This window comes from Ctenopharyngodon idella, chromosome 15 (assembly GCF_019924925.1).
Source record: "Ctenopharyngodon idella isolate HZGC_01 chromosome 15, HZGC01, whole genome shotgun sequence".
NCBI lineage: Eukaryota > Metazoa > Chordata > Actinopteri > Cypriniformes > Xenocyprididae > Ctenopharyngodon > Ctenopharyngodon idella.
This window is the reverse complement of record NC_067234.1, coordinates 15,482,328-15,602,415: the sequence shown is the minus strand read 5'-3', so window position 1 is coordinate 15,602,415 and position 120,088 is coordinate 15,482,328. Positions and strand designations below refer to the sequence as shown.

General features: G+C 38.3%; 2 protein-coding genes across 3 annotated transcripts; one reads left to right on the top strand and one right to left on the bottom strand.

Moving 5' to 3' along the window:
- Window positions 1–6,962: 6,962 nt before the first annotated feature.
- Window positions 6,963–15,325, top strand: LOC127494964 (NXPE family member 3-like). Of its 2 annotated transcripts, XM_051861246.1 has the most exons (8): window positions 6,963–7,280; window positions 8,003–8,070; window positions 12,371–12,763; window positions 12,859–13,274; window positions 13,361–13,437; window positions 13,528–13,731; window positions 13,809–14,146; window positions 15,013–15,325. In XM_051861246.1, the coding sequence occupies exons 1-8, from the start codon at window positions 7,130–7,132 to the stop codon at window positions 15,205–15,207; spliced, it is 1,842 nt and encodes a 613-aa protein (XP_051717206.1). In that variant the 5' UTR covers window positions 6,963–7,129; the 3' UTR covers window positions 15,208–15,325. The 2 variants fall into 2 exon arrangements, with proteins under 2 accessions (XP_051717206.1, XP_051717205.1); XM_051861245.1 differs by having other exon boundaries at window positions 13,361–13,731.
- A 9,562-nt stretch (window positions 15,326–24,887) lies between these two features.
- Window positions 24,888–119,574, bottom strand: frem2b (FRAS1 related extracellular matrix 2b). The gene is made up of 24 exons (XM_051861236.1): window positions 114,429–119,574; window positions 110,444–110,533; window positions 71,273–71,419; window positions 65,294–65,524; window positions 62,404–62,529; window positions 61,947–62,198; window positions 51,246–51,395; window positions 47,805–48,014; window positions 46,586–46,783; window positions 46,258–46,422; window positions 45,620–45,802; window positions 44,273–44,403; window positions 44,000–44,155; window positions 43,582–43,885; window positions 42,304–42,435; window positions 40,315–40,646; window positions 36,466–36,658; window positions 35,893–35,997; window positions 35,335–35,462; window positions 35,045–35,179; window positions 28,326–28,452; window positions 28,032–28,219; window positions 26,862–27,008; window positions 24,888–26,782 (listed from the first exon to the last, which is right to left on the bottom strand). Exons 1-24 carry the CDS (start codon window positions 119,443–119,445, stop codon window positions 26,291–26,293), a joined length of 9,339 nt encoding a protein of 3,112 aa, XP_051717196.1. The 5' UTR covers window positions 119,446–119,574; the 3' UTR covers window positions 24,888–26,290.
- Between the last annotated feature and the right edge of the window lie 514 nt (window positions 119,575–120,088).

The window sequence follows — 120,088 nt, the reverse complement described above, 5'->3', positions numbered from 1 at the left end:
ACAGCTCCATCCAATAGGGCAGAATTATCAAAGAGACTTTATCTAAAATTTGGCAAAATGAAATACAAACATCTTGGGTTTGGGTGAGAAGACATTCAAGGACCATCACAGCCAGTGGGAGTGTCCTAAAGTAATCATTGAGTTATTTGCAATTTGACGTTTAAAACGTAGAACATCTAACACAATGCAATAGCAAATAATAAAAAAAAGATACATACAGCAGTTTTATAGGTTACATACCCAAATTACACCAGATGGCCTTGTTGAGCCTTCACAATGTCTTTCCATTGCCTCAGAGATATTAGCTTATTGTTTAGTTTTGATAACTCAAACAATCAACAATCAATAGACAATATAATGTGTGTGTGTGTGTGTGTGTGTGTGTCTGTATGCATGCTTTTTCATTTTGTCATGTGTATCATGTCCATATTCTCAGTGTGGACATCCTATATCCACATGTATGCATCCAATAGACAATAATGTATCTAATGCAAATGAGTATGCATATATTTGTCTCTTCATGTGCAGTGAGTCTGTGTGCATTTCTTAGTGTGGGTATGTTCTTTTGCCCACTTGTTTTCCATCTAGGTGGAAAGACGTCTGTCTGTAGACTCTGAAATGGTTCGATCCCCTCTTGTTATTGTCTATTCTTTTTCACCTGGACCATAAGTCCTTCTAGAAGAAGCAGTCACTGTTGTTGTTTGAGTCTTTGTCACTCCATCAGTCCCATCCATCCCATGGTGGGTCTCAGGGTTTCTAGATCTTTTAGGCCTAGGGTTGTGGATCTTGCAGGTCTGGAAATCTCTGGGTTTCTAGCTCATGGATCACTGTTCTTTTTCTTGAGAATGTCCCATGGATCCACTGGTTCAACTGGCCTTCTTGTTCCTCAAACGACCAGATCATCTTTCTCCAGGAGGTTACACATTTCAGACAAACATCTTGATGCTTATATCTGAAACAATAATCAGAAGAGGTTGCCCCCCTTTCCCCAATAAGAATCTTTTCATATTTACACATCAAAGTCACAGACATTTCTCAAAACATCAAAAATCAGTAATGTCTTAAATTCATTCAAATTTCTCCCTCGGGTCGGCGGTCACGCCGGCGATACCACCTCGGTTTTTTTCTTACCAGTGTGAAAGAGACTCAAAATACTCCATCAATGTTGCACATACAATTAAGAGTTATACACCATTTTAATCTGTGGAATATCTTCTTTTATTTGTGTACACTCAGAGTAAAAACAAAATGTTGTGCTTTTTGCAAAATAAAGAAAACTAACATGATGCGTGATCTCTCGTCTCCCTCTGAACTCCGGCTGCAAGTATGAATTGAAAACACAGTATCCAGCGTTCATAGTGATGACAATAAATATTGAAGAAATATTACTCCTCTGTATAGAAAATTGACATAAACATATGAGAATCCATCAATATTTCTCCAAATGTGCATGCTTTTAAGCTAAAAGACTATATGAAATGCCATAGAGGTAACATGAATGTTCAGACGCTTTGCATCACAGAAATACATTATATTTTAAAGTATATAATAGAATACCATTATTTTAAATTGTAATAATATTTCACAGTATTGCTGTTTTTTCTGTATGTTTGATATACACCATGATGAGCTTGAGACATGATCACAGAGGGTTTTTTCACAGCCTACCTGACTGAAAGGCCTCATTAATATGCAGGTCATTAGAGGTCTTTATGCAATTCTTTTGTCTTCTCAGGTGTGAATTACCTCATTATTCATGATGATTTACGCCTCCACACATACTGTGTTTCTTGACAAAAAGTGTCTTACAAAAACTAAATCAATATATTGTTTTATATGAACGAGTAGGCAGGATAATTTTTACATCATTTTGAAGCAAAAACTCTAGTCTACAACCTCCAATATCCAGAAGTCTTGTGAACACAGATTTAATATATTTTTTTGGCTTTATTTCAGTGACTTAAGTTTTTTGTTTTTTCAATAACCACGCATAAACTTTATTCCTTCAAAAACACAAACATGTACAAACATGTTTCTCACATATTATTGTAGCCTAGTTTGTGCTGAATACAGTGTAATGACACTTTTTCCATTAATATGTTTATGAACAAGTGAAAAAAGCACAAATGTCAGGGCATGTCAAAACTTCTCCAGGGCCCCGAAAATCCTCAGACCCAAGAGGGTTAAAACATTTCTTAAAAATACATTTACATATCAATGCCAATAAAACATTTTTCATAAATTATAAAGAATCACCCCCCTTTTGATAGTAAACATTCTTTTGAAAATGTGCTACTATCATAAAACAATTGAATTAACATCAGCATCTGCTTGTGACTGAGTTACAGTCATGTTGCTCATGCTGTGATGTGTCTGGCGAAGTGTGAATGTCTTCTTCTTTATTTCCTTTCAACAGTGCCAACTGGATTTCTAAATTGCCTATTTTCTTAAGCAAATCGTGATAGCCCACCTTTCTTTTATGTGAAAAGTCTTTCCACATGCAATACAAACAACTTCCTGATCTTTCCTTCTTTTCTGCAAACAATGCCTTGCAATATGACCATCCCTTCCACATGCATGACAGACAAAACTTTGAAGAGGTCTCTCATTGTCTTGACAATGTCTAGCGATGTGACCAGCTTTTCCACATGCAAAACAAACAACCTCCTGATCTTCCCTTCTTTTCTCCAAACAATGCCTTGCAATATGACCATCCCTTCCACACGCATGACAGCCAAAGCTTTGATGAGGTCTCTCATTGTCTTGACAATGTCTAGCAATGTGACCAGCTTTTCCACATGCGTAGCAAAGAATAACACCTTCTGAATTTACTCTTGCAAATCTCCTTCTTCTATGATGCAAACCATCAGATAATCTAGAACATTCTCTTCTGCCAAAGGCAGCAACTGGATGTCTAGTGTGTGTGTGTGTGTCTGTGTGCATGCTTTTTCATTTTGTCATTCAGTGCGTTTTAACTTGAACTTTTTTTTTAATTCATATTTCAAGTTGTTCTTAATTTTGTAGTACATTGTAAAAGTCACATTTCCAAATTTTTATGACCCACCTTCTGTCAGTCATGCACTACTACCGATCAAATGTTTAAGAACATTGTGCAGTTCTAACTTCCTGTTTGTTTTTGTTTTCTTTAGATGCCTTACAACAAGTGAAGGCTGAGAAAAAGGAGGCCTGAAAGTTTGTATTTGCTGTTACTGCAAAACTGGCTCCGTTATGCCCCTGAACTGCTTGGGGGCATTGCTCGTGGTGGACGAACTCCCTGAGTTTGTCAGAGTATCAATTTAATGAATAAGGAAATACTTTTTGCATCAGAAGAGTAGCTTCCTGAACAGTGAACTGTGGTAGTGTTTCAGTCTGTAGTACTGTGTTTCTGTCTTCGTTGGTGAGTTTCCATTTGCGTTTACTTCCATTTTACAGATGCAGGTTGCATTTGTTATGTCGTCACGGTTTTCCAGGCTCTTCTCCTGACGTTTCTTTTTAAATTCAGAATCAACAATTCCATGCAATTTAAGTCACTTCGTCATCAGTTTTATTATATTCTGTACTTCAGTTGTATTTTTAGCTCTTTCTCCTAGTTTTACAGACAAGGCTTAAGCTAGTCCTACACTAAAATGCATGTTTGAGCTGTTTTAACTGAAAGTAACTTGTACTGACATCTTAATTTGTCTGTGCCATTGTTTTGTCTCAAGATGAACACCAATGTTTTTTCTAGGAAGGTGGGGTTCAACAGACCGAAGGTGGACCTGTTCTTCCATATTTATGAGGATGAGCTCCATAGGCTTGGTGAAAACGTTGACCCCACCCGTCTGTGGAATATGGATGAGGTGGGTGTCCAGAATGTACAGAAGCCAAACAAAATTGTTGCTTCAAAGGGGAAGAGGCAGGTGGCAAGAGTCACAAGTGCGGAAAGAGGCCTTACTGTCACTGCTGCCTGTTCCATGAACGCCGCTGGGCAGTTTGTACCACCACTGTTCATTTTTCCAAGAAAAAGAATGAATGAGCACCACTCGCATAAGACCCTCGAGGCTGTGTTGCTTGCGAGAGAGCGTGGGGTGATAATGATTACCATCCCACCCCACTGCAGCCACAAGATGCAGCCATTAGACCGCAACTTTTTCAAGTCTTTTAAGGCAAAATACAACACAGCTGCAGATAACTGGATGACCTCTCACCCAGGACAACGAATAGATATTTATGCTGTGTGTGGGCTTTTCGATAAAGCCTACTCAGCTTCAGCGTGTGTGGGGAAGGGCCAAAAGGGTTTCAAGACCTGTGGGATGTGGCATGTTGGCAAGACCGTCTACAAAGATGAAGACTTTGAAGGAGCCGAAGTAACTGAAGAGCCAGATCCAACCCTCGAGGACAGCAGGGAGATTGAGGAGGAGATAAGTGCTGGTAAACAATTACAACTACTATTACTATAAGGCTAGTGTCATCATCATCTCTTGACAGGCCCCAGTGGATCATCCGTGGTCCCCAGCACTAGCGCCCACTCCCAACCACAGCCTGGGACAAGTCTCCAGATGCCAGCTGAACATGGTAAGAAAAACTAGGCTATGTATTATAAAGAGCTTAATTAAACTTCCAGTCACTTGAAAACACAATCCAGCTGGTAATTTAATTTGTATTACAGCCTCTATTACTGTTAGGCTACTGTCATTGTCATCATCATCATCATTGTCATCATCTTATTCATCACTAAATTTTGTATTTGTATGTGTGTGTGTGTGTGTGTGTGTGTGTGTTCTTTTGACAGGCCCCAGTGAGTTTCTGTATTCTAATGTATTTTTTATTCCTTTTTAAAGGACCGAGTCAGTCCCCCTCCTCGATTCTAGAAGAACTGTCCCCTAGGCCAAGAATAAAAAACAAGAGGCCACGAAAGAGGGCATGTGAATCTTCAAGGCACACAAAAAAAAGTTAAACGCAAAAGCGCAGCTGAAGTGAAGAATAAGAAGAAAGATGATACAGAATGCCTCTACTGTGAGGAGTTATTTTCAATTAGTGGGGGGGGGGACTGGATAAGGTGTGAGGGGTGCCAAAAGTGGGCACATGTAGATTGTTCCAATGAGTTTCGAGGGGAATTCATCTGTGAAATGTGCATGGATGAACAGTGAATGGCTAATGAATTAATGTTTATTTATTTATGTATTTATTTATTTATTTATTACAACATATTTGTTTGCATGACTTAGTTATATGTATAAATTTAAATGTTAAAAATTTGGATATGTTGGACATTCCTCAAATAAATATTAATATATATAGGCCCATACATGTTGATACATTACTTGCCTTTTACTTTTAGAGATTAAAAACTAGTCTGTTCATTTTGCTGTTGATCTATGAAGCAAACTGGTTGGTAAGAAAGGGGGCATTTTACCCCACCTTGGGGGGCGTTTTACCCCACCGCTGGGGCAAAACGCCCCCTTTGTACAAAAATATTTTCAGTCAAAATACTAATTAATTATGAAGGCAGAGCAATTTGAATATTTGGTGAATAACTCCTGCCATAGTCACTCAAAACCGGGATGGCAATTCTAGTCACATTTATGTTTTGTTTCACTGTAATGTCACATTTTCCTTAAGGGGGGCATTTTCCCCCACTCTACCCCCATCTTCGTGTCTGTGACCACTGACCAGTGTGTACAAGCTTGATGACTGCTAAAAAAATAAATGGACTAATAAAAAGAAGAGCTGAATATTAGTTAATAAATAATATATATTGTTTAAATTGTTACTGCCTTTAGTTATTAGTTTGGAATAAATGTAAAAATGCGTAAAAACAAACTTGATGAAATTTATACTTGGTTGAAATAAACAGTGTAAAAATAACAAAATAGAATTGTATTTGGTCTTTTTCCTTTATGTAATGTTAACTTAACTAGGAAAATTGGACATAAATGAGGACGTTGCCTCCTCATTTTACAACACCACCGCACACCACTGGTGGTTACCTATTAAGTTCCGTATCGATTACAAAGTACTGCTAATGACCTATAAGGCTGTAAATGATTTAGCTCCTGTGTATTTAACCGATTTTCTATCGCCCAACAATCCCTCACGCTCTTTAAGATCACAAAACTCTGGGCTTCTGGTTGTACCTAGGATATCTAAGTCCACTAAAGGAGGGAGAGCGTTTTCACATTTGGCTCCTAAACTCTGGAATAGCCTTCCTGATAATGTTCGGGGCTCAGACTCGCTCACCCAGTTTAAATCTAGATTAAAGACGCATCTCTTTAGCCAAGCATTCACATAATGCATCTCATATCAGATCACTATCTTTGCTTAATGTTATGAACAGCAACTACGCTAATTATTCTCCATTTGCTTTTCTGTTTTATCTCGGGACACCTGTCCTGAGGTGACTAGAGAGTACATCAGTTTCAGTTTGGATCCAGCCTCTTAAGAAGACTTCAGATGACCAACACCTTTGAAGAGACGGCACCTGCGAGGACTTCAGATGACGCAACATCTGGATCAACACGCACATTCCCACATATATTGGACAGTCACCTCCGATACCAGATTCTCTAAATTGTAATGTTGACATGCATTCTCTGTAAAGCTGCTTTGAAACGATATGTATCGTGAAAAGCGCTATACAAATAAATGTGAATTGAATAATAAACGCAAGCTCTTATCAGCCCCATCCAGCGCGTTTACATTAAATGTGATTAATAGAGGATAATTTCACGCGCTTCCGTGTCAAAGTATCTGTTATCGGATTTGTTGAAGGAAGCTGCTTCTCTTCATGTGTGCCAAGACATTTTAGAAATCTCGACCGGACGATGTTTTTCATGTCCGGAATACAGTTAGGGTGAAATTAAATGACATAAACGGCAATGTAAGATTTTGGATATAGGCTATTGTCCATCTCCAATTTCTCCCAATTGTGAGTTAAAAAGTTGCAATTATCTTTTTAATTGTTTTATTCCGTGGCAGAAAAGAGCTTCATACATCTGAGTAAGAGAAAGTTCCTCTGTTTAGGGACATTTACAGTTGATAAAATATACATATATTCGTTTAATATGGCAGATAAGTACCACCCATCAATACCAACATACAGGTCTATCTTTCAACAAATCAGGGAGGTCATGTGAACTAATTAATATTCATGAGCCAAGCAGTCACGGTATTAACACACACACACACACACACACACACACACACTAACCATTCAAGGAAAACGACTATTTTAAATTTAGGCTACATCTTCAAAATGCTTTCAAAAAATAAAATGAAGCTTGAAACTCGGGAACAACACTGTAAGTTATTTCTGAATACTTCTTGGCATTTGTTTTTTCATTAACATAGCCTAATATAAAATAGGCCCACAGGCTAAATAATGTATAAATATAATTTAATAATGAATTTGGCCACTCGTCAGCAAACAATTATTAAATTAAAACTCTCCATTTCAAATGACAGAACGGCACATCTTTAGCGTAAAAACGTCCGACTAAATGTTAATAAGATATAGGACACAGTCGCAGTAAAACTCTCATTGGATCAGCACATAAGCTAAAAAAAAAAAAGAAAAAGAAAAAAGAAGAAGAAACAAAACAAGAAAAAAACAGACAGTCATAGACACTAGATTGTTATAGGCTAGTATCAAGTGAACCTGTGGTAATTTGCTAGCCGGCAACCACTGTAAACAAAAATGTTTTATTAGCCTAGGCTATCCCTCCGTATGTAAAATATTAGACTATTTGTTTGGGGAAAAAATATTTGTGATTGTTGAATGTTAAAACTGTATCGTAGCGGGCACAGATAGGCATAGCCTAGGTATATCTTGCATTTTACGTTGTTGGTTTAATTAAAAATAACATTTAGTTCAGTCTTATTATTATTAATGCTATTTAATAATAATATTAATCATTAGGCTAACATTAAATGGGTCGTGTATATTTGATACAAATGTCTGTAGAGTATTGCATAGGCTAATAAAAAATGGAAAAAGCAATTTGTTCATAATATGCTTTTACAGTTCACAGGGAAAGATCATTACGGAAGTTTTTTACGGGACTGTGTCTGCTGGTAATCGTGTGTTTTCTGGTAAGTTCATTTATCACAACTGCATCTTTTGAAATTTCAGTAATTTTTATAGCCTCCTTTCTTTAAATTAAAAATCAATTATGCTTAATCAAACTAACTAGCATATTTTTAAGCTACCATGCGGATAATGTAAAATTGTGTAAATTATTTTGACAGCAATATTCTCCATGATGCTAAATAAATAGGATAGGCTATTGTCTAGTAGCCAGTATGTAGACTGACAGGTATAGCAGGTTATTGTTATGTAATATAAATCATACTGAACTTCTCGGTGTTGTCTATGGCTATAATATTTTCCTAGTGGCAGATGTCAGAAAGATGCATTCATTGTTTGTCTTGAGAACCAATAGCTTGCTTTTAATCCTGTTACTCACAGTATTCTGCAGATTTGTATGTTAGTTTTACATTTATGTCCCTTGCAGATATTGTTGAAAACTTTTTATTACAATATGAAAGTATGTCAAAATGATTTCAAATGAATAATAACTTAGCCTATATAGCCTATTACATTCTTACGCATGTAGCGCGAGTGCATTTCGCGAACGCACAGACACACGCACTAAATGTTGGGTTTCCATGTTTTATGGGGACTTTCCATAATGATTCTTATACTGTACAAACTGTAGCTATATTCTAAAACTTTTTATAAACTTACATTAAAAAAAATCTGTATTTTAAGCTGTTTTCCTCACGAGGAGCAAAAAAAAAAAAAAAAGCCCTACAAGATCAAAGATGTCTGGTATTGCCATCCTACAACGTAGAGTTCACCTGGACCAAACACACAAGGTTAATTTTTTATGCAAACAATATTTGAGAGCAAACCTAACTAATTTAAAAATAAAAGATTGCTAATAAAAGTCTTTTTAAGGCGTTTTAGTAATAAAAAATAAAGTATCTGACAAAACTCTTTGCATTGCGTGTAAATCTTTGATTTTCTCTATGGTTTGCTGACATTGTTTGCGGGTCTATTTCACACTGGACGCGCAAGCAGATCGGGGGCAGCATACGCCAATTTGTGCTTTCACACTGGCAGCGTTTGTCGCGAGCAGCCGAATCATGCTAAACGTATTCTTAAAGTTAAGATATATCATTAGTTTTAATCATTTAAACAGGACTTTGAATTTTGGGTAAAAACCTCCGCAATTATATGTTTTTTTTTTTTTTTTTTTTTTTTATAGCGCTAAATGTGACTGAAACATGAAACAGCTCACTTACATATAACTTATGGTGAAATTTGTTATCTTTCGTGTTAACTCAGGTGCGTTTTGACCAAAATATTGACCAAGATATTTCCTTTTCCCCTACCGCGAAGTGCTCACTTAGCCTGCATATGCAGTAACATGGACTTGCAGTAAAATGGACTGGCAGTCATATGGACTTAAATTGTGAATAATCTGGCAGACAAGTTTGCCAAGGTAGTTCCCTTTTTCAAGCTTTTCCAGATAGCTCCATTATTCCCAGGTCGCAGAAGCCCGCCCAGCGGCCACTTACAACTTGACTGAGAGCATAGCCTATTACAGTATGTGTAAGCATTTCTAGTTCTGAGGGATTATACAGAGTTGAGGTGGATGTTATAATAAACCGCCTCCTCCTCTGCCCTGTATATAAGTCTGTGAGTCGAATATTTACATTTATTTACATTTTCTCCTGGATATTTTTTATATTTTTATTTGAGGTTTCAAAATATTGGAGGTGCGTGTATCGGTTTTCACAGTGTCTCCCATACATTCAAACAATCTGAGTTGGGAGGGGCTGTGTAAACAGTGACACCTGAGAATGCTCCAGGTCGATAGTTGTTTACGAGCCATCAGTCCCCACGCTACATTTTCTTTCGTGGCGGGGCCAGTGTGGTTGCACCGGTTGCACCGCCCGGATGGCCCTGGGTGTAAAAAATGCAAAAAAGCAGGTTATGGCAAGGCATGTGTGGTAGCAGGTCAGGCCATGGGGCCCTGCAGACCATGGGATCTGTCTCAAGGAGGGGCACAGGCGCTGCAGGCATACCAGGCCATTATTATTTCCTGAGGCAGTCCTAAAAAAAAAGTGCATAGCTACAGGATATCCCTCCATGCCACAAAGCACACGATCAGTGCATCTGCCTTTAAAAGGCTGCTATGGATGCTTCAGACTGCATGTGAGGTGGTCATAGATAAGTTCACAGAAGCGTGGTCGCAGTCAGCAGCTTTTCGAGAAATATATAAAACTTAAGTCTGTGTCTTGGACTTGAGTGGCACTTAAAGGATTAGTTCACTTCTGAATGAAAATTTCCTGATAATTTACTCTCCCCCATGTCATCCAAGATGTTCATGTCTTTCTTGCTTCATTCGAAAAGAAATTAAGGTTTTTGAGAAAAACATTCAGTGGGGTTCACCGGTTGGAAGGTCCAAGTTTCATTGCAGCTTCAAAGCACTCTACATGATCCCAGAGGAGGAATAAGGGTCTTATCTAGCAAAACGATTGCTAGATAAGACCCTTAAAAAAAGGTATACTTTTTAACCACAAATGCTTGTCCTGCACTGCTCTGCGATCCACCACGCATGACGTAATCACGTTACAAAGGTCAAGCTTGACGTAGGTGAAAGTACAAATTCAGTGTCTACAAAGCCAACGTGCAAAGATTAAGCCAAACGCACTTTATAAAAAAAAAAGGGTAAAACAACAATATCGGACAATTTTGAAGTTGGAGGAGAAAATTGAAGTTTTTCGCCCTACCACGGTACTTCCACCTATGTCACGCATGTCCTTTCAACGTAACGTGTGGCGCATCGCAGAGCAGTGCAAGACAAGCATTTGTGGTTAAAAAGTATATACATTTTTATTTGTTTTTTTTTTTTGTTTGTTTTGTTTTTTTAAATGGCCAATCGTTTCACTAGATAAGACCCTAATTCCTCGTCTTCACCCAGTGAACCCCACTGAAGTCCACTATATGGAGAAGAATCCTGTAATGTATTCCTCAAAAACCTTAATTTCTTTTTGACTGAAGAAAGAAAGACATGAACATCTTGGATGACATAGGGGTGAGAAAGTTATCAAGAAATTTTCATTCAGAAGTGAACTAATAATTTAAGTCGCAAAAATAACGACTCGACTTGGACTCGTGAATAAATGACTCGAGACATCCAAATAAGTAAACTTGCATATGGACTGGACAGACACTTTCATATGCATTTTATGACCATGTCTGACTAACTTCCACAGATAAGTTTGTTGAGTCAGGGTGCATTATTATATTGCCTTATCACAAACGACACATAGGCGGGAATGTTGTTCTTTGTGTTGTTTACTGTAACGCTTGTTTACACTGTTTACACTGGTTTTGTTACCGCCGGCGCTCACTGGAAGGCTACATCACCCATCACTGCTTGAGTACTACAGCAAACTACGGCAACTCAAATAGTTTCTAAAATAAATAAAAAAATAAATAGCTTAAATGTAATAGGTTTTGATTGTGAATAAATATTAAATTAATAATTTAAATAATACTTTGTGTGCTTTATTAGACATTTTTGTTGTAGAAATCTGTTTTGATATTTCAAAACACTGATAATTAGCTGAAAGAACTATTGCTAAAAACAGAACAAAGACTTGAGACTTGACTTGGACCTCAAATACTGAAGACTTGACTTGGACTTGGTCTTTAGGGACTTGTGAACATGTCTCCTTCTCTTCTCCACTAAGTAAGTAACAGAGATATTGAATTTATGATCCATATTGTTTCCTTAACATCAACGTTATAGTGTAGAGTTCCCTCGAAAGGGAACGTCTAGGGTTATGTTTATAAACTCGGTTCCCTGAGAAGGGAAAAAGACACTGCGTCTCATTGCCATGCTTCAGACATGTATGCGCGTCTCCATCAGACAATGAAGCTGATGATGTCTAAGGCAGGCACCCTTTTATATTCATGGGCACTCCTTGTGATGTCATTGGGCTGCCGTCTGCCAAACAATTGGTGTGTTTTCACACATGCTTCAGACATCGGTCACGCAAGGGGTGTTAGTGTCAACGTTATGAAGCAGCGTTGAGTTCCCTCAAAAAGGAACCCTAATTTGGTCCTGTTTAGAGCCACTTTTCTTATAGGACTGCAATCTGCGAATCAATTGGCGTGTTCCACACATACTTCAGACACATGTCATGCCTGATGGCGTTCCCATAGCGTCAATGTCAGCGATATCAGCATCTCATTCTCTTCTCAGGGAGTCGGGGTTATATTCGTAACCTTAGACATTTTTAGTTTAGCAATCTTCATGCATGATTCGTATAAAGACAAACTTTTGATTAATAACAATATTTTCTGTGTTTGTAGGTTTTATGGTCTTTTACAAGTAATGAATGGAAGAAACACCCTCCACCCAGCTTTTTGTCTGTGCACTTTGCAGGACTCTATTCAAACTCCACTTCTCCTTCAGTACTCAGTTCAGAAGAGTCAAGCTCATTTTACTCTGATTTAGGAATCAATTTTGACGACTACTCCAGGTTACAGCAGGCTGTTTACTGGGCTGGGCCTGACAGAGAAATCACAAATATGTCCATGACTACTAGTCCAGGCCACACCAAATTTATCATTCAGGACCTGAAAGAGAGCTATCAAATTGGTGAGGAGCTTTATGTTATGGTGCACGCAAAGGATTTTGACAACAAATCCAAGTGTTATGGAGGGGACTTTTTTCAAGCCAAGCTATTCTGGTCTAAAACAAAGGTCAGTTATTGTACACATTAGATTAACTAAAACTGCCTGTTATATTATCTCCCTGGGTCAGAGAGAGTTGTACTGAGAATGTTCCTCTGTCACAGGCCAGTGTTTTTGGGGAGGTGGTGGACCTGCTCAATGGCTCCTACTCTGTACGTTTCCTCCTGCCATGGGTCGGCGAGGCACAGGTGGCTGTGCGTCTAATTCACTCCAGTGAAGCTGTGCAGGTCCTGAAGCATCACAGAGATACTGACTCTGACAGAGTCTTCTTTAATGGATATTATGAGGGACCAGGACCAAATAAGACCAGGTTGAGTGAAACTGTGAAATGTAATGTAAAGTGGGACAAGAATGGACTAGAGCACATGGGAACAGGAGACTGCTGCTGTGAATACAACGATCCCGGCACCGGAGAATCTTGGCGCTGTCAGAGACCCAAATCGCTGCCATGCAGTGCCCTTGTGTACCACTCTATGGGTGGTTATAGAAACCATCTGACTAAAACGGAGAAGATGTTTATGTGAGATTTAAGAACTCTTGACTGTTAATTTGAACTATATGATGCATTGATGGAAGGCAGTATGACAAACATGTTCTCTTTGGCAGGAAGCAAACTAACAAATATATCAATGGAGATAAAAGGATCATCAAAATTTTGAATTCCGATGGAAATGAAACTATTGGTATGTTGGTCAATAGTTTAACCCAGCAAACTAATGTGGTACAAGGATGCATAAGATGCTACACAGAACTTACATTTACTCGTCCTGCAGATGTTACAGAGAAATGTCATCCTGGTTTGCACACTCCAGTTCCAGCTGGCTTTTACCTGAATGATGTGTGGACGTCATTTGTCTGTAGCACCCGCCATTTTACAGCCCAAACGACAACAGAGTGCCTGAAAGACAAAGACATCTACATGATGGGAGACTCTACAATGAGACAGTGGTTTGAGTTCTTTGCGAAAGCAGTACCAAGTGAGATAATTGCTTTTTTGTTAATTATAAATATATATACAGTATATAAATTCAGTAATTGTGGGTCTGTTTTTCAGCTCTGAAGCAGATGAACCTGCATGTCCAATATCAGTCAGGGCCGCTTATAGCAGTGGATGTGGAGAACAACATCGACTTACACTGGAGGGCTCATGGAGTTCCTCTGCGCACTCGGAAAACAGCAGTTGCTAGTCTGCACTACGTCAGTAATGAGATCGATGACCTGGCTGGAGGACCCCACACAGTCATTATATTCAATCTAGGGCCCCATTTCACCACGTACCCTCTGGATTTCTTCACCCATAGAGTGCTGAGGATCCGCAAAGCTGTTCTAGCTTTGTTACAGCGGGCACCTGATACAACTGTTATAATCAAGACTGTCAACACTGGCTATAAGGTAATGTTATAGGCCTTTATCACACTTCAAAAGCGGAAGCTTCAAATAGTAGTGTAAAATAACAATCTGCTGTAGCCTGTATCAGTGGCAGTACCTGTAGCACAGGATTGTTGTGATTTATTAGTGTCATGTTATTCCGGCACATACAGTATGTCATGATTTAAAGGGGAGCGCACAAGCCTACTCTATGTGTATGTGCAAGACTTCAGATTCTTATTACCTTATTTTTAATAAATGCAAGAATAGAATACAAACAACATATATCACATTAAAGAGCATTAGAATTAGACAATGTTATATTGTACATCCCATAAAACATTGATTGCATAGATTTCATGCACTCTATTTTACAATATAGTCATTAAGTACTAGATCAAATTTAAGTCATTCAAATAAAGGAATATTTCCATCCCAGAGTGAATTATTCAAAAGTAACTGATTTGATTGTCTTAAACGAGTCATATCCTCCAGGTTTGAATGCAGTGATGGGAGAGCATTATATTGTAGTGTTTTTTGATTATTCCTCTAGCAGTAACTTGAGCAGTGTGCAAATCATCATTTTTCTCTTGACTGTTTCAACATAGTCAGTGCTGACAATTGCCTCACATAATGTTGAACATTAAAATGGAAGATTGCACACATGTTAGGGTATCGTGTCAAGGCTAAATAAACCATTTAAAATATTGATGTTTATTGTCAAATTCAGCTAAGTTAGTCTAATTTTCTTGACAAAATTGGCAACCGTCCACTGACAATAATGCAGGTGGAAAATCAATTACCGACTAATCGGAACAGGATGTGACAACATGCGGACTGTGATAAAGGTCAAGTTTATGGATAATATTGTTTTTCTGTCTTTATAATAGGATATTTTTGGCAGTGACTGGTATTCTCTACAGTTGGACAGAGTTCTGCGCTGGGCTTTTCAGGACGTTGGAGTTTATATTCTAGATGTGTGGCAAATGACTGCATGTCACTACAACAAAGAGAACATTCATCCTGGCCCTGTCATCATTAAAAATGAGATTGACATTTTACTCTCTTTTATTTGTTCTAAATGAACTTAAATTAAATTATCTTGACAATTTCGTGTTCTGTTATTACAAGAGAAAAATTCAGGTTATGTCTAAAACTGAGAAATACTGTTTGACTTCACTGTGCTGTAATTAAATTGTCCAATTATAAACCATTTCTTGAATCTCCACTACAATCATTTTTTTTAAAAGAATGGTTTAGTATATGTCAGAGACCTCATTTTTTGTTATATCATCCTCACATTCGAAACATAACGTCTTTAGTTCCCTTTCAGTCGGTCACGTTCAACGTACGTCAGAAGTGAACCGACGAATTGGGATATCGCCAGAGAGCCCTATCACCTTCAAGTGTAACTAAATAAGCCAATGGAATTGGCATGCGAAATTTGCATAGCGCACACCAGGTATAAATACAGAAGCGGATGCAGTCGCACTCTGTCTTTCGCTTCGGAGCCAACTTGTGTGTGTTCCTGCTATTGACTGAGAGTAAACTTCTCAAGCCTTTGAAGAGCCTCGTTTACTGTGCTGGTGTTAAGGCACCCTACAGCGAAGCCTCGAGCTGTTTACAGAGCTCTCAACTGCTGTTATCACAGCACCATTTCTGCCGGTTGGTTTGCGATTTGGGCCGGTTCCTCTGTGCGTGTGACTGTCGCGGCTGATCCCTGTGTGCTTCAGGGACTTCAGCTGATTTTTCCCCCTTCTAAAAGAGCTTCACAGATGAAAACTGTGTCTTTTTCAAGATGTCATTTCGTCTGTGCGTTACTGGGTGCGGTTGTTCCCTGGTCCCCGCTGACAGTCACAGTTGCTGTGTCACATGTCTGGGCGTTCAGCATGCTGAGGCAGCTTTTGTGGATAGTTCATGTTCTCATTGCGGGAACATGACTATCTCAGTGTTGAGGTCTAGACTCTCCTTCCTTGGTTCTCAGGGAGCGGGGGTGCAGTGCGTCGGCATGTAGGAAGGGTGACTTGAGGATCACGGTTAGGGCTTCCTCGCCGAGCTCCGCTCCATGGGCCCCTAACCCCTCAACAACACTGCAGCCAGTGGTGTTGCCGGAGGATCGTGGTGGTCCTTCTGTTGAGCGACCATCCGTTTCCTTCTGAACAGATGTCATCGCGGCATCGGAAGGTGAGCTGGAGTCCTCGGGAGATGAAGACTCGGCTGTGCTGCCTCCTTCCGGAACCATAGCATTGCCCAAGCAATCCTCCACCGCATTCCCGAACCTTCTCGGCTGGATGATTGGTTTCTCTGTGGACAGGCCGCCTCTGCCCTGCATGCCATGGCCCTGCTCCAGGTCTATCAGGCCAAGGCGCTCATGGACATGCCCCAGGGTGGTCTTAACCAACAGCTGCTGGGGGAGCTGCGTGCCGCCACCGACCTTGCCCTCCGGGCGACTAAGGTGACGGCATGCTCCATTGGTCAAGCGATGGCTACTCTTTTGGTCCAGCAATGCTACCTGTGGCTGACCTTGACCGATATGAGGGAGATGTGGTTGAGAGCTCAGGGGGATTTTCTGTTTCGTTTTGTTTTGCCGCTGGCTCTCCGGAGTCCAGCGGTACACACCTTTTCACAGAAAGAATTGTTTCCCAATCCTCCAGGTCCCAAGAGGGCGTGGCTGGCAGTGTGCGGTGCTATGCCTCGCCACTCTCAGCCCCCTCTCACCTCGCCAGCTGGTGCCAGTGTGTGTGTCGAGGCCGCCTCTCTTGTGCCCATACACACTGTCGCAGAGTCTGACCCCATTTCGGGCCGCTATGCCATCCAGGTCGGGTCCCAGCACTCTGCCTCGCTGCCCCACGCCGGGTACGTTTGTGGTGCCTTTGGTCCCGCTGGCTCGGAGTCTGGAAGCCTGGTTAGCGCTTCCCAGCCCCTCCCGCTGGCTCATTCGCACTATCAGACTCGGCTATGTGATTCAGTTCACCCAGCAGAGGATCTCTTATCTCGGTATGGAACTGGACTCGGTTGCCCAGACAGCGCGCCTCATCGAGGAGTGCGTCCAGGCAGTTTTGAACTGCCTGAGTTCGCTCAAGCGCAGGACAGCGGCCCCACTGAAACTATTTCAGAAGCTCCTGGGGCATATGGCATCCGCAGCTGCAGTCACGCCGCTCGGATTGTTTCATATGAGGCCGCTTCAGCTCTGGCTTCACGGCCAGGTCCTGAGATAGGCGTGGCAACGTGGTTTGTTCCGTGTTCCCGTAACACCGAACTGCCACCGCACTCTTACTCAGTGGTCGGACCCATCGTTCCTACGGGCTGGAGTTCCCGTGGAACTAGTGTCCAGACATGCTGTGTTCTCCACGGATGCCTCTGCCACCGGGTGGGGAGCCACGTACAACGGGCATGCAGTGTTGGGTCTGTGGACGGGGCCTCAACTGCATTGGTATATCAATTGCCTCGAGTTGCTAGCAGTACGTCTTGCACTGGGCCGCTTCAAGGAGCTGCTGTCAGACAAGCACTTGCTGGTCCGCTCGGACAGCACTGCGACCGTTGCGTATATCAACCATCAGGGTGGTCTACGTTCCTGTCGCATGTCGCAACTCACCCACCATCTCTTGCTATGGAGTCAGAAGCATCTGAGGTCACTTCGTGCCATTCACGTCCCAGGTGTGCTCAACCATGCAGCCGACGAGCTCTCACGGCAGCCTCCGCTTCCGGGCGAATGGAGACTCCATCCCCAAGTGGTCCAGCTGATTTGACAGCATTTCGGAGCCACACAGGTAGATCTGTTTGCCTCTCCGGACACAGCCCATTGCCAGTTGTTCTATTCCCTGACCGAGGGCACTCCCAGCATGGATGCTCTGGCACACAGCTGGCCCCGGGGCCTACGCCTGCATTTCCCCTAGTGAGCCTTCTCGCACAGCTCTTGTGCAAAGTCAGGGAGGACGAGGAGCAGGTCTTGCTAGTGGCTCCGTATTGGCCCACTCGGACCTGGATTCTGGAACTGACGCTCCTTGTGACAGCTCCTCCTTGGCCCATTCCTCTGAGGAAGGACCTTCTGACTCAGAGACGGGGCACCCTCTGGCACCCGCGTCCGGACCTCTGGAAACTCCATGTCTGGTCCCTGGACATGACGTGGAGGTTCTAAGTGATCAACCCCAGTCGGTTGTAGACACTATCACTTCTGCTACAGCTCCTTCTACGAGGAACCTCTATGCCCTGAAAAGGAAACTGTTCGTCGAATAGTGTTCCTCTCACCTAGAGGACCCCGATCGTGTTCGGTCAGGTCAGTACTTTCCTTCCTGCAAGAGGGCTTGGAGCAAAGGCTGTCTCCCTCCACCCTCAAGGTGTATGTTGCCGCTATTGCCGCACATCACGATGCAGTCGATGGTAAGTCTTTGGGGAAGCATGACCTGATCGTCAAGTTCCTGAGGGGGGTGAGGAGACTGAATCTGCCTCGCCCTCCCTCTATACCCTCTTGGGATCTGTCCCTGGTACTTACATCTCTCCAGGGTCATCCCTTCGAGCTTTTGCAGTGGAGTTAAAAGTACTGTCCCTTAAGACCGTCCTCCTGGTTGCATTGGCCTCGGTTAAGAGGATAGGGGACCTGCACGCATTTTTGGTCAATGAATTGTGCCTGGAATTCGGACCCGGTGACTCTCACATTATCTTGAGACCCCGGCCTGGATATGTGCCCAAGGTTCCTACCACTCCCTTCAGAAATCAGGTAGTGAACCTGCAAGCGCTGCCTTCGGAGGAGGCAGACCCAGCCCTAGCTTTGCTCTGTCCCGTCCACGCTCTGCGCCTGTACGTGGATAGAATGCAAAGCTTTAGGACCTCAGATCAGCTCTTCATCTGTTACAGAGGCCAGCAGAAGGGGAAGGCTGTCTCCAAGCAGAGGATGGCCCACTGGATAGTGGATGCCATCGCCTTGGCTTATCAGTCCCAAGGCGTGCCTTGCCCGCTCGGGTTAAGAGCTCACTCCACTAGAGGAGTTGCCTCTTCCTGGGCGCTGGCGCACAGCGCCTCGGTAAGCCCGTGTCTTTCTCTTAGCAGAGTCAGCTCTGCTGTCACCTGTCAGATGAGTCTCCCCCTAGTCAGGCTGGAGCCATCCCAGGGACTCCATATGCGTACTGCCCACGACCAGTCCATACGTGTATTTCCACGTAATACCTCCCCCTCTGGGTAGGTTGTGGCCTCCACAGCGTCCCCTATGGGTTCGCTTCCCCAGTGTTGTCTAAGTCTTACTTAAATGGGTCTTGCAGAATAGCAGTAGACTCTTTCGGTGTAAGCTCACCCCCTTCTCTGCTGCAAGGTGCGCTGGGTGGCTGGAGCTTATGCTGGGCGTTGGAAGGGCTCAGTAACTGTGGCGTTTTATTTGGGATCCCAATTCGCCAGTTCACTTCTGACATACGTCGAACGTGACCGATTGAAAGGGAACTAGGTTACGTATGTAACCCTCGTTCCCTGAAGGAGGGAACGGAGACGTACGTCCCGTCGCCACAGTTCCTGTGCCTTCGCTGTAGTTCAGACTCAAGTTGTCTCCTCAGCGAAAAACAGAGTGTGACTGCATCCGCTTCTATATTTATACCCGTCTTGCGGGGGTGGTGCGCGCTATGCGAATATTGCACGTCAATTCCATTGGCTTGTTTAGTTACACTCAGAGGTGATAGGGCTCTCTGGCGATATCCCAATTCATCGGTTCACTTCTGATGTACGTCACTTCTGAGGTTCTGCCTACTGGCCCGAAGAGGCAAGTATACAGGAGGACACAGGCTCTACACGGAGATTATAGAATCTCGCAAATGTGTTAGGTGTCACCCAGTCCACATCTCTACAAATGTCTGTTAGTAAGGCGCCATGCGCCAGCGCCCAGGAGGAAGCAACACTCCTGGCTGAGTGAGCTCTCACACCTAGGGGGAATGACAGGTCTACAAATGTCTGTTAGCGAGGCGCCATGCGCCAGCGCCCAGGAGGAAGCAACACTCCTGGTTGAGTGAGCTCTCACCCCTAGGGGGAATGACAGGTCTTGAGCCTGGTAAGCCAAGACGATAGCATCCACTGTCCAGTGGGATAACCTCTGCTTGGAGACAGCCTTTCCCTTCTGCTGGCCTCCGTAAAAGAAGTCAGCCTGTTAGCGAGGCGCCATGCGCCAGCGCCCAGGAGAAAGCAACACTCCTGGTTGAGGAGCTCCGCTCTGCTGGCGGGAGCGGGACAATATAACATTTTTTTTGCGGGAGCAGGACAGAATCCTGCAGGAGCAGGCGGGCCGGGACTGAAAAATCTGTCCCACACAGGTCTCTAGTCTGAGGTCCTGAAGCACTGAATTCTGTTTACGTAAGTGCGGAGAACACGTACTGGACAGAGCAGAGCCAGGGCTGGGTCTGCCTCCTCCAAGGGCAGCGCTTGCAAGTTCATCACCTGATCTCTAAAGGGAGTGGTGGGAACTTTGGACACGTATCCAGGGTGGGGTCTCAAGATAACGAGAGAGTTGGCAGGCCCGAATTCCAGGCATGCTTCTTCAACTGAAAATGCCTGCAGATCTCTGACCCTCTTAACTGAGGCCAAAGCCATCAGGAGCAGTTTTTAAAGATGAAGATTTTAGCTCAACTGAGAGCAAAGGCTCGAAGGGAACTCTCTGCAGAGGATAACACAGCTGTGAGGTCCCAAGAGGGAACTTGTTGAGGGCGAAGCGGGAGCCTCCTGGCCCCTCCCAGGAACCTGATGATCGGGTTGTGCTTCCCAAGAGACTTACTGTCGACAGGATTGTGGTGAGCCGCAATGGCAGCCACATAAACCTTCAGGGTTGAAGCAGACAGCCTTCGTTCCAACCCTTCTTGAAGGAAGTAGAGCACTGACCCGATCAGGCATTTCCAGGGGTCTTCCTGACGAGAAGAACACCAAGTGATGAAGAGGTTCCACTTCAAAGTGTAGGGCCTGCCTGGTAGACGAGGCTCTAGCCGAAGTGATGGTAGCTACCACCTGAGGTGGCAAGGTACCTAAACCTTCCGCATCCCATCCAGGACCCACACATGCAACCTGCCCCCCGCCCCCAAAAGATTGGGACGCAGGTGCCAAAGGGTGCCCCCTCTCTGAGAAAGGAGGTCTTTCCTCAGAGGAATTGGCCATCCTCCCTGATCTTGCACAATGTCTATGTGAGAAGACTCACTGGGGGAAATGCTTACTTGCGTAGGCCCCTCGGCCAGCTGTGTGTCAAAGCATCCGTGCCAAGGGTGCCCTCGGTCAGGGAGTAAAACAACTGGCAATGGGAAGTGTCTGGAGAGGCAAACAGTTCGACCTGAGTGTCTCCGAAGCATTCCCAAATTAGCTGAAGCAGTGCAGAGCAAGCCGTACTGCTAGCAACTCGAGGCAATTGACATGCCACTGAAGTCGGGGTCCTGTCCAGAAGCCTGACGCAGCATGTCCATTGCACATGGCACCCCAGCCTGTGGCAGAGGCATCTGTTGAGACAACAACATTCCTGGAAACTGGTTCTAGAGGAACACCAGCCTGTAGAAATGAGAGGTCCAATCACGTGGTGAAGATTTGGCGGCAGGCCGGAGTGATGGTCATTCGGTGCATGCCGTGTTGCCATGCCCATCTTAGGATGAGGCCATGAAGCCAGTGCTGAAGCGGTCTCATATGAAGCAACCCGAGCGGTATGACAGCCGCTGCGGAAGCCATATGCCCTGGGAGCCTCTGAAATAGTTTCAGTGGAACCGCAATGGCAGCCACATAGACCTTCAGGGTGGAAGGAGACAGGAGTCCTGTGTGGCACAACACTTCATTTCTTTGTGTCTCAACATATAATGGAATGAATTTGAACTTTGCCTTACTCCTCAATAATTCTTTAAATAACATTAGGTTATGAAAATATAGTGCTCAAGGTACACATGAGCGGCACTGAATACAAACTTCCAACCAGACGTGCCTGACTAGTTTTCTTCTGTTTGTTTGTCAGTCACTTCTGTCAGCCCTTTACACATATTTAACCAAAAATAGCATTGTTGCAAAACAATATTCTATGTCAAAAGCCATGAGAAAATTTCAGGCTGCTGGCCCAGCTAAAAATCTTTTATGTTCTGAGAATGTTTTCAGCAGCATTCTGTTCCCAACTCCAAAAATTGCACTTGGATGGATGCACTTTTTTGGGCTTCAAAATCTCATCCTCTATTCACTGCCATTATAAAGCTAAGCTAGGAAGCTGGACATTATTTAATATAATTCTGATTGTATTCATCTGAAAGAAGAAAGTCAAACAAGATGGCAGCAGAGAGGAGGAGACCACACATTCCAATGAAGATATAATGTATATTGTGTATATTATACAGTATGATGACAGGGAGTTGATAAAACAAAAGAGGCTTGATCCTCAAGGTATTGTTTTTGTAACTGACCTTGTAAGAAATTTCAAACTGCACAAATTAAAGTATTAATGCCATTTTTTTGGCAACTGGAAAAATGCAGCAGCGATCCAGTGATGACTCATCAGTGCACAGTAAGCAGGGATATTTGTTTTTAATGACACTACAAGTTTGCTTAAACCATCAAAAAAATGAGTAAAATATTTGATATTAAATATATATATATATATATATATATATATATATGGCAAAAAAAGGCACTACAGCTACAGGTTTTATTTTACTATGCAAAAAAAGAAAAAAAATGCTCACAGGAAAAACATACATTAACTACATCATAATCAGTTATTAACATTTCATTTTTTTCTCTCTTGTTTTTGCATGTGTTCATAATTTCTTTGTATGACAGCCTGGCCAAAAATGATGCCTGCACAATTTGGCACATTTCATTGCCTTATCACAAATAAAAAAAAATGATTGAAAGCATAACTTCACAATATGCTCACAAAATCTTTAACAAATGTTTATTAATATTTGTATAAAGGGTGAACATTAATTTCCTGTCCTTCCACAGACTGCCTTTCCAACTTACGCTTCAACATGATTGCTTTATATGCTGAAGAGATTTAATTTAGGCTTTTATTCAAATATAAATATTCATTAAAGGGATAGTTCACCCAAAAATGAAAATTTGATGTTTATCTGCTTACCCCCAGGGCATCCAAGATGTAGGTGACTTTGTTTCTTCAGTAGAACACAAATGATGATTTTTAACTCCAACCGTTGCGGTCTGTCAGTCGTATAATGCTTGTCAATGGTAACTCCATCTATAAGAGTCAAAAAAACATGACACAGACAAATACAAATTAAACCCTGCGGCTCGTGACGACACACTGATGTCCTAAGACACGAAACGATCGGTTTGTGCCGAGAAACCGAACAGTATTTATATCATTTTTTACCTCTAAAACACCACTATGTCCAACTGCCTTGCGCATCCGGTTGGTGAGGTCTAAAAACGCGTTCTGATGCCGGAAGTGATGTCTCGCGCTTATACTCCAATGAGTGTGAGACGTCACTTCCGTTGTCAGAGTGCGTTCAGACCTCACCAACCGGATGCGCAAGGCAGTTGGACATAGTGGTGTTTTAGAGGTAAAAAATGATATAAATACTGTTCCGTTTCTCGCACAAACCGATCGTTTCGTCTCTTAGGACATCAGTGTGTCGTCACGAGCCGCAGGGTTTAATTTGGATTTGTTTGTGCATGTTTTTTTGACTCATATAGATGGAGTTCCCATTGACAAGCATTATACGACTGACGGACTGCAACGGTTGGAGTTAAAAATCATCATTTGTGTTCTACTGAAGAAACAAAGTCACCTACATCTTGGATGCCCTGGGGGTAAGCAGATAAACATCAAATTTTCATTTTTGGGTGACATATCCCTTTAATGCACACATCAGTTATGGTAAAAGGAAGCTCAAGCATGCTTGCTTGATGTGCGAAAACCAATGAGGTTTATTCTTATGTGTTATACAGCACACTTGAGATTCCGCAAGAACCAGTGGGGTTTATTCTCGTGTGTTGCGCAGCACGTTTGAGTTTCTGGAAGAGGTTTGTTCTCGCGCGTCAAGCAAGTTCAGTTTAGCTTATGTTTATGTTCGCTGATCAGTGTTTATATGTGAATAAAATCAGTTCATCATATAAAGTGACCGTGTCTCTTCTTCTTGTTTTAAATTACTTTGTTTCGTTATTATTGCTTGTTGTTGTTATCTGTTGACGCTGTACAAGCAGAATATGGCAGTTGGTTGGTGTTGTATTTGTCCCGCCCCTCCTCCACTCTGATTGGACAGCTGGCTAAAAAGTGACAGTGATGAGCGCAGCGTTTTACTCAAAGTTGAACACTCTTCAACTCGAGGCGACCAGAAAAAAAATCGCAGACTGCTCAGCACTTGAGCGTGAAAAAGACGCTCAGTGGCTCGTTACATTCCTGGCATTTAAAAAACGGCGCTCCCATTGAAAACAATTTGAAAAGTACACTAGCCGCTGGAAAAAAAAAAATGCTTTGGTGGACACACGGCCTAATGGGAGATGGAAACGCATTTGCTGAATAAATTCTGACGTAGCGAACATTAAACCCACGTGACTAATCGGCTGTTTCCACTGATTGTGTTTTATTTAATGTTGGTTACTAAGTTACCAATACCACAGTCATCTGATTGAACAACTTGAAGGGCATTTGTGTGTGTGGTTTTTTTTTTTTTTTTTTTTGCAAACTTTGAAAAGATTCACTTCACGTTTGGATGGAAACCCAGTGAGAACATGATGTGTGGCTTGAAAGCGCCATGGCTTGTCATACAAAGTAACTAAAAGGGGGCCAGGTCTTTGCGAAGGGTCAGTTGAGTGCCAGTCACAGAGCCAGTCAAGTTTATTTGGCGATTTAAAACATTAATATCCAACATGATGGCAAATAGGCTTTCTAATGTAAAAAAGTCAATATATTTATATATAAAATAATAGCAGTAAATTTATCTCTCACCCACAAAATCACATACTGTCCTGCAACAGAGCAATAACCAGGTGGTCACACTAGTAACGGCTGATAGACCTTATTCAGAGCAGCGCCATGACAGGTATGAAAGTGAGGCTGTGAGTGATAATCTGTATAAAGCTCCTATATCACTTATAATTTTCTTGGAAAGATATTTTGCAGTGTTTTGTCCGCAGAACAATCCAAAAAACACATTAAACAACAGTATAACCCACTAAAGAGATGAATGTCTATCCCTCACAGCCTGATTTCATTGTTGTTAAAAATCAAAGATGGCACTGCTGTGAATAATGCTGCCTTCACATGCTCTCGGAATGATCGTACATACAAGTTTCCAAGGTAAAAATTGCACATGAACGCCCTCCCATTTCAACTTGAATGCGATGAGCTCGTAATCACAACTTCAGAAGTGGGAATTATCAAATTTCCGATAGAACATGAAGGCAGCATAAGGTCTATTGTGTAACGTAAAAAAAACGCTACATGGCAAAATCATTTGATCATTTCCCCCAACATTTTATCTGACTTATAATACACTATGATACATTTTTACACAGTAAGTGTAGATGAAAAATAAAAATAAAACCATGCAAACTTGATAGTGACCATAAATACGTAAAATACAGAAAAGGAATAGGCTACTAATGTGCTTTTGTTTCGCCAAAAATAAAACAATTTCGTTCTTGATAATAGCAAAACCACTAGTTTGATGTTACTTAAGTTATTGTACTACAGTAGGCTATATTTCTTTAGCAAAGTAGAAACAATAGCAGTAAAAAAAACATAAATGAAAAAAAAAATTATGTCATGGATGGATCACCCATCCAGTATAATACAATTCATTCATCCTTATAATACTAACAAGCCATTAAAAATGATCAGTGACTGAAAACAACCTGTATTTATACAATATCATCCTTTCCCATAATACCGTTCTTTCATCTAGCACCTTTGGGTATAAAGTAAAACTTTCATTTGGATGAATATCAATGTCATCAAGCAGTACTAGTAACAGTAGTAGTAGTAGTAGTAGTATACAAGACTCCCTCTGCAAAAGATTCAGACTTCAAACAATTATTAAAGCAGTGACAACAGAAGTGCTTCTGAATTTCAAGTACACTTTCGGACCGTCAAAATCCCGAGGAGAGGTAGAGAGCAACCACTCCGAGTCACTATGTGTCTTTGCGTGCCCAAGCAAATGAACAAGAGGCACACTTGCAAACAAAAAGTGATTTGAATAGGAGGGTCCACTGTTGAGAAAATCAAACCTCTGAACTGTCGTTGCTATCGAGGACTTGCGTCATCATGGGCTCTGTGCTGTTGGAGCCTTTGGGGGGATCAGTGACATTCTTCTCCCGTCTAGATCGCACCACCAGAATGACGAGAACGACAAGGAGGATGGTGAAAAGAAGACCTACCAAGATTCCTATGATCAAGAAAAGCTGGTCGTCACTAGATTCCCTGTGATTCAGTTCTCTGGGAATGACACCCTCCGCTTGGGATTCCTCGTGAAGGTTGGGTTGTTTTTGAGTGCTGCGGTCCAGTGCTATATGCAAGATGTTTGTGCCACGGTTATTTTCTGCGCCAATATCCTGAGCCAAATCTGGAACGCCGCTGGCTGACCTTTTGGAAATCGAGTGGCTATGTGTCACAGAATGATAGTCAAGGCTCCTTTTTCCAATGCCCCGGTTTGCGTTGTCTCTGGACCGGACGGTGTAGATGGTGTGAATGTACCACTCTCTTCCTGCCGACACCTGGGAGGAGTGTTACAGGGTTAGCATCCAAGCATGATCACAGCGTTTCTTAATGTGCCGGATGTTGTGTGCCTCTTACCTGAAACAAAGCTGTGGAATCCATACTAAAGCCATCAGAGCCCGGCTGCCTCACCAGCGCCAGCGCTTGGGGATCGTCTACAGCGAGGAAAGCATTGAAACTAATGCTACCAAATGTTCTCGCCTGAGTCTCTGGCTGAGCTTTGTCCTGTAAAGCAGAATGAGTTCAAACTTGCAAGTTATACTGTCAAATCATCCTAAAACAGCACAAAGGCAAGGTTGTTCTCCATGCTCTCAAGAATAATTATCATTCCTGAACAGTTGTATAGTTAATTAAAACTAGAACTATGAACTCTTTCCCCGCAATTGATAGAATTTCAACTCAATCCAACTCAATGGCAATCCATGTTTTCAGTGTTCTATGGTAGGGGGCGCTATTATGCATCTTCTGAAAGAGTACAGAAGCTCCAGATCCAAACACAGGTGAAGAAGACAAGCAGCAGTATGAGCTGAAGAAAGTGCATCCATCATAAACACGGCTCCGGGGGGGGTCAATAAAGTTCTTCTGAAGCGAAGCGATGCATTTGTGTAAAAAAATATCCATATTTAACAAGTTATAAAGTAAAATATCTAGCTTCTGCAAGACCGCCTTCCATATTAAACTTCCTAAGAAAGTGTAAAACTCTCGCAGTTCACAACGCTTACACTACGTCCTATGCCTTCCCTATTCAACTTACGGAAAAAGCTTAACTGACGCGATGCAAGTTTACACTTTCTTTGTATGTTGAATATGGAAGGCGGTCTCATGGAAGCTAGATATTTTACTTCATAACTTGTTAAATATGGATTTTTCTTTTTTTTTTTTTTTTTTTACACAAACGCATCGTTTCGCTTCTGAAGGACTTTATTAACCCCCACTGGGGTAATTTTCATTTGACAGTGAACTAATCCTTTAAACAGCATAAAAATTAAACCTGCCTAACATTACAGAATGTAATGTCAACCAAGGAAAAGGTATAGGACTGTGAAGCTTTGGTGGTATTGATGGACTCGATGTGTGGGGAAGAGTTAAACAACATTTATGGTAATTGAAATATAATAACTGAAATAAAATGGTTTTTTTTTGCCTTTGCTTTTTAAAAAGAATTGTATCCATATTATTGGATTTCTAATCTAAAATGCCAACTGTTTATGCAAAGTTTGGGCTTTATTAAACAGTGTCTATACTTACAATAATCTTGAATCGGTACAAAAGAGACGGTGAATCAGCTAGGCAGCCGTACTCAAAGTTGTCAGGGTTGTACTTTGGGATGTATCCATCCGCTCCTGTGCACAGGAACACCTTCTCGATGTTACAGATGAACGAGTCTCCAAGATTCTGGACAGGATCTACCATTACACGGCCATAGATGACATCTCCTAGAGAAAAGCAACAGTCCTGAATTAGTGAAAGGTGTCATACATCTTTATTTGTGGTCACAGGATCAAATCACATATGAATAAAGTGTTGTTTTTAGCATTTTACCCTCTGAGAAAGATATATCACTCTCCTGTCCAAAGCCCATGGAGCCGTCTGACAACCAGAGAGTCCTCTTTGAAAGCAGGAGCATCTGTGTGTTAAGACTGAACTCTGCTGAAACTGGATCACTCACCTAAAGGGAACAACATGCAGATTATATTATTATTATTATATAATTAAAAGTTCCCTCGATTTTGAAATGAAGTTTGATGTACCATGAAAAATTACTGTAAATACCAGAACTCAAAACATCCCCCCCAAGTCAAAAAAGACCATTTATTGAACACAAATTGCAAATATGACTTGAATTTCACTTATGACTTGATCCTGTTGGACCAGTTTGAAGTAAGAGACAGGAGACAGAGGTGGAGAATATGTTTTTTTACTGTCAATCAGCAGCGTGGAAGAAGAAGAGCAGAAGACGATGAGAATGGCATTTCTTCATATACGTTCTTAAAGGGATAGTTCACTCACCCTCAAGTCTGTATGAATTTCTTTCCTCTGCTGAACACAAAGTAAGATATTTTGAAGAATGTTGGTTACCAAATAGCTGATGGGCCCCATTGACTTCCACAGTATTTTTTTTCCATACTACTGAAGTCAGTGGGGGCCCATCAACTGTTTGGTTACCAATATTCTTCAAAATATCTTACTTTGTGTTCAGCAGAGGAAAGAAATTCATACAGGTTTGGAACCTGTATAAATGTTCATTTTTGGGTGAACTATCCCTTTAAGCGATCTTGCATCCTTGTGTTCTTGTACTACCTAATCATCAACCATCAAATTTTCAATACTCAAGAATGCAAGTACAGAGGGCACATGAAAGTACCCGGATGTGACCTTGATTTATTGGCATATTAAAAAGAATCTTAACATTGACAAAGCATAGGTAACATTAAACATACATACTCATTTTCACAAATACAAGCGGTAAAATAAAATGCTATAAAATTATATGAAAATAAATGTCTATATAATATAAATGTTTTAATAGGTTATGACATTTGTTTGTGATGCTATGTTGTATTTATTCTGCACTGGACGCTACTTATAATATGCTGGGACGGTCAGTTGAGCAACAAGGTCACAGCACATCTTAATTCTCACAAGAACATGTTCTGTATCTTGGTGTCCTTCCGAGTTCGCTCTTTCAAGGTAGCCCGGGAAAACCGGTCTTTGCCTTCTTGGAATCTTTCTGTAGTAGGTGGGTGTTATGCAAGCAGACAGTTCTTTTTTTCCAGTCACTAGTTTTCACCTCTGACAGCAAAACAGGAAACAGGTCTTGCAAACTGCGTTGTCTGAATAGGGACCCTAGCCCTTTAGTAAGATACAGAAATATAAAATAGAGATATACAAAAATAGTACATTCCCACAACAAGTGCCATTTATGAGAGCACACATGCCTCCTTTCTATTTTGAATGACCATTAAACTTGTGGCATGTAGCTCTTGCCCTAAAAACTGAAGTGCTTGATTGGTTTAATTAAAGGTACATTGTTGACTATAGTACAAGTAGTTTTCTTTGTGAGCTTTGGTTAGAGGTGGCTGAAATGCAACTTTATGCATAGCTGCCAGCCTGCATGGAGAAGACTCCAATGATTTCAGCAGCTTCAAATATCTGCTGCTCAACAGTGGCTTTTTTATAGCTGCCCTTTAATACAATTAATTTGTTTGAGAGAAATTTTTCTTAAGCTTTTATCTGACCGAGTTCTTCTGTGCTCTAAATCACTCACGTATCTTTTGACAGTCTGATAATTTCTATTCAGTTTTCGCAAAATATTAGTTGTTTTCTAATATTTGCCTTTTAAAAGACATTTTGCTTTTCGACATTTCTTCCTCCCCAAATTGCATGAGAACTGTGACTTGCTTAATAATGTGTAACCTTTTTCGGCAGGTTTTCCATTTACCTAAAAAGACCTGACAAACTACTTTGTAATCATACAAGTCAACTACAAAGATACCCAGATAGCACACATACTTCTGCAAGATGACTATTAAAGATAACTTCATCTGGAAAGTATCTGCTGTTACAAACATGATAGATGTCTTTAAGATGTCAGTTTTACATACATTCTATGTCATAAACATCGTAAAGACATTTTCTAAACATCTATTTGATATCTGACAGGAAACATCCTAAAAGCTTAAATTCAATCTGTTCATCATATAAAGCAATCGAGTCTCTTCAGAAAATTTGGACTAAACCGCCCTATTCATATGGATTACGATCTCTTTATGAACTTTTTGAAGCGTCAAAGTGGTAGTTATGTAGCTGTCAAAGGAGGGACTGAAAGCTCTCAGATTTCATCAAAAAGATCTTCATTTGCGCTGCGAAGATGAATGAAAGTCATGAGGGTCAGTAACTGACAGTAACTGATAATGACAGAATTAACAATCGAAGCAAAAACGAAAAATTCACAGGAACTGTGGAATGTATTCTGTTCATCCTGGTCTGAAATACCTGTTTCTAGGTGCCAGATTCGATGCAACACAGATGTGCAGCAGTTATCAAAAACAATGGTTATGCAACTAAATATTTAAAGTGAAGTTTAATCTTAAAAAAATTAGAGTTTGGAGTGAAAAATGTCGATTGATTGATATTCCTTTTCTTTGCTTCCTGTAAAAGAGTAACGCAGACTTGATCAAATTTGTTAATGTGTAATGTTTTTCTAGTACATTTGAAATATGGAAATAAAAGCTATTAAAAATATTTGCACTTTATTCACTTTTATTTATGCACTGCTATTTATTTGAACACAACTGTATACAGGTGCTGGTCATATAATTAGAATATCATAAAAAGTTGATTTATTTCACTAATTCCATTCAAAAAGTGAAACTTGTATATTATATTCATTCATTACACACAGACTTATATAATTCAAATGTTTATTTCTTTTAATTTTGATGATTATAACTTACAACTAAGGAAAATCCCAAATTCAGTATCTCAGAAAATTACAATATTGTGAAAAGGTTCAATATTGAAGACACCTGGTGCCACACTCTAATCAACTAATTAACTCAAAACACCTGCAAAGGCCTTTAAATGGTCTCTCAGTCTAGTTCTGTAGGCTACACAATCATGGGGAAGACTGCTGACTTGACAGTTGTCCAAAAGACGACCATTGACACCTTGCACAAGGAGGGCAAGACACAAAAGGTCATTGCAAAAGAGGCTGGCTGTTCACAGAGCTCTACGTCCAAGCACATTAATAGAGAGGCGAAGGGAAGGAAAAGATGTGGTAGAAAAAAGTGTACAAGCAATAGGGATAACCGGACCCTGGAGAGGATTGTGAAACAAAACCCATTCAAAAATGTGGGGGAGATTCACAAAGAGTGGACTGCAGCTGGAGTCAGTGCTTCAAGAACCACTACGCACAGACGTATGCAAGACATGGGTTTCAGCTGTCGCATTCCTTGTGTCAAGCCACTCTTGAACAACAGACAGCGTCAGAAGCGTCTCGCCTGGGCTAAAGACAAAAAGGACTGGACTGCTGCTGAGTGGTCCAAAGTTATGTTCTCTGATGAAAGTAAATTTTGCATTTCCTTTGGAAATCAGGGTCCCAGAGTCTGGAGGAAGAGAGGAGAGGCACACAATCCACGTTGCTTGAGGTCCAGTGTAAAGTTTCCACAGTCAGTGATGGTTTGGGGTGCCATGTCATCTGCTGGTGTTGGTCCACTGTGTTTTCTGAGGTCCAAGGTCAACGCAGTCGTATACCAGGAAGTTTTAGAGCACTTCATGCTTCCTGCTGCTGACCAACTTTATGGAGATGCAGATTTCATTTTCCAACAGGACTTGGCACAGTGCCAAAGCTACCAGTACCTGGTTTAAGGACCATGGTATCCCTGTTCTTAATTGGCCAGCAAACTCGCCTGACCTTAACCCCATAGAAAATCTATGGGGTATTGTGAAGAGGAAGATGCGATATGCCAGACCCAACAATGCAGAAGAGCTGAAGGCCACTATCAGAGCAACCTGGGCTCTTATAACACCTGAGTAGTGCCACAGACTGATCGACTCCATGCCACGCCGCATTGCTTCAGTAATTCAGGCAAAAGGAGCCCCAACTAAGTATTGAGTGCTGTACATGCTCATACTTTTCATGTTCATACTTTTCAGTTGGCCAAGATTTCTAAAAATCCTTTCTTTGTATTGGTCTTAAGTAATATTCTAATTTTCTGAGATACTGAATTTGGGATTTTCCTTAGTTGTCAGTTATAATCAACAAAATTAAAAGAAATAAACATTTGAAATATATCAGTCTGTGTGTAATGAATGAATATAATATACAAGTTTCACTTTTTGAACGGAATTACTGAAATAAATCAACTTTTTGATGATATTCTAATTATATGACCAGCACCTGTATATATGAAAGTGAAAGTGACATGTGAAGGCCAGGTGTGGTAACCCATACTCTGCATTTAACCCATCCAAGTTAGTGCACACACATTAGGAGTAGTGAGTAGTGAACACACACACACACACACACACAATGCAAACCATAGACACACACACCTGGAGCAGTGGGCAGCCATTTTGGGGGGTTAGGTGCTACGAAGGTGCCTCGACTGCCCCAACCATTAATTGAATGAATCCTTGCTATATATATATATATATATATATATATATATAGAGAGAGAGAGAGAGAGAGAGAGAGAACGCAAGGATTCATTCAATTGATCAAATTGACAGTAAAGACATGCTTCTTTTGAACTTTATATTCACCAAAGAATATTAAGCAGCACTTGTTTTCAACATTGATTGAAAAAAAAAAAAAAAAAAAAGTTTCTTGAGCCAAAAATCAGCATATTAAATTTGCAGAATGATTTCTGAAGGATCATGTGACACTGAAGACTGGCGTAATGATGCTGAAAATACAGCTTTGCCATCACAGGAATATTAAAATAGAAAACAATTATTTTAAATTGTAAAAATATTTCACAATATTACTGTTTTTACTGTATTTTAATCAAATAAATACAGCCCAGGTGAGCAGAAGAGACTTCTTCTAAAAACTAAAAACTTACAGACCACAAACTTCTGTTTGGTGGTGTACATGTGCAAGAACTTTATATTTAATATACTCCACTAATTTCAGTATTTAATGTTCAGCAATTTGAAATAACATGAAGGAAGATATGGGAAGTCTGCCAAACATTGTGCTGTTCCTGGCTGTGGACTATCATGCAGCTCTGCTTAATGTTAAAATAAAATAGATCAGTCCGGTACATTTCAGAATGGATTGTTTTGTAAACCTGTCACACTGTAACGCAGGCTTTGCAAAGAGGTATGTATGACAGTGCTTCCCAACCACTGTGTCGCAGCACACTATTGTGCCGTGACAGGTTGTCAAGTGTACCGTGGAAAATGACCAAATGCCAAAAAATAAATAAATTAAATTAAATAAATGCTATACAGTTAAGAATATATTGTCATTGTCAGGTGGAAACCATCTCTATATTTCGTCATTTTTGTTTTATTTTATTTTTTAAAAATTAATGCTATTAGTCACCCTTTACACCTGTATGTGGGGTTTAAAAATTTTTACCAATGAAAAGGATTTAAAAGAGCATGTGACAAAACCCCGTAACTCCAAAGGCTCCTCAAACTGTCAGTCAAACCTCATAAATCCGCCCGCCTCTATCGTGAATGAAGTGCCGCACACAGTTTGGAGATCTCTGCTTGTTTGCAATGCAAAAGTAAATAAAGAACTGATGTTTGAAAAATAAGGACAGCATTTTCTTTGCTCAAGAAACAATATGTCTATACAGGCTAATGTTTTATGTATTTGAAAAGCGGAGAAGAGTCTTATTTCCCGTCTAGCTGTAGCCAGTATGCTAATGTTTTAAATATCCTGCTTCATCTACTATATCATGAGATTTTGTCCAAATGTATTCAGCAACAAGAAAAACGGAGCGCTCATATAGCTACAATAAACCTTATAACCTGTAAGTTGATGAAAAAAGTATAATGCGATGCACTTACTGTCTCAGATGCGGCTATTCAGACAAAATATGTAATTTGCGGGTCAAAAACCTCGCATCTACATCTGAGCTTGATTTTCATAAAATGTTAATATTATAATGACACATGCTCGTGTATGACATATATAAAGCCACAATACCAACTTTGATGACATGATGTTTAATTATATAAAAAATACGTGGTTTCCGCCCAACAGCGACGATATGTAAATTTGTTTTTTTATCATCATCACCAACAACATAATTTAGCTACCTATATATGACCTTATTGTGTTTCTTCCGGGCTTAAAGGGATAGTTCATCCAAAAATGAAAATTATCCCATGATTTACTCACCCTCAAGCCATCCTAGGTGTATATGACTGTCTTCTTTCAGACGAACACAATCGGAGATATATTTAAAAAATATCCTTAGTCCTTCATTTTTCGGTGAACTATCCTTTTAAGCTACAGTTTTACATTAAATGTGACTACTACTTTTAATATAATATCCAGTTTTAATATGCCACTTGAAGCAATGTATGTTTGTGCAATTTTGATGTTTTAGTGCATAGTGGTGTGCTGTGGGATTTTTTACTTATCAAAACTGTGCCGTGGCAAGAAAAAGGCTGGGAAACACTGATGTATGATGTGATCCCTGCTTCGAGCGCCCCAGACACACACAGGAAAACTCTGAGCTTGGCTATACAGCCACTGGCGTGAACCCTTTAATGCGTGCTTGTGATTCAGTAATGACCTGTTGGAAGCGTATGTCCAGATCAAAGGTGATTGGCTCTCTGGGGTGGCACACAGGACGGAAGCTGTACTCGACACTGGGAGGAGCCGTGCAGGGAACCAGTTTCACCGTGTAAGTTCCTGAGTAATCCCTCACCTGGAGGAAAATATTTCAACATATTTCAGGAGAGACAGTAAAGAACCCAATAATGTCAAATGCAAACATGAACATATAGTATCATGAGCAGATTTTGCTTTGAATGCAGAAAAATGTCATTTTTACAGCTGCATCCAGACACCCTAAAGACTTACTGCAAAGTCAGAGATGAAGGTCCATTGCTGCATTGGCTGGTTGTATGTTGGCTCACTTCTCACCAAGCTAAGGTTAAAGGTCAGCCCAGGGTGGTCCACACACATGACCATGGAAGTCATAAGAGAGGCTGTGTTGACAGAAATGTTATTATTCTGACTGGATGCAAGTAAGATCACATGACACTGCCTCATCATTACAAGTTTCAGTAAATTGACCCATTAAATAGACAAATTTCACAAGAAAGGTCTCATAATTCACCCCCTTTTACAAAGGTACTTTACAATATTGTTTTAATTTAATTACAGTTATAAGAATACAGTTATAATAATAGCTGGTTCCCAAAATAAGCATAATTTTCTATATTCAAAATATAATTTCTTGTTTCTTTTTCTTTTTGATTGAAATATGACTAGTGACAGTTTTGTGAGTTTCATCCAATTCTAGAATTGCTCTCATGAAGCTGTGAGCCAAAAAAGCAAATGAAAAACAATTATTAGAACCAGATGAAATAATAAAGGTACCAACCTGTAGTATATTTAATATGTGTAATAACACACCTGAATGTGCAGTGACAAAGAGCCCCCGAAAACGTGCTTCTGTACGGAAGTTGACAACCAAACGGCCTTGTTCGTTTATACGCATGCTTGTAGGATAGAGGGCCCCTAAAAATAAATTCCACAAAATGAAGAAATCCATATACGCTACTGTTCAAAAGTTTGGGATCAGTAAGATTTTTTGAAGGAAATTCAATATTTGAATTTTCTATTTATCAAAGTTTTCAACATAACTGTTACTTGTGCACTAAGTCAGCATATTAGAATGATTTCTGAAGGATCATGTGACTCTGAGGACTGGAAAATGATGCTGAAAATTCAGCTTTGCATCACAGTAATAAATTACATTTTATTTTTATGTTTTTAAATAGTGAACAGTTATTTTAAATTGCAATAATATATCACAATATTATTGTTTCACTGTAAATTTGATCAAATAAATGCATGAGACTTTTCAAAAAAATCCTACCTGCACCAAACTTTTGAACAATACTGTAAATACGATGCAAAAACAATATGAAATGGTCTAAAAAAATTCATTACACTGTCAGATAAAGGAAAAACGTTCTGTCTTGCCTTGTAATTCAGCTTCTGGAGGACTACCAATGCCATCTCTCCACAAGATGGCAGTATCATAAACAAAAGTGAGACGCAGCTCAGACTGCAGGTCAAAGTGCTGCCAGCCACCAGCACCGACGGGTGAATGGAACACATATGACACGTGCAGGGGCACACGCAGGGTCACATAAGACTGCACCAGGTTCAGCACCTACACAGGACAGAAAGATAAATTCTGTAGTAACTACCCAGCTAACAATTTTTGGAACCTACCTGGAACCAACCCAGAATGAACATCCTAACATACTCTGTTAATTAGTAAGGAAAGTTTTCTTTTTACGTAAATAGAACATTGCCTTTATGATTGGAGAAGGTTTAGGTTTGGTTATAGGTGCAATGTGTAAATTTTAGGAGGATCTATTGACAGAAATGCAATATAATGTGTGTGTGTATATATATATATATATATATATATATATATATACACACAGGCTTGGGAGGGTTACTTTAAAAATGTATTCCATTACAGTTACAAATTACTTCATTAAAAAAGTATTCAGTAATGTAATCCAAGTACCACAATATGAAAGTAATGTAATCTGATTACTTCTGGATTACTTCAATGTCATATATATAGAGAAAAAAAGAAAGAAAGAAAGAGAAATTTTACTATTTACTTTACTATAAATAAATTTCATTTTTAAATTTAATTTTAATAATTTCTTCTCAATTTCTGCAAGTTTTTAAATGTTATACGTTCCATACTTTTGAATGGGTCTCAACAATAAAAATATTTTATAAATCTGATAAATTATCTATTGCAATATTATTATCGCTGTTGTTGTTTAGAGCTTAAAAATATAAAAGTCACATCAGATCATAACCAAACTGAACAAGCTCGGATCAAACATTTCTGTTTATGTTTGTTCTGCTTTAATTTTAATGTTTAGTATTTTGGTTACTTTTAAAACCTATTAAAACTAATGTCTCATTTCCACAACTTCGGATTACACAGCCCTGAATATATACGTAAAGGGCTATTCGGACATCTAGTGGCTACAGTATGGTATTACAGATAATTTTTTAGTCGTTTGATAAAGAAAGTGTTTTCGTACTGGTTTCGTACTTTGTTTCTTTGAAAACAAAATAGCAGTGATTTAATCTGTGTCTGAGGAGACGGGTGTTATTTGCGCATGCACCAGCGGGAGGCTCATGTAAGTCATCAATGGCAACAGAACAAGGAAATAGGCTACTTTATAATCAAGCAGCGCTTAATATGTGATATTATGGCAAAATAATGATTTATTTAGTTTTAAATGAAACGATTGTAATCCTGATAGTATCCCCCCTTTTTTCAAAATGTAACTGTAATCTGATTACTACATTTTTTGACGTAACTGTAACGAATTACAGTTACTGGATTTTTGTATCCTGATTATGTAACGCTGTTACATGTATTCCGTTACTCCCCAACCCTGTATATATATATATATATATATATATATATGTATGTTTTCAGTGGTGTATAAGGACCTTACATAATGAACCGTTATGTTTTTATTACCTTAGAATGAGACATTTCTATCACATACACCGCGGGTCCCCCCTCCATGTCAAGTCGCCATTATGTGGCGACATGTTTCTACAGTAGCCCTAAATGGACAAACTGCTCTACAGAGCGCGTTTGCTTGACTGACTACTGTCTGCTGTAGACGACATCTTTGTCCTGTGTTGGCCACCGTAGCTTCTCTAAATTGCCATTCGCAACCTCACCGCTAGATGCCACTAAAATTTACACACTGCACCATTAACTTTTGATTATAAAAATAACTTTTAAAGATCCATGAAGGTTCTCTTTAGATTGTCACAAAAAACCTGCCTGCAGCGTTATGGGAAGGTTTGTTTATGGTTATAAAAACAAAACCCAAAAATAACCATTAGAGAATGTTCTGTATAGGTTCTCTTTATGTTGTCACAAAAAAAAAAAAAAAAAAACCGATGGTTAATTTATGGTTATAAAAATAAAACCTACTGTAAAAATAACCATTAGAGAAAGTTCTCTAAAGGTTGTCACAAAAAAAATTCTTAAAAGATTAGTTTTTAGATACAAAAAAGAACCTACAGAGAACATTCTTAGAACGTTATGACAACATTATAGGATCGTTCTGTGTTCTGGGTAAACTGTCTCAAAGGACAGGAGAATTATACTTCTAATTATTATACATATACCTTGGGTGTCAAATAAAAATCTTAATTATGTTAATGGAAGCAAAAGGCTTTTGGCATGGCTTTATGTATATACATGTCATGTGTATGTGCCACCAGTAGACGGTGCTGTTGTTTTTGCTTTAAGTTAACTCTGCAAGCCTCACTCAGTTTACCCTAGAAAGAAATTACTAATGAATTGAAATAATAACTTTAAACTCACAAAATTACATTAACAGTCAGAATCACAAACTTTTAATAGAAAAATTTAACCAAAAAAGTTAATCTTAAAATTCTTTTAATTCTTCTTAAACTCTTAAATTAAAAGTACTTTAGCTATGAAAGTACTGCATCCTAGTCTGCTAACTGCTAACTCTCCAAGAAAGTGTTTTGGATATCTTCACAGATCGACTTCACTGAACTTGAATGTGGCCTGTACACCCATCCATCCCTGTTTAATGACACTAGCCCACTTTAATTTACTGCAGAGTAAACCAACAGAGCCTGTGTCCATGGTGAAGATGAACGACTGGCTTAAACAGGCATGTAAACAGTTGTCTAAAGCTTGTTTTAAGGGCTACCCTTGTCTAGCTAGCTGTTTAAAGGGAAGAACAGAAAAAAAGAGAAGCTTTTTATGATCTAAAGGTCAGTTTTGACTCATTGTGGGTGAAAGACAAATAATGGACTGCTTAAACTAGAGGTACATAAAGCAAGTGCCTTTTCCAGTAAGCTAAAATGGTTAGCCACAGCATAATGGATTGATGTGATCTCACAACTGTGAAATAATTCTTTCCTTTAATATGTTTGGCAAAGACTGGATATCCATATATCAAGAGCAGGAGTCTAAACCTTGAAATGCATTAAATACATTCCTGAATTGACACTGAAACAAAACAGAGACAGAGACATGTTAGCCGCTTTTAAGGGCACAAAACACGTTCTTACACTACCGTTCAAAAGATTTTTTCAAGTTTTTGAAAGAGGTCTCTTTTGCATCAGTCTTCGGTGTCACGTGATCCTTTAGAAATCATTCTAATATGCTGATTTGCTGCACAAGTAACATTTCTTACTGTTATCAATGTTTAAAACAGTTAAAGGGTTAGTTCAATGAAAATTTTGTCATCATTTACTCACCCTCTTGTTGTTCCAAACCTGTAAGAGTTTCTTTCTTCTGTTATAAGATATTTTAAAGAATGTTTGTAACCAAACAGTTGACGGTAGCCATTGACTTCCATAGTATTTTTTTTTTTTCCTACTATGGAAGTCAATGGCTATCGTCATCTGTTTGGTTACAAACATTCTTTAAAATATCTTCTTTTGTGTTCAACAGAAGAAAGAAACTCTTACAGGTTTGGAACAACTTGAGGGTGATTAAGTAATGACAAAATTTAAATTTTTGGGTGAACTATCCCTTTAATATTTTTGTGGAAACTGCTATTTTCTTCAGAATTCTTTGATGAATAGAAGAAGAACAGCATTTATTTGAAATAGAAATCTTTATGTCTTTACTGTCAATTTGATCAATTTAATGCATCCTTGTTGAATAAAAGTAAATTTCTTTAAAACACACACACACTTTTGAACGGTAGTGTATATAACTTTTTATTTGCCTGATGCTAAAGGCATGATGAAATTAAATTAGAAAACAAACTTTTTCCTCACCTGTCCATCAGTCCCGATGGTCCCTCCACAATCGTTGAGCAGTTCAGACATGTCATAGTAGCTGACAAACTCCCACAAGCACGCCTCCAGATGCAGGTTTCGGTAGAATCGTAGGGTGTTTTGGCCCCTGAGGGTCGTGCTATACTGGTAGGGCGCAGACCCGCCGATGGCATCTGGATTGCGGGTGGCGTCGGTGATGAAACCGTAGCGTGTCCGCACCTCTGTGTAGTCCAGCAGGTTCGAGCAGCGATGGTTTCCTACACGTGTGCCGTCTGGACTCAGGGTCAGTTCAAAGTTGGAGAGCGGCCGAGTGGAGACTACAGGTAACATACCTAACAGAGGAATGAGGCACATGATGTAACATGGATGTATCTGATCCAGTGTTGTTACTGTTAAGTAAAACCAAAAATATTAAAAATCATTTTTGGTCACTGAAATAAAGCAGCAATTAAAAATAAAATAAAATAATAATTAGATAAACTTAAAAAAATTAAAATTAGAAATGTTGATGGATTTGATTCATAAAGAGTATAAAATAACTCAAACAAAAACTAAATTAAAGCTAAATAAAAAAATATAAAAAACAAAAACTAATAAAAATTATAAAACAACATAAAATTACTAAAACAAACAAAAATTACAATGAATACTGAAAATGTAAAAATAAAAGTTAATTCAAAATATTAATAACTATAAAAGTACACAAATAATACTAAAATAACACTGATCTGATCTGACACAGAAAGTGATAAAACTCTTTTAAACAGCATTTGTATATGTATATATATTGTGTTCTGAAATGAGGAGGCACATTTTTTAATTTTTTATGAATCAAATGTAAATTCATGTGCATTACTCTTAACATTGACACATCTTCCTTGTTAAATGAACATTAAATTACATCAAAAAAGAAAAAAAGAAACCAAAGACAATTCTATTTTGTAATTTTACATTAACAATGTATTGTAATAAATGTTCTATCTATCAAAACCAAGTAAATCTTATCAAGTTAATGTTTTAAGCATTTCTACATTAATTCCAAAATAATAACTAAAGGCTGTAACAATTTAAACAATATATTTTATTTGTGTATTGATGTTTTTCTTTTTAATAGTCAACTTAGGCTATTTTGGATCATCAGTCATGCTCCGTAAACACCGTCTGTCACAGACACGAAGATGTATTTTTAATTTCACCAAGCTGATTGCACTAAAAACCCCTGCAGTCAACATGTTTTCAGTCCATTTTTTAGGTTTGGTTTTGATGTGACATAAAGCGGCTAACTGGGTGATCTGTACTTACTTTTCAATTAGTCTTCCCATTGATGCCATCATTTGTTCATTCAAACTGAGCGCGGAACGCGCACGTCAACAAGAGGCGGGATTTATCACACAAACCAATCATATCCAATCATAACCAATTACATCCAATCATAGCGCGATGGAGACATTGCCTCCTCTCACGTGACTTTCCCCCATTCCTTCTCAGTTACCCCCCACAAAACCCACCGCACGCTATAGGGGGTCTGATGGTTTTCTATGAGTGGAAAGGGAGGCATGACTCCTGCAGTAACTTTACCTGCGGGTGTCGCTGTTGGGCAGTGTTCCTTTAGAAATACGAGTGACTTGCGCTCTTTTTAATGTCATAATTTGTAATATTTGTGTTGTTTTATATGTAATATGGATTAATTTCTCATCCTATTTTCTTCTGAGGAGGCACTGCCTCCCTTGCCTCCTCGGAGGAAATGCCCCTGATATATATATATATATATATATATATATATAGTGAGACTACACAGAATATTTGTGCTTTTAAAAAAATCTGTCACACCACAGGACTTTTTAAGTGAAATGCAAAAAATGATTGTGTAAAAATATGAAAATGAATATAAAACAGGGAAAAAAAGTCAATGTAATTTATATGATTCCCTATATGCTGGACAGTCTGATGAGCAAAATCTGCTTACACTATGGTAGGTGTAGTACTGACCGTCAATATGAGGCATGGTAACAGTCAGTTTAATGAGGTTTGGATGGTCTGGATCTTCTGCTCCAGTGTAGCGCAGTCTGGCAGAGAAAGGCTCAGCTCCAACTGTGCCAACAACCCGAGGCTGGCACATACCTGATGCCAAAAGGAAGAAACATTAAACAGCAGCAGCTTAAAGGGGCTGTATCATATAAAAAATACACTGTTAATTCAACATGAAACAATGTTTGCAACCCATTTTATTTTAATAAAGGACATATTTCTGAGCGAAATAGGATATTCAATGAGAAGACAAGATTTATTTTTTTCAACTGAAAACTGGATCACAATAGTGGGTGTGAATTATGCACAGTAAGACCAGGGCTGCGTTTAAATTTTTTATGCCCTACCCACGCTAACTTCCCTCTGTCTCATTCACTCAGGTGTATGTCATTGCTTACGTTGCACGAGAGCCCCCTACTGGTGGAACCCTTGCGATGGGTTTAAATGGAACACACTAATCCCTTGATCACTTGTTATCCGCTATGGAACCGATTTATTACTTACAGTTGTTTTGTTTGTTTTACGCACCATTCTATAGGCCTGTATGTATGCTTGGGCTGTTAGAGTAAAAACTGCACAAACGAAAATGCTAACAAATTATAACCGTGTAAAAAAACAGTCAGTTAAAGGTAGCTATAAGTGTTACGCGGTTAAATGTCAAAGTAACTCCAATATCTGCCTGAAGTGTACGTATTGAGAAGACTCACTCCCTCTGTGAAAATCAAGGGGTCGAGGGTCTGTCCAAATAAACTTCCCTCGCACACTTGACGAAGTTGAACACACTGCAAAATGGTGGCGGGATTCCCTCGAGGGGAAGCTAGTGAATATCTAAAAGTGGTGTTAAACGCAGCCCAGCAATGTGCATTAAGCGGTCAGAGGGTATCATAACAGAGGGGGTTAAAGGTGGCTTCAGAGAGGATCAGACAGAGTGTTTAAAATGGTCATGTGAAACTAAATTACTATGATTTTGGTACAAGAAATCTTGACTAACATAATAAGGGGAAAAATAAAATAAAAATAAACTTTTAAATATTATCATAGAGATTACTGTCAAAAAATTGACTGTGAAAATTAAAATACTGTAGCAAAGCAAAGCTAAAATTTGAATTTTTATCAGGATCAAATGATGCAGAGCTCTAGAAAAAAAAGAATCAGAAAATTAAATCAGACAGCCACTTGTCTTTTCATCTCTTTTTTTGTCTAAAACTGGTGCTTAATTCCGTAATGCACTAAACTCACCGTCTTCTTGGCTGATGGAAACTATGGGGCTGGTGAGCTCCAGGCCTTCATCCCCATTAGAGTTGACAGCCCGGGCTGCACACTGCACACGTGAGCCTGCCTGGAAATACACTGAGTCTAATGTGATTGTTTTGGAGGAGGTGAAGAAGGTGTCAAAATCCACCTCCTTCATGGGGCTGGTCACACCGTCAGGTCCTGTGGGGGCACTGACCAGCCAGCGGTACCGGGTCAGGGTGTTATTGATGTGTTCAGCAACACAGATGGAGCCCGTCCGGTCAAAGTCAGGATACTTGGGGTTGCACGACTATAATAAATATACAAAGAAATTAGATAATGGATGGATGGATGGATGGATGGATGGATAGATGGATAGATAGATGGATTTTTTGCTCATTGTTTCTCTATATAGTGAACCTACTGTGACACAGACTACAGGATATCCTGCGGCTGGCTGAGTATCTCTTGTCCTGCTTGTATCATCGTACTGCAACAGAGACAACACCACTGGCACAGAGGGAAAGGTCACGTCTGCCATACTGTTCGTCTCTTCAATGTAGATGATGGCTTTGGTGACCTGAAGGTTTGGAAGAGAAGCTATAATGCACACAGTGTGGGTCTAATACTACTGATACAGCACAGCCAGATTATGTACTTTGTTTCCATATTCCAGTGCAAGCATTTCTTGGAGTACCTGAATTTCCGCTACCATGTTCTCATCAGGTTTGAGGTGGACAGTGAAGGCCTCTCTCATCTCTCGCACACCATCATACAGGATTTCCACCTCTACAATGTGCTCTGTCTCTCCCTCTTTAAACTCCACATCTGCAGTTGGGAAATTGTCATTTTCATGTTTGATTTTGATCACCTTCTTCTATATGTACGGAGCCCCGCACATGACATGCAAGAAAAAAAATTAAATTGTGCGCACGATTTACTAATTCGTTCCCTCGATTTACTAAATCGTTCCCTCGATATACTAAAACGTGCGCACGATTTACTATTTTGTTCCCTCGATTTATAAATCATGCATTTTAGATTTACATTTACATTTTAGTAAATCAAGAGAACGAATTAATAAATCATGCGCACGATTTAGCCTACTATTTTTTTCCTGCATGTCATGTCCGGGGCTCCGTATATATGTACATGATAATGTTTTTTTAAAAGTGTGACAATAACCAGTGAGGCGCAACACAAAAACATGTCCAGCTCATGATTCACTCCAAAAATAAAAAGAAAAAAGAAAATATTTTCCTTTTAGAAAATTAAGTCTATCAGGACTTTTTGCATTGTGACATTGTTTTCGATTAAAGACATTTCCTGTCTAAATTATCATTACAATAATGTGTTCAGATATTTCACTCTTAAGTTTTGTAATTTACACTTATTTTCAGTGATGATTCTCTGTGATTAGATTCTCTTTTCTGTAATGCAGCCATTTTGAAGAGCAAAGAGTAAAAAAAAAAAGTAATAAAATACATGTTTTATATTTAAGCATAAATGTTGTAAATGGAAAATATTTGTATTCATAGTAGTATTTGTTAGATTTGCTTTAGTTATACTTCTTTAAACAGAAAAACAATTTTATTCATAGTAGTATTTATTATATTTAAATCAGCATAAATTATGTAAATATAAAAAAAATACTATTCTGAATACAATTGTTTTTTCTATTTAAATCAGCATAAAATAGGTAAACTGAAAAATAACTGTATTCATTTAGTAGTATTTGTTGTATTTACATCATTTATGCTGATTTAAAAACAGTTGTTTTCATAGTAGTATTTGTTTTAAATCAGCATAAATGATGTATATATATATATATATATATATATATATATATATATATATATATATATATATAACAAATATTACTATGATGAAATGTTTTTATTGTTATGAAAATAATACAAAAAATCATAATGGTCATAAAATAAGCTTAATTTTTTTTGAGCAGCATCATTTGAAAGTTAAAAATGATGGTTTTGGGGTAAAATTTTCTTACAAAACTCTGCTATGATGTTGTGTTTAAACCCACCTTCAGAGATGGGATGGTAATCTTCTCCAGAGGAAGCTGAGCCATCCTTTGTGTGGACCCGAACCACAGATACTTTGGATGTGTCTCCTGTCCTCTGGACTGGGATCCTCACCACTGAGATTTGCCCTGACTCACTGGGTTCACTGACACTGAATTTGGTTGCTCCAAATCTGATGATGGCCTCTGGGGAAGGAGGATCGTGGGAAAGTACAGACGTATGTCAGCACCGCATTATCGCTTCAGTCAGGACTAATATCGACCAATCAGCTTAACCAGACTGATGATTAAAGATCACAAAAATGATGAAATCAAAATGAGTCCAGGTCTATTACATTTTAAGCAATCTATTTGCTAGTGAACTTGCAAATGTTTACAAAATTATACTTTTATCTTTAAATTTATCTAGCAGATAAGTGCATTTAAATTCTACATTCTTTCTCTTTCATCTTTTTTTCCTCTTTCCACATCTTTACATCTTTAATATCTACATTTCTGAATTTCTGAATAAAAAAACACCTCACAGCCTTACAGTACATTTTCTGCTCTTAGGCCAATTAAGTACTTTCTAGAACTCTGAAAGATGACAGCAATTGCGAGTGAACATAAGTGGGTACAGAAATTGGGAGATAAAGTCTTACTGTCAGCATCATCCTTTATCTTGATGAGTGTCTCATTCTGAGCCCCTATGGAGGCCCCAAACGGAGACACACTCTTGGGGCTTCCCAGCACCAATCTCAGCTCCTCATCTTCCTCATGTTCAGTGTCATCCACGAGGATGAGGACACAAGGCTTCTCCACCTCTCCTACACAAGTAATCATTTCAAGAGAGAGTTGTTGTTAAGTATGTACAAAATATGTCAGCACATCAAACAGTGAAAGATTATTTAGAAAAAATAAATGGATTTCCTTCAGATTAAGAAATTTTTATAGCTTAAAGACTCTTAATAATACCTCCAAAAACAATACCTGGTAAAAAGACAATGGTGGAGATGTCTGTGTTTGGCCTCTCGTTGAAGTCCATCATGACTTGGGCTGAGCCTTGACGGCTGTAGCATCGCACACTTGACTTGTAGCTCAGATCTCCGCTCCGGTACACAATAGCAGATATCTGTCCATCATTCTCGTTACCCGTGTATTTGGGATCTCGGAATTGCACCTTGGGCACTAAAAAACAAAAGTCTTATATTTAAACTAGGGCTGTCAAGTGATTACAATTTTTATCACCGATTAATCAATTTTGGCTGAAAAATGTAAGTCATTATTGTGTTAAATGAGAAAAGCATCAAATAGATATTACAAAGAATAGCTTTAGAAAGAAATATTACATTTGATTCAACATAAATTTTATTACACATAAACTTTTAGGCTACAAAGGCCACGAGGCCATGAGGGTGAGTAAATGATAACAGAATTTTTTATTAATATGGAATATTACATTTTATTTAATCAAATAATAATTTAAATAAGAAACTAAAACTGCCAGCAAGTGCCGGTAAATGTCTAAATGAGTAAGTTCTTGAGTCTTTGATTCATTCAAATGGCTGACATTACATTCACTCAATGTAAATGGCTCTCTTTATGAATGTGCCATTGAATCATTGGTTCACCCAATTTATTCATTCAGAAACGCAGGATATGCACAATCGTTCTGCTGTGGCTTTATATGTAATATTTTGGTTGACAAAAACAGAAAATAATGTGTCTAAAATATAACAAAATATGAAACTTATTTATTGAACTGTTGTATAAAATCAGTATCACATTTGCACATTTGCTGTTTGGAACAAAAACAGCACTTGTGTGATATTGTACTCGTTGCTTGTGTGATATATTGCTTAACGATATCAAATCATATAAATATGTGACAAAAACGCATATCTTGAATCTTAGAAGCATATAAATGCATTCTATTGGCTCCATCACACAGCGAGTTGTTGCCCTGAATCATGTTCATCACCATCAACTGTATGAAATGTAAGATGACTTACGTAGGTCTGGGGCGGGTGCGTAAATAATTTTAACACGTTATTTTTTTTCCATAACTAATTAATTAAATTAATATGTTAAATTGACAGCCCTAATTTAAATCCAAATCCTGTTTATCATAATTTACCTTATTATTGTTTTGGTCTTGTCTAAGATAATGTGAATGATTTTGCATACTTTATTTTTTAAGGCCACTCACAATCTGAGATGGAGTCGTTGATGTAGATCGTAGCTTTTCCTGGTTCTCCCAATATGCCGTTCATGGGCATACGGAGAACCAGCTCAAACTTCTCTGGCCCCTCCAGCACCGGCTGTCCCAGGTCATCCAGGATTGTAACCTTAAATGTCTGCATGTTTACGCCCGGGGAAAAGTCCAGGTTCTTACTAATCCCAACATAGTCCACACCAGCTGTGTTAAAGGTTTGCAGAAAGTTAGTAGGTCAACGGAGAAACAAATTAAGAAAGTTCAATGACAAAAGAACAATTTCTTCTAACAGGTAAATTAACAGTGGGAAAATAAATGCCTCTTTCAGTATCACAGGACTGCAGGAATGACCAACCTTTTTATCCCGAATAAAGCAAAACAAATAAAGTATACTGATATTATACTGGTAAAACCATACATTTGTGGTTAACAGTGTTGGGTGTGATTAATTACTAAGTAATTTAATTACTTTTCCATTGTGAAAGTAAAGTAAGGGATTACTCTTAATTTTTCTGTAATTTAATTACAGTTACTTCTGATATAATTTCATTAAATACTGTATAGACTATACAACAATTCTATATAAAACAATATTGGATTTAACATCAAATTTTAATGTTAAAATGTATGTTTTTAATGTAACCTTCTCCCTTTACACACTTTGGTCAGTTCAAGAATAATTTATGCAATTCTATATTGTTTATTTGAAAGAGTCAAAAGTGTCTGTCCTTGTATTGTTTAACTGGTCGAGGTTGATATGGGATTTAGTAAGTAATTAGTAATAAGTAATGGAATACTAAAAAGTATATAGAGAGAGAGAGTAATTAGTACAGTAATATAATTACACTGTTGAAGATGTAATTAGTAGCTAGTAATACATTACTTTTTTAGGGTAACTTATCCAACTTTGGTGGTTAAACTTTCAATTTTTGACTTGCTATAAAATACTTTATTTTGGCTGAAATAATGTGATTTTATTTACAAATATCATATACAGTAGGTAAATTAATTGCTATGTACTTTTAGTCCTTTAATTAATCATTCTTTTAGCAGAAATGCCAAAATGTATGTCTGCATTTTCAAAGAAATTCTCTTAATAAAAATTCTTAAATAATAGTAATTATCAACAGTAAAATAATAATAAAAAATGAATAGTTAAAGTGAATTTTGTTGTAATCCATTTTTGTCGATGTTTTAATCATAACTCTCACAAAAAATTTTACTTAAAAATGTGTTTATTTACACACACACACACACACACACATATATATATATATATATATACAGGTGCTGGTCATATAATTAGAATATCATCAAAAAGTTGATTTATTTCACTAATTCCATTCAAAAAGTGAAACTTGTATATTATATTCATTCATTACACACAGACCGATATATTTCAATTTTTTTTTCTTTTAATTTTGATGATTATAACTGACAACTAAGGAAAATCCCAAATTCAGTATCTCAGAAAATTAGAATATTGTGAAAAGGTTCAATATTGAAGACACCTGGTGCCACACTCTAATCAGCTAATTAACTCAAAACACCTGCAAAGGCCTTTAAATGGTCTCTCAGTCTAGTTCTGTAGGCTACACAATCATGGGGAAGACTGCTGACTTGACAGTTGTCCAAAAGACGACCATTGACACCTTGCACAAGGAGGGCAAGACACAAAAGGTCATTGCAAAAGAGGCTGGCTGTTCACAGAGCTCTGTGTCCAAGCACATTAACAGAGAGGCAAAGGGAAGGAAAAGATGTGGTAGAAAAAAAAGTGTACAAGCAATAGGGATAACCACACCCTGGAGAGGATTGTGAAACAAAACCCATTCAAAACTGTGGGGGAGATTCACAAAGAGTGGACTGCAGCTGGAGTCAGTGCTTCAAGAACCACTACGCACAGACGTATGCAAGACATGGGTTTCAGCTGTCGCATTCCTTGTGTCAAGCCACTCTTGAACAACAGACAGCGTCAGAAGTGTCTCGCCTGGGCTAAAGACAAAAAGGACTGGACTGCTGCTGAGTGGTCCAAAGTTATGTTCTCTGATGAAAGTAAATTTTGCATTTCCTTTGGAAATCAGGGTCCCAGAGTCTGGAGGAAGAGAGGAGAGGCACACAATCCACATTGCTTGAGGTCCAGTGTAAAGTTTCCACAGTCAGTGATGGTTTGGGGTGCCATGTCATCTGCTGGTGTTGGTCCACTGTGTTTTCTGAGGTCCAAGGTCAACGCAGCCGTATACCAGGAAGTTTTAGAGCACTCCATGCTTCCTGCTGCTGACCAACTTTGTGGAGATGCAGATTTCATGTTCCAACAGGACTTGGCACCTGCACACAGTGCCAAAGCTACCAGTACCTGGTTTAAGGACCATGGTATCCCTGTTCTTAATTGGCCAGCAAACTCGCCTGACCTTAACCCCTTAGAAAATCTATAGGGTATTGTGAAGAGGAAGATGTGATATGCCAGACCCAACAATGCAGAAGAGCTGAAGGCCACTATCAGAGCAACCTGGGCTCTCATAACACCTGAGCAGTGCCACAGACTGATCGACTCCATGCCATGCTGCATTGCTGCAGTAATTCAGGCAAAAGGAGCCCCAACTAAGTATTGAGTGCTGTACATGCTCATACTTTTCAGTTGGTCAAGATTTCTAAAAATCCTTTCTTTGTATTGGTCTTAAGTAATATTCTAATTTTCTGAGATACTGAATTTGGGATTTTCCTTAGTTGTCAGTTATAATCATCAAAATTAAAAGAAATAAACATTTGAAATATATCAGTCTGTGTGTAATGAATGAATATAAAATACACGTTTCACTTTTTGAATGGAATTAGTGAAATAAATCAACTTTTTGATGATATTCTAATTATATGACCAGCACCTGTATATATAAAAATGTAATTGATTTTCTTCTATGCATTTTTTCATTGTGTGCCATTGTTTGAATGAGCTGCCAGTGCTGTGCTTACATGCTGGTCTAATATTGTTGTGATTGTGACTGATTTCAAATTCACTGACAAGCAGTAAATAAACTGAACTTTGTTTGAACAAAACTGGACAGAATGAGCTACAATGTGAGCCAGATCAGACAATCGATAGTCTGAGTAAGGTGGTGTAAAATGGTGTAAGGACAACCTATAAACAGACGCTTACAACAATGTGTAAAGTGTTCAAAAGACTGTACATGTCCTGAATGTTTATACAACATTAGTATTTCTAGATCATGTTAGATAGATGCACTGAAGACCTTGTCAGTTAGAGTGAGTAGGGCTCTCATCTTCTGGCGCTGTCTATTTTTGTGTGTGTTATAAAGCCTGTAGGGCTTGTAACGGCATATTATTGTCTCATGGTGTGGATTTTTCATAATACAAGATTGTCAATGTATTATATTAACAGAGCATGTTGAGAAATGCCATATGTGTCTGTCTGATACATACCTTCTGCTGAAACAGGGTCAGTCTTTCGAGACCGTACTGTGACCGTTCCAGTTTTGGAAAGATCACTTCCTGTTCTCCAAACCTGGACTTCGACATAACCGTCACTCTCATCTACATGGTACTCCATTTCTCCAAAATAAAAGACTGGTGCTGTTAGACAATAAAGAGAGATGTTTTATGAAAGGAACAATCTAGATATAAGCATGGTCACCACATGAGTAATGTCATAATATAAAAGAAAATATCTAGAAGAACTGTTATTGTTCATTTTATGAATGTCAATGGAGTCCACAACAACATTGGACACTTATGACTTTAACTATACGGACAAAGAAACCCAAATATATTTTGTGTTCCACAGAAGAAAGAAAGTCATTCAGGTTTGTATTGAGGGTGAGTAAATGATGACAGAATTTTTTGGGTGAAGAACTATCCCTTTAAGAATGAGGAGCTGGGGCAGCTTTGACAAAAGGTAAGGGGATGTGGAGACAGACAGGCTAGCATGGACCTGTCTTTCTGCAATTAACACTTTACCCATCTTAGAATCCAGTGTCAAATCCTTGTTCATAGCTCGCTAACACCCTATCTGCTGGTGAAAGGTCTATGTCACACTCAGCTTCCAAATGTGTTTTCTTGGAACACACAGTGTCGTGTACTGAATCTGATTGAGGGTAAGACAGTGAGGGTGTTGAAGGAGTTTAAGCTTCTACGGTAGGAACCGCATCTAAGCCCAAGGAAAATAAACAAAATGTGAGATGAGACTCTTTTCCTCTCGTTTTATTCTTGTGTGGCATAGATGTCTCACAGGCGAAGTGATTAAAAAAAGCAAAAACAAAAAAAAAACAGCCGGCTCATTTTTACCCCTAAACCAACACTGAACTGTTGACGCATTAGGTTGGAATGCACTGAGGAGGTCATGCAAAGTGTTTGGTGTTTGTTTTTTTTTTGTTTTTTTTCATTAAAAACCTTAAAGGGTTAGTTCACCCAAAAATGAAAATTCTGTCATTAATTACTCACCCTCATGTCGTTCCACACCCGTAAGACCTTCGTTCATCTTCAGAACACAAATTAAGATATTTTTGATAAAATCCGATGGCTCAGTGAGGCCTGCATTACCAGCAAGTTAATTTACACTTTCAAACACCCAAAAAGTTACTAAAAACATTTAAAACAGTTGATGTGACTACAGTGGTTCAACCTTAATGTTATGAAGCAACGAGAATACTTTTTGTGCACCCAAAAAAGCGATGGGCGATTTCAAAACACTGCTTCATGAAGCTTCAAAGCTTTACAAATCTTTTGTTTCAAATCAGTGGTTCGGAGCGTGTATCAAACTGCCAAAGTCACGTGAGCCACTGAAATTTCAAAACACTTATGACGTAACAAAGCCTTGTTTACTGAAATCACATGACCTTCATGCTCCGATCCACTCTAAATGATTTCTGAATGATCATGTGACACTGAAGACTAGTAATGGCTGCTGAAAATATAGCTTTGCCATCACAGAAATAATTTATATTTAAATATATATTCAAATAGAAAACAGCTATTTTGAATTGTAATAATATTTCACATTATTAAAGTTTTTCCTGTATATTTGATCCAATAAATGCAGCCATGGTGAGCATAAGAGAAAAAAAAAAAAAAAAAAAAATCACAATGACCCTGAAAACTTTTGCACGGTAGTTTAAGTGGTGCTTTTCTATTCCAAACTTGCCGTCACTGATTGCTGAAGTATGAGCAATAGTAATAATTTTGTGTTTCATATTTCCTTTTTAATGTGCCGAAACTACTAAATTAACTACTTGCATTAATGATCAAAGGCTAAACTTAAACGCACAAAAAGTTGACATGCCTCACCTGCAATAAAATGCATATAACAACTGTGTGAAGTTGTGTAGAATCTCTCAGGGGCCTATCTGTCTTTAGGCACTGCCTAGAGTTTTTGTCCAAGGGCGAAAATTGCGCATGATGTGAAAATCCCATTATAAAATGTACACTTCAGAAAAACAGAGAGGCAGTTATCTCCAGCTTTATCTAGGTCTTGGAGACACATTAAATATAATTGCATGATGTGTCTTCGCACTGCCAGAGCCTGTCCCTGCAGAGTACTGTGGGTGATCGGAAGGTGATATAAAATGAGTGCTTTGGTTTTGCTTGTTGTGTGGGTATGCTTTAGTGTGTCTCACTGCTCCCACAATCAGATAAGGTTCATTTGTAAAAAGGACAAACAGTGAGTTTCAAAGCACCACAGTCCATTAACTGAAAGGCAAACCATTGGCTCCTACACGACCCAAACCCAGACTCAGGTGCTTCACTGAGTGGATTAGGTTACCCATGTGGCAGTCTGCCATTGTGCTAGTGGGCTAAATTTGAACTACTAAGGGTTTTCTTTTCTTTAAAGGTTCTGCAGTTAGGTACACTAATGCACTATCTTTCCAAAACTTGAATGATCTGGCCTGTCCACTATAGTACGCTCTGACACTCACTCTTAACTGGCATTTTACTTCACTGCACATTTGACCACTTTGGTCAAAAGCTGCTCTTTAATGTAACACCAGCCAACAACCCTTTCACAAGGACAGAAGCAGAAGACATTAATGCACAGTTCCCTCTCACCTCATTTCAACTCTCTGTAATTAAACCTCCTGGTGGAAAAAGCCAAAAAAAAAAAAAAAAAAGCAGGGAAATGTAATCATTTCAAAGACTATGATTTCTGAATCATAAAATATGTCTTCCGCCAATGGCATCTTATTTTGTGTTTTACTAAATTTTAAAACTTTAATATATTTTACACACACACACACACACACACACACACACACACACAGATCTGATCTTCAAAATCTTTACAGTGTTTTTTGTGATTGTAAGAAATGGCAAAGCAACTAAACAAACAGGTGTCACACTTTACCATCTAAAAGGGGACCAAAGGCATTTTGTTTTATAAAATCACTATTCACTGTGTAAAATGATGACCTGCAATTGTTACCTTAAAGAGTTATTTCTGCTTGATTTAACCCAAAAAAAGTGCGACACCTGTTTGGTTGCCTTTATACTTAGCAATATTTTACATCCTGATTATCTCTGAATGTAGCGGCAATGTTCATAATATCACTAAAACACCAGTTCATAAAAAATATTGTGATAAGAAATGGCAAAGCAACCAAACAGGTGTTGAACTTTACCATCTAACAGGGGACCAAAGTAATTTTGTTTATTCACCATTATATGCCCATTTCCACACTAGTTAAACTGTACATGCTAAATGAGCAGTTTAAGCACACACGCATATTTTTTCTTGCACTTCAAAGTTCACTGTTGTTCCCCATATAACTATATAACCATATAAGGGGATGGTATCCCCCCGTTGAAAAAAATGACAAAAAGCATTCCCTCTGTAAAGCATCCCCTAACAGTTATGTATTATGTAAAACTTATCAAGTAAACGAAATTTTTAAATTCTCTGTAAGATAATGAACAAACTATAAATAACAGTGATTGAAATTTTCTGTGTGATAATTAACAAACTATAAATAACAGTGACTGAGCATTCAGAACTATTGTAATGCGTTGTGCACAGTCAAGAAAACTTTCGTCATTTTTCGCGCTTGTTCAAAAGGATCAGGAGAACGGTTCAAGCACATCTTTTGACGTTCTTTAAAAAGAAGAGAGCAGAAGGTATGATATTTGATTAGTGTTTTAAGAACATCCCCCTGACACATTAGAATGAAAAACAAACATAGCTAAAGTGCATTGATGCCGTAAAGCAGGGGTCAGCAATTAAGTTTGGCATCGGGCCAAAAAAACATTTCGCCACTAGATGGTGGGCCAGAACATATTGGAACAATTGCCTGTGACAGACTGTTCCAGTGTCTTTTGTAACTGGTAGTGAGCTGTTACTCTGTGTTAAATCCTGTAGTAGGACAGTCATTAACAAAAAGCCACATTTGTGTGGCAGTGTCCAGGTTTTACACTGGATAAATTAATAAAGTGGAGTAGTGACCTGCCAATTGTCTTCATTCACCAACTTGCAACACAGACCGCCTTGATAAAACACACATATGTGGGAGATGCGGAATGGATAAAAATAACTCAAAAAATAAAAGAGGACTTGAATAAGCCCATTAATGGCATGTTTGAGTCATGCTCTTAACGAACTATGTTTTATTTCCTCTTTCCATATTGCGAATAATAAATGTGTCTCATTTTAATTTGCTTGTTAAACAATGAAGCCCAACTTATTGTAATAATTATTTGACGTAGCCCACTTTTACACTCAGAATTATTCCTTGGCATCCTCACGTACTAAACTGTTTTTTTTTTTTTTTTTTTTGCTTGAATGCTGGAGGTACGTTATTATGTCGTGTGCAGAGTGATGTTAACTTTGCGACGCGTCAAAAGATTATAGAACCCATTATAATCAGTGATATTGTCTACACTGAATGCGCCAAAAAAAGTTGCGTCTGGTGTAGACACGGTAATAATATTAGACGGCACCATGAGACGAAGATCTATTTCAGAACCAGCCACTATCAAAATAACATGACTGCGGGCGCGGGCCAGATATTATTGCTGGTGGGCCAATTTTGGTCCGCGGGCCGCCTATTGCCGACCACTGCCGTAAAGGTCTTGTCAAGGTGAATTATTGACAGTGAATATCAGCACCAAGGTGATAATGCACACATGCATATAAGCTATGTTAGCTTCATTTACGTGTGCTTATTTACTTTATTTAATAAAAGACTATGGGCACTGTTCATACTCCACTGTTTAAAACTGCATGAACCATCCATTCAAGGCACAGCTAACAAAGACTGTACCACTAATTGTTCGATATAAGAACTCAAGAACTCAAGTGTTGCATTTAATTCAGAAATAACTCTATTGTTTTTGTCCAAACTATCCTTTGTTAGAGCTCTGGAGCGCTGAAAAGTGTGGGGCTCAAAAATAAGTGTCATTTGGGACTTATTTATATATTTTGTATTAAAAATATATGTTGATAATGATTAAACACTTCAGTGCCCTCCAAAGGCACCATTTTAAGTATATAAAGGGATGGATTGTTTGTGTGTGTGTGTGAGAGAGAGAGAGTGTCTGGTGGTCACTCCAATACTACAATGATATAAATTATTTAATGAATAATGCCTATTTTTCTACTCTTTAAACCAATAAATAAAATTGTTTAAGGTACCACAATTTGATTAAGCTAGCTGAACATTTTAAATGCAGCAAGTCAACATAAAATTGTGAGTCTTGACCTGGTATAGTGCGACAGCTGTTTGGTTGCTTTGTTGTTGCTGTTGTTTTTCCCCCTATTGATGGCTACTAGTGAAAACTAGTAAGCATAAGTTTAAGCTCGCAGTTTGCATATGTATTAGCTGCTAAATTGGCCAGATATTATCCAGATGTAGAATTATCACAATAAATAATTCCTGGTAGCTTACATTGTATATTAAAAAAACACTTGAATATTTTGTTAATTTATATAGTAATTATCTTAGAATGTTTTAGCATTAGAGTGAAAAAATAATGAATATATGTATGTGTATCGCACAGCCTACATCTTATTTAAACACTCGCCGTTAGCCTGGGGAGAGAGACGGAATGTACCCTGGGAGTCTGGTGTGCGGTTCACACATCTACGCACAGACACGTTTGTGCGCTTGAACTTTCTTTAGCATTCCCACAGAGCGACAGCATTTATAAAAAGCAAAGACCTCTGGGTGGAAGAAAATGGCAGAACACATTAACACAGTGCTAAGTGTTTTTCAGTGAGAACACATTGTACACCTTTTCACAGGAGCTCTCAAGTGAGTCGGAATTGATTTACAGTAATTTTCTTGAGAAAAGCACCAGGACAGGTAATTTTCTTGAAAATAAAAAGCACCAGGACAGGTAATTTTCTTGCATGTTATGTGTACCAAATGAAAGATTTCAGTCACAATCACAAGTTTTTTAAATTGTCAAAAGTAAAAAAAAAAAAGGATGATTAATGCACATGAAACCTGCAAGGCTGACAATATCCTTCAGATTTAGATTTAAATTTATATATTTAGTATTTAAATTTAAATACCCAATGAATGTCACATGACTAAATTTTTTATAACTTCATATTTCAATTTAAAATTATTTAAATTTTGCCATGAAGCATCTTTCTTTATTCATCTTTCTTCTTTCATGAAGCAAATCTTTCTTCAAATAATGTACAAACAGGAATCAACAAATGGTTGAGGAAAGAAACGTGACCTAACACGATTCCCTCAATCACTAACTTCACAACAGGACATCTGCCTCATCTCCTCCAGGCTGACAGAGAATCGGAAGACTGAATCTTAATAATAGGCTCCAGACAGACACTCATTTTGCTCTCTCCAGATACTCCCTTCCAACTTCTCTCCAAGTGGTCCATAATCATAGCTTTATTAGCCCAACACACATTCACTGCCTGACATCAAGCAGTATATTACTGAGCCTGATCCTTAAGTACAAGTATCCTCTTGTTTTACATTTACAATTACTCATGCGCAGGTCTTTCTCTACACTTACGAGAGTGATTTTTGTTGTATCTAGCGGCAATTACTGCAGCGTGCGAGAACACGTCCCCACCACACTTATTATCAACACGCAGATTTTCTAAATGTGATGTTGCCAGCTGATTTTTGTTACCAATACAATTACAGAAGGATTGTGAGGACCAAATACAAGAATAGTAAAATCTGAAAAGGTCTGTATAAAGGCCCATTCACACCAAGAACGATAACTATAAAGATATTAGCATCCACATCAGTGGGTGATATTGTTCTGTTTCTTCTAAGCGCATGCTTGTCTGTCACTTTAAATGCTCAAGCTTGTTAGAGCAGGGTGGATTCTGATTGGCCGTCATTGTTATTATCGTTCATCAGCTGGATAAAATCGTTCTGAAAGTGATTCCAACGATATTGTTCCTCTGTGTCAACTGGCAACAGGAAGTGTGTCACTTTCAATATGTTTTGAAATCGCCTTCTTATTTTTACCCAATTCGCTTCAAACGTTGTCAGAATAAATGTCAAAACATGGCAGATGTAGACCTCTGAAAGGATTCTTGATATCTTAAATGTTGCCATGGCAAAACGTCAAACTTTTATAATATTCTTGGGTGTTTTTGAGGCTCTTAGCATCCATAAAATTGCATGAAACTCGACACACATCAAAGTTGTCGGCCAGTAGACATGGGCAAAGCCTTAGAAATGGGTGGGGAGGAGGGGCACTGTAGCGGCACTTTTTGACAAAAGTTGGGGGGTTTGTCTTACCTACAGTCACCAAACTCAGTACATATATTGTTCTCATCAGGCTGGACAACTTTCTAATTTACAGTCATTAGCTCCAACCAACAGGAAGTCAGATATTTTGGTTTGAATGTGGATTTCTTGAATAATTAGGCTCTGAGTTATCAAGTACTCCTCGTAGGAGAATCATGCAATCGCCACCAAACTCGGTCAATATGAAACAAAGACACCGAAGATAAATTGCGCTAAATTGCGAACGATTATAGAATATCTTCTACAGTGTTGCCATTAGGGATTAAAGGGAAACAGGAAGTGCCTCATACTGTGTAAAATCATTGTTTGATTTAAATTAAATTAAGATTGTATGTTGCCCGCCATGCACAGATTTCCTTAAGCCACCAGGGTGGAGGTGGCGCCAGGGCTTGGGCCCGTCATCGCTGCTTGCAGCTATATTTATCATTGTCTTTATAGTTATTGTCCTTGGTGTGAACGGGCCTTAAAAGTTAGGTTCAAAGGTAAAGGTAAAAAAACAGAAAATACCCTTTTCTCAGTATAAGCTCAGTATAAAAACAACAGAAATCAATAGAAAGTCCCAACCTGGAGAGTAAAAAAAAAATGTGTGTGTTAGTAGTAGTACTGAAACTAAAGCCTGTAAGAGAGGTCTGTCTGTCTGTCTGTCTGTCTATCTATCTATCTATCTATCTATCTATCTATCTATCTATCTATCTATCTATCTATCACTTTTGTTTTAATGAAAAACTACAAAAAAAAAACAAAAAAAAAAAAATCACCATAGTAAAGTCCAGTCTAAGCAGACTATTTTTACCCGGTGTTGCTGCTGTCTGTGCGTGCTCTGAGTACTCTAAGTAGGTGGCACTCAATAAGCTGACACGGTGCTGTCTTTTCTAAAAACAGTCGATCAGGTTTCAGGTGTATGCGTCATTTGCAAAGGCGAACGAGCACTGCTGTCAGACAGTAGCTCCAGGCTATGTTTTCGCTCTTTCTTTTTTTTTTCTCCTTCTTGCTGAAATTCTTGACATAAGCCAAGAATCTGGACTGGAAAACAAGATAACAATGAAGATGCAAACAAAGCCAGTTTCTACAAGGCAGTGCTGTCCTCCACCCTGTGTGTTTATACTTGACAAATCACCCGTAAGAAATAGGATCAACCTGCAAACTGATATGCGTACGAGGCCTCCAATTGTCATTTATGTCACCTTGAAAATCAAGAGCTGAGGTAAAACTGAAAAAAAAGTGCTAAACAAAATATCTTTTGTCCTATTTCTGTTAGCTCAGAAATCTATCTATCTATCTATCTATCTATCTATCTATCTGCAAACATAGTCAACTATTAAAGAAACGGTCACCATTTCAGTCACTTGATCTCTCACACTACCCCAAATGCTTCCTGTCAATGTTTCACTTTCCTTACATTTGGAATGGCTTGATGACATTCTGGACAGAGTTACAGATTGAAAAAGATTCTCTGAAGTCGACCCTCATAAATATCCTGACAGAGATATCAACGTGACACCACAGTGGTGCTGACGCCTCCTGAACTGACCCTGGAGTCTCAAACACGGAGTTTCGACATGCAGCAGTTTAAATTACATCGCAACGACCAACTGTTGGGAATTTCAGGCATGTAACCTCTGTCCTCTAAAAAAAGGACACTTTAAACACCATAAAATGTTGCCATAAATAGTAATAAAATCACGTCTTATCCATAAAGTCTTATCCACGATTCAATTGCCAAGAGATATGGAAGCTTCAATCCATAAGCTGTCCATCATCTGATTTCCCTGCTGTTTTGTTTTCCATGAGATTTTTTAATGAAAGATTTGCTTGTATAAACCAAATTACTTCAAACACTGTTATACATCAAACACACAAACTGAATAAATTTAATTTGCCGAAGTTTTTTCTTCTGGCTTGTGTGTGTGCGTAAATGCAAATAGACTTCAGACCTCCCACAAACTTGAGGGCTCGTTTTTCACAGCAGAATGTAAGTTTCATGTAGGTAGAAATTAAAAATCAGCGGTTTTTGTTGGATCTTTTACTTCCAGTCTACCCTGTCTGTGCAGGATAAGCATCGGTCTCAGGAGATAGCCGGGCAGCTGTGAGAGGAGGGGAGGCCCGGAGGTGTTGCTGAACAAAGAGGCACCGTAGGGAGATATGATACAGAACAGCACCTGTAACTACGCCTGGAGATGAGCGATAAGGTGCTTTCTGGGGCACAGATGCACATGTGCACACGACTGAACACTGCTTTCTACCTCATACTGGATAGTCCTGTTTTTGATAGTCCACATTTAATGTCATATTAAATCAAATTGACCTTTAAGGATAAAATATACATGACAGGATCTGATATTTATGTTTTGTTTATCATTAAAAACTACTCATTTCTAAAAGTTCTATAGTTCTAAAAAAGGAAATAATGCCATTTTCTATTCTCTCTCATGTTGCTCACCCAATGTCAGTTCGAAAGTCTGACAATTTAATGATAATTCCCATTGTATGAAAAAGAAAATATACACGTTTAGATGATAGTGAGTAGATGATATTATTTTTATTTTTATTTATTTATTTTATTATTATTAATTTAATTTAATTATTTAAGTTCAAATATTTAAATTCAAATATTTATAATTAAATTAAAATTTCCCCACAATTTTTTTTTTTTTCCAAGCACAGCTTCACTCTGAAAGGTTCAGACAGGTTGCTCTTTCAAGCACCATAAAGAAAGAAAGAAATCCAAAACACCATATTGGAATAATAACTATCTTTCTACAGACAAAATAATCCATTCTCCCCACTTTAAAGAATGGCTGCACCATTCTTTGCTTTCATACTTCAGGAATTATGGCTGGAAAATCGTTTCAAGGTTTGCTGTGGTGTTCAATAAATCCTATGAATTTAGATTAAACATTCAGTGTGATCTTGCCTTCAAATTTCTTTGCTAGATCGCTACGGGACTGTGTTAAAACAAAGCCTCCGACAGTTTCCCAGACTGCAGCCTCAAATGGAAGCACCTGTCAAGAAAATGTTTTCAACCTGCAAGTACCCCAAAGATTTAAAAAATAGTTTGTTTTATAAGATGCCCTGCCAAAAAAGCTTCAGAGAGCTCATAAATATTTTAAAATTATTTAAAAATGCTCCAGTCTTTGTGTGCATTGCTTAAACAGTGCAAAACACTACTGATTAAGAGAAATCCCACTCAAAAGGTCCTGCAACTGTTACAAACTCTTGCGAATATATTTTCCATGTACTGCAGAACTTAATCCCACTGGATAATTTGTTTATTTTTTTAATGCCTCTGATCATGAACCTCAAACTATGCTCTCTTGGTGAAACAATATTCTGAAACTGAAATATAAACAGCAAGCATGCCAAACAAATCGAACACATTCAACACAGTGAAGCATCTCACCATCATCTGCATCAGGCAGGATGGTCACGCTGGTGGTGGGGAACTCCTGACCCAGACGGCCACCCATGGGCATGCTAAGGGTGACATTAAAGCTTTCCTCTGCTTCGTAGAGCGAGTCATCGATGACGACCACACGGCAGTGCTTCTCAGTCTCGCCCTTATCGAAACGCAGCACGCTGTGGTGTTCCTCGGGTCGGGAAATGTAGTCAGAATAGGAAAGCACAGTAGTGGGAACAGTGCCCTTGGCTGTACCTGCACGGAAGAGGATAAAGGGAAGATTAGAGGAAGTTTTGAGCATTCAAACTCACAGGTTTAGTCAGGAATAAACGCCACTTTAAAGTCTAAACATGTAGTTGAAGAAATCTGATGAGCTTGAAAGTTCACAAAGTTTGATTTGGTTAGTAAGGAATGGAAATACCTTTAAGTTAAATTTCATTGAGTTCCAATCATAATTCACCTTGTTGTGTGAAGCAGACCACCATTAGCTCTTGACTGACATCTCCAGATCTTCGCACAGGAATCAGAAGTTCTCCAATATCTTCCTCAATCGAGTATGTAGCCAAGGGGATGAACACTGTGGATTCTAGGGCAAAAAGCAACATCATAATTATTATAAATGCACATAAAGTAACAACTTTATAGACAAAGAAAGAAAAGAGTTACTGAAATCATCATTCTGTGAGGAGCTTCATGGGTCCAGGCGGATTGAGTTGTATTTCAGACTTCTGAGTTCTGTCAAAGCTTGACATTTATGTCCTCAAACAAACACCAAAGTTTCTAACCTTTTAAAAATGTATGTGTAACTTACGTTTCTGTTTCTGTATTTTTAATGTGGGATTGATCTCTCACAGCTGCTGTCAAAAGGTTCAGAATTTTATAATAATTTGACAGACCCAAGATAAGTAATTGTAGTGGGAGAGATACACATAAAAACTCTTTATCAGAAGAGTTGGGAATGGATAAAACAATAACAGGTATATGAGTAGCACTGAAAACAAAAACACAGAAGCCAGCATGAAAGTTAATACTACTGTATGGTGTGTTAAGCTCTATGTATTTGTGGGTTAAAAATTTTTGGCAACTTCAACGTCACCATTTCAAATAAATTAATCCCCTTTATCCGTATAAGACTTGACTTTCAGGGAGTATTGGGACAATGGCTGAGCAGCTCTCTAAGGACACAAAATGGGTTTTCTTTCAGAAAAAGACATTAAAAACTTGATTATGCTTTGTTCAAATCTGCATGAAGCTTTCTTTGCACTTAGAGGCAGAAGATAATTAAATGAGATTTAACCTTTCAGACTGTGGCTTTAAGTTGCTTTTATGTCCTTGTGCAAGGGAATAACACAGGCTTATCACTGTAATTTATAAATGTCAAACGAGCGTTATATACCCTGCTCTATCACTCCATATCCAACTGGACTATTGAATGTTATCCTCTTAATTAAACACTGAAATAAGGATTGAGAAGATTGAATCTTGATCTCTGATGAATGTGACTTAAAAATTAGCATTTTCTGGAGCAATATATATATATATATATATATATATATATATATATTATACTGCTCCAGAAACATATAAAAAACTGTTTCTCATATACATAAAAGAAACATACATATAAACATACATAGACACACACACACACACATATACTGTATATATATATATATATATATATATATATATATATATACACATACATATACATACAGTATATATATATATTTTTGACTATATTTGACTATTTAATTTTACTTAAAACTGCAGTCCGTAAGTTTTGCCTCTTTGTCGCCATCTCTGTTTGAAACCTGCAAATGCAGTTATTTGCGTAATTATCATCTTTACGTGGGTTGTGCATCGGCCCGGCTCCTCAGCGCGGATGAGTCTAATGTTTGCTGTCATCTGAACAAGTATTTTACTTTTGTCTACGAGAAATTCTCCAGATGTCACTGATGATTGTCATTTGGACCTTTCTGGATTACAATCCACCATCAAAATGATACGTTTAATTATTGCAGCTGCTGTGAGAAAAGGCTATAAATGATCCGTCACATGTAGCATCCTCACATGATACAGTCCACTAGCTGGGACACCTTCTTCATGTAAACAGACGTGACATAATGACGCAAAGACGAACGGCTGCATGCTCAAATTTGCGGAAACCCACCAGTACCACCCAAATTAGAAAACATTATTACAAGCTTACCATTGTAAATGGGGCTAAGGTAAGGAGACAGTTTTGGACACTGGCTGGTTTTTAACCAAAAAAAGTTACGGACTGCAGCTTTACTTAACATTATTTTATTTATTCGTTACATTGAAAAGACCTTTTTGAAGGATATTGGTTTACTTATGCCTTTTTTGAGCACCTGAGCTTAACTAAGACTTGAGCGTCTGTAGACGTTTAAGCGGCTGTTGTGTCAAACTTGATTTATGTCTCTTAGCTGTTGAGGACTAGTGCATCTTTGAGCCTATGTTCAGTATGAGTAAAATACTTAAATACTGTTAAAAAGACTTTTACTCCTACCATCAAACAATGCCATATGATACAATATCCACAACAACCATGGTGACACTATATCAAAAAAAGAAAAAAAAGAAAAAAAAAAAAAGAAAAGAAAATACATAGATAATACTATGGTTCTTTTGTTAATTTTTGTAAGTACACAAGATATTTTAGGGAAATCAGGTGTGAGATTTACCATCTTAAGAAAAGTAGTGTAAGTGTAAGATCTATGGAGAAAGCTCATTCAGTCAGATAAGAGAACAAAGGGACTGCTCCTGCTAAATCAGCCATATATCCTGCCATCAGAGGCTTGGCTGCTCTGTTTTGATGAGCAGGAACCAGGATGTTATTTAGATGTTCTGGAGATATTATGCTATGATTATACAGAAGGGTGACAGCTGTGATGTCTGCCCCCACTGACACTCCTTCTCCACATTTTTTCTCTTACCTTTTGCTTGGTCGGATTGTTTGTTTCATACACAAATTATTGCATTGCCTTCAAGTTACGCTCAGTCAGCATATTAAATATAAAATGTAATATCTCTCATTTCATTAATTCATTGTACTATTAAATCTAAACTGACCACGTTTACTGTCTTAATACATAAGCCTTTCATTGTTGCAGGTGATAGACTAAACACATAACAACCTATGTTAGACCAAACATAGTTCACGTTAAATCAACATTTCTAATGACTGGCTGAAGTTTGAGATTGTTTGTTTAAAGTTGAAATTTGTTTGAAAAAGTCTGGCTTTTGAACCCCCATACTGATCTTTGTTGCTACCGTAAACCAGTCTCAGCACCTGGAACCCATGTTTTGTTTTTTTGTGAGCTCACCGTCTCCGGGGTCAACAATTTCCACTGTTGCTGCCTCTGGGAACTCCAGTGCTCCCATGACAGGCTCTGACAGGACAATCTGGAAGGTCTCGGACTGCTCGTACAGGCTGTCCGACAAGATTCGCACCTTCCAGGTAGCAGTGGTCTGACCTGGGTTAAACTGGACTTGTTTCTGGGCCTTTCCACGGAAATCTTTATCCTTTTCAGCTGTACCATCTTTGGTGCCGATACCTTAACGATATAAGAGTAAATAACCTTTAAATAAAGCACATAAATGTAAGCATTTAATATTTTATAACAACAGTAGATTTAATGGTAGATTAAGCGCTAGATTAAAGGAAAACAAAGTTCAAAAATATAAAATAGTATGTGCAGGATTTCTATTCATTTTATTTTTTAAATGAATATAATGAATATAATATTTATTATTTGTTTTTTGTTTTTTTTAATATATATCAATTTTTTAGAAGTTTTTTGAGGGACCTGAGATTTTTTTTATTTTTTTTTTTATGTTTTTTTTGGCTGAGATTTCTTTGGAACTATACAAACAAATAAACAAAAAAATAGATAAAATCTTTTTCAGTGCTCTGAAGTACTAAGAAAATAATGTTTTACAGATGCACTTTTGACAAAAACGTGACAAAATGTTTATATCACCTCTTCCGTGTTTCTATAAATCACAGCAAAGCTTTGTTAACAGTCAATGTAGAGAAGTTGCAGCATGTGTGACGCAACCATTCTGTAATAAAAAGCTTCAAAGAGAGCGGTGTTTAGGTCTTTGGAAAGAGAATAAGATCAAGAGTCAGAAGGCTAGTCCATCAACATCCCTCAGAAGATCAGATGCTCATCCTAGCCTGACAGTCCCGCTGGTGGATCTCTGTCCATTTGGGTTTTTACAGTTCCAGGAGCTTCATGGTAGAGGTCTGCGTGGGACTGTTTTTGTCGTCCCGCTCCCGCAAGGTTCTATTCCGCACGCACCCGCTCCCGCCTAAAATTCACTCTGTGTTCACCTGCTATCCGCATATAGTGATTTTCTTCCTGACCCGACGGGTCCCGCTAAATTTAGATCGTTTCCAGAATCTCGCATTTAAAGTTCCCCTAAAGAAAGAGAGTGATTGGGGATAACAAATATAAAATGTTGCATAGCATATACATGATTTTTATTTGTTATTTGTCTTATGATGCTGTCAACACCCCAAAAAAATGTCACAAAGAATAATAGGCTAAATATCACAGAGAAAAAATAGGCTAAATTAAATAGCCTACAACATGTCCCTCAAAACTATAGGCTAAGCCAAAAATACATACGAAAACTGTTGGCTTACTAGCTATACTGCAAAATGAAATCTTTTTTAACATCCATGCAAGAACAAAATGACGATGACTGACGACTGTTTCAGAACGTTTCTCCTCCAAAATCTGATCACAGAGGTTGAATGTTCTCTGAAGGTGCACTCACGCAGACCTCTAACGCAAATAACATATCTTGCCAGGTTTCTCAGGACAGGGAACTGGGGATTGTGTGAACGCACCACTGCAGAAAACTTTGTTCACTTCAAGTTCAAGCACAGATGCGCTGATGTCAAAGCATCTCAGGAGCGACAGGGTTATTGTCAGACCGCCCGCTCCCGCCTAAAGTACACTATAGTTACAGACCGCAATCCGCCTTTCAATCAAAATTTAATCCCGCGCAGCAAGAAATCTTATCGGGTCCCGCGGTTTCCGCGGGAGAGCCGCGGGAATGCAGACCTCTACTTCATGGCAGGTGTGCCAGGTGGGCGTTGTCAGCTAGTGAGCAACTGTGCGGCAAGGAGTCCCCGATAACAACACTAACTTTCCAACACAGAAATCTCAAAGGTCACCAACAAAATAAGAGATATTAATATAACCCACAAATAAATAAATAACACAGAAAGAAGAAGAAATTCTGGGGAAAACTGCCAGGGGAAAGGCCAGACTGGAAAGGTTACGATGGAAACATAATGATGAGCTTTGGCAAAGGAGGAGAAATTGAGCTGCCAAAAGAAGAAAGACTACTTTGAAGCAAATTTAGAAAGAAGCGCTTTGATATTAAGGTACATCACAAAAAAGGAGGGGTCCTGTCATGTCCTGCCTGCGCATGTGCCAGCATAAAATGCAATTATTCATAGAACATCAGTCCTTGAAGAGAAACTGAGGGAGATAGTGAAAAATCTAAATAATAATTGAACAAAAATCATCATTTCAAAGACTTCCTCGTCTCCTCACTTCAATACAGCAAGGTCTCTGATCCAGGCCCAGCGAGTGGCAGATGAACAGCAGGACTGCAGCCTGTCTTACCAACAGGCTTTGGACCGGAACCGAGGTGAGCTGTGGAATGGTGGTCAAGCTCAGCATGTGGATGGAATATTCATCTTTGTGATGAGAACTTGTGGAGGTCTGTCAGTGTGATCCTGCAAGTCTCATGCAGAGGTCTTGTTTTCACAGTCTTTTCCATGCCAGTTTTGTTTTGGCTGGAGGAGAACCTGATGGAGTTTGGGTCTCTTGCCAGTGTCACATCTGACATTTTTTAGTTGGGGACACTTCATATTCAGCAGTATTACTGATTTGACTGCACTGACACTGAGTGTTGGGATGAGAACTGAACTGATCTGGACGATGATATCACTGTTTTCTGCAGAGCTGCTTTATAGCTGAATTTAACTCATTCCATAATTGATGAACTTTACACATTGAACAGAACTGAATCAACACTGAACCCACGTAGAAGTCGACGTTCTCAGGACCTTGCGCAATGTTCCCTAAAAGTTCTCTAAAGGTGACGAAAATTCCGAACCTTTACAGAACATTCAGGACAGTCCTAAAACGTTCTCTTTTGGTAATGAAAGTGCTGTCGTTCAAGGTTCCTTATATGACTTTAGGGGGACGTTCCATTTTGGTTATTTTATGGTCAAAAAAGAACGTTACAAAGAGGACATTTGGGACATTAACAGCACGTTCCCACACGGTCCTATGTTGGTCAATTAATAACGTTCCCGATATGAGTTTAGGGGGACGTTCTATTTTGGTTATTTTATGGACGCGCGAGAATGTTACAAAGAGGACATTTGGGAAGTTAACAGAACGTCCTATGGTAATAGTCCCCTAAACATTCCCAGAACGTCCTGAATGTTCCCTGAAGGTCCACCAAATAACGTCCCCCAACCCTTAAAAGAACTCCACATCATGACTGTCTCTGAACATTCTGGGAACGTTACTAGGTGACAGGTTACCCCGCTAGAAATTTTACGTTCCCAGAACATTCTCAGAACGTCCCCATTGGTGTTAAGGATGTTGTCTAGTAACGTTCCCAGTACGTTCAGAGACAATCACGATGTGGAGTTCTTTTAAGGGTTGGGGGACGTTATTTGGTGGACCTTCAGGGAACATTCAGGACATTCTGGGAATGTTTAGGGGATTATTACTATAGGACATTCTGATAACTTCCCAAATGTCCTCTTTGTAACATTCTCGAGCATCCATAAAATAACCAAAATAGAACGTCCCCCTAAACTCATATCAGGAACGTTATTAAATGACCAACAGAGGACCGTGTGGGAACGTTCTGTTAATGTCCCAAATGTCCTCTTTGTAACGTTCTTATGTGACCATAAAATTAAGCAAATTCGAATGTCCCCCTAAAGTCATATAAGGAACCTTGAACTGCAGCACTTTCATTACCAAAAGAGGACGTTTTAGGACTGTCCCGAATGTTCTGTAAAGGTTCAGAATTTTCATCACCTTTAGAGAACTTTTAGGCAACGTTGCGCAAGGTCACGAGAATGTCGCCTTCTACGTGGGTGTTTTATAGAAAATAATATAGTCTGAAGTCACCGTTATTGAGGTGAGCGTTTGCTTTAGATGGGCTCTTGATTCTTGACATTTTAACATTAGATTTTCTTTGACTGCTTTAACCGTGTTTCTTGCAAAAAAATGCAAGAGAATTTCTGATTAGATGAATTTAGTGATGATGATTCAGTCATCATGGAGTATCCTGATTCACTGATCCTCTCCAGAGACTAAACTCTTAGTGTATTAACTGTTAGTTTTGCATTAATCAACGGTTAGTTTTTTAAAAAGTTTTTACATGCCTTCTATTTTTTTTGAAATTCATTATACTGACAGAGTTTTGAGCAGTCTTTTAGATTCACACAGACATCATGAATCAGCGTATGAACCTCAACAATGGTGACAATAAACAAAAATCTTTTATGTGACTTTAGTAGCTTGTTTTGTGATGCTCAGAACTGATCTGTTTGTCTGAAAATTTTGTCACCATTGTTGAGGTTCATACGCAGAATCTTGCTGTCTGTGTTGAGTCCATGTGATCCTGTCCGAATAATTTCTGCACAATGATAAAACCTTTCAAAATATCAAAGCAGGACAGGATTTTATGCATTAACATAGGACTACAACAACACGAAAGAAATACAATATTCAGAGATCTGTAAATAAGGTCACTCTGTATGATGATGAAATCATCAACAATGAGCATCCAAATTCATTTGATCAGATTTTTTTTTTCCACAATTTTTTTTGTAACAAATGTGCTTTAGAAACACACAGTTACAACAATTTAGTTAAAACATCAAGAGTCAGGAGCCCAACTAAAGCAAGCGCTTACCTCCGTAACGGTGACATCTATAAATTTTAATAAAACATCAACACCTCATTAAGAAGATTTGTATGAAAGAAATAAAGTCAGAGTGGTTTGTAATAAGTGAAGATGCTGAGATCTAGAGAGATGTTCTGTTTCTGTTATCTGAGTTTTGTGAGGTCACCATTGTGCTGGAGAGTAGAGCCTGTGCTTCAGTCAGTGATGAGCTGAGAAACACTGATGTTCTGCTGCATGTTGCTTTATTTAAAGGCAGCAGTAACTGTGTAGTTGCTGATGCAGTGATACAGTAGTTACATTAGCTCATGCATGCGTTGTTGTCAGCTAATGACTTACTAGAAGAGATTTGCATTTTAAAGAAAGGTTTCATAATAATAATCCAGGAAATACCTGTAACGAGCTTTTTTTTTTTGTTTTTTTGTAAGACATTTAAGAAAAATTAGTTTTTGTTTGAACAGCCACTTGAGTTAGTCAATTTAGCTCTAATTTTCAATTACATTTTTTGACAAGGGCAGCAGGGACGTTCTGAGAACATTTCCAAATAAAATATGGTCCCCTAAACGTTCAGAGAACGTCCTGAATGTTCTGTGAAGGTCTGCCAAATAACGTCCCCCAAACCTTAACAGAACTCCACATTGTGACCGTCTCTGAACGTACTGGGAATGTTACTAGGCAACGTCCTTAACACCAGTGGGGATGTTCTGAGAATGTTCTGGGAACGTAAAATTTCTAGCGGGGAACTGACTTCAGCTGAACAACGGATTAAGAATGGGATGTCATTAAAGTTCATGTGATGTAAAGGCAGGCGTCCCAAAACTTTTGGCAATATAGTGTATCAATTGAGAATATCCTCACCAATACAACAGAAATCAATTTTTATGCGTCCTCCTCCCATTAATTAACTGCTTTTTGCAGCGATCCGGTAAATATGCTAAACTTTGATCTTTGACCTTTCCCATATGAGGTTCCTGTCTCCAGGGATTGAAAGTTTTTTTTTTTTGTTGTTGTTGTTGATTGTGGAAACTCATCTTTGCCCTTTGGTAACCAACAATGAAGAGATATGTGGGTGGCTGATCTTAAAACCAAGTCAGAAAAATAAGTTTTATCATTGTGTATGTGGGCGGTAGCGTAGCCATGCCTAAATGCAAATCAAGTAACCAAATCTGATGACATGAGGAGCAACATCTACAGAGGTTCAAAGAGCCCAAAATAATGATGTTATAAAGAGACTACTATCAGCAAATTAGAGGTCACAGTTATTTAACACAACAGAGAGGCTTTTTTCTTTATAAAATCTTATCAGTAGTGCATGATGGGAAATTAAGTATTCTCTTAACATCACTTACTAACAAATGAGGTCTCGCCAAGGTAACCTCTGCGTCTCAAGACCACCTCCAGAAACTTAGCCTCTTCATCCACCTGGTAGTACTCTTTCTCCAGGGAGATCCAAGCCCAGTTTAGCCGGAAATGTTGGCTCTTCAGCTTGTTGCCCCCTACAGAACGAACAGAAGAAACATATTGAACATACAATTAGGTAAGAATTAATATCAAAGGTGCAGTAATGATTTGGAAAGGATTAATTTTACATAAGGGTATGAATTGTTTTCTGTGCACTGCTTGTACAAACAAGTACAAACGTACAAAAGTTAGACTTAACTCTATCCTTTTTTGTTAGAAGTACGCAAAGGCTTTCTCTTTGAAGTAATAGCTTTAATATGGCCCACTGAGGTTTAATGGAGCTGAATCCTCCAATTCATACAGGGTACCTTATTCATCTCAACAAGAACAGTGTGATATCAGTCAAAATCTCTGATGCAGCAGTGAGGGAAAGCGCAGGTTTAATTGCACCGTTTCTAATTAAAATAAAAAAGGTTTGTCTGCTTTCTATCTGTGTTAGTCTGTTTTATCGTCAGCGTTTGAAGTGCGATTCAAAGTGAGGGCTCGCTCCTGGAGGGCATCCCTACCAGTTACAATCTGCACACAAAGACAGCCACACACACACACAGACATCAAACACACACAAAAACATGTCTTTCTTTCTCATGTAGGAATGCAAATAAATGGAAAAATGTAATACGTCTAGCCCATCTATGTTAAATTTAAATATGCATAATTCAGACACAATTATGTAAATTCAGGATGTGGTTTAATAAAATAAAAATTGGAATTCTGTGGCTTTTGACCGTCTGTAAGCTTTGTGCACAAAATATACACAACTAAATAACTACATATAATATATACACATATACAAATGCAATATGTCTAGTGTAGTCAATCTACGTTAAATTAAATATTTATAATTCAGATAGAATTATGTAAATACAAGATATTGTTTAATAAAATAAAAAATGTAATTTATCTGTAAGCTTTCGTAACCATTTTGTGCAAAAAAAAAGCTGGGACACAGTTATTATACAAAATAAGCATAATACATTATATAAATATTGTTTTTTAATAAAAATTATTATAATAATAGTGATTAAATATTATTTATATAGTTGAAATAAAAAAATTAAACATGATAAATAATAATTATTCATGAAAAATAATTCAATCATAACAACTAGGCATGGAATAACACAGTGTAGTGCCCTAGGGTGACCACATTTGAAGTGGACTGAACTTTACAAGCATCTAAGCAACCATATAAAAGAGAAAACCATTCCACAAATTTCAAATCGACAACAGCGTCACATATTTGCCTAGAAATAATTGTGAATAAGCCTTACCTTTAGCAGAAAATCTTTTTTCTAGATTTTGTGCACGCAAAATCGTTAATTAATGCTGCCTTCACGTGCTATTGGAATTATCGTAAATACTGAGCTTCCTAGGTATAAATTGCACATGAACATTTACATATGTGTAATCATTTGAAGCGTATTGTATGTTTTATACACAGCGAAAATTGCCTGCATTTGACTGAAATTACAGAATCGTCAGATAGCACTGTGAATGTTTATATGGTTGTCAGTGCATGGGACACTATAGGCCTATAATTTTGGTTTTAATAAGATTTTCCCAATAAATAAGGCAAGAATAAACCTGGTGTCCTCCATAAGTCCTGTTCATTCCGACAACAAAGCGCTTGAATGCAACAATCGTGTAATCACGACTTCTTAAGTGGGAATTATGAAATTTCCGATAGCACGTAAAGGCAGTATCAATCCTCAAAGTCCCCTGACTAGTTCAGATTCAATAGCCAGCAGGGAGAGTGCAGACAGCCGCTTCTGTCTCATGGTTGTCCTGAGTTCATTCTTCACTCTTTTAAGTTGAGAGAAGGATCTCTCGCCCTCGCAGTTGGCAGTGGGCAGGGCAAAGAACAGACTGAGTGCAACGAATACTCTTGAGAAAGTAGTCTGTAGCCCATTTTTTCGTAGGATTTGTAGCATATCCTCTGGTGAACGATTTTTCGAAAAAACTTGATATTGCAAGTACTTTTTAAAGGTGGCTATGTGTCGTGATATTTTCTGTTTTTTTAATTTACATTTCGCACAACCGCTAAGCTGATGCTGCCTATCCATTGTGATTGACTCTGACTGGGAAGGGGTAAATACACCGTGACCTGACCCAATCGCAGTTCTTTATATGCATATATTTTATATTATCTCTGTATATATTGTATCATTAACTGTTCATTTTGTATATGTATCTTTCCAGCAAAATAATATATAGGCTATACAAAACATGACATTTTTTTTAAAGGTCTAGTCATTATCTTAATCACTTGGTGCCCCCCTATTGGCTGGTGCCTCAGGGCACTCGCCCAATCCCGTCTATGGATAATCCGGCCCTGATGACAACCTCTGAAGATTTTTAGCATGGTAAAGGATATGACAATGTTAATGTATTTGGTCTTGGCGGAATAGATTTGCTACACTGCTGCTGAATTGCTGCTGCTGTAGAGCAAGTACAGGAACTTGCTACTGTCAATACATACGCCGATACACTGCTGCGAGTAAGACATAGTGCTGCTGCACAAATAGCATATATCAATAACCCATAGCAGATCTATACAGGTGGAGCTGGGGAAGGTGGAGGGTTTTAGAGGAACTCTGAAGTGCTCATTGGCTGCATAAGTGACATGCACCAATCAGCTTGTGCAAAGTAGTTAATGCTGTAATTATCATCAGCTTGCGTTAAGGACCTGCCTGCGCCATCTAGAGTTTCATGACTAAACTATGTATTTAATAGATTTAACATCAAATTAATGCCAAAATTACTATTTTAAAGGGGGGGATTTTTCATACTAAGTTAATTTTATGTTACATAATAGTCTATCTCACATAGACCTCATAGAAAAACATGGGAATTGTGCCTGTAGTAGAAGGACAACAAAGTTACCGTAATTGTGGAATGTGCCAGAAAAAGCTCTGAAAAGTTCTGCCTGATTTCCTGTTTCAATCGGAAATGGAAAATTGTGAGTTTTACACACACACTGCACACAAAAAACATTCTTAGTATAACAAAGAGAAAGATTGATCTGTCTGATGGACCCGTTCAATCAGCATTTGGCATCTTTTGTAGAGTCCAGTCCAGCTGGCATTTTAAGAGAGGATAAGAGATAGAGAGGAAGTAAGCAAGAGAGAGAGAGAGACTTCAATCTATAGGTCTGTTCTGTTCTGGCTTCTTTGTACTGAGCTATCAGTAGACTGCGGTTTGTTTGCTTTTGGCAACACTACACAGGCCGTACCCATCCTGCACACTCCTCCTCTCCTTCCTTCTCTGTCCAGTTGTCACGCTCTGCAAACCCATCACGTCCAACTATCCCCGTTCCCCTTTCATGCAAAGGGCGAGAAGCACAAGTCTGGATGTTTTATAAATGTGAGTGCGTGTAAAGCTTGCTAGTAGCACCTGTTAAGAGCTTTTCATGTATTTTTACACCAATAATTCTAAAATAAAAAAGAAATCCCATCAATCCAAGTATCTAGCATGGCCAATGAGGAAGTTGCACAAAAGAAAATGTTAAAGCACTACAGCACAGACAAACACCCTCTTAAAGTGTGTCGCCTCTGATGTTTCACGTTCTAACTTCTCGACAAATATGGATCAACAGCTAGAAGAGACACTTTGCCAATTCATTTGAAGGATTTGTGAGAACTGCTTTTATGAAACGTAACAAGCGAAGAAAGCGTCTTCAAACTGCAAGAGAACAAGCTTGATGAAGTCCTGTCAGAGTGAAGAAATTAACCGAAAATGACAGAAGATTCAGATCTGAGCTGAAGTACCTGGCTCATCTTCAAAGTCTGACATTTTGCAGAATAATTGGCTGTGTCAACATGCTTTTGATGAAAGAGAATTCCAGATTCGCAGAATACAAAGGTTTTCTGGACTTCACCGAAGACTGCTCTCTGTGACAGCGAATAAACAGGATCCACTTTAGCTTTGAGGAAAGATGTGAGGTGAAACTTCATTCTGTTTCTAGAGGTTTGGCCCCTAAAAGACAACATACAGTATGTCAAAGTATCGACTCTAAATGATTCTCATCCTCCTCTGTGTAAAAACTGAGAAATCAAAAGGACCTTTGGTTGCACAAAATGACCTCTGTATAGGAGCAGATTTTGTGTGTGGGTGGGTTCATGTGCCAAAAGACGTTTTTGAGATAAACATTCAATAGTGTCTGTCAACTTGATAAAACAAAGGAAATTCAACAATTCATTCACTTGACCTTATCTGCAAGAACCCTTCAAAGAGCATTTTCCAGAGGCAATTCATACAACAGCCTATGGGTTTCCCACAGAAAGACCACCTCAAGCTTTGATTTCAATGCGCATACACGCACATATTTTAAATGCAATATGATAAGTCATGTTCAACCAACATATGGTAGGCCTACCATTGTTCTAGATCCGGCCCATAGTTCAGGTATTAGAGGTGAGGTTGTGTTTCAGCTGGATAAACCGACTTCAAAGAGTTCAAGGAAAACCTTCCAGTTAATCTATAACTGTAGGTTAAGATTGCTGAGCAGGGGTTTCATTAACACCAATGTTTTCTCAAGGTCCTGCTTTCTAGGTCACGGTCTAGCGCATTTTCCTAACCCTCTTTGTAAAGACACTGCTTTGAAAAACAACTTAAAATGTATTTTTCTAATTTCTTTGATGATATGCTGGTTGCTGCAAGCAGTATGTTACGGAAACTAAACTATTCATTATTTATATTGTAAAACAATTTTTTAAGCAAGAACATTCTTTATCTCCTCTTAAAAACACATGGACAATAAGTGCCGACATTGAATCTTTTTACCTCTTACATATTTTGCGGAATATAATAAAATATCTAATGGCTTTACTCAAGTCAAAAATCAACCTGGATATAGTGGATTCTTTCGTATTGTTATGTACATGCAAGTGAAATGGATTATTGCAGGAAGAAAATATAAAAAAATGCAGGAGACTTGGTTCATCCATTGGTTGTTAATTGGATGCAAGCAGATCTGAATGAGAGCCAGCAGTCAAAAAAGGGGTGGAGTTTAAAGTGGACAAAGTTATTGCATTAAGTCTGGCATTAATTAAGAATTACTAGCTCAAAATGTATAAAAAGAAACCTACGTATGGAAGATCAATAAGATGCAAAGGGTGAACTACCAGTTCATGGACAAGCCCATTACTTTATACATTACAGAAATTATGATGTCACTGACGATTAATGCTCTGGGCAGAGCAAATATAGATTTAGTAGTCACTACAGTCCTAACATAGCATGTCCTGTCTCTCACCACAAGATAATAAGCATGACATCGGCTTTTGATGGACAGATTTGTTATGAATGAGACCGGAGGCTCCGCTCAGCCTGAGCTGTGCCAACTCTGTGCCCCCTGTCTCCTCCATAAGCACTGACTGAATCTGCAGACTACCCTTATTTGGTCACTGAGGACAGCGAGGGGCCCACAGTGCCCACCATCATTCTCCCTCCATCAGACAAACCTGCCTGTTAGGCATCACTGCTGAACACTGACTTGTCTGTGCCTAAATTAAAGACCAGCTTGGAGCAAAATGGAAAGGCTGTATCTATTGTTACTGGATACAAGAAAGGTCCCAATTTTCCAGGGTTTTGTTTGACAAACATGAGGTTAATGTTTTTCACTACTTTTATTGATTTTGCTTTCTTTACTAATTTAATGTGATTACAAATAGTCTTTCATAGGGTTCAGGGTCAATATGATTTCCTTAAAATGTTTTTAAAAAAGCCTAATCAAGATTTAATTAGAAATACGGTGAAAACAGAAATAGTATTCTAGTAATATTGTGATGTATTATTTCAATTTAAAATGTTCTATTTTAATATATTTGAAAACGTAATTTATTCCTGTGATCAAAGCTGTATTTTCAGCATCATTACTCCAGTCTTCAGTGTCACATGATCCTTCAGAAATCATTCTGATATGCTCAAGAAACATTTCTTATTATTATCAATGTTGAAAACAGTTGTGCTGCTTATTATTTTTGTGTGAACCTTGACAGCTCAAAAGAACAGCATTTATTTGAAATACATTTTATGTTACAATGTATAAGTCTTTACTGTCAATTTTAATCAATGTAATCCATCCAAGATTAATAAGTATAAAACACATACTAACCCTAAACAGTAGTGTATATATATTTTTTAATAATTTAAATTTAAAACATTAATTGTATTAAGTTACTAAAAGACATATTTAAAACAGTTCATGTGGCTACAGTGGTTCAACATTAATATTGTGAAGTGACGAGAATACTTTTTGTGCACCAAAAAAAAAACAAAATAATGACTTTATTCAACAATATCTAGTGATGGGCGATTTTAAAACACTGCTTTATGAAGCTTCAAAGCTTTACAAATCTTTTGTTTCAAATCAGTGGTTCGAGCGTGTCTCAAACTGCCAAATTCAAGTGAACCATTGAAATTTCGAAGCGTTTCGAAACACTTATGATGTAACGAAGCCTCGTTCACTGAAATCATGTGACTTTGGCAGTTTGATACGCGCTCTGAACCACTGATTCGAAACAAAAAAATTCGTAAAGCTTCAAAGCTTCATGAAGCAGTGTTTTGAAATCGCCCATCACTAGATATTACTGAATAAAGTTATTTTGTTTTTTTTGGCGCACAAAAAGTATTCTCGTCTCTTCATAACATTAAGGTAGAACCACTGTAGTCACATGAACTGTTTTAAATATGTTTTTAGTAGCTTTCTGGGCATTGAAAGTGTTAATTATCTTGCTGTCAATGCAGGCCTCACTGAGCCATCGGATTTTATCAAAAATATCTTAATTTGTGTTCTGAACATGAACAAAGGTCTTACGGGTGTGGAACCACATGAGGGAGAGTCATTAATGACAGAATTTTAATTTTTGGGTGAACTAACCCTTTAAATGAAATAAATGTTAAATTGAATTGTTGTTAAATTTAATAATTATTTTAAAAAATGAAAAATAAAGCAGGTCTTTTCCTCTGGAGAAAAACAAATAAGACAAATTCCAGTGTAGGAGAAACAAATGAGATATTAAATAGATCTAATTTGTAATTTTTACAAACACAAAGAAAACGTCACACTTTCTCTCTCATTCATTTTTTTTTTTTTTTTTTTCCTTTTTGATTCCACATTGCAAGGCAGAGTTGTTGTGGAAACCATTCTGATGCTCACTTCCTGGGTCACAAAAGCAGGATTCTCATGCACTCTTGTGAGGAGGAGCTGCCTGGAATTCATTGAAGTCAGCACTGCTCATTTACGTGTGTCTCAAGGAGACAGGGAGTGAGAAATAAAGTGTGTTAGCGACTAAAGGTCAAACTGAACCTTGGGAGTTGCACCATGCTCTAGTGACTGCACTTGCAATCACTGCTGAGGTCAGTTCTCTCACACACCAGCTTAAGTCCCCTGCCAACCCAACCCACCATACACACACACTGACAGAGGACTTTGAGAAGTGCCAGAAAATACCTTGCTTGTATTTTCATTGCAACATGCCTTTCACTATGCACTTGTCCAAATGAAAAAAGGACAAGCTAAGAGAATGTAGAAGCTTCTAAGAGCACTAAATCCTGTGACAGTGCAGGATGACGGAGACTTCACGTTGTCAATAAAACGAGATGGCCTTCCACCAAACCTGTCAGTAAAAGCTTCTCACCCATAAAGCCTGTCTGCAGATGCCTCTCACCTCTCAGCTCTCCGGAGATGTTGGTTGTGCAAGGAGTTTTAACACTCTTTGAACATTTTAAAGTGCACTTCCTTGGTTTAGCACATCACATTTGTATTGTGGTCTTCGCTGTGCACGCACTCTATCACACCGGGCAGGGGGATTTTATGAAGGTCAGTGTTCCCTATATGCCTGGAAAACACTGGCACACAAAAACTCCTGTAATTTAGAGTCTAATCCTATTAGCACTAGTTCATGCTAGACTCTGAACCAAAAGCATAAACCTGTCCCTCTCCCAGGTATTTATGGGCCAAACTAGATTTTAATATTTTCTGAAGAAAGCGTAAGTGGTACCTTACCTATAAAATAACTAATTTAATTCTTTAATTCTATATATTATATATTATATATTATATATATATATATATATATATATATATATACACACACACACTACCGGTCAAAAGTTTGGAAACATTACTATTTTTAATGTTTTTGAACAAAGTCTCTTATGCTCATTAAGGCTGCATTTATTTCATAATAAATACAGAAAAAACAATAATATTGTAAAATATTATTACAATTTAAAATTATTGTTTTCTGCTTTAATATACTTTAAAATATAATTTATTTCTGTGATCAAAGCTGAATTTTCAGCATCATTACTCCAGTCTTCAGTGTCACATGATCCTTCAGAAATCATTCTAATATGATGATTTATTATCAATGTTGGAAACAGTTGTGCTGCTTAATATTATTTTATAACCTGTGATACTTTTTCAGGATTCTTTGATGAATAAAAAGTTAAAAAATATCAGCATTTATTTAAAATCTTTTGTAACAATATACACTACCGTTCAAAAGTTTGGGGTCAGTAATTTTTTTTCTTTCTTTTTTTTGAAAGAAATTAATACTTTTATTCAGCACGGATGTGTTCAATTGATAAAAAGTTACAGTAAAGAATTATATTGTTAGAAAAGATTTATATTTTGAATAAATGCTTTTTAACCTTTTATTCATCAATGAATCCTGAAAAAAAGTATCACAGGTTCCAAAAAAATATTAAGCAACACAACTGTTTTCAACATTGATAATAACTGAGTATCAAATCATCATATTACAATGATTTCTGAAGGATCATGTGACACTGAAGACTGGAGTAATGATGCTGAAAATTCAGCTTTGATCGCAGAAATAAATTAGATTTTAAAGTATATTAAAACAGAAAACCATAATTTTAAATTGTAATAATATTTTACAATATTATTGTTTTTTTCTGTATTTATTATGAAATAAATGCAGCCTTAATGAGCATAAGAGACAAAAAAAAAAAAAAAAATAGTAATGTTTCCAAACTTTTGACTGGTAGTGTATATATATATATATATATATATATATATATACACACAGTACATTTTTGTTAACCTTTTACCATATGTCTTTGAGTGTCGCAATAATATCTTATCATGAGTTCAGTATCATGATATGTATCGAATCGTGACGATACGTGAGGGTATCAATACACCCCAAATGAAGTCTGGAGTAATGATTTGCCATCACAAGAATAAATTTGAAAAGATATAAGAGAAAACTGTTATTTTTAATCTGTTTTACTTTTTAATTAAATAAATCCAGCTTTGTCAGCATAAGAGACTTCTTTTAATACTCAGCATCTTACCGACCCCAAAACTTTTTGAAACATTTGAATGGTAGCATTAAACATTAAAAGATGTTGGAGCTGATTATTATACCATTTCGAATGTCACAAAATGAAAAGCTATTTAAAGGTTCTCCTCATCCAAAACTATAAACTAAGTGGAAGAAACATTCTCTCTCTCTTCCCTGTGATCTCCTTTAAAGGCAGAGAGAGGCGGAATGTCATTCCAAAGTACCAAGGTCGGGTCTTATCCTTGACCGCTGCTCATTAAAAAAAAGAGGATTAGAGCGCAGACTTGGATGGACACAAGATTATTTAACAGTGCTTTCTTTCACTGCTTTTTGATTGAATAGCCTGCTCTGAAACAGTTTCTTGAGGATCAAGCGAGTGTTTGAATACAAGTAAGCGATAGTAGGTGTAATCCACATTATTGAGCCTGTTCTAATGTAAACTCTCCTCCCCCCCAAAAAAGAGCAAGTCAAAGTGAGAGTCTCTACTTTCTTCAGTTTCAGGAAAGATAACATAACCTCTCCAGGCTAATTCAACCCTTTTCTTTTTCTATGGCAAGGAAAGAAATAGCAATTAATGGCACAAATACATTCCCAATCTCTGTGTTTTTTTGGAAAGTGGACATCATTGTATTCACAACTCGCTGTAATGCCACTGTCGATCCACTGACTGGCTAATGGAAAACTGAAGCAGAAATAGAATAAGGGAATTATCAGGCAGTCAGTACAGGCGGTTCATGATGAGAGACTTCAAAAAATGTCCTTGTCAGCTATTATATCCATAGGAAAGTCCTCTCCACCCACTGAGTGGTTTAATTACCACCTTTGTTGTGATGTTGAGATCAAGAATTTATGGTGGCACTGGAAGCAACAACAAAGTGTAGTCTTTTAGCACGGCAAAACCTCTAGCGTGCACACATAAAGGTCACTGACGATTAAATATTGAAAGTAGCAATTATGCGCAGCCTCCGAGCACTCAAAAAGAACATCTCTACTGAGCTGACATTAATCAAACGTTTCAGAAATACTGAGCTGATACTGGCATGCCAAATGCACTTAAAAAAATGTTTAACATGGACATTTTAGCAGGTCACCATTACCTTCTAGTCCATTAAGGAAGAGAGTGTCAAATTGTGACAAATTGTGGTGTAGCATTCTCTTTAAACCAAAGAATTGACTTGAAGAGAAATTGTAATCCTCTTGTAATTCATATATGAATTCATTTTAACTTTTAATTCCTATAAATCTCAATTGCAATTTAGCATATGGTTTGCTATCCCAATTTAAATTGTTGCAATGCCACTGACAACGTTCCCCTGAAGTAAAACATTTGAAATTACTTAAAGGGATAGTTCACCCAAAAATGAAAATTTGATGTTTATCTGTTTACCCCCAGGGCATCCAAGATGTAGGTGACTTTGTTTCTTCAGTAGAACACAAATGATGATTTTTAACTTCAACCGTTGCGGTCTGTCAGTCGTATAATGCATGTCAATAGGAACAAAATCTATAAGAGTCAAAAAAAACATGCACAGACAAATCCAAATTAAACCCTGCGGCTCGTGACGACACATTGATGTCCTAAGACACGAAACAATCGGCTTGTGCGAGAAACCGAACAGTATTTATATCATTTTTTACCTCTAATACACCACTATGTCAAGACGAGATGGACTTCAATGGTCTCTCCAAAGGGTTGAAGGTCAAAATTATAGTTTCAGTGCAGCTTCAAAGGGCTTTAAACGATACCAGACGAGGAATAAGGGTCTTATCTAGCGAAACGATCGGTCAAACGATCACTGCACTGAAACTGTAATTTTGACCTTCAACCGTTTGGAGAGACCATTGAAGTCCACTATAAGGAGAATAATCCTGGAATGTTTTCATCAAAAACCTTAATTTCTTTTCGACCAAAGAAAGAAAGACATGAACATCTTGGATGACATGGGGGTGAGTAAATTATCAGGAAAATTTTATTTGAAAATGGACTAATCCTACGCCAGAGGCGTAAACTACGTAAACTACGCCAGAGCGCGTACACACCTCACGCACCGGATGCCGTGCGCACGCTCAAGTCAGTTGGACATAGTGGTGTATTAGAGGTAAAAAATTATATAAATACTGTTCGGTTTCTCACACAAACCGATCGTTTCGTGTCTTAGGACATCAATGTGTCGTCACGAGCCACAGGGTTTAATTTGGATTTGTCTGTGCATGTTTTTTTTACTCTTATAGATGGAGTTCCCATTGACATGCATTATACGACTGACAGACCGCAACGGTTGGAGTTAAAAATCATCATTTGTGTTCTACTGAAGAAACAAAGTCACCTACATCTTGGATGCCCTGGGGGTAAGCAGATAAACATCACATTTTCATTTTTGGGTGAACTATCCCTTTAAATCGTGCATGGTAGCGTGTCATTTCAAGTTTGGCAAAGTCTAGACTAACATGTCAACTGGCTGAAAGGAGCATTATATACTAAACTTAGAAAAGCAGTAGTGCGTTTCTCCTTACTGCTGAACCAATGAAAATCTCAATGACTTGAAGAGGAGGCGGTGAAGGGGCCAGAGTGAGAACACTGGAAGCAGAAAGGAAAAAACAACACAGGCATATAACGATTTAGGATGAGAGGGACGTGACAATGAGAGAGGGACTGTGGATTTTCTTGACCCCTCAATGCCCAGTGTTTGCTGGCTCATCAGGCAGAATAATGGCTGCTTGTTTGCTGAATGGCTTTAGCGCAAGGACACGGCGAGTAAAAGCTGGGCCCCCTGACTGTCGAGCTTCATGCTAATAGCTCTCAGGTTGTTTGTGGCGAGCCTATTCTCCCCTCTGGGAGAGTTCCAACTGAGCTGCCTCTTTTGGAAGGACATGTTTGAACAGCATTAGTCACTTGTTACTTTTTTTGAGTGGCTTGCCACAAATCTTTTCTCAAAAAGAGGGATTTCTCCTGCAAATTCAAGCTGAGAGAGAATGCCAATTTGCGCTGCCCGAAACAATTGCTTTCGACCTGTCAAAAAGATAACATGGGGAGTTACTGGAAGAACACTGTCTATGGTGACATTTCTCAACTTTAACTGGCTACTGAAAAGCAGCATATGATGTAAGAATAAATTTCGGGAAGATAAAAACAGAACACTTCAAAAACAAAGATTTTGAAGTTCTCTTTAAAAGAAAGTCTGTGTTGTGGAAGTGATTAAAAGGAGAAACATTTGATTCAAGACTATTGCATAACATGTAGGAGATGAAAAAGATGAAAAATAACAGTGCATAGCATATTGGGCTAGAAGCTGGGCTGCCTGAAATCAATTGGGTAGTGGGAGATAGTGCTTTTCATAAGATATTGCGTACTACTGTTCAAAAGTTTTGGGTAAAGAATCTTTAATTCAGCAAAGATTAGGAGTGAGATTAAAGTGTGACGAGATTTCTCATTGAGAAGAAAAGCAGTCTCGTGATATTGCCATGATGGAGCGTGAGGGTGAAATTAGGACAGAAGGATAGAATATGTCACTGCTACATTTACATTAAGCCTCCATTGTCGTTTTGATTTTTATAAAAATAAAAACCATTTAATTCAGTTGGATAACGGTCGCTTTAATTCCATCCACACTCAAAAAAATTAACTTTCACTGTTGTCAGTTTCACTCAAATCACCCTTGTTCACATTACTTAAAAAACTCATGTAACTATATGAACTTGATTTAACTGCGTTGTTTCTTCTAAAAATGAGTATTGTCAGCTTTACTTAATAAGTGTTTGTTCAGTCAACTTAACATTGCTGAGTGAAATGCACAAATTAATGTTGACATAACTAACTGGGCAGTGGATCCGTAGTTCCCAGCATGCTTTGCAAGGGACTGCATTAGGAGAGTAAATTTAGGGATTAAAGTGTTATTTTATGTGTTTTTCAGTAAAGGGAAAGATGTTAATAGTTTATGTTTAATGTTCAGTTATGTTGGAAATTTAGAGGAGTTTCTGTAATGTTTCAGAAGAGTGTCGTCTGTGTTCAGGCTGTGAGCAATCATTTATGCATGTTTAGGACAGAATTCCTGCTTTCAATTCAATTGAGTTAGTTCAATGAGTTATTTGAGTGCATTTTGTAGAGCAAACATTAGAGCAAATAGTTCATTTAATAAGGTAAATTAAGTCAATAAATGTGTTCACCTTACGTAATAAACATAACATTATTAAGTAAACTGCACATATTAATATTATGTAACAGTGACAAATTTAAATGATTTGTATTTACTCAAAGAAATTTTGTCAGTTTTACTTTTGTCAGCTTTACTTTCTTTTGTTCATACAACTAAGTCGTTATTTGTACAAATGACTCAATCTAGTTGCGTGGAACCACTTGACACTTCTTTTTTAAGTAAATCCAACAATTCATTTTTTTGAGTGCAGCTCATCCAACACGAGCAGCAGAGCCGTACATAGTGCAGCAGGAATCAGAGTTCACTGATCACGTGACGAGATGACTGACAAGACCATGGCGGAGGATTTGTTGCACAACAGAGACTAAGCGTCTGATAAATGTCTTGTAGACTTCGTGTTTAGCACCGCCGCTCCCTATTCGCAGAGTACTTGCAATCGCGAAATCGAAAGCAAAACGAAAACGAAAATTCAAACGCAATTTCAATACTCTGCATTTTGAAAGCGGCTCCCTGATGCATGCAAATATCTCCCAATATGAAAGCTACCTTAGGCTGGGTTGTGTAGTTGTAACCAGTGGTGTAGTCTACGTGATGCGCAGGTATACGTCATATCCCCACTAGGAAAGGTCAAGGATTTCCGTACACCCACTTAAAAAAGCTGAGAGGATATGTAACCATCCAATAAATCACAATTGGAAAACCACAAAAGATTTGTGGTTTGTTGCTTTTGACATGAAACAAAGTCTCATATTTCAAATTTTCAAACAAAAGAGCCCATCCCCATGTCTATAGAGGGTATGCACGTGACGTCACCGTCGGCCGTTATGACTGCGGTTACGCCCACTGAGTGGCAAAAGACTGAGTGGCAGCATTGGTTTTCAGCGTGAATGCCACGAAAAAAAACACAAAACACATCCAACACGGGAAAGAGCTTTGTGATTGACTGTACAAATAGCTTTGACACAAAATCTGAGGTATATTTTTACAGACTGCTGAAAGCTACAGAAAAAAGAAGCAAATAGGTCGCTGCAATTCACAGAAACAGCTGGACTCCAGGTGAAGAAACATGTTTTGCAGTTATCATTTTGTGTCAAAATGTTGGATTTTGGGGTAAAATCATACCCTATATATTGTATTGTTATATATTGTGTTGACAACTCATCAATTAAATATTTACCATCTTATATTCTGCATAATTGGGTGTTTTTAAATAAACACTGTCAAAAACTATACAAGTTTAGGGCTGGACGATATGACGATATATATAACATTGATATAAGTGATCACTCCGATTTAGACCTACCTATATTGTAGTTATATAAAATATTCACAGGAAGATTTGCTTTATGTATTTCCCTGGCGTCGAAATCAGCGTCGAAATCAGGCACATATAAAACACGATTCCTGGCTGCATGTCAATATCCATGGATTAGGTTTCTTTGACGTCATAAGGAACACTTTCGAGCCCAACCTTTAGTGTAATCGTTTGTGCGTGATAAGTCAAATGAGAGAGAAAGAGAGAGCTTTTTCGTCCGCTGTGCGAACATCGTAGGTCCAATCACTTAGAAAAGTCGTAGCAAACCTCTCCTCAATGAGCCGGTCGATTTGACACCTCATTTATGGGTCTATGACAAACAGTGCAGGATGAGTTATGCGCTGAAGTTTTGTCCAGAAGAAGAATAATAAGTATGCACAATAACAATAGTGATGCTTTGCCAGAGGCAAGCACCACTAAAAATTGGATCTCCATTTGCACTTTGAATATTGAGAGAGTACTTTAATTATGGTTGCACGTATTGTTTGCACATAATAAGACTAAGAGAAAACTGCTATTCATTTTTATTTATACTGTTTTTATTTCTATGATCAATTTGTGGAAAGGAGTTCAGTTAGGAAGTTGTAGAAGCTCATAATTCATGTACATTAAGGTCTGAAGAGACTCGTGTGAAATCATACAGGAGAGAAGCCAGTCAGTTGAGTTTGTGGCAAAACCTTTTACAGTGCTTGAGTATTGTTGTCTTTTACTGCATATGATCATTCATACTCAGAATGTAGAACTGAAATGACATTCATTACAAGATGATTAGTTAAAACATTTAAAATGCACATAGGCATGTATTTCATCATTGAGGATTTCTGTGTAATACCGTGTAAAAATCTCATCTCGTTCTCACGAACTGAATCTCGTGTCTTGTCTTGTCTTGTGAGCTATAAGGGCCATTTTATTTTACGGCAACATGGTGGAGGAGGCGCTCATTATTATCTTACTTTCTTTTTTTCCATGTCAAAACTCGTATCTATCAATTCTGCTGTTTGCCGTTATTGTCGTTATTGCATCACGTCTCAAAAGCGCGTCTCCAGACCCTCACGTTCTATGCTGTGCTTTTTTAAAAACCGTTCCTGAGCGCTGCGTCTCGCGTTTTTAGACACAAAGACGTATTCTGTGTGAATGGCCCCTAACTGTCTCGTCACACACCTAGCACTGCATTAAATTGACCAAAAGTGCATGAAATTGACCAAAAGTGACAGTAAAGACTATTAGATTTCTATTTCAAATAAATAAATACGAAAAAAACATCTATTCATCAAAGAATCCTGAAAAAAGCACGATTTCCACAAAAATATTAAGCAGCACAACTGTTTTCAACGTTGATAATAATAATTAGTGTTTCTTGAGCACAAATCAGCATATTAGAATGATTTCTGAAGGATCAACTTATTAGCATAAAGAGTAGTGTATACAGACATGTTCCTCTGGTCAACACTGGTTCATGTGAAGGTCAATTGGCATATGCAAAGAAATGTTATTGACTAGCACAGTTAATGCAATCTGCAGTCAAAACACATATTTATGCGTTTATACACTGTTCTTTCATCGCAGTTAATTAAATGCAACCATTTCACTGCTTATCAGCAAAGACATGAATTTTAAGTGCCGAGCAGCCAACAGAGGCTTTACTTTAAATGAGCCTATTTTGTGTTAAAGCACACCACAAAAACCTCCAAACAAAGTGCTCTAAACTATCTCCAAATGTCCCTTTCAGTCTAACTCCAGAGGCTAAGAAAAACTTTTTAATGGGACTGACAAAGTCCGAGTTAATTCAGTATAAGCCTAGTTTATTCCCTGTCTGCCCTGAAACTCTTCCCCATTCATCTCCAATGCCCAAAGACTTTCGCATGAGACCAAACTGAAGTCTAAAACTGTAGTGGCCATACAATGAACTAAGAAATAAAGTACAAGATAACATCCCTGAACATGTAAGAGTTTCATTATGGTCAGAAAATTATTATAAAGATGAACACTGATTTGAAGTAACAAAACATTACATAGTGAGCATCATACCTGAATAGTCTGACAGATGTGACATACACAGTCCTGAAGAGTGCCTAAAATTGCCCTTAAAACACTGCCCTTAAATTTCTCGGTGTACAAGCGTGAAAGGCCACTACCATGTTCTAGAGTACATGCTGATGCATTCTGGACAGCCGGTGACCTTTTCACTGAAAAGTGGTATTCAGAATGGCAATTCTAAGAGATCTTCACTTAAGAGGTTGTGCAAAGCGGACTAGCAACACAGCTGAAAGGAAGAACCGACAATCAAATGTGCTGCGAATAAGAGGATACTTCAGAATCAGATACAGGAAACAGTAGATTTACATGCATAAATCGGTCATGAAATTCAAATAAGTCACAATTAGAGACAAAAAAAAAAAAAATCAGCCTATATTACATTTTTAGTTCCTATTTTTACATTTAGATAACATTTGTCATAACCTAACACGCACTTAAAGGGTTAGTTCACCCAAAAATTAAAATTCTGTCATTAATTACTCACCCTCACGTTGTTTCACACCCGTAAGACCTTCGTTCATCTTCAGAACACAAATTAAGATATTTTTGATAAAATCCGATGGCTCAGTGAGGTCTGCATTGTCAGCAATAACACTCCCTTTTTCAATGCCCAGAAAGCTACTAAAAACATATTTAAAACAGTTCATGTGACTACAGTGATTCAACCTTAATGTTATAAAGCAACGAGAATACTTTTTGTGTGCCAAATATAACAAAATAGCGACTTTATTCAACAATATCTAGTGATGGGTGATTTCAAAACACTGCTTCATGAAGCTTCGAAGCTTTATGAATCTTTTGTTTTGAATCAGTGGTTCACAGCGCCAAAATCACGTGATTTTAGTAAACAAGTTTGTTACATCATAAGTGTTTTGAAATTTCAATAGTTCACATGACTTTGGCAGTTTGATACACGCTTCGAACCACTGATTTGAAACAAAAGATTCGTAAAGCTTTGAAGCTTCATGAAGCACTAGAAATTGTTGAACAAAAAGTATTCTCGTCGCTTTATAACATTAAGGTTGAACCACTGTAGTCACATGAACTGTTTTAAATATGTTTTTAGTAGCTTTCTGGGCATTGAAAAAGGAAATGATCTTGCTGGCAATGGAGGCCTCATTGAGCCACCAGATCTTATCAAAAATATCTTAATTTGAGTTCTGAAGATGAGCGAAGGTCTAAAGGGTGTGGAACAACATAATAAATTACATAATTTTAATTTTTGGGTGAACTAACCCTTTAACCTCAATTTTATGAAGTGATGCAAGTCCTTTGTGCAAAAACAAAAGAACAAAACATAATTTACCTCTTTATTTACAAAATAATATTATCCAAAGCATGCTCATGGAACAACTTCCGGTCTTGAGTCAACACAGGTTGAGATTGCAGGTCAATATTTTCATAAATAAAGTGGTAAATTATGTTTATATGTGCAAACCAAGCACTTGTGTTGCTTCATAAAATTGAGGTTAAACCACTGGAGTCACATGGATTACTTTAATGATGTCTTTCCTATCATTCTGGACCTTGAATGTGTAAATTGCGTTGCTCCCAATGAAGGGACAGGAAGCTCTCGGATTTCATCAAAAACATCTTAATTTGTGTTCTGAAGATGAACGAAGGTCTTACGGGTGTGGAACGACATGAGGGTGAGTAATTAATGACTGAATTTTCATTTTTGGGTGAACTAACCCTTTAACACACAAGTTAATCTCTAAAAACTCTAATAATTTATTAACACAATCTGTAACACTAGTAATCTAGCAAATCTTAAAATGAATATTTCTCATACTGTAAATTATAATATTGTGATTCAGCATTTAAAACAACAAAAATTAGTTTTCAGTGTTTTGTTTTGTTTTTAATTTATGTAGACAATTTATTGTAATAATCAGCCATGAATTATTCATATATTATTAAAATTATAATATATATATATATATATATACACACACACACACACACACACACACATATGGAAATGTATATATTGCATCAACATGAAAATTATCAGTTTTAATTAATAATGAATCTAAATTTTAATATCAGTGCCTCTTCAGTTTCTATAACAGACAAAAAACATTGTGCTTCAAATAAATAACAAACAATTTCATGTCACAGTACAGGGTGGAAAAAGTATATAAATCTCTGAGCCAATGACTTTAAAGCTAACTAAAGTCAAGGGTAAGTTAACCTGGAGGTCAAACAATGAGACAAGACAGGAGGTGATTGGCTCTATAAAAACACTCACAGATTTGCTATTGACAAGAAATGAATCCAAAGGGTGTAGTCCAAATGCTTTGGAGTAAAAAAAAACAAAAACAAAAAAACAAGTCCCTGGAATCTGAATATCAATAAATCTTATGGCTATGTAAATATACATTGCTAAACGCTGGCCATTTTCAGGCCCCCGGACAAGTTCCCAAACAGACTAAAGTCCCAACAACATGTAGAAAACACATAAATCAAGTGATTTACTTGATTTAGTAGGGCAAAAGAGGCATGCTGAAGCTTGCACATAAGTACAGTGCTGTGATGAAGAGCAGCGAATAGGAAACGTATTGCAGCTTTTACAGACTAAGGTGCTCACGCTGCTGTCCTGAGGCTTGAAGAGGCGGTCAGCGAGCGTGTCATTGATTTACAGGACGAAGGTTACACTCACAGCCGGGACAGATTGACTTTCATCCCCTGGGATTGGGCTGCGCTCGCTGATGGCTCTTTCACAGTCTGCAACATGCGCTAAATCCCCTTTAGTTCCTTGTAAAACTCAAGGTTACAAGGACAGTGACGAAAAGTGCTACATCTTGGGCAAAAGCGTCGACTGATGATTAGACAAGTGCTAAAGACATGCAGTGTTAATGACATCTATTGACTAATCATGAATAAATAAATTGATTGAATGAGGGAAAAAGGGGGGTTTAAAAGCCTGTCCTTTCATTAGCTTTATCCCTCATGCTCCTTATAGCTGCTCAATCACAGCACTCATCATTCATGTTAAATGAGTACTGGTGTCTTCCAAACTAGAAAATTATGCTTTTAAAAACTTTAGGTGCATACAGAGTATGTCAGATATTGGTTAGTTTTGTTGTAAAAGCTGTTTTCCGAACTCTAATGTGCACCAAAAAACAACAGTCTGAAAATGGGAGTCTGAATCATGGTTAATGTGGCTCCAGTATGGTTCAGAATTAGCATTAAAATTATGCCTGATTTGCTGAAGTGAGTCACTATACAGTGTATTACATATAATTCTCCAAATTTTCTTTTTAACGTTCAGTTATCTTCCCCTACAGTGAGCTGTTAACCTCAGCAAATGGATCATGGAGTCAGTAAGATGAACTTGAGAATCAGCCAGATTCATGAACAAATCATTCAGACCTGCTGGTATGGTCAACTGGATGACCTGATTCACTGAAAAGATCTAATTCAAAAGAATGAGTCAGACATCTCTTCTTTTCTCATAAACGCACCAACAGAGGTGTAAAGAGTACCTGAAAACCATACTTGAGTAAAAGTACAGATGCCTTACAGCGAAAATGACTCCATTATAAGTTAAAAGTCACCAATTCTAATATGACTTGAGTAAAGGTCTTAGAGTATCTGATTTTAACAAGTATCTTCACTCATACTGAATGCAAGCTCAAAGATGCACTAGTCAACACCTAAGAGATATGCCAGTGAAAAACAAGAAACAGTTGATTTGTGAGGAATGAAATCACGTTTAAATAACATTTCAAAATTGAAATAAATCAAGCTTGAAACAACAGCCTCTTAAACATCTATAGACACTCAAGTCTCAGTTAGGCTCAAGTAAACTGATATCATTCAAAAAGGTCTTTTCAATAAAACGAATGAATAAAATAATGTTAAGCAAAGTTAAATAGTCAAAGGCTGTCTCTCCATGCCTCTCATGTATGAAACATCTGCGATTCAAAACTACCTGTTAATTTACTCGCATTCATATAATGCAGCCTTGTTGATAAGTTTAGGTAAAGGCAAAACACACAAGATATAGTACCTTCAATGCCCTGTAGATGGCGATATCACTTCTTTTGTAGCAGAAATAAACTGCTGCAGAAAAAGTTAGGTGCCATGCAAAATGTAACGAGTAATTGCATTACTCATCACAAAGTATTGGGGTAAAGAGTACATTTACTTATTCAGAAATGTGACCCTGGACCACAAAACCAGTCATAAGTCACGTGGATATATTTGTAGCAATAGCCAACAATACATTGTATGGGTCAAAATTATTGATTTTTCTTTTATGCCAAAAATCATTAGGATATTAAGTAAAGATCATGTTCCATTAAGATATTTTGTAAATTTCCTACCATAAATATTCCAAAAATTTATTTACAGTATCTCACAGAAGTGAATACACCCCTCACATTTTTGTAAATATTTTATTATATCTTTTCATGTGACAACACTGAAATGACACTTTGCTACAATGTAAAGTAGTGAGTGTACAGCTTGTATAACAGTGTAAATTTGCTGTCCCCTCAAAATAACTCAACACACAGCCATTAATGTCTAAACCACTGGCCACAAAAGTGAGTACACCCCTAAGTGAAAATGTCCAAATTGGGCCCAAAGTGTTAATATTTTGTGTGCCCACCATTATTTTCCAGCACTGCCTTAACCCTCTTGGGCATGGAGTTCACCAGAGCTTCACAGGTTGCCACTGGAGTCCTCTTCCACTCCTCCATGACAACATCACAGAGCTGGTGTTTGAGGATGCCCCACAGATGCTCAATAGGGTTTAGGTACCTTCAGCTGCTTTAGCAAGGCAGTGGTCATCTTGGAGGTGTGTTTGGGGTCGATATCATGTTGGAATACTGCCCTGCGGCTCTCCGAAGGGAGGGGATCATGCTCTGCTTCAGTATGTCACAGTACATGTTGGCATTCATGGTTCCCTCAATGAACTGTAGCTCCCCAGTGCCGGCAGCACTCATGCAGCCCCAGACCATGACACTCCCACCACCATGCTTGACTGTAGGCAAGACACACTTGTCTTTGTACTCCTCACCTGGTTGCCGCCACACACGCTTGACACCATCAGAACCAAATAAGTTTATCTTGGTCTCATCAGACCACAGGACATGGTTCCAATAATCCATGTCCTTATTCTGCTTGTCTTCAGCAAACTGTTTGCAGGCTTTCTTGTGCATCATCTTTAGAAGAAGCTTCCTTCTGGGACGACAGCCATGCAGACCAATTTGATGCAGTGTGCGGCGTATGGTCTGAGCACTGACAGGCTGACCCCCCACCCCTTCAACCGCTGCAGCAATGCTGGCAGCACTCATACGTCTATTTCCCAAACCTCTGGATATGACGCTGAGCACGTGCACTCAACTTCTTTGGTCGACCATGGCTGTGGCATGACCTGTTCTGAGTGGAACCTGTCCTGTTAAACCGCTGTATGGTCTTGGCCACCGTGCTGCAGCTCAGTTTCAGGGTCTTGGCAATCTTCTTATAGCCTACGCCATCTTTATGTAGAGCAACAATTCTTTTTTTCAGATCCTCAGAGAGTTCTTTGCCATGAGGTGCCATGTTGAACTTCCAGTGACCAGTATGAGAGAGTGAGAGCGATAACACCAAATTTAACACACCTGCTTCCCATTCACACCTGAGACCTTGTAACACTAACGAGTCACATGACACCGGGGAGAGAAAATGGCTAATTTGGCCCAATTTGGACATTTTCACTTAGGGGTGTAGTCACTTTTGTGGCCAGCGGTTTAGACATTAATGGCTGTGTGTTGAGTTATTTTGAGGGGACAGCAAATTTACACTGTTATACAAGCTGTACACTCACTACTTTACATTGTAGCAAAGTGTCATTTCTTCAGTGTTGTCACATGAAAAGATATAATAAAATATTTACAAAAATGTGAGGGGTGTACTCACTTCTGTGAGATACTGTATGTAAGTAATATGCGTTGCTAAGGACTTTATTTGGACAACTTTAAAGGTGATTTTCTCAATATTTAGATTTTTTTGCACCCTCAGATTCTAGATTTTCAAATAGTTGTATCTTGGCCAAATATTGTCCTATCAATGGAAAGCTTATTTATTCAGCTTTCAGGTGATGTATGAATCTCAATTTCAAAAAATTGACCCTTATGACTGGTTTTGTGGTCCAGGGTCACAAATGTAGTCAAGTAGGGAATAAAAGTTGCTAATATCTGTGATACTCAGTCAAACTACAAACTAAATAGCCAAAAGGATACTTAAGTACAGTAACTGATTACAACACCACTACGCACCATGGATCGCTAAGGTACAGTATACAGTGTACAGAACATAATTTGACCATCAAATTATGGTCTGTTTCTTAAACAAAATATATTGCATGGTTTAATAAGACCTTTTATGTTCAACAGGAAAAAAATAAAGCCATACAAATTTGGAATGACATGAGGGTGAGTAAATGATGACAGAATTTTCATTTTGGGGCGAACTAGTCCTTTAGGAAAATCCAGAATGAAACTAAACTGTGCTTTTCTTTTCAACTGAGCACTTTTTCAGAAGAGCCATGCAACAGTAAATAGCTAGAAGTCAGAAATTAGAATTTATTTGAGGCAACCGAATGAAAGAATGGCGTGACATGGCTCAGGGCTTTAGGAAGTTGCTCATAACCACTCCAAGGGATTGAGCCACATCTCTATCTTTCATCTCCCCTTGCACTTCCTCCCAGCCATTACACAGCTCTAAAAATTCCCTTATCCCAAGGGGAGGTTGAGGCGGGGGCAGGTGGGTAGTGCTTCACAGGTTATCTCCCAGGAGGAGATGCTCAACAGCACCGGCTGCTCACACCTTCCTCCCCTGCGATACTTGCATCTGACTATCAGCACAATGCCAGAACATACAAGGCAGCTCGCATACATTAGAGTGGGCTATAGTGGGACAATTCATAATAAAATAAAATAAAATAAAAAAATTACACCACAAATTACACAGTCAAAGATCGTGCAGTCCAAAACCAACATTTCAAACACTTTATTCCATACTGGACAGCACCATACAATCCCTACAACTTTATATCAGGAATTTGGACGAGATCTCATTTCTTTCCAAGCTCTCAAGATGGTACACTGCTCTGATGGAGCTGTACGATGAGGTGAGCTATCACTTTCAGACTGTGTCAGTGAGTAGGAGGGTGAGAGAGAGAAAAGATAGAAGGAAAGATGGGGGGAGGGAAGAGGAAAGCTTGTCAGATTCAAGTCAAGACACCCAGGCCCTGCGGGAAGGGACTGAGAGGCTGCAGCTTGGCCCTTGCTGTCAGCAGCTCCTCAAAGACAGAAGCAGGAAGGAGGCGGTGAGAAACCGAAGGCCAGGGAAGCATTATGCAGGCTGATGTATTGAGTGATAGTGCCAGGCTTACAGATGCAGAGTGACAGCGTGTCTGCAGCACTGGGGCATCCGCAAGAACAGCAAACATGGTCTTTTTGTTTGCAGGATATTACCTTTGAAAACCATGACTGAGGCCCACAAAAAATAAGATGAAAGATTGGCTTTACCATGAAAAGCATTCATGCTTACAGAGCCAACATGAAAACTGTATCACTGTCTTGACAATGTGTCATATATTGTGTCACAGTTGTCATTCTGTGATTTTTAGTCTATTTTAGTGCTTATAGCCTAAAAATGTCTGGAATGTTAACACTTGGATTGGATTTTTAACTAGCGTTGAACAATATATTGAATATATATATATATATATATATATATATATATATATATATATTGAATATATATTGAGTTCAGATGCAAAAGGCGCTAAACGCCACCTCCATTAAAAATGAGATAATGATATTGAGCGAATGTTTTCCTCACATAGTATACGTTCATCAAATACTTTCGCTTCAAATCCACTAAATCCCAGCGTCGACCCATTCAGAAGTACCAGTTCATTGGCAGAAACGCTAAAAGCCGATTCTCTTTGTCAGCAAAATCCAAAGTCCACAGAAGAACCAATCGGAAGACGCGAATCGAATCATATGATTTCAAGATGAATGACAGTGTGCGTATGAGCTGGCATTAATTTGCCTAGCTGCAAGTTGTCATCATGTTTTGTCCATCGTTACAGTGGCAATGACAGGATTTCGCGAGTAGCAAGTAAACACAACAGTGTTCCTTTTGCTGCTGTAAAACTGACACAAACTGATGTTTTACTAAGTCTTGTTGTCCAAAGAGTTGGACTTAGAGGTTTTTGCAAAATAAAAAGTGCACATGGACTTAGCTGGTTTTGCAGCAAAAGACAGTCAAATTTGTTAAATACCAATGAAGTGACATTTTTGAAAACAAGGCATTTCAATAACAGACTAATAACCTTTTTATTGCCATTAATGTGAAATTACTGAACCTAAACATAGGTTCTAAACAAAAAAAAAATGCTCATTTAAAAAAGAAAACATGTCAGATGGACTTCTTCATTTGTACCTATACTGAAAAAAAGTGGTAACCTAAAAATGGTATCATCTAAACTAACTGGTTTTATTCAAGTCAAAATTATTATTTAACATCACTGAACCAACCTATATACATTAATTTATACTAACAAAACTTATTTTTATGGGTTACATGAAGTAGAAATTAAACTTTAAGGTAACAGTTGCAGGTTACCACTTTTAGAGTGCATCTATATGATCAAAAGGATGAAAAATATTGATTTTTTTTTTTTAAAACACTGCCTAGCCCTACTCCATACTTCAATAGCCAATTACCACAGCAGAACAGGTCTTGATGTGCACTGGCATGGAAAAACTGACCCAGTTTAATAGCTGGTTTTCTGTAAACTTTGATTTTGGAATGGAATGTGCAACCTGATAAAAACTCGTCTTCAAAACCTCCACTGCCAGAGCAACATCCTGTGGGAGGGAATGACGACACACGAATGATCCGGCAGGGCAAGCCTGGACAGAATGGGAGAATGTATGTTGGGCATGTAAATCCGGTCAGAGACCCTAAAACACAATTTCAATACAAAGATAGTACAAAAAAAAATTATGAGGGTTAGCATCTTGTTGACTTCACAGCTAGAATTTGACCAGTTTAGTTACCATATCAAGTTATAGATAACTCCTTTTGTCAACTGACAATTTTAGGTTTTTTATTTGAATTGATTTAAAACTCCTTCCATGACTCCAGGAAGTCTCACCCTAGAGAATCCTAAGGTTAAATGTCTTGCTCTAGGGCACAATGTGATAAAGCGATCTCAGCAACACCACAGTTCTCAGCCACCAAACCTGCAAAATTTCCGTTAGCAGCCAGAAATAAATAGATGATGATATGATGCTGTACATTATGCACTATTACAATTTATACAGAATATTCATTTTCAGCAACAAAAAAATTATATTTGGTTGTCAAACTTAGTCTTATATTTAGCTGCAATATAGGGATGCACAATATAAAATTAAGCTGATATAGAAATTCTAAAAAAATAAAACCCTAAAATGAAAAATAAAACAAAACATTAAAAACTAAAATCAATTTAAATTCTTCAAGTAAAATTAGGTATCACAGCATTATAATGCACAGTATAAAAATCAGATATTAATATTGAGATTTGCCAAAGATTACAACAGTGTTATCATATTGTTATTTTTTCAAGTCAGGATTAAATTATGGTGAAGGTAATCCAAAAGTAAGAATAAGGGAAATAAAAAAAATTATGAGAACTCTCGAAGTGTTTGGCATGGTAATGGATATGACAATATCTTGACAGAATAGTCTGTCAGAGCTGCTGTACAATATATGCTGTACAATATAGCATCTGCTATTACCCATAGCAGATCTATACTTTTATACAGGTGGAGCTGGGGAAGGTGGAGGGTTTCTGAAAGCACGCTGCACCTGCTAAAGCAAATGCTGACCAAGTATTTGAAGGTTGAGCAGCAAGCTCATTGGTTACTGATACAGCAGGAACCAATCAGCTGTGCCCTATAGAGAATGATGTGACTGCAAGCAGATTGAGTCAAGAACCCATCAGCCTGCCATCTAGAGTTTCATGACAGAACTTTGTATATCCATAATCAACCGACACTGTTAAATTTATTTTATAAAAAAATCCTCTAATAACTGCAAAACATTCGTTTTTTTCCATAAGTAGAATAGGGAAGGGTAGTACATACAGCGTACGCTTTTTGAAGAATACGGAAAGCGGAATCATTTGTGTTTGTATTTGTATTTTTTTTAGAAAATGACCGATAGTTTCGCTAGATAAGACCCTTATTGCTTATCTGGTATTGTTTAAAGCCCTTTGAAGCCGCACTGAAACTGTAATTTTGACCTTCAACCATTTGGAGAGACCATTGAAGTCCACTATAAGGAGAATAATCCTGGAATGTTTACATCAAAAACCTTAATTTCTTTTCGACCAAAGAAAGAAAGACATGAACAACTTGGATGACATGGGGGTGAGTAAATTATCAGGAAAATCTTATTTGAAAGTGGATTAATCCTTTAAACTACGCCAGAGCGCGTACACACCTCACGCACCGGATGCCGTGCGCAAGGCAGCTGGACATAGTGGTATATTAGTGGTAAAAAATGATATAAATACTGTTCGGTTTCTCGCACAAACCGATCGTTTCGTGTCTTAGGACATCAATGTGTCGTCACGAGCCGCAGGGTTTAATTTGGATTTGTCTGTGCATGTTTTTTTTTACTCTTATAGATTGAGTTCCCATTGACATGCATTATACGACTGACAGACTGCAACGGTTGAAGTTAAAAATCATCATTTGTGTTCTACTGAAGAAACAAAGTCACCTACATCTTTGATGCCCTGGGGGTAAGCAGATAAACATCAAATTTTCATTTTTGGGTGAACTATCCTATTAACATTACCAGGGCTGCCAGCAGTAGAATCGCTAACTCACAATTACAATCAACATTACATTGACACTATTGTCAAGGTTCCTACTTGAGATGCGCTACAACCCCCAGTGTTAAAGTATTCAATTCACAGAGAGGGAAAAGAACAGATCAGTTTGGCAGTGGAGTTCAAACAATGCTTTCATGACCTGCTAACCTCATGTATTTGTAAGCAAGCTCCACTGCTGAGAAACAAAACTCCCACTCAAGAGTACTGAAGGTACTGCTGTGCAGAACAAGTGTGCAGAGGAGGATGAGGGAGCGCTCGTTATATCAACAAGTTTAGAACTTTACTGTAACTATTTTACTTTTTAACTAAGAGCCTATATTTCCAAATAGTGGACATGAAAATGAAAGGGATATTAAAATCAAACCACTTCACATTTTCCTCTGAAACACCAATGTGCCGATCCAGAAAAATAATAATGACACCCTTCTGGGCAGCAGATGTTACCTGTATATGGTCTATAATCCGCAACCAGATGGTTTATGTGAATCAGTGTCTATAATGTCAAAATCACTACTTACACGGCCTGCCGTCAATGAATGTGCTGAATAGCACATGTTTTTGTCTACGGACCAAAATAGACTGCAGCGATTTATGATTGTGCTTATCCTGTAATTATGAACGACTTTGCTCTAATCACTGGAGGATCTGTACCACTGCTAAAGCGCCATTCTGCGGAGCCAAAGGTGGTATTTTCATTAATAATGGAATGCGAACAGATGAGAGAGTGGAAAAAAATATGCTGATCTATGCACATCCGTTGTGAAGATGAAGGATAAAGCCTGTAAGAGACTCTCTGACCTGACCGGTGCATGTATGAGCTTGTTGTCTTCGTAGCACTTCATGGCATGTGGTGAAACATAATCCTTCTGCTAACCTGAGATTGGAGTGAGGTGGTGCTTCAGAGATGAGCTGGAAAGAGACCCTCCAATGTCAATGGTTATGAATGAACACAAAAGATTGTGTTGAGCGACCAACGCTTGCGCATGTTTTGCTAGTAAACATGACCCGAACAATTCCTTTAAAATGAAATAAAGTGGGAGGAATTCACTAAGAATGAATGTAGTGTAGTAGATTATTTGCACATGCTTTCTGCATCCAATTCATGAAAATATATATTTTTTTACATTTTGTTTTACATTTTAAAAGCATAAGACGGCCAAACAATTAGTGTTGAATGCAATTCCACAGCACATTTCTGTTTAGTGAATTCACCCCAGTGTGTTTGGTGGTTTTACTATGATAAATGCAGAATAAAAATGCTGCAATACATTATTCACGACTTTTAAAATATGAACAAGTTTTAAAACACAAGGCATCATACACTTGCCATCTTTGTAACTAGTTGCAGAAAAGTAGGCATTATACAGCAAACAAATGAGGAGCACACACTACCAGACTTTTCCAAAAACAACAAACTCATGCAGAAACATGTGCCTCGTTGCTAGCAGACGCATAACAATTGAAAAGAAACGCTGTCTGAAATCAAATAATTCCCTACTATATAGCATGCGAAAAACAGTACACCAAAAGAGTAGTATGTCTGAATACATAGTATTTGAAAAACACTAGGCGAAAAGTCCGTGGATGACCTACTACTTCCACCGAGATACTGAAGTGCGCATTCGGTGGACACTTTACTATCCCATGAGGCCACGGGAGGTGATTTATGAATGGAAGTGAAGCGACGCAACTGACGCTGGTAGATCACGTGACAGTAACAACATGGCAGATGTAGTACGTCCGAATTTCATTCATACTACACATATGCATACTTTTTAACGATCGTGAAGTAAATTCAAATTCAAATGTAGTACCTACTCAGACAATACGTGACTTCGGACGCAGCGTATGTGATTTTCTGTGGAATCTGTCAGCTCCAATCTGCAGACTGTGATATTTGGCAATTATAGTGTCAACTCCTCCAGACTGCAAATCGGGACAAAAATCTGGACAAAAGTTAGGTGTATTCTTGCTCCATGTAGTTAAATTAGGCAAATTTCTGCAAAATTTTGAGTAAAAAAAAATGTCTGTTGTCCATTGTCAGTAAGCACCACTCACACTTTCAAATTCACTTTCAAACCAAGCAGCTTTCTTTTGTTCAACGAAGTGAATCTGTGTGACCAACTTGTCTTGAACACAAGCAAAATCTTTGTTGGAAAATATTTTACCCCTACACACGAAACTCTAGATTGCACATATTTCTATTATTTCACCAACACATTTTGCTGAGCTAAGATAAACACGAATGCACTTCTAAAACATTTTTCTTATCAGGGTCTACTGAAGTTTTTAAAAAATGCTTCAGAAAAAGGATTATATTATATTATTTTATATTATATTATACTATTTAGGGCCGGGACAAAAAAACATCTGTTCATCTCGATTCGTAGATCGATTCTGAGATTTTCCGAATGTATCGCAATTCTCTCTTGAATCGATTCTGAGCTTAGTTTTTAACAGCAGATGGCGCTCTAGGCTAGTTTTTAACCGCATGCTCAAATGCTGATGAAGAAGAACTCTCGTGCGTTCGGCTATATCAAAGAACTTATACTGACAAGAAGTGAAACTCAATAGAACGTTCCATTGCAACACCGGCGCCCAGCAGCAGCCCTACGCTTCCGCCATTTTGGGGTGAAAGCGACTCGGCAGTCCACTAGTTTCTATGGCAATATCAGCTGCTTTGTTAAAAAAAAAAAAAAAAAGTACATTAAAGCTAAAATCCAACCTGAATGATAACAACACAGAATAAAATACTATATCACTAGTGATCATCAAATCCTTTTAACAGTTTATTTTACGGACTTTGTGTTTAAGTCTTCCACTTTTTAGAAACCCAGTCAGTTTGAAATGTTCTATTGCGTTTCTGATTCAGCTGTGAGATTCGCCGATTTTGGGTGCGTAAGATGTGATGGATTCTATTGTCCAGTTGGCATTTTCACCACAAAATGGCTGCCGTGCTACCGAAGCGCCACCTAGTGGCTGTTACCCAAAAACCATCAGAGTTTTGCCTCTTGGGTTCTGTACTCTTTGGCTATATACTTGTCTTGCACCTCAGAATGCTTTTATGATGGCAGATTAATGTAAACAGCCCGCTGCAAACACTCTTGTAATTCGCTTCAACCTTTTCGAACTTTATTAATGATTATTTTATAGAAGGTTCAAGTGGTGTGAGTATCGAGTTCGGCTGTTTCTAAAGCACACAGACAGCGCCATCTGCTGTTAAAAACTAAGCTCAGAATCGATTCGAGAGAGAATCGCGATGCGTTCGGAAAATCTCAGAATCGATCCAGAATCATTTCTCGATTTGCGATTCAACGATTTATTGTCCCAGCCCTAATTATAATATATTATACTAAACCAGGACACCTGCCAGCGCCATCTTCTGGTCAGACGCAGGAATTCATTCAGCCCGCGACTCTCACAGTGCATTATGGGTATTCTCTAGCCGTTGAGTGCACATCAGTTGTACACTCGTTATTGCGGTGCATTATGGGATTGAATGAGTGCACTCGATAATGTCCACTATGGTTTCAGATGACTACAAATGGCTGTCCCCTCCAATAGTGCCCTATTTAAGTGTATAGGGGACAATTTCGGACACAGTCATGGTTTCTAAGTATGCTCTCATTTGTTCCCTTAGTTACTGATTATGTTCGCACCTGTTCCTTCTATAGTTCTCATTATCTTAGGTATTTAAAGCCCTCAGTTTGTTCTATTCTTTGTCTTGTGTTGTTTATGCTGCCATGGGTTTTCTCTGTTTATACTTTGTTGTTTCCAATCCTTTGTTTTTGGTTTATCTATATAGTAAAAGTGCTGCAATTATATCCTCTTCTCTTCTTGATTGCCTGCCCAGCCATGACATTGACAATTATAATATGAAACTATTATAATTTGAAAAAAAAAAAAAACTTTCATTATAGTTAAATGTATTGCGTATTGTTATACATTTATTTTTTATGACAGTAAACAGAATCAATGCTATTTTTATACTTACAAAAGTATACTAAGATGTTCACCATTTTTTGCTGTAAAAGTTAAAAGTAATAAAATAGTTGAGGAAGCACCCATGCAAACTTGTTGCATTGTTGGATTGGAAACTATACTTTTTTGGTCTTGAAAAACATCATGCCATTAAAAAGAAAATAATGAATAAAACATCATGACTGACTGCTCACATTTAAAATAGCACAAATTTATAGAGTGAACAGACACAACTTCATTAAGAACTGGGAAAAAAAAAGAAAAAAAAAACAGGAGGTGCAAGCTTGGAGACAAACAAGTCGGTAAAGAGAGAGAGGGAGAGGGAGAGAGAAAGAAAAGGCAGGAATTGAAAACAAAGAGCAAGGTGCAGGCGGGAATCTGTCAGTGGGGACGTCTCCTCCGCTGACTGACTGAGTGGATTAGAGGTTGGAGGCAGACAGCTTCTCTAAAGCTCCACAAACAACCCACAGGCAGTGCTAGAACTTGTGTGTGTGCTCAGGTAAGCTCAATTTACTGAGGCAGAGGAAAAGAATCAGAGGCGAAAATAAAAGGGAGGGGTTAAGGTGGCTACACAGAACAATTAAGTGAACAAACATGCCAAAAAGCAGCCTTTAGGCCTCCATGTCCATCTACGTATCTTTATCCACACGGTCTCTGTAGCTTGACCACTGCCGAGGGGAGTCTTTAGGGAGAAAGGTGAGAGAGTTTGCTGGGTTCAGCCAAAGAAAAGCACAAGTATCTACTCTCTGTTAATCTCCATTCAGCAACCTGACAGGTCTAACAAATAACAATTATTGCCACTTTCGTCTCCTATTCCAGAGTTTATCCTTCCTTAATACCATTTTTCAAGCCTAGCAGCTTTCTTTATTCAAACGAATGCAAAAAAAATGTGGTAAAGAATGTCGCACCTGATAAACAGAGCATTATTTCTCAAAAATGAGGAAACCAGGCCTTTGTAGTCTACCTCAAGAAGGTTAAATGAGCCGCTAGATTGTGTTTGTGAAGTGTGGGACAAACATTTTATAAAACTTTGCTGAGAATTTTCATGAGGTGCCTTCAGGTAACTGCCATTTCAGTGTGTATTTGACAGCATGACAAATAATATTCATCTGTTTATTGTTGAGCAGTGTTCAGTCTAAAACTGTATTAAACAACACTGAGAGAATTGAAAAAGGCAGAACAGTGCTTCTCAAACTTTTTAAGCCAAATATTTTTGATAAAATCAGAACCAACTAGTAGACAAAACAATGTTCATTCTATTTTTTCAGCATTGAGGGCTTTGAGATCGTATATTCTGTCGTGAAATTTTTTCCGCCATTTTGAATTCTCTGAAAAACCTACTTTTTCGAACTCCTCCTACTCTGATTTACACGAAAAATGAACCAGATCATCTTCTATGCTGACAAAAAGTTATCGAATTCGAATCGATTTCTCTAAACCGTTTTCGAAAAACGCACAAACAAATTTTATGTAGCGCTTGCAAAAATAGACATAAGGCTGTATCTCCGCAACGCTTTATCGTATTCAGACAAAACTTGCTACATGCCATCACAAGCATGACCTGAGGTAACATGCAGCGTTTTGGCGCAGCACCACCTACTGGTCTGGAGATACAAAAAATGGCTGTTTTTGCTTATAACTTCAAAATCTGGTCTTGTTAGATTCGGGGCGTCATGCCGAGTCGAATTATATCCATTTTCCCATATTCCCATATCAACAGCCATTTTGAATTTTGTGCGAAAATGCTGTATTATATGAACCCATTAGTGTATCGTTATGAAATTCAGGAGTCTAAGGAGATGACTCCCATGGCATGAACCCAGCATAAGCTTGTTGTTTTGGTTCAGGAGGAACTGTAAAAGGTGGCTGCTATTTGTTTTTGGAGCTCAGTGGCTATCTTTCTACAACACTGCATAGCCATACGGATGCTCTGATGATGTGTAATGTGCCTGGGCAGGGTCGCGGAGGTATGGAAATACTGTACATACGTTGACAGGCAGGTAGGACATTGTATCAGACTGAATGCAATGATTGGACGAACATTTTTTGGTCCTGAGACTTCCACAGAAGATATATGTACATGTTATAATATTTAGACCACTTTTATTATTGATTGCTCTCAGGATGTGAAGAGAGTTTCAACCAGTACAAAAAAATGCCTACACTACCTTTAAAATGAATCATAGTGCTACAAGACTCTCATTAGTTCTTTGATCGATCTGTACAAGGAATCAGCACATCATCACACCAGCAACTAAAATACAAACATCACAATGGCAGCATTAAAAAAAGGATTTAACTGCATGTTAACACCCAATTCAAAAGCATTTCAGATTCAAAACTGGCTCATTTTAAACTTGCCTTCAGAAAAATAGAGCCTCCAGATTTTAAACTGAAGGCAAGAAGAATAATATCTCTGCTTTTTTGTTAGTCACCTCAGGTTTTTGTTGTTTTATTTTTGGGTCACAAAATACAACTTAAAATTTCTGTTCACGGATCAACATAGAGAACATTCACCTCCCACACTACCAAAGAACATGAACTTTGAATTAGTCTCATACACACAAAGCTTTATTAAACTTAAATAATAAAAAAGTAATAGTATAAAACCTATTATAAAGAGCAGAATCAAAAAATCTAAATAAAATTATAATTTTCCAATACCATGTACCACTGGTGGTAAGGACAGAATTACACAAAACATCTATAAAACCATACTTTGTTGTATTTTTTATCTTTTTTTTTTTTTTAGTGTGTCTTGTTTCTTCATCTAAAGCATAATATCTACTGGCATCTTCATCTTCTAGCATACAATTTCTGGCATGTTTTTGGCAATGTAACCACTTCCCCAAATACTAAGAAACTGGAATCATCCAAAAACCTTTGGATCCTTGAGTAACCACCTGCTGATATTTGTGTCAAAGTTTGCAAACTTAATAATCCTTTGGGAGACCAATTATATTAATCAGTGGGAACATGAGCCAAAGACACAACTAAACTGAAGAATCTGCTGCCAAATAACAGCATCATTTTGAAGGGCAATTTCAACACCTCTCATAAAATTATGCTAATTAATTACTTGCACTAGATGTAATTTGGCCTCCATTAAAGTAGGAGAAGGGCAAAGGTTATTAGCAACAAATATGCATGTAAATACTCTGTAAATGATTCAATAAGAAAGACATTTCATTCAGTTCACTCAGTGAATAACAGACTTGGCTGCATACATCTGCTGTATAATGCATTGCATTTACTGGATATATTTACTTACTGTATACACCACATATGAATTGTATATACATCCATATGTAATGTCATATCATGAGTATTTGATTTGGCATGTTTTAACATGTTCTCTTAAGCCAAATTCCCTCTATGTGCAACTTATTTTGCTAATAGACATAAAATCGGATTACGATTCTGAAAGCAAGCCCTCAAACTAGTTGACTGAGAATACTGATGGGTTTTTTTCCCACTATGACTGGCTAAATTTCCCGATAGCTCAAGACTGAGATTAAAATATATTTATCTGAGATGACAGATACACTTTTAAACACAGCAATGCCTTATAAAACAAACTGCTTAATCTGACCACACATCTAGCAGCATTTTCTCGACTTTATTCAGCTTAGCCTAAATAAACCCTATATAAACCCAACACAATCTCTACAAGCAACAAAAATGTCCTATTTTACAACCTGTATGAGCTGTACTGCAGCTCACTCACCTTATGTTGCATTAGAACAAACAGTCCTTTGGATTCATCTCCATATTTTCTCTTACTATACAAGCACAACCTGCAGAGTGATTTTGGCTGCTGGAACATGACAGGATACAGCTGTATCTGAGCACTCACAATCCAGTGTGGCTGCCTGATACACAGCCACTGAAACAGCCGCAGGGGGTACCTGGGGAATTTAGTGTGGCTGCCACAGTGGCTCTCATGCCTACAAATAACATTAGCAGCCTGGCGGCCTCGCCATCAATGATCCAGAGTTTCATAAGCACACAATTCACAAATTAAATTCTAAAAACTAACCCCAGGTCAGGTTGAATATCTAATCACAATCCCTGCATCTGAATATGTGTACTTTGACTGCTACACAGTATGAAAAAAAAAGCCTCAAAATGAGTCAAATGAGTAGGGAATTGGGATGCGGCTAATGACTAAGACTAATGAATGGTTAATGAAAAAAGTCCAATATGATTAAAGTAACAATATCCGCTATAGGCAAGAAAAGGTGAGCACATTAAAGCAAAGTCCTGGGCTGGCTTGGAGATTTGAAGCCCTCAACATGTCTTTTTGCTCATCGGTTCACCTGCTGGGCACAATTTTAAACATGTAAGGCACTCTCTCATGGGAAGGAACATGAGTAACTCACCAGTAAGCAAATGTTAAGGCGTACTTGAACTGCACGAGGGTCCAGGGGGGCCTCTAGATCTTATCAAGTCCATTTCACAGACGTTTCATGAGGGTGAGTACAAATTCTGTCCATTTAAGGAGGTGTAAACCATTACAGGGAGCTGCACAACGCATGTCCCTCAATTTTGCCACTGAAAGTTTTAAAAGTTAGTTTATGTGTTTAAGGAGACAACATTTAATATAAGGGAGGGAACTAAAGAGAAATCAAGAAAAATCACTACTTACAGTATGATACATAAACACGCTGTTATGTACGTACACTACCGTTCAAAAGTTTGGGGTCAGTAAGATTTTTTTTTTTTAAGAAATTAAGGCCCGGTTTTACAGACAGGTCTTAGCCTAAGCCAGGATTAGACCTTAGTTCAATTAGGATATTTAAGTAGCTTTTATAAAAGTTCACTAGAAAAAAACATTACTGGTGTGGATCTTGAGACAAAACAATGGCACTGACATATTTTAAGATATGTCAGTGCGAGTTACATTCAGTTAAAAAAGCTCAAACATGCATTTTAGTCTGGGACTAGCTTAAGCCTTGTCTGTGAAACCGGGGGTAAGTCTTTTGTTGAGCAAGGATGGATTAAATTGATCAAAAGTGACTTTAATTTGAATACATTTAACACATTTATGTTAAAAAATATCCATTTAAAATAAATGCTGCTCATTTAAACTTTCTATTTAAAGAATCCAGAAAGAAATGTATTAGTTTCCATAAAAAATTAAGCAGCACAACTGTTTTTAACACTAATAAAAATAATAATGAATATTTCTTAAGCATATTAGAATGATTTCTGAAGGATCATGTGACACTGAATACTGATGCTGAAAAATCAGCTTTGATCACAGGAATAAATTACTTGTTAAAATAGAAAACAATTATTTTAAATTGCAACAATATTTCAAAATATTACTGTATTTTTGATTAAAGAAATATTATTAGGATATTATTAGCATACAGTATATACAGTATATATACACAAAAAATGTTCGTCCAATCATTGCATTCAATACGAATGCAACGATTGGACATCAAGACATCATACGTCATCAGCACGTTCCATGAGGTGATGCAGAGTTGTAGACAGACAGTCACAGAGTGCCACAAACAAACAGCAGCCATTATCACTGTAATGGTATGTGCTTTGAGACATGAGGTAATTTAACGTCGTCTCTCGTGACGCTTTGCAGACTCTGCTGTAGCTGTGCGCGTTCATGCGTTTTGGAGGAGGCGTGGCTTTGGAGAGCGTAGTTATTGCTAGCCTATCTGAAATTGCCTACCCTACCTTTATCCTTAGGGAGACAAAGGAGTCATTCCATCAGCATCATTTGCACCACAAAATTGAACTTGAACAAAATACATAATTGTGATGCAGTGGAAATGATAATGATGTTTTAGAAAATTACAAAATTCTCCACTAATTGGTGAATATACACTGTTGAGATGAGATTATGTTTCAGAGTTTATATAGTTTGTAAAGTCCACTGGGCACAGTGCTTATTACTGAAGAAGCACACAATTCCTCATAACCTTTTGACAAGCAGTAAAATGAAAGGGGAAAACTTCATTTAGAAAACAAACAGCCATAAGACACAATGAGGGCATCTTGAGCCCTTTCTGAACAGAGTGTATGACAACATTCTGCAGAATCCCATTGTATAATTGCCAAACTTCAGAAGACACACACACCTCGTGCCAACTTCTGTTAGACACAGGCTCTTTGTGCCAGACAATTGACTCAGCAAATGAATAATCTAATTAGCATGCACACAGAAAAACAGCAGAGAATGTCAAATACATAAAAAAATACGTCAGTCTTCATCTTTTATGCTTTTTGCTTTTATGATACAAAGCAAAAAATTAACAAATTAACCTACTCAGGAAGAGTTCAAACTCATACTGCAGATCTGAAGTAAACCATGCGAAACGCTTTGTTTTAGTCTTCTCTCATCCTCGTTAAAAATTTATAAATCTACATTTCCCATACAGAACCATGCGAATTGTTTCTGCCAGCTGATTGCACTGTGGCTACAGAAGATTGGGATTGGGAGGTGAGAGCATTTCTTCATATTCATGAGAAAAAGAGAAATTGTGCCGTACAATACAGCATATTTCTTTATAGCCAGGGTGAAGGAGAACAATAAACATGCTGTCAGGAGGGTCTCGAAACATAAAGCATCCTCAAAAGCCCACTAAAACAAGCAATCAGCATTTGCATATGTAAAAGCGGAAGCCTTTAATGTTTTCAAGTGGGCTGTGAGTACAAAAACGAATAAAGGAAGACAAGTAGGACTGTAAATTGACAAGAAAATCCAATAATGAAGGCATGGATGATCTTTGTAAAAATGTGTCTAATCAATCAGAGTTTCAAACAAAACTATCACAAAACTTACTCAGCATCACCTAATTAGCCCGACAATGGCAGTCATTAAGACAGACAGTCATCCTTCTCAAATGATATTATGGTGGCTAAATATAGACGATAGCTTTCATCACATAAGTGATCTTCAAAGTAGAATACTTGTTTCTAACATATCAGCTCTAATTTGACTTGGCATTCAAGCAATAAGTCCTTAATTGCACTCTGGGACTTCTACCACACTGGGTACTAAGTGCACTTGGTAGGTTTATAATTGGACAGTTTCATTCAACCCATAAGTGAAAGTCTGGGACTGAAAAATGTTTTTCAGTAAAATGATTAAAACCCAACCAAAGTTGTATTAAAGTTTTCCATCCCAATATGCCAAGGTGTCAATCAAAAGACAATCCAGACAGAACTAACTCTAGTTATTGCTCTTGAACAGTCACACCTCCACAAGCACTTGTCGAGCACACAAAGAGATGAAGGATGATGCAGATAGGAATGCACACTTCTGTATTCCAACCAGTCATATTTTAAACATCCTGAGGCCAAAATAATAAATAGAGGTTGAAATGGCTTACCATTGTCTTCAATGAAAAAGTGGAACATGTCGCTTGTGGCATTGTCTCCGTCTCGAAGCACGTAGCATATATGCATGTCATCAATGTCGGCTGAAGGAGGAAACATTCAGACAGATAAGTAAATTTTTAAAAATATATTAAGCTAAGTTGTGATGCACTTTATTGCTTTATATAGATCAAGATCCATTTTATTATGCATCTGTAAAGCACTTTGAATCACCATTGTGTATGAAATGTGCTATATAAATAAACTTTGATTTTTCATTTTTCAGAATCTATTTCAGCAGCATTATCCAGTATCAGTTATTCACCCTCAAACCTGGATTTCTTTCTTCTGCTGAACACAAAAGAATATAGAATATCGGTAACCAAACAGTTGATGGGTCACACTGAATTCCATAGTCATTTTTTTTTTCATACTATGGAGGTCAATGAGGCCCTGGGCCTGTTTGGTTTCCGACATTGTTCAAAATATCTTCTTTTGAGTTCAGCAGAAGAAAAAAATTCATACAGGTTTGGAACAACTTGAGTAAATAATGACAAAATTTTTATTTTTGGGTGAACTATACCTTTAAGTATCTTTTCTACATCTAAAAGATAGACATATTAGTAGATTAAGGCAGCAGTTTTTAAACTTTTTTAATGCCAAGGACCCTCCAGATACGATCCCCATGAGAAAAATCCAAAAAATATAAACAAAGCTATAATGTATATTGTGTGATATTAAAAATTAAATAATTGCATTTGTTATTATTGTACTAAAGCCAATATTTAAATAAATAAATGCAATGTATTTGTATATCGCATTTCACAATAAATATTGGCTCAATGCAACTTTTTTCACATTTTCCTAGCAAGCCTTTGCATGTTTCTGGACCCCAATTGGAAAACTCCTGTTTTAATGTACTATTATGTACTGCCAAGGTACTAATGCACACCTTTTAGGGGTAGAAAAGGCACAAATGAGAAGTCCTAAATGTAAAATTTTTGCACATTTTTCCTAAAAGTGTAGGCATCCCAAATGGCCCACTTGATGTGAACTCCACAGGAACTATTACCCAACAGCCAACAACCCATGTGTCAAAGAATAGACTAAAAAGGTGAAAAGTGTCTATATGAACCAGGTTGAAAAACGCTTTCAAATAAGGGCATTTTGCCCATCTGCTCCTGCACAGAGGGTTGTAGGCACCAGACTGCATTATGTCTGAGATTTGTCAGCTGGGCAAGTGTTTAATTTAGAGTGAAAAAAATACAAGGCAAAAAAGCCACAGTACATCAATTCCCTTCTGACTGAAAAGAGCCACAAAGAGCAGCAGGTCTCCAGCTGGCACCCATCTATTAATTTCTCCATCACCCTCTCTTGTGCTCAAACTTTAGAGTGCATTTCATGTATGTGTTTTCTCTGAGAGGGTGTTACATCCGCAGCACTAGCCTATCTTCAATATTTTATGTCAAAACATTTCTCTTCAAAGCGGCCAGCTCATAAAAATGTAAACCCATCATTTTCAAATGCCCACAAGGGAGCAGCAACTTTATTTACTGTCAGTAGCCCACACCAACACCCCCTTCCTCCCACCCCAACTGTGCTAAATTCCCTTGAAATATTCAAAGAGAATCCTCAAAAAGGAGCTTATTTAGAACTGGGAAACACAGTGGCAAGTTGAGCATGTCCCCTGCTAGTTTTGACATTTACAACTTTGTACAACTATACTAAGGCTTTCCTGATATGCCTGAAAGCTCAGAAAGCCATTTATTGTAGCTATGACTTGTGTAATACAATCACAACTGTTTGATTTGTACTATCTATTGGTGAAAGAAAAAGACTTGTAAATCACTGGTCTTCTTAATCGATGCCAAAAACATCTTACAAAGAATACTGACGCCATTCTTTTGTGGCAATTGTAAGACAGTATACTGTAGAACAGTTTACCCAAAAAGAAAAATTGTCATCATTTATTCACCCTCCTATCCAGGCTGCTCTTCTCCATTTAATAAAAATGAAAGACACTTGGTGCTGTCAAGCTCCAAAATGGAAAAAGCATCATAAAAGGGGTCTAAACTAGGAAACCATACTGTATTTTAGCTGTGATAAACAGACTTTTCCACTAAAAATCCTCTGCATTGTTAGTTGCTCTCAAATCAAACTCAGACCATTGAAGAATGCTGCAGCAAGACTGGTTTTTAACGAACCAAAGAGAGCGCATTTCACACCTCTCTTCATCAGTTTGCACTGGCTGCCAATAGCTGCTCACATCCAATTCAAGGCTCTAATGTTTGCCTACAGAACAACCAGTGGCTCTGCACCTCTATACCTAAACTCACTACTTCAGACTTATGCGTCCTCCAGAAGCTTGCGTTCTGCAAGTGAACGGCGCCTTGTGGTGCCATCCCAAAGTGGCATAAAATCACTGGCTGGTGGAATGACCTACCACACTCTATCCGAGCAGCTGAGTCTTTAGCCATTTTCAAAAAACTGCTATCTTAAGACATATCTTTTTCGTCAACACTTGACCCAGTAATATTAGCACTTACTTTTTATTTATATTTTACTTTTCTTTTTTTGATTTCTCTTCTCTTTCTCCATCTATTTGTATTAAAAAAAAAAAAAAAAAAACCTTGCTATGAGCACTTTACTGATGAAACTGTGACTTGACACGGCACTTACATACTGTTGTACTCATGTTGATTTGATTGCATCTACTATTCTCATTTGTAAGTCGCTTTGGAGAAAAGCGTCTGCTAAATGACTAAATGTAAATGTAAGTCAATGTTGTCTGGTCATGAGACAATCCAAAGCAGGTTTTATTTTTTGGGGACAAACTGCTTAAAGGGTTAGTTCACCCAAAAATAAAAATTCAGTCATTAATTACTCACCCTCATGTCGTTCCACACCCGTAAGACCTTCGTTCATCTTCGGAACACAAATTAAGATATTTTTGATAAAATCCGCTGGCTCAGTGAGGCCTGCATTACTAGCAAGATAATTAACACTTTCAGTGCCCAGAAAGCTACTAAAAACATATTTAAAACAGTTACTGTCAGTGTCAAACTGCCAAACTGCTGAAATCACGTGACGATGGTGCTCCGAATCCGAATTTTGAAATCGGTCATCACTAGATATTGAAAATTGTTTTTTGTTTTTTTGTTTTTTTTTTTGGTGCACAGATTCTCATCGCTTTATAACATTAAGGTTGAACCACTGAAGACACATGAACTGTTTTATATATGTTTTTAGTAGCTTTCTGAGCACTGAAAGTGTAAATTAACTTGCTGGCAATGCAGGCCTCACTGAGCCTTCGGATTTCATCAAAAATATCTTAATTTGTGTTCTGAAGATGAACGAAGGTCTTACGGGTGTGGAACGACATGAGGGTGAGTAATAATAAATTACATTATTTTCATTTTTGGGTGAACTAACCCTTTAAATTTGAGTTTGCTCCTGCTATTTTGTATGATTACTTTATTGTGCCTTTGTGTAAATTTGTAACTCCCTGCCTAAAAAAAAACAAAACAAAAAAAACAACTTAAACCAACCTAAGCTGGTGGTTTTAGAGGGGTTTTGGCCATTTTTCTTATGGTCAAGCCGGGGGACCAGCTGGCAAAATTTTTTTGACTGGTTTAAGCGTATTTTTAGTTATTTAATTTTTTCAAAAAGGGGTTGACAGACTCAGTCCAGATTGACTTTTATTATATGGAAATGAGCAGCCAAGGTACTGTTCAAAAAGATCACCTTTTGTGTTGCATGGAAGAAAGAAAGTCTTTCAGGTCTGGAACAACATGAGGGTACATGTAAATAAATGATCACAGCATTTTCATTTTTGCATTAACTATCCCTTTAATATAGTATTCTCACATTTATGTTAATCCAGTATTCTCTCACATTCAACTCGAATGCATTAAGCATTAATCTACCGTTAATATTAATTCATAAATGTTTTAAATTAATATAACCTATACTGCATTAAATTAGCATCACAAAACTTACCTTGGGTGAATGTGGTGATAGTGGCATTGCCTTTTCCCAAGTTAATGAGATAGCCATGTTCAGCACCCACAGTAATTTTAAACGTCACTGCTCCTTGAGGGCTGTCTCTGTCCTCTGCCTTTAATGCTTTACTAGTGATTAGGAACCCAAGGTGACCATTAGGGAGAATTCTTAATGTTGTACCACCCTTATTAGTCACAACCTGCGGAACTCTGTTGTCCACCGAAAAAATTGTGATTTTCATCATCTGGGGTTTGCGAGTCGCATAAACTGTGTCAGGGAACACGTAAAAGTCTGTGTGAGTTCCATCGGTGACAGTAAATGAGAAGCTGTCGGAACGAGACTCAGTTCCATCGTGCTTGTAGCGGATCATGTTTTCATTTAGGTCCTGCTTGGTGAAGGAAGTGACAGGTCGGGTGTTATTAAACAGCAACTTGCCATGTACAGGCACCTGGGTGATTGTGAACTTTAAAAGCTGGTCGACTGTATCACGGTCCTCCACCGTCAGCTCAAAAGGAGTGATTAACTTATTTTCGCCTTCATTAACAACCAGTCCGTGAATGGTGACCACAGGCTTTTTGTTGTCCACATCCGTAATGGACACACGAAAGGTGCGGAACACAGGGTTGTAACCATCAGTCACCTCAAACTCGAAGCTGTCCATCTTCACCTCGTCATCAGCAGTGTGGATGTAGTATATTTTATTCCCAGCTAGTTGAAGCTGAGTGAACGAACTAATGGGCATCCCTGGTGTATCAGTGCACTCCAAGTGTCCTCGTATAGGGGCACGAGTGATGGTGAACACCAAATGCTCATCAGGGCTGTTATGATCACTGGTGCTGAGCAGGTCTGTGGTTAGAGTCACCCTTCCTCCTTCTTTCAGAGAAACACCTTTGCTGATCACATCAGGGAACACCATGTCTATTCCACCCACAGTTATATAGAAGTATCTGTCAATCAAGGGGTTAATGCCATCAGTAACATCAAATTTGATAAGGTCACGAACTCCCTCCTGTCCATTGTGAATGTACATGATTATATCTTGGTCAAGCTCATTTTGTGTGAAGTTCATTCCAACGGTTATGTTTTCTAGTGTTCCGAATGGTGTTCGCTTTTGTAAAAACCCTTGATTTGGACCATAGCGGATGATGTAGGTCAGAATGCTGTCTTCTGTATCCAGATCAGTCGCTTTTAAAACTTTATTGTTGATTATTTTCACCTCTCCTATCTCTATTTCAAGGCCATCATTAATCGCCATCCTTGGCGTTTCATCGTCAACCAAAATGACCATAATCATGACGGTTTTCTCCACTGTGAATTTGCCATCAGTAAGAAGAACTTCAAAACTATCCTCTGTGTTTTCTGAATCATCATGCTCGTAGACAATACTTGAAGCCTCTCGTATCTGATCAAGAGTGAAGTTTGTGACAGGAATAGTGCCTGAGGTTAACTGGTTGAGGATATATCCATGTTTCGGGGGTTTTGAAATAATAAACGTGAGCTCATCCGCTGGAACATCAGCATCAGCGCCATTTAATATTGGAGTGTCAATCACAATGTTCATGCCTTCCATCACAACAAACTCTCTCATATGGATCTCTGGCTTTTCGTCATTGGATGGGATTATCACGATTGGAAAAAAGTGTCTCTCTGAAAAATTTATCCCATCTGAACACCTGAAAGTAAACCTGTCCTCAACTGGCTCGACGCCTTTATGAATACTTTGCACATAATAAATGTGGTTTTCCCGAATGTCTTTGATAGTGAAAGCACTAATTGCAATCCCTGATCTGGATTTCTCAGAGCCTGGTGCAGGGGAGATGTTTTCTACATATCCTGAGGTGGGCTGCACAATAATTGTGCAAAGAAGGTCATCATTAGGGGTGTCAATGTCATTAGCACTTATATGCGAAATTTCGATACAGCTTTTCTCGCCCTCCACGACAATGAACTGGGGGCCCACAAAGACCTCAGGGGCCTGACTATCCAACGGCAGAATGGTGACCTGCACACAAACCCCTTTGATTTTATTTCCCCCAACTGTCCATTCATCAGACATATCAGTGAGCGTCAGATTAAAGAAGTCGTGTTTTGTTGTCAAGCCGATTTCTCCAGCACTATGTGCATACACTACCAATCCACTAATGATGTCTGCTTGAGTAAACCTATTGGAAGGTACACCATTCACTAATATTTCACCAAACACTGGTGGATCCTCCACGATGAAGGTCAACCTGAGGTCATCAGTGTCTTCGTCTCGACCCTGAATGACATTGGTGGTGATCTCAGTTGCTCCGTTCTCCAAAACATCTATGTAAGAACCGATAGTGCCCTCTGGAAGACTGATGGTTGGTGCTTCGTCATCAATAGGCTTCACATTGATCCTGACTGTGATTGTGACAACGTGGACTCCGTCACTGACATCAAGCTGGAAGAAATCACTGGTTGACTCATCACCATTATGAATGTAAGATATTTTGCCATTAGATATATCGTCCAAATTGAATGAATTCCCTTTAGTCATATCAGTAAATGTGTACTTAACCTGACCGTGCTTTGGAGGCTGGGTGATTGTAAACAGTATCTGTGAGCTGTCCGTGTCTGCATCTGTGGTGTCCAGCTCAGCACGTGTGATGACGTGCACCCCTCGTTCTTGCAGGGTAAAGCCTGTGTTGGTGATCTGAGGAGGCTTATTGTCAACAGGCTGTAAAAATATAGTGAAAACTCCATTGGCGCTGTTTCCCGCCATGTCCTCGACTTTGTAATGGAACTGCACCACATGTGGAGTTATTCCGAGCTCTAGATCAGGAGGCTTGTAGGCTATCTTGTGATGGTTTATCTGTGCCTGAGTGAACTCGGTGACCTCTGAGTTTGGACTCTCAGTTAGAACGATGCTTCCCAGAATGCCAGGGCTGTTCTCATCTGTGTCAGTGGGTGGCTGGGTAATTGTGTACTTCAGGTCCCTGTCTTCCGAGTCCAAATCTGTGTAGCGCAAGAATTTCTTCCGAAAATAGGTGAGCTGGTACTCGTGAACGGTCACTTGCAGAGTGGTCCCGGGGTACAACTCTGGGGGGATATCGTCAATGGGGAGAACTTTGACGATGAAAGAGTTCTCACCTGATTGGTTCGGTGGGTCATTGTCATCTTGCACACGGAAAACAAACTGGTCCATGATGGTTTTTGTATTATGCGGTCCGATATGTCTGTAAAACAGCTTGCCTTCTGTGATGTCATGTTGGAACCATTCGGTCACTACTTTCTCATACATCTCGTCCTCAGCATTGAACTTCCATGTGGATGGATCCTCTGGTGCATCTGATTGACGAAGTATCACTTCCCCGATACTAGAGTAGGGAGGCACTATGATGAATTTGATAGTTGAATCCTCAGAGTCTATATCTGCTGCACTAAGCATTAATGGAGAAATGGGCACCATTTGGTTTTTAAACAAAACTAAACCTGTGTTGGCATTGATTATGGGAGGTTCATCATCAGTTGGCACCACTGTAATGGGAAATAGAAACTCAACTTCATTTTTGCCGTCTGTCATTCTGAAAATGATATTATCGCTGTACGTATCGCTGCCATCATGCTGGTAAATGACGCTACCTACATCAAGATCGGCTGGGGTGAAAAATTTTCGCCTGGATCCCAGAACTGTGAGCTCTCCGTGGCGGAGCCCATTAATAACTGTGATTTGGACATTGTCTAAATTGTCCTCGTCACTAATTTGTAGGTTTTGTGAGCTGGATAGCGGCCTGGACTGACCCTCATAAAGCAGTTGGCCAGTGTTACGGGTCACAACCGGTGCTAGAGTGTTCATGGGCTTAACCACTATCATAAAAGCAAAAGGGTCTGATATAGCCCCCTCAGTGTCTACAACTTCAAATTCTATTTGGAAAATTCTCTCCGCATCTGAATCTACAGAAGGAGGCTTGTAGGCTATTTTAAGATCTTTCAGGTCTGCTTGATAAAAAGATGTGATGGGCAAATTCCTGTCATCTGTGCTTACAATGTAGCCCTCCTCAAAGGAAAGCGGGGAAGTGATATTAAAGATTAAATCATCAGGATTAGATTCCACATCCTCAGCGGCAAGCATGTCGTGGGTTATGGCAGTCATTACGAACTGGTCGACTTCCATCATCATCATTGCTACAAAACTCGGTTTAGGAGCTGTGTTTTCCTCACCCTCTTTTATAAGCACCACAATTTGGAAAAACTCTTGCTTCAGTACATTCGCTTCTTTGTCTTGTAACTCTAAATACATGGGAATATAATCTCGGTTTGGAGAACGATGCGCAAAAGTGTGCTGATAGAGAATGTCCATTCTGACAAATTCATCACAGTTGACTGGTTTCCCTAATTTTCCATTATCAACCAGCTTTCCATACCTGGGTAATGAGCTGCCACTGGCCAGAGATGTAACTTTACACAAATGAGCATTTCTATCATAAGTAAACTCCAGGATTTTCTGATCAATAGGATTACTCATTCCAAGCAGTTTCTCTACAACTACAGGCATGTGTTTGGTGAGAATCTCAAGCTGAGTGAAAATCACCTCCACTTCCATCATAAAGGGAATGATGACTGTATCAGTCTGAGTATCATATCTGAGTTGAAGTCTTACTCTGTCTTTTGAGGGGCTCCTGGATCCGAAATGCAAGTACTTTACATCATTGGGACCAAATTCACAAGGAAACTTTTTCGGGGACAGCTGTCCCGGTCTCTGTGACAGTGGGTCATTATCCAGAACTGTTATGGTGCACTTGTCTCCTGGCTGAACTTGGATAACCAGATCATTGATTGGATCAATATAAACAGATCTGCCGAAGGGAACCCGTATTCCATTATTGGCAACAAGAATAGCATCCTCTGAAAGTTCAGATCTTAAACCGTAGGTTAATCCCAAACTCTCAAATCCCTGTGTAGATGCATCGCGAATCAAAGTCAATATAAAGAGAAACAAGTGCACATGACACGCTCTACGTTGTCGCTGCTCTGTTATACTCCAAGCCATTTGTAATGTGAGCTAGAATTACTACTTCGCGTTCGGCACAATCCGTGGCAAGATGAGAAAGTGTTAAAAGTTAAAGCGCACAACAGAAAAATCTCCCATTCGCATCCGCGCAAAGGTGCATCATTCTCCCTGAGCAGCTCGCACTCTGAATAAACTTCATGCCTCGCGGAGCCGTGAGAGGGAAATCACGCCCCGCTCTCACGCTATTGGCTGAACTTTGCGTTGGAATTCGTTCGGAGAGCTCTGATTGGTCGCACGCACTGTCACACAAAGGCAAGCGGGGACAGATCGGCATGTATTCAGAAGGAATGACTTGTTGTGGCGTATTATGGCTGTTTTAGCATTCCTTCAAACTAATAGCATATATTTTTATTTTTCTAAGTTTTTCATCTGGGTTGATTTAGAGCAAAAACGGTGATTTTTTTTCCCCCTCCTCTGACTAAAGAGTCCCACGGCCTCGTATCCAAATGAAAACATGTTAAAATTAAATAACGTTTAAATAGTAGCCTATACTTAAAGTATAGTTTTGAATCATGTGCTATAATGACATGAAATCCAGCACTTCTGAATTTCTTTTTTATTTCAATTGTAATCTAAACATTTTATGTATTTTTATTTTTTTTTTCAACAAAAACGGAAAGAA

Bases quoted from the DNA above. Each gene is read 5' to 3' on its own strand.
- LOC127494964 (XM_051861245.1), top strand. From the start codon at position 7,130: ATGAGCCAAGCAGTCACGGTATTAACACACACACACACACACACACAC. The intron at 7,281-8,002 runs GTAAGTTATTTC...ATGCTTTTACAG, and splicing joins TGAAACTCGGGAACAACACT to TTCACAGGGAAAGATCATTA. The intron at 8,071-12,370 runs GTAAGTTCATTT...CTGTGTTTGTAG, and splicing joins TGGTAATCGTGTGTTTTCTG to GTTTTATGGTCTTTTACAAG.
- frem2b (XM_051861236.1), bottom strand. From the start codon at position 119,445: ATGGCTTGGAGTATAACAGAGCAGCGACAACGTAGAGCGTGTCATGTG. The intron at 44,156-44,272 runs GTACTCCAAGAA...CCAAACCTTCAG, and splicing joins ACATGGTAGCGGAAATTCAG to GTCACCAAAGCCATCATCTA. The intron at 35,463-35,892 runs GTGTGTTATTAC...CTGTCAACACAG, and splicing joins CTTTGTCACTGCACATTCAG to CCTCTCTTATGACTTCCATG.